Below are 144,179 nucleotides of genomic sequence, written 5' to 3'. Positions count from 1 at the left end.
ACACAGCAGTGAAAGCCAGGAAGTGAATATGGGTGAGAGGGAATTCCTGTCCCAGATCCGGATCAGCGCTGGTGTGAGAGATCTATAATCTCCGGAGTGGATGTCCGGGGCAGAGCATGACAATACCCCCCCCCCTTCAACGAGCGCCTCCAGGCACTTTAGGAAGAGCGTTGGGGTGTTGCCAGTGGATGTCAGAGATGAGGGTTGGGTCCAAGATGAACCTGGCGGGGACCCAACTTCTCTCCTCGGGACCGTAACCTTCCCAGACCACCAGTACTGGAGTCCTCTGTCTCGCCGCCGCACCTTCAGCAGCTTCTTGACTGTGTAGGCTTCACCACCATCGATGAGCCTGGGAGGAGGAGGGGGTTTGGAGGATGGGAGCAAAGAACTAGAGCCCAGAGGTGACACGTGGAACATGGGGTGGATGCGTCGCATGGTGAGTGGTAGTGCCAGTCTGATGGAACATGGGTTGATTACCTTTTTTATGAGGAAGGGTCCTAGGTACCTGGGAGCCAGCTTGCAGGAGACGGTTCTGAGTGGCAGATGGCGTGTGGAGAGCATGACTCATTGCCCCACCTGGTTAGTGGGCGCCTTAGAGCGGTGTTTGTCAGCCTGCCTCTTGGATGCTACAGTGGAGCGAATGAGTTTTCTCTGGGCCAATGCCCACGTCCTTCTGCAGCGGCATATGAAGATCTGGGCAGAGGGTACGGCGACTTTCTCCTCTTGGTTGGGGAAGAGTGTTGGTTGGTAACCTAGGGAGCACTGGAAGGGTGAGAGACCTGTGGCAGATGAAGGAAGAGTGTTATGAGTGTACTTGATCCAAGGTAGGTACTTACTCCAAGAACTGGCATCCCTGGATGCCAAGCACCTAAGTGCAACCTTCAAACCCTGGTTCGCCCGTTCTGCCTGGCCATTGGTCTGTGGGTGGAAGCCTGAGGAGAGACTACAGGTGGCCCCAATGAGTTTGCAGAAAGCCCTCCAGAATTGCGCAGTGAACTGAGGACCCCGGTCAGAAACGATGTCAGTGGGCAGTCCATGTAGACGGAAAATGTGTTGGATGAGTAGTTCAGCGGTTTCTTTGGCTGAGGGGAGCTTGGGCAGAGGGATGAAATGAATGGTCTTGGAGAAATGATCAATGACAGTGAGAATGCATGTGTTGCCACCTGAGTTGGGGAGTCCTGTGACGAAGTCCAGGGCAATGTGAGACCAAGGTTGATGTGGAGTCAGGAGGGGTCTTAGCAAGCCGACAGGGGGTTGATTGGCTGTCTTGTTCCAGGAGCATGTGTCGCAGGCTGCCACGAACTCCTGGACGTCCTCCTTGATGGATGGCCACCAAAAGTGCTGCTGGATGAGTGCCAGGGATTGGGCGGCTCCTGGATGGCAGACCAGCTTGGAGCCATGACCCCACTGCAGCACCTGGGTTCTCACAGGACCGGGAACAAACAGGTGGTTAGGAGGAATGTTGCTGGGGTTACCTTTACCGGGGTCCTGCTCCAGGGCCTTCTGCACGAGTGTCTCAACCTCTAGAATGGCGGCTTCCACCAGGCAGTGTGGAGGAAGGATGGTCTCAGGCGGCTTGGACTCCTCTTGGTGGGAGGAGAACATCCTGGACAGGGTGTCGGGTTTGCTGTTCTTGGAGCCTGGGCAGTAGGAAAGCGTGAAGTTGAACCGGGAGAAGAAGAGAGACCAACAGACTTGACGGGAATTAAGGTGTTTGGCAGACTTGAGGTACTCCAGATTCTTATGGTCGGTCCAGACTAGGAAGGGGAACTCCGACCCCTCGAGCCAGTGTCTCCACTCCTCCAAGGCTAGTTTAACAGCCAGTAGTTCTCAGTCGCCAATGTCATAATTCCGTTCGGCCGGGGATAGCCGGCGGGAGAAGAAGGAGCATGGGTGGACCTTGTCATCACTGGCCCTCTGGGAAAGTATAGTTCCGACCCCTGACTTGGAAGCATCGACCACGACAATAAACTGCTTGGTTGGATCAGGTATGGTGAGAATGGGTGCTGTGGTAAACCTGTGCTTGAGTGTGGAAAAGGTTTTCTCTGCTTCCTCCCCCCACTTGAATTGGGTCTTGGTCGACGTCAGTGCTGAGAGAGGTCCGGCCACCATGCTGAAGTTGCGAATGAAGCGCCTGTAGAAGTTGGTGAATCCTAGGAAGCACTGGAGCTCTCGTCTCGAAGATGGGGTGGGCCAATTGGCAACTGCCTCGAGCTTGAGGGGGTCCATCTGGATCCTTGCTGGGGAAATGATGAATCCCAGAAACGAGACAGAGCTCTGGTGAAATTCGTTCTTTTCTGTCTTAACAAACAACTTGTTCTCTAGCAGGCGCTGGAGGACCTGCCGGACATGACCCCAATGTTCCTCCAGGGAGCGGGAGAAGATCAGGATGTCATCCAGGTACACGAAAATGAAGATGTTTAGGAAGTCCCTTAAGATATCGTTAACAAGTGCCTGGAAGACTGCGGGCGCATTGGTCAGGCTGAAAGGGACCACAAGGTACTCGTAGTGACCAGTGATGGTGTTGAAGGCTGTCTTCCACTTGTCCCCCTCCCTGATCCTGATGAGATGGTATGCATCGCGTAGATCTAACTTGGTGAATAACTTGGCTCGCTGGAGTAGTTCAAAGGCCGTGGTCATGAGCGGTAGTGGGTAGCGGTTCTTGACCGTGATGGTGTTGAGACCCCGATAGTCAATGCAGGGGCGGAGTGACTTGTCCTTCTTTTCGACAAAGAAGAACCCCGCCCCTGCTGGGGAGGAGGAAGGGTGGATGATCCCAGCTGCCAGCGATTCGGTGATGTACTTTTCCATGGCTTGTCTTTCGGTGGGAGAAAGAGAGTAGAGGAGTCCCTTGGGTGGCGCTGTCCCGGGCAGGAGGTCAATACCACAGTCGTAGTGTCTGTGAGGAGGGAGGGACACTGCTCGGCTCTTACTGAAAACCAGCTTAAGGTCCAGATATTCCGTAGGCATGTGAGAGAGGTCGGGAAACTCTCTAGCTGAGGGCTGTGGTGGTTTGGTGGGAGGCAGAACGGAGTTCAGACAGGAGGCCAGGCAGGAAGAACTCCAGCCTAGGATGGTGTTATTATTCCAGTTAAGGTGGGGATTGTGCTGCATTAACCATGGTAATCCTAGGACGATGGGTATGTGGGGGTTGTTCATGACGTGAAGCTGGATGGTTTCTGAGTGGTTACCGGAAATCCTTAGGGTGAGCGGGGCAGTAAGGTGGGTGATGCTGGTCAAGCCAATGCCATTCAGTGTCAGGACAGTTTGAGGGACGTCAAGAGCAAGTAGCGGGATTCCCAGATGCTTGGTAGTGGCAGAGCAGATCAGGTTCCTGTCCTCCCCTGAGTCGACGAGGGCCTGGAGGTGGTGATGCTGGTTGTCACAGATAATGATGACAGGAAGTAGCGGATGATTAGCAGGGGACTGGTTACGAGTGTTGCCCACTAGGGCCCCTTGATTCACTGGTGGGCTCATCCTTTTAGCGGGCAGGCTCGGCAGATGTGTCCCAGCTGACCGCAGTAGAAGCAGGCCCCCATGCTCCGCTGGCGATGTCGTTCCTCTACTGACACCTGAACCCAGTCTACCTGCATGGGTTCGACCGATGCAGCGGGAGGTGGAGAGGAGATGAGTCTGGGGCAGTTCTTCTCTCTCCTCCTTTGCTGGATCCAAGCATCAATGCAGTTGGTGAGGTCCATGAGGCTGGAGAGATCTGACAGCAGTTCCCGTGATACCAACTCGTCCTTGATGGTGTCGGACAAGCCGTGTAGGAACGTGTCGATCTGGGCGTTCTCGTTCCAACCACATGAAGCCGCCAACGTCTGGAACTCGATGGCATAATCCGAGGTAGACCGGGACCCCTGCCACAGCTCCATGAGCTCTCTGGCAGCCTCCCAGCCAGATAGAGAATGGTCGCAAGTTCGCCTCATCTCCTCGGAGAAATCCTTGAAACTGGAAAAAAGGGAGCATTGGCATCCCAGACCGCTGTTCCCCACTCTCTGGCCTTGCCAGTGAGGAGTGTTATTGTATATGCTACCCGGGAGCATTCTGTGGGGAAGACCAGAGGTTGCACCTCTAGGGTCAATGAACATTGAGACAAAAACGATCTCCAAGTAGGCTGAGGCGCTGAAAGTCTCGGTTCGTGGAGAAAGGTGGTGGCAGGAGCTGAAGTAGGAGACGGCTGAGCAGGGGTAGGCATGGCTTGACAGTGCTGCATCTGCGTGGTGAGAAGGTTGAGTGTGTTGGGCAGGGTGGCGAGGTTCTGGGTAATTGGTTGTAGGTCTTGTTGGGTTCCGAGGAGAGTCCCCTGCTGCTGGATGGCCATTCTCAGATGGGCGAGTTCCGCTGGATCCATGTTGGTCAGAACGTACTGTTAGGGTGGGTGGAGGTATGGTGAAGTTAGGATCCACAAGCAGAGCACAGACGGTCTCATCTCTCATTATCTCTAGCAGCTTTATCCTGTTCTACAGGGTCGCAAGCAAGCTGGAGCCTATCCCAGCTGACTACGGGCGAAAGGCGGCATACACCCTGGACAAGTTGCCAGGTCATCACAGGGCTGACACATAGACACAGACAACCATTCACAACTACGGTCAATTTAGAGTCACCAGTTAACCTAACCTGCATGTCTTTGGACTGTGGGGGAAACAGGAGCACCCGGAGGAAACCCACGCAGACAACATGCAAACTCCGCACAGAAAGGCCGTCGTCGGTCATGGGGCTCAAACCTGGACCTTCTTGCTGTGAGGCAACAGCACTAACCACTACACCACCGTGCCGCCATATATATATATATATATATATATATATATATATATATATATATATATATATATATAATTTAATTTACATTTTTTTGTTTACCACATAATTCCATATCTGTTCCATGTGCTCTTTCATAGTTTTGAGTTTTGATGTCTTACAAAGTAGAAAATAGTGAAAATACAGGAAAAAACTTTTGACTGGTACCGTATATACCAGCATGTCCCATAGCATATTTGTAGAAATGAATTGAAATTTAAGTGAATGAAATTACAAAACAGCTAATGCCTTAGCTGCAATTTCACCTTATTACAGAAGGACATCCTAGTAATATGCATCTATAACAATATCGTCTGGTTAGAAAGAGAAACTTTTCCATGCTTACCAAATACAAACCTTGGCTCCAGTGATGAAGCGTGTGTGTGGCATGTTTTCTCAGTCTTAATTGTTTAACTTAGGCTGTTTATATGCAAATGCGCATGTGCTCAAGACAATAGCAGCCTTACTAGCCAAATATTTCAAAACAGGTTATTTGTTTATTATAGAACAGGAAGTGCAAAGCAATCTGTACTGAGTACATTTTAATCCTTAGAAAACCAAAACAATTATTCACTCTTGGAAAAAGTGTGTTCCTCAAGAGTGGTTTGGGTCATTAACCTCCTAGGGCTTAGCAGTCACATGCGTGGACAGCACTTTATGGAAATTCGGAACAAGAATCCACATATGTGGACATACTTTTTCTCTAAAAGTACATCTTATCAAAAGATGATGCTTAGTTTTTATTCTAATCAGGTTCTAATAAGCCCAAATAGCAAAGAGAAATAAAAAATGCATGTAAAAAAAACAGCTTGGGCCTTAGGAGGTTAAGGGGTTTCGCTTCCTAAAGAGGTTCCACTGTGAAGCTTTTCTGAAAGGGAATCTCTATGATATAGGGTCCTTCATACAACATTTATACAACCCCGATTCCAAAAAAGTTGGGACAAAGTACAAATTGTAAATAAAAACGGAATGCAATGATGTGGAAGTTTCAAAATTCCATATTTTATTCAGAATAGAACATAGATGACATATCAAACGTTTAAACTGAGAAAATGTATCATTTAAAGAGAAAAATTAGGTGATTTTAAATTTCATGACAACAACACATCTCAAAAAAGTTGGGACAAGGCCATGTTTACCACTGTGAGACATCCCCTTTTCTCTTTACAACAGTCTGTAAATGTCTGGGAACTGAGGAGACAAGTTGCTCAAGTTTAGGGATAGGAATGTTAACCCATTCTTGTCTAATGTAGGATTCTAGTTGCTCAACTGTCTTAGGTCTTTTTTGTCGTATCTTCCGTTTTATGATGCGCCAAATGTTTTCTATGGGTGAAAGATCTGGACTGCAGGCTGGCCAGTTCAGTACCCGGACCCTTCTTCTACGCAGCCATGATGCTGTAATTGATGCAGTATGTGGTTTGGCCTTGTCATGTTGGAAAATGCAAGGTCTTCCCTGAAAGAGATGTCATCTGGATGGGAGCATATGTTGCTCTAGAACCTGGATATACCTTTCAGCATTGATGGTGTCTTTCCAGATGTGTAAGCTGCCCATGCCACACGCACTAATGCAATCCCACACCATCAGAGATGCAGGCTTCTGAACTGAGCACTGATAACTTGGGTCGTCCTTCTCCTCTTTAGTCCGAATGACACGGCGTCCCTGATTTCCATAAAGAACTTCACATTTTAATTCATCTGACCACAGAACAGTTTTCCACTTTGCCACAGTCCATTTTAAATGAGCCTTGGCCCAGAGAAGACGTCTGCGCTTCTGGATCCTGTTTAGATACGGCTTCTTCTTTGAACTATAGAGTTTTAGCTGGCAACGGCGGATGGCACGGTGAATTGTGTTCACAGATAATGTTCTCTGGAAATATTCCTGAGCCCATTTTGTGATTTCCAATACAGAAGCATGTGATGCAGTGCCGTCTAAGGGCCCGAAGATCACAGGCACCCAGTATGGTTTTCCAGCCTTGACCCTTACGCACAGAGATTCTTCCAGATTCTCTGAATCTTTTGATGATATTATGCACTGTAGATGATGATATGTTCAAACTCTTTGCGATTTTACACTGTCAAACTCCTTTCTGAGGCTACGTTTACATTACGTCGAATCAGCGGATCATCAGATTAACGTTCTTAAAACGATTCGCGTTGACACTAAAACCGTTAGCCGTGCACACAGCAACGCCAATACGCGGATACGCTCGGCTCCGCAGGCATCCTGCGCTCCAAATCACTCCGCCCTGAACAGCGAGTGCCCTCTGGAGGGTGCGCACTCCGGCCCTGCGCAGCTCACACAGCGCGCGAGTGAAGTGAACAAGCCACGATTCGGGACTGAGCCGCTGTGTGTGTGATCCCAGCGCAGATCACTTATTACTTGCAAGTGGAAGGATGGCAAGCCTAAAGACAATCATAACTACACAATGGGCAGTATTTGCATCAGTATTTGCAGTATTTTCATACTTTTATACTCTTTAATGAAAGGTGATACAAGGCGGAAGTCTGCGCCGTTTTTCAGCAGTCGTGTCACATGACCAACGCCAGCGAATCAGGAAGGTGGATGTCACAGTGACGTTGTCCAATGAGACGCCAGCTAGAGCTCAGCACAGCGTATTCGCGTATTCTCAATGTTTACACAGCACCGGAGCTGATACGATCTAGATTGAATACGTGGACGCTGGCGGATTCCCGTTTCCCCGCTTTTTCAGGGGGGTTAATGTAAACGGACAGTGCGTCCGCGAAGAAAACGAGACAGATACGGTCTAGTGTAAACGTAGCCTGATATTGCTCCACTATTTGTCGGCGCAGAATTAGGGGGATTGGTGATCCTCTTCCCATCTTTACTTCTGAGAGCTGCTGCCATTCCAAGATGCTCTTTTTATACCCAGTCATGTTAATGACCTATTGCCAATTGACCTAATGAGTTGCAATTTGGTCCTCCAGCTGTTCCTTTTATGTCCCTTTAACTTTTCCAGCCTCTTATTGCCCCTGTCCCAACTTTTTTGAGATGTGTTGCAGTCATGAAATTTCAAATGAGCCAATATTTGGCATGAAATTTCAAAATGTCTCACTTTTGACATTTGATATGTTGTCTATGTTCTATTGTGAATACAATATCAGTTTTTGAGATTTGTAAATTATTGCATTTCGTTTTTATTTACAATTTGTACTTTGTCCCAACTTTTTTGGAATCAGGGTTGTCGGTTCTCCCAGGAGGACAAACAGAGCAAGAAGTAAATGTGCTGAGAATTTGTTTCGTGATGAATCCACAGTGCTTTCCACACTGCACATCACAACATGCTGTTTAAAACTGATAGAACCTTATTGTAAGTATGCACTACTCAACTGCAAAATTATCGAATAGTTTTGCCAAGCTAAATAAGATTACACTCCACTGAGGGATTTCAAAGCTGATCTCATCACTGTGCACCACTTTCAACCAAAGCCTCATCTCATTTTATCTGTCTGTGCTTCATTTCTCAAAGTTATTTCCCACATCCACAAATAAACGAAATGCAATGCCAATAACTGAGAAAACATCTGAATCACATCTCACAAAGCCCTCAAATAATGGAAGAAAGACCTTGTTGTAATCAATTGCATTATTCGAGTTTGACTCTCTAATCCATAGCCTGACCGCGCAACGTCCTCTGGCCCCTCATTCCCCAGACTCCAGTTCATACCAACTTGTTTGTTTTTTTCACCTGCAGGATAGAAAAGCCCATTCAAGACCAGATGCAGATGCAGCTCATCTCTCCTGCCCTAAACCTCATTTTTCATGCCTTGCCTTCATTAATTTGCACTAGTGCAAATTGTTACTCTCACTCAAGATCTTTCTACTTTCTTCTACTTCTTATTATTATTATTATCCTAACATTTTTTAGGACGCTATTTCTCCCTCAGTTATCAACCAATCATCACCAAATTTCACATGAAGAAAACCTCTGTGCTAATTAACTTGCTATGAGTTTTTGGTGCTGATCCAGATCACTGAACCAGAATGATCCATGAAAAATGGGCTTTTTTTCTTCACTAAGCATCATTCTCTTTTTCTTACCATTCCGGATCTATAGGGTACGGTGACCAGACATCCCGGTTTGTAAGAGCTAGCGCAAATCACTGTGACTTTAGTCACAGTATCTATCTAGTTTTTTATTCTTTTTGTCTCATCATTTAGAGCAGTCTGAGAAACATGTGCCTATTCAGGAGCAAGCTACTTAACTGCTAGTTACTAAATAATTACTAAAATACATTTGTTCTTAAGCCTGGAAAAAGGTCTAATGGATCTTGATTTGGATCTAATTATTTTTCTTGGTCTCAACCCCATTTTGCTTAATCATGAGTCACTTTTCTAGCTCTCTGCTTTGTTCCAGATGCAGTGCAAGTGGTGTTGATTGGTGACATCATTTGAATGAGTCTGTTATCATCTGTCAAAAACTATATCTCTGCTTTGAGATTTTTTAATGTTTTTAGAAAGAGGAAGGCTTGAAATTAAGGGTATGGATAACCTTAATGGCAGGAGTGCTTCTATTCTGGCTGTTGTTATGTCCACTGAAGCCACACACTCAACACACAACCTAGCCCACACCTTTAAACACAAACATGCAGAAACATGCCCAGTGGTTCTATCATTCATTCATTCATTCATTCATTCATTCATTTTCTATAAGGCTTATCCATTGCGAGTTGCAGGGAACCTGGGGCCAATCCCAGCCAACATCGAGCAAGAGGCAGGACACATCCTGAAAGTGCTGCCAATCCATCGCAGGACCAACACAGAGAGACAGACAGCCACTCACACTCACATACACGCTTATGCGCAACTTAGAGGAGCCAATTGAACTATCCTGCATGTCTTTGGACTGTGGGAGGAAACCATTTTGATACATATACTTGTATATACCACTAAATATAAAGTCTGAGACTACTAGTGAAAATGCTTCTACAGGGTGTCCCAATAGTATCCATACACAGGGGATGATTGGATCAACATTTTCCAGGTTTTTTGGATTGAGCGCCTTGACCCCATGGAGTGACCTCTGAGATCCCCAGATCTCAGCCCTCTTGATTTTTACCAGTCAGGACACGTGAAGACCATAGTGTACCAGGAAAGGATACAGCTCAAAGATCATTGAAAGGAATGCATTCAAAGTGTTAACAGGTTATGTTATGTTATATATATGTTATTAACCAGCTGGGAGGTCCGTATCGTGAAATACCATGACCGAGGTCTTGAAAGTACTGACCGAGGCCCTCTGGCCCGAGGTCAGTATTCAAGGCTGAGGTCATGGTATTTCACCATATGGACCGACCTTAAGCTGGTAAATCATATATTTTTTTTCTTTACCAAATTCTAACAGAAAACGAGAGTGCCCGAAAGGGAAAACCGAGCCGAGCTGCCATTCACGGCATGAATGAGGTACCCGTGACCCCCTCCTTTGTCGAACCATACATTTTTTTCAATAGCCACATAAAAATATTAGAAAAGCACCCACTGTAATTTTTCTAACTTTTTTTTAAAAACTAGATTGTCACCTCAGCCTCATTAGGGTTTCTATAACCTTGTATGGACTTCTTGTGGTTTGGGGGTGAAAACCCAGTTTGTCAGAGTGTGTGTGGGAGAGGCAGATGTAAGTGCAGATATGTTAAATAATACACAGTGCAATATGAGCATAAAGTGCATGAAACACACACAACAGGCAAACAGTCTGAAACAGCAGGCAAAGTTGTAATTGAAGAAACAGGCAGGAGGTCAATCGAGGCACGGACAGAATATCAGAGGCAAAGCTATATAAGATCAAGGGATGAGAAACAGGAGTCGAAAAACCAGGAGGTCACCAAGGACAGGAAACAAGGCTCAGTAAGACACACTAGACGCGGCGTAATACTTCGCATCATCCTTGCATGGGCGCAATCCTTAAATAGCCCAAACATAGTTCATTGATTAAAGACAGGTGTTCTTTGTTAACGGTGCACATGCCGGAGCTCGTTAGGCTCACGCGCAGCCCGAGGCGCGCCTTCAGGTGCACGAGCCAAGGTGCACAGGACTGACACAGTTCTGCGCAAGCGCAACACGATTGTACTAGAAAGCATAGTCAAACTGCCAGTGTAGCTGCAGTCTTTTTAGTTGCAAATTACAAGCATTTCCTCTTGTGTTAATAATTCGCCATGTCAAAACAAGTGAAACTTTCCTCCTTCTTTCGACGTGAAGAGAGGTAAGCAATTTATTATATATTTTTTTCCATCAAAGTTGCGTTTTATGGCTTCGAAGCTAAGTTTTAGTGCCGTTTCTAGAACACAACATCAAGAAAACGTGGAAGAAACAGCAGTAATGGAAGAGCCAGTTTCTAAGCTACCTAAAACTAACAATGGTAAATATTTTTTTGTTACATAATGTACTCAGGCTGCCAGTCAGTGTGTGACCCCCCCTTGAAAAATCCTAGCTACGACCCTGGAAAATGTATTCAAGTTTCAAAATTCTCTAACTTTCTTTTTATTTCCAGTTTTGTCTCACACTTTAGCATGCACAAAGCCCTGTGTATACGGATGGTGTTGGCCTGCATGCAGATTAACGCAAAATAAATTCATCAGCAATATGTGATCTCAGCGTGATGTAATGGGCTTCATATGAATATATTTGAGAGGGTATACAAAACAAATCATCTAATGAATCAAGTTCTAAAATATCAATAAATATGTATGTACATACATAAAACAAACAAACAAACAAATAAATAAAGACTCATCTTCAGCCTTGAAAACACCAACACGCAGGTCCTGATTTCCCCATAAAGACCTTTTTATGCACTCCTTAGGCTGTCTCAGTATTGTACACAACAACATAGCTTGTCATGTTTAAGACATTAACCCATGATGACGCTTATGGAGCATTACACAAGACTGTGTTTGCTATGACAGCAGTTTGGACAAATGGACATCCTAATGTAAGCTCTTAACCCCGCACACAGTAGGCCTACATCCCAGTCTCCATCATCTCAGACTGACCACTTGTGTGAGTCATAGATCCTGGACACAAATTCTCTCTGACTTATGCGGTTATGGTTACAGCAATGAGAAATAACTCACACAACTTATGCAGTGTTTCAAGGTTTAGTATTGCTCCTTAAAATTACAGCAGGAAAAAAATGTGAGGGGTTTGTTTGTGTGACCTGGTAAGCACCAGTTTTTGTATTCGGGGGGATAATTTATTGTTGCTTTTCCTGCAATCATTACATTGAGGTGCTTTTCTATAGGGTTCAGGGAATGGAGGATCTGATAGTTAGTTTTAAGGTTCATGCTGAGTGCTATGCAATTTCCTGCAATTAGGCAGTCTGCTAGAGTAAAGATAGAAAGAGATTGTATATAGCGCAAGTGTTGTAGCATTGATGAAATCCTCAACCTCTTAACATATATACAACTCCAATTCCAAAAAAGGTGGGACGCTGTGGAAAATGTAAATGAAAACAGAATGTAATGATTTGCAAATGTCATAAACCCATATATTTTTCACAGTAGAACACAGACAGCACATTAAATGTTTAAAATGAGAAAATGTACCATTTTAATAAAAATAAGGTCATTTTGAATTTGATAGCAGCAACACATCTCAAAAAAGTTGGGGCAGGGCCATATTTACCACTGTGTAGCATCCCCTCTTTTTTTAACAACAGTCTGTAAACGTCTAGGAACTGAGGAGACCAGTTGCTGGAGCTTTAAGAGAAGAATGTTGTCGCATTCTTGCCTGATATAGGATTCTAGCCACTCAACAGTTCTGGGTGTTCTTTGTCATATTTTTGGATTCATGATGCACCAAACGTTTTCAATTGGTGAAAGCTCTGGACTGCAGGCAGGCCAGTTCAGCACCCATACTCTTCTACTACAAAGCCATGCTGTTGTAATATGTCTGTGAATATTCTCATTCATCCATGTCATAGTAAGCTCAATAAAATTGAATCAAATGGAACTGGACTTGGTTTTAAAACCAAGTCCAGTTGTGCTTGATTCAATTTTATTGAGGTCATGCTGTTGTAATAGATGCAGTATGCGGTTTAGCATTGTCTTGCTGAAATATGCAAGGCCTTCCTGGAAAAAGACGTCATCTAGATGGGAGCATATGTTGCTCTAAAACATTTTCACATTTTCATATTTTTGATTCTTCAAAGTAGTCAGCATTTACTTCGATAACACTTTACACACTATTGGCATTATCTCAACCAGCTTCATGAGGTAGTCACCTGGAATGCTTTTCAGTTAACAGCCTTGTCAAAAGTTAATTAGTGGAATTTTTTGCCTTCTTAATGAGTTTGAGATCAAACAGTAAATAATAAAAATACAGTAAATAGCCCTATTCCACAACTGTAGTAATCCATATTATGTCAAGCACCGCTCGACTAAGTAAAGAGAAACAACATCCATCATTACTTTAAGACATGAAGTGTCTTTTAGTTAATAAAAATAAAGAAAATACATTGAATTAGAAGTTGTGTCTAAACTTGTGACTGGTACTGTACATCCTGAATATACTTGGGGTGGCACAGTGGTGCAGAGGGAAGTGACGCCGCCTCACAACCCCAGAGATCCTGAGCTCAGTTTACTGGCTCTCATGTTCTCATCATGTTGATGTGGGTTTCCTCAAGGTTCTCTGGTTTCTTCCTACCTCACCAAAACATTCCACTTGGTGGCTTGGCTACACTAGGTTGTGAATGTGTGTGAGCATCATGCTCTATAAAGGGTGTATTCCTGCCTCATGCCCAGTATTCCTGGGATAGACTCCGGATCCAACACAACCCTGACCAGAATAAAGAATTACTGAAGACGAATGAATGAAGGAATAACTACAACTCTACAGTATATTACAACAATGATAGAGTCATCAAGACAATTGTTGTATTAAACGTTTGAGCTGTTACCTGATCACTTGTGTTTATAGATAATGTGGTGCCTAAAAGAGATATAACTTTAAGAGAAATTGTTCATAGTCTCTGTTCATATTCCCAGGTTCAGAGATTCAGAAAGAGAGACTATTTAAACTATAGATGTAAAAACAGAGCAGGTTTATATAACAGCTGTGACACCTCATCCATCAAACTGATGGAGAGGATTAGATCATTACAAAGGCTGAGGGTTCAGTCGGTTGTGTTTTTGCTGATCCATGCTCTTAAATTTGTTGGAACATGAAAAAAAATGAAAAGAGCGTGAACTTTAAAAACTCTTGAAAGAACTGCCTGTTTCCATGCATGCTAGTTACAGGGTTTTATTTCACATATCAGCAGATGACATCTTGTCTTCTTTAATGTCCTGGTTTAAATATCACTCCTCTTATCACCAGGCTTATAGACAAATATTGATTTTGGATATTAGTTTTCAATTACATTAGTGAGATAAACAGTTTCCTTAATCCCATTTAAGACACAAATCAATGTTTGCACCAGCAACGCACAATAATGTGCAGTAGATAAACATAATATTATATTAGTATAAATTCGGAGTTAATTATAGGAAATCATGTGCGCCGATTGGTTGAGAAATTCTGACTATTTCTCGATAGCAACCTCGAGCGACTCAGCAAAATGGCGGCCAATCGCTTTGTCACCGTAAGTGAGGAAGAATTACAAATGATGAAAGAAAATGCTGTTCCTAAAAGTACTAAAGATGCTACGAAGTTTTGTCTAAAACTATTCAAAGGTAAGGTGGAATTGTGATTTATTTTATCTATTTCAAAACAAAGTACTTTATGTCTCATCTCATTATCTCTAGCCGCTTTATCCTGTTCTACAGGGTCGCAGGCAAGCTGGAGCCTATCCCAGCTGACTACGGGCGAAAGGCAGGGTACACCCTGGACAAGTCGTCAGGTCATCACAGGGCTGACACATAGACACAGACAACCATTCACACTCACACCTACGGTCAATTTAGAGTCACCAGTTAACCTAACCTGCATGTCTTTGGACTGTGGGGGAAACCGGAGCACCCGGAGGAAACCCACGCGGACAACATGCAAACTCTGCACAGAAAGGCCCTCGCTGGCCACGGGGCTCGAACCCGGACTGACCTTCTTGCTGTGAGGCGGCAGCGCTAACCACTACACCACCGTGCCGCCCATATATATATATATATATATATATATATATATATATATATATGTGTGTGTGTGTGTGTGTGTGTGTGTGTGTATTTTTTTACTACAATTTTTTTTTTAAAATAATCACCTGTGTATTTATACTAAAACAATTATCCACCTCAAGCTCAGTGCATATCGGTGAATAATAACCTCAACTTTGCCTCAGTTATTATTAATTGATATTCACCTCTCCTTCAGTGAGTAATAGTTCATTAGTCCTTCAGTTCTGTTATTTATTATTATTATTATTATTATTATTATTATCCATCCATCTATTATCTGTAACTGCTTATCCTGTGCAGGGTCGCAGGCAAGCTGGAGCCTATCCCAGCTGACTATGGGCGAGAGGCGGGGTACACCCTGGACAAGTCGCCAGGTCATCACAGGGCTGACACATAGACACAGACAACCATTCACACTCACACCTACGGTCAATTTAGAGTCACCAGTTAACCTAACCTGCATGTCTTTGGACTGTGGGGGAAACCGGAGCACCCGGAGGAAACCCACGCGGACAACATGCAAACTCTGCACAGAAAGGCCCTCGCTGGCCACGGGGCTCGAACCCGGACTGACCTTCTTGCTGTGAGGCGGCAGCGCTAACCACTACACCACCGTGCCGCCCATATATATATATATATATATATATATATATATATATATATATATATGTGTGTGTGTGTGTGTGTGTGTGTGTGTGTATTTTTTTACTACAATTTTTTTTTTAAAATAATCACCTGTGTATTTATACTAAAACAATTATCCACCTCAAGCTCAGTGCATATCGGTGAATAATAACCTCAACTTTGCCTCAGTTATTATTAATTGATATTCACCTCTCCTTCAGTGAGTAATAGTTCATTAGTCCTTCAGTTCTGTTATTTATTATTATTATTATTATTATTATTATTATCCATCCATCTATTATCTGTAACTGCTTATCCTGTGCAGGGTCGCAGGCAAGCTGGAGCCTATCCCAGCTGACTATGGGCGAGAGGCGGGGTACACCCTGGACAAGTCGCCAGGTCATCACAGGGCTGACACATAGACACAGACAACCATTCACACTCACATTCACACCTACAGTCAATTTAGAGTCACCAGTTAACCTAACCTGCATGTCTTTGGACTGTGGGGGAAACCGGAGCACCCAGAGGAAACCCACACAGACACAAGGAGAACATGCAAACTCCACACAGAAAGGCCCTCGTTGGCCACTGGGCTCGAACCCAGGACCTTCTTGCTGCAGTGCGACAGTGCTAACCACCGTGCCGCCTATTATTATTATTATTATTATTAGTAGTAGTAGTAGTAGTATTTAGAAATACAACAGGAAAAAAACGTAGATTAAATGTTAAAATATCATTTTAGTGTTTATATTTGGTTCATGCCTTATGATTAGGGTTCCCTGGACAGACTTCAGATTCACCATGGCCTTGACCATGATAAAGCGGTCACTGATTATAAATCAAACTATCAATTAATTAATATTTCATTTTCATCATACCTATTAGCAATATAAACACTATTTATGAAAGTGACACGTAAACCGCCATCTTGCTTGGGAATTTTACTTGTTTGAGCATTGCTCACTGAGGAATCATTAAGAAAATGATGCATTTACCACTTTATCATAGACATCCTCATGTTAGTTCATGTTTAACACCTGTCATTTTCTGGAAAGCTGCTTTGCGACAATGTCTGTTGTTAAAAGCACTATACAAATAAACTCGACTTGACTTGACATCCATTGCAACACCAAATGTTTGTAGAAGCCATGGCCTAATGGTTAGAGAAGCAGCTTTGGGACCAAAAGATTGCTGATTAGATTCCGTGGACATTGCAGGAATAGCTGAAGTGCCCTTGAGCAAGGTACCTAACACCCAACTGCTCCCCAGGCTGCTCTGGATAAGAGCATCTGCTAAATGCCTGTAATGTAATGAGCAATGGCATGTCAGTAAGAGATGGAAGTAATGTGTCTGGGACAAAAAATGAGCCATTTTGACCTTTTATTTCACCTTTTCTTCATTCTTAGATCACAAAGTACCAAGAAATTTTTTAGGTAATTTTTTTTAGAAATGATTATTTATGTCCAATAAATAAATTGTCCCAATACATACATGTTCATGTTCATTTCATGAAGAATAATGGTGACATGTTACCATTAATCCAAAACTAAGTAACATATTCATACATAATGCTTTCATACTGATGAATTAATGCATAAAATAATCTTTAGTGCATCAGCAATGAAGAGTATATGTTAACAGACAACTGAGTCATATAATAATAATAATAATAATAATAATAATAATAATAATAATAATCTCCGATGATCTGGCGACTTGTCCAGGGTGTATCCCGCCTCTCGCTGGGATAGGCTCCAGCTTGCCTGCGACCCTGCACAGGATAAGCGGTTATGGATAATGGATGGATGGATAATCATAATAATAATAATCTATACTACTAAAGGAAGGCTGTCTGTCTGTCTGTTCACCTATGCAAATCAATACGGCTGGACTCACATACTCTATACTTTGCACATGGATTGGTGACACCCCAGAGGGGCCCAAGACATCATTTTCGATTTTCCAAAACATGGGATTAAAGCTAATCCAATAGACTATTCATTTCCCAGAGGCTATATGCTTGCACTAACACACTGCCTGCAGCCTTAGCAAGGAATCCCCTCCCCCACTCGCCTGAGAGTTTTGATTGTATGGGACCTCGCAATCAGCACTCCTCGCCAGAGACTTCCGCTATGTCCAAGTCTACGTCACTGAGAGGAGACACAGGGAGCGATTTAGCCTCTGTGAAGAGCGCCATTCAGAGGAACTCAGGTTCACGGGCAATAGCTACTAGTAATAATAATAATTGTTAAGTATTGCCATGTTGTTAATACTTTCTGTTAAGTAATATAATGACAGTATTATGCAGTATTAATAAGAATAATAAGAACTTTATTTATCACACATACACTTAAGCACAGTGAAATTCCTCTCTGCATTTCACTCATCTGAAGCAGTGGGCAGTACACACACATACCCAGAGCAGTGGGTAGCCATGCTACAGTGGCCAGGGAGCAGTCAGCCTTGCTCAAGGGCACTTTATACCAAGGCAGCCCCATGTTAACCTAACCTGCATGTCTTTGAATTGTGGGGGACACTGGAGCACCTGGAGGAAACCCACAGAGACATGGGGAGAACATGCAAACTCCACACAGAAAGGCCCCTGCCAGCCACTAGGCTTGAACCCAGAACCTTCTTGCTGTGAGGCGACAGTGCTAACCACTACACCACCATGCCACCCTAATAAAGATTTACATTGTTTTTTGTACACAAAACTTTAGGCTATTTCAGTAACTCGGGACAGTTCTCAATTTGCAATGCGAAGCCAACACCACTGCTTGGAGGTCACATGATCCAGATCAAACTATATTGCCAGTGTGATGTTATAGAAATAGGTATGATGGTCTCATAGGAGCATGGGCAGCTCGTAACAATGGGCTAGCAGGGCTAAACTGCCCCCCTCAAAGGTAAAGAAAAAACAGTATAAAGTTTCATATTTTGAGCATCTACATCATATTATCTGTGGATAACAAAGAAGATTATTTGTGATTTTTTTTTTCCCCAAGTGTAACAGCACCACTAGCGGTCGTACAAAAAACTCACCCAGAATGATATGAAACGAGGTTGGAGGCTTACTGTAACCAGCCCAGTACTGTAGGTTCATGCAGGCAATCAGCGACAGCCATGTCACATAACTATGTAACATGTAACATGACACGCCCCCAGTTTTGAGCTCTAATGAATAGGCTAATATCTCATCTCATCTCATTATCTCTAGCCGCTTTATCCTGTTCTCCAAGGTCGCAGGCAAGCTGGAGCCTATCCCAGCTGACTACAGCCAAAAGGTGGGGTACACCCTGGACAAGTTGCCAGGTCATCACAGGGCTGACACATAGACACAGACAACCATTCACACTCACATTCACACCTACAGTCAATTTAGAGCCACCAGTTAACCTAACCTGCATGTCTTTGGACTGTGGGGGAAACCGGAGCACCCGGAGGAAACCCACGTGGACATGGGGAGAACATGCAAACTCCACACAGAAAGGCCCTCGCCGGCCATGGGGCTCGAACCCGGACCTTCTTGCTGTGAGGCGACAGCGCTAACCACTACACCACCGTGCCGCCAATAGGCTAATATGTTCAAGCCTATTTTAGTTAAGTTTCCATAACACATCACCAGTAGGCATGTTACAGACTCAGTCACAGGTGTAACCTACATGAACGAAATGGATTATTTACTCTATCATTATTTTCCTGTTAAAATATGTTTGGAGGAGAAACTGACAGTTGAAAGACTGAGCACACATTGTCTAATCAAAGCAGTGTTTTTTTGTTTGAACCAAAGGGTTAGAACTTTTCTGTGCACAGTGTTTGTTATTTAGACAAAACGTAGTTCAGATTCATGTGTCAAAAGTTATACATAAGCTTTTAAATTATATATAATTTTTTATATATTATTCACTGGGGCGGCACGGTGGTGTAGTGGTTAGCGCTGTCGCCTCACAGCAAGAAGGTCCGGGTTCGAGCCCCGTGGCCGGCGAGGGCCTTTCTGTGCGGAGTTTGCATGTTCTCCCCGTGTCCGCGTGGGTTTCCTCCGGGTGCTCCGGTTTCCCCCACAGTCCAAAGACATGCAGGTTAGGTTAACTGGTGACTCTAAATTGACCGTAGGTGTGAGTGTGAATGGTTGTCTATGTCTATGTGTCAGCCCTGTGATGACCTGGCGACTTGTCCAGGGTGTACCCCGCCTTTCGCTCATAGTCAGCTGGGATAGGCTCCAGCTTGCCTGCGACCCTGTAGAACAGGATAAAGCGGCTACAGATAATGAGATGAGATATTATTCACTGCAACACCCCACCCCACCAATCCACCACCCCTGGTGGTAAAAAAATTAATTTACCATCGGTCACCACTGCACAGGAGGTTAATCAATTCAAACACACAGTAAGGCATGTAGAATAGAATGCCTTTTTTGTCACTGCACAAATGTACAGCCTTTAGTTTAACAATGTAGTTGTTACAGTATTGCGTTGTACCTTAGACTAGTGTTTCTCAACCACTGTGAAGCACCATCTAGTGGGCCGCAAATTTTTTTCAAGTTTGAAGCCAAATACTAAATAGTTCAAGATGTCGTAGTGTCCCAAATCTGGTAGCTGGTTTGCCGTACATTTTTCAAGTGGAATAAATACATTTGTGGGTAAATTAAGAAGAATAAGCCTTTACTTTTGTCACATTCCTTCTTTATATTTAACCCATGCATGCACACACATACACACACAGAGAAAGAGAAAGAGAGAGAGCACACACAGAGTGAGAGAGATAGAGAGCGCACACAAAATAAATAAATATGTTTGTGGGTAAATTATATGGAACTGTGATGCCTGCTGAAAGATAAGAGCAGGGAGGATTGAGAATCGAGCGGCTGTGGTTTGTTAACACCTGATACAAAAAACTGTAGTGTCCCAGCAATCATCGCAAAGATGCATACAGAAAGCCCAGCAATTCCTCCTTACCCAGGCAAAAAACAATACAGGATTTATCTTGTAGTGTCTTGATCCCCAGATCTTTAACCCATCCACATATAAAAAGTTGTACTCCTCCATGCTCTTCCAGGTTTTCATCCGTTTGTCCATGTAGAACGATGTCTGCAGCTCCAGGTAGTTTGAGATATCAGGGAACTCAACAGATGGATAATTTTCCAGCTCATAATGAATGAATAACTTTATTTAAACATGATAAGTTGATCAGCAGAGCTGGTGGGGTCGTGCATGTACAGATACAAATAATTACAAATACAAATTACTAAAAATATACACAATCTTAAAAAAATTTTATCTTTAATCCCTTTTGACTGAGAATGTCCTGCATGCAAGGTTTGGCTTCTGGCACATCCAGACAGTTTTAAATACAAAACCTACAATTTAAAAAAAAATGTATTGCATTTATTTAATTCCGGGCAGCACGGTGGTGTAGTGGTTAGCGCTGTCGCCTCACAGCAAGAAGGTCTTGGGTTCGAGCCCCGTGGCCGGCGAGGGCCTTTCTGTGTGGAGTTTGCATGTTCTCCCCGTGTCCGTGTGGGTTTCCTCCGGGTGCTCCGGTTTCCCCCACAGTCCAAAGACATGCAGGTTAGGTTAACTGGTGACTCTAAATTGACCGTAGGTGTGAATGTGAGTGTGAATGGTTGTCTGTGTGTCAGCCCTGTGATGACCTGGCGACTTGTCCAGGGTGTACCCCGCCTTTCGCCCGTAGTCAGCTGGGATAGGCTCCAGCTTGCCTGCGACCCTGTAGAAGGATAAAGCGGCTAGAGATAATGAGATGAGATTTATTTAATTCCTGGTTTCCCATCTGTAACAGAGAGTGATGTTGCATCCCAGTGATACACTTTACAAAAGATTATTAGATTCTAATAGAATAGATGAGCCAAAATAATTGGGGATGTTTTTCAATGGGCCTTGACTCGTTACAAGTATGAATAGGTGGGGCTCAAAGCAGAAAAGGTTGAGAACCCCTGCCTTAGACTGTATAGATATGATTATAGAATGCCATTATACACTGTGTGTTTCATTCCCAAAGTGAAAATTTTACTACAGGAAAACAAATATTCAAAAGGGTGTCAAACTTTACATAATGGCTTATAATTTGCGTTAATCTATACTTTAAGACCTCTGATAATATAAATGGGCTTTATTAATAGCACATAGGTCATTTTTTTCATTAAACTAATGAGTTACCATTATTAGTGGCTAAGCTGGATGTTAATGTCTACACTTTATTATTTCCTGATGTGCTAAAGATGGATTAACTCATCATCATGAAAATATTATGGCTATATAGTAGGTAATTTGTTGCCCTTTTTTTGAATTTCATTTTTTTTCTAAATCTAAACTGTAACAAGGGGTAAATGTGTGCTGTCTAAAAAATCGTTTATTACAGGAAATCATTGCTTCTTTAATTTAATCACGCTCAGACCTCCCTTGATCCTAAGCACACCTGATCTTCAAAGGGCAGTGGGGTCAGCGCTTTCATTTAAGTTAACCAGATAAATATTGTGCTGACCCCTGAGCCTATTTCATTACTCTACTCCACTGGGGGTTGGTGGTCGGTTAAAATGGTCTGATTGTACAAGGCACTCCAAGGTGACACTGGACCTTATTGTCCCAAACGAGCCACTATCAGATGCTATGGAACATTGATCAACCCTTCACCTCAGCTCTGAGTTCTCCCAGTCAAGGCTTGGTGTTATTTGGTAATTTAATATCAGCAAGCAAATAGTAGCAGGCCTCTGGGGTCAGGAAGCTCATTGGTATATCATTGAGAGTTGATCAGGTGGTGTATTTGTTTGAAAGGCTGTGGAAGGTAAGTGAAGGCAATCAAGAGCCAAGTAAGTAATGTGATAGCACAGACTTTTTTGCATACTATAAATTTAGTTTTTAATTTGTACATCAACCCAATCTAATAGCATTGTATCATTCATTCCATATGGGTGTTCTATGATATGGGTGTTCAATAAATGGTTAAAAAGTATGACATACTGTCATAAATAAAGAAATTGTAATCATAGTGCTGTTATTGGAAAACCTGCTTCATATCAGTCAACATTACATTACAGATATTTAGCAGATGCTCTCATCCAGAGCAATGTACAACATACCCAGAGTAGCCTGGGAAGCAGTCGGGGGCTAGGTGCCTTGCTCAAGGGCACTTCAGCCATTCCTGCTGGTCTAGGGAATCGAACCATTGACCTTTTGGTCCCAAAGCTGCTTCTCTAACCATTAAGCCATATCTTCCCCCACATCACACCACCTATTTTCTATTTGACCTCAAACGCATTAAGAAGGCAAGAAATTGCACTAATTGACTTTTGACAAGGCACTCCTTTTAATTGAAAAGCATTCCAGGTGACTACCTCATGAAGCTGGTTAAGATAATGCCAATAGTGTGCAAAGTGTCATCAAGGTAAACGCTGGATACTTTTAAGAATCTAAAATATGAAACATTTTGGGGGGGGTTAACACTTTTTTTTGTTTACCACATAATTCCATACATTATTTCATAGTTTTGATGACTTCAGTATTGTTCTTCAATGTGGAAAATACAAAATACAGAAAAACCTATGAATGAGTCGGTGTGTACAAACTTTTGAGTGGTACTGTATATCAGTGGTATATTCATTCATTCATTCATTCATTCATTCATCTTCAATTAGTGCTTTCTCCTGGTCAGGGTGGTGGTGGATCCGGAGCCTATCCAGGGTAATTGGGCATGATTTAGGAATCCCCTGGACCCTGAATTTGTTTTTTTAGCAAATCCACCTCCTGAAAACCCCAGAGTAACCCCACATGAACATGGGGAGAATGCTCAAGAAAACTCAACATCAAAATACGGATCCTGAAAGCTGTGAGGTGGCAACACTAGCCATTCCACTATCATAACAGTCATAACAGTCATAAAAAGTGAAATCAGTGAGGCAGCTGAAAAGAGAGCGGTTAAATGGAAGATGGTCACAAACCTATGCCTACACAGCAACATGATCCTTGAGATAAATAAAATGAGACTAAACAGTTGAACTGCTCCTCGACATGTCATTTTCACAATCCGTACTGTTTACAGTCAGCAGAGAGTTTGCCAGAGTTGCTGATTCTTAAAGACCGTTGTTGAAGTCGTTTATTTCTTGTCTGTATAGCTGTAAACATTTATACACATGCCATTAAACAAATCCAAATTCCATTAGAGGAATAAACAGAAATACATGTATTCTTTTAAGCAAACGCATGTGAAATTAAACAAAGGCGCACTGACAAAAGGGTTCAACCAAATGGCACCATATGGTCAGCGCTCTGGACTGAAGAATGAATGAAATTCTGTCTTTGCATGACAGCACTTCATTTTTCCAGTTTCACCCACAAATACTGCACACAGGCAACTCTGACTAAACAAATGAAGTGGATTTTTTTTTTTAAATAGAGGTGGAATAAAGACATCTAAATTTCTAAGGATGTGAAAGTTGCAAGTCCCACTTTCCCACATTTTTAGCTGAATCACATTATTATATTTAGGGTTTATTCAGGTCTCAGTGTGATAACAAAGAACCAAAAGCAATGAAAAAAAAAACTGTGGATCAAAAATTGTGTCTTGTGGCATTTTCATATGCAATTCTAAAATTAAAGACACGGGTCAAAGAAGATATGAGAAAGTAAATGAATCATGTTGCCAGCCTCTTTAGTTTAGACAGTAGATAGTAATACAGCAGAAATGTATGGTTGGCATGAAAGCACAGACAGACAGACAGACAGACACATGGGAATGCATGTATGAGCTAATGGTGTGCTCCTGCGACTGTCTCCAGTGTGTTTAAATGTATATTTCTGTGATTTCCTGACTACTTTACTGAGGTGCTTGGTGTTTCCTGTAGTATTTGTGCCCCTAAGCTGGCCTCAGTACAGAAAACAACGGGTTTGGGTTTTTTTTTTTTTTTTTGGCAAGCTGAAAGCGTTTTAAGTTACATAGTGGTAATTTTATTTGAATCAGATTTTCACATGTCGTGATCCAGATATAAGGATGAATGTGGAATGTGGAGTAGAAGGCAAATGAGTGCTCTCGCTGCCCCAAACAGCAGGAAAATAAAACCCATCTTACCAAATTTTCCATAATTTAGATACATGATACAGTATTCATCCAGCCTACATTCCACCATGGTTTTCTGCTCGGATCCAGAATGCACTGGTTTGTGGAGGAAGCAGGAGCATTAGGCCCATTACCGGTTCCGGGGCTTGTGGCACCACAATGTCTGTGTGGAATGGACTGAGGAGGCCATGGAGATAGCATCGCGGCAGACACAATGAAACATAACGACCCTCCTGCTAATAAGCAGCCTCTCTCCCACAATTTGTAGTGGGTAAAATGTCACCCCTGCCAGCCCCCATAATCCCACACAACACTGGAAGCCAGGATTTATGGGGGCTGGCAGGGGTGACATTTTACCCACTACAAATTGTGGGAGAGAGGCTGCTTATGAGAGTTACTGATAATTACAACTGATATTTTATATAGGTACAGTACTGTGCAAAAGTACTAGGCACTCTGGTGGGTTTTTTTTTGGGGGGGGGTTCATACAAACTTTGTTATATATTTCTATTTTATGACTTCTACATTATGGAGTCAGTACAAAAACATTTTAAAGTCCAAACGTTCGTTTTCCAGCACAAAATTAAATGTTACAGAAAAAATATATATCTTTGTATCTGAGCAGCATATGACATAAGAGCCCACTTTTCAGATTAAAAAAGAAAACATAATGAAGCTACTGGGTTTTGGTGCAAAATTAAGAAGCGAGTGTGACAATCAAAGTGTATGCTTCCGCAGGTTGGACGGCGAGTTTTTGTAGGCCGTGATGTGCACCATTTTAGGCAAACAAAGCAAACATTTAAAATGAAGCAACCCTTTATTCCTTGCAGAAAACTGAAACATGAATTCTAGGTAAAGCCATGAGTGCGTGCATTCCCCAGAAGAACCGCCTCCTTCCATTCTGCCATCGTGTTACTGTGGTGCTTGAAAGTTTGTGAACCCTTTAGAATTTTCAATATTTCTGCAGAAATATGACCTAAAACATCATCAGATTTTCACACAAGTCCTAAAAGTAGATAAAGAGAACCCAGTTAATCAAATGAGACAAAAATATTATACTTGGTCATTTATTTATTGAGGAAAATGATCCAATGTTACATATCTGTGAGTGGCAAAAGTATGTGAACCTTTGCTTTCAGTATCTGGTGTGACCCCCTTGTGCAGCAATAACTGCAACTAAACATTTCCGGTAACTGTTGATCAGTCCTGCACACCGGCTTGGAGGAATTTTAGCCCATTCCTCCGTACAGAACAGCTTCAGCTCTGGGATGTTGGTGGGTTTCCTCACATGAACTGCTCACTTCGGGTCCTTCCACAACATTTTGATTGGATTAAGGTCAGGACTTTGACTTGGCCATTCCAAAACATTAACTTTATTCTTCTTGAACCATTCTTTGGTAGAACAACTTGTGTGCTTAGGGTCATTGTCTTGCTGCATGATCCACCTTCTCTTGAGATTCAGTTCATAGACAGATGTCCTGACATTTTCCTTTAGAATTCGCTGGTATAATTCAGAATTCATTGTCCTGTCAATGATGGCAAGCCTTCCTGGCCCAGATGCAGCAAAACAGGCCCAAACCATGATACTACCACCACCATGTTTCACAGATGGGATAAGGTTCTTATGCTGGAATGCAGTGTTTTCCTTTCTCCAAACATAATGCTTCTCATTTAGACCAAAAAGTTCTATTTTGGTCTCATCCATCCACAAAACATTTTTCCAATAGCCTTCTGGCTTGTCCATGTGATCTTTAGCAAACTGCAGATGAGCAGCAGTGTCTTTTTGGAGAGCAGTGGCTTTATCCTTGCAACCTTGCCATGCACACCATTGTTGTTCAGTGTTCTCCTGATGGTGGACTCATGAACATTAATGTTAGCCAATGTAAGAGAGTTGCTTAGAAGTTACCTTGGGGTCCTTTGTGAGATGGTTTTGTAACCTTTTCCAGCCTGATGAGCATCAACAACGCTTTTTCTGAGGTCCTCAGAAATCTCCTTTGTTCATGCCATGATACACTTCCACAAACATGTGTTGTGAAGATCAGACTTTGATAGATCCCTGTTCTTTAAATAAAACAGGGTGCCCAATCACACCTGATTGTCATCCTATTGATTGAAAACACCGGACTCTAATTTCACCTTCAAATTAACTGCTAATCCTAGAGGTTCACATACTTTTGCCACTAACAGACATGTAATATTGGATCATTTTCCTCAATAAATAAAGGACCAAGTATAATATTTTTGTCTCATTTGTTTAACTGGGTTCTCTTTATCTACTTTTAAGACTTGTGTGAAAATCTGATGAAGTTTTAGGTCATATTTATGCAGAAACATAGAAAATTCTAAAGGGTTCACAAACTTTCAAGCACCACTGTAAATAATGCTGCAGTCTTGATTTTATCCAGTCTGTGGATGTGACCTGACCCTACTGATTACTGTCAGTGTCACCTGCGAAAAAAACCAATCATGTTTTAGAAAAGAAAAGCAAAAAACATCCACTTTCAAAGCCACTTCATAGTAATGAGGATCTTGATAGAAATGTAGTGGAGTAAAAAGTACGATATTTATCTTTCAAATGTAGTGAAGTTAAAGTCATAAGTTGCAAAAAAAATTAATACTCAAGTAAAGTACAGATACTCAAAAAGTGTACTTAAGTACAGTACTCAAGTAAATGCACTTCGTTACTGTCCACCCCTGTCCCCTTTAATAGGAACATCTCTATAGATAGTTTTCACTGACGTCACAGCATTCCGGGGAACACCCTCCAGCCGCCATCTTGTGGGGCAAACAAAACGGACCATCACCATTACCGGCTACATTATCTCGGATGAATTTATGAAGTTATATAGTCAGTTTTCTAAAATAAAGATCAATGTCGGCAAAATCAAGCAAACAGAAGTATATAGATACATTAGACAACATTTCACGACAACGGTATGCAGCCAAACTGGCCTTGATTGGGGGAATTGACCCCTACGAAGTGGACAAAGATGCATTTTCAAGTGACTATGCAGGGCTGCCAAAGCCTGAAACTGCCAAAGCCTGCTCCAAAGCCTGAAACTGACTTCATCAAACTTTAAAGGATGTCTGATATATACAACTTTATATATTCACAGTGCGCCTTTTGTCGGATGCCGCCTTTTTCACGGCTGAATCGCGCAGATCCGATTTTTTTTTTTTTAGGGGGGCGTTGGAGTGTCTGATTATAATTTCAAAGTAAATTCTGTATTAAAATTACTAAATAAGCAAATCCGTTACAGTCCATGAAACAGGAAGTATAAGGATGAGAAAAAAACAGTTTAAATCGCAAAGCTGTGCACATTTGCGCAGCCCGAGCGGTGTGCAGGACTGCGCAAATGTGCGCAGCTTTGCGATTTAAACTGTTTTTTTCTCATCCTTATACTTCCTGTTTCATGGACTGTAACGGATTTGCTTATTTAGTATTTTTAATATAATTTCAAAGTAAATTCTGTAATCAGACACTCCAAGGCCCCCCCTCAAAAAAAAATTGGATCTGCGCGATTCAGGCGGCATCCGCCAAAAGGCGTGCTGTTTGCATCCCAAACACAAATCAAATCATACAGAATAGACCTAAAATGTTTTTCAAAAATGACCCTTGCGTGAGTGAAGTGATAAGTTTCCAATAGAAACGTGACAAACGAGCGATATTAAGTGTACATTACAATGTAAACGTACACTCAGCGGGTCCAGTTAGGCATTCTCCAGAGATTGTTCACATGATGTTTTGGTTTCCAAAAACAAGCTTCAACACAATTGATTGTTTATTTAAACAACTTACCACTTATAAAATGATCGGAGCAGACTTTGCTGTGTTTGGAAGGCTGATAATCCTTGCGGTTGATTCTCGCAAGCCATAGATTTCTCCTTTGTACGCTGAGTTTCTTTGTTTGCTCGCCTTCGTGCTCCCGTACAGTGGGAATTCCATAAAAGCTCCGCTTGACTTCATCATCTGACCTATTACGACAGCCGTGAATACAACAGGTGTGCACCATTGCTAGCTTTAAATAGCCTGCTTGGGTTCTTTTGAAGACTTTGTACTCGTGCGTTACAATGTGTGCTCAATCACCCATACGGTAAGTTTGACCCGCAAGATGGCTGCCACTAGGGAATCCCCGACTCTGTAACGTCATGTGAAAACTATCTATACCAGCTCATTTATGCAGTCATCCATTCAGGCAATCATGTGACAGCAGCATAGTGCATAAAATCATGCAGATAATCTAGATTAGATTAGATTAGATTAGATTAGATTAGATTAGATTAGATTAGATTAGATTAGATTAGATTAGATTAGATTAGATTAGATTAGATAGAACTTTATTGATCCCTTTGGGAGAGTTCCCTCAGGGAAATTAAAATAATACACCAATAAATAATCTGAGGCTATCATGGGCTCAGGCTCACTGAAACTGAACAGTTGAAGACTTTAAAGAGACCAGGTGATTTTTTCTTCTTCTAACATTTAACTGTGCTGTTTGGGTGAACCTATGCCCATGATAGCCTCAGGTTCTTGTTCTTGGCTTCCAGGAGTGGAACCTGATGTGGTCTTCTGCTGTCGTAGCCCATCTACCTCAAGGTTTGGTGTTTTGTGCATGCTGAGATGCTTTTCTGCTCACCATGGTTCTAAAGAATGGTCATTTGAGTTACTACATCCTTCGTTACAGCTTGAAGCAATCCAGCTATTTTGCATGGCACTGGATTCTATCTAAAATGGCCATTTGATTAATTTTTAGATAAATTCCAGTGCCATCTGAACAATGGAAGAGATCAGAATCAAATGAAATTTGACATTTTATTCATAAGTGTTAACAAGGCATGACAAATTTGCTTAAAATTTCTTTGATTTGAAATGTTCTATTTATTTAGTTTTAAATGATCCACCACTGATTACATTTATTTGGTTCATGAATTATTTTCAGCACAGCAGTGTGATTGACGTGGTAGTGATATGGTCCTGTGTGTTGTTCTAATGTGTATGGCTGTGTGATGTGTTTGGTGCATCTATTGATAGGAATTTCATGTTAAATGATGATCACTCATGTATTAATTGAATTTCCAGTAATGTATGAGTGCTATAACGTATAGCACTGCTATGGTGACCTATTCAATAATGTCATTAATCTTTCTCGGATTGGTTACTGAAAGCTTGACCTAAAGCTTGACCAAAAATTCCTGACACTACTTGATGCTACTTGACCTAACATTTGCCACTGCTGTTGGTAGAATCCAGCAGACACAGCATTTTGCGTGAAATAAGGTGGTTTAATAAGTTAAGGTGACGGACTGATCATTAAACACTACGGCTGTGACATCAGACCCGCGTGTTATTCAGAAAAGTTATAAAAACAAATGAGCTCTGTTAGAGAGTCTAGACTTCAGCCACAAATGTGAAATGCGATTGGGGTAACTCCAGATCTTTGTTTTGTTTTTAGTGTGTTTGTGCTCATTAGTTTGTCACCATGTGTGTTTCAAATGTAAGTTAGGCTCTGTTTAATTTGGCCATTTGGATGGAGGGAAAAAATAATAGCTCTTTTAAAGCAAACACATATTTCACACTTCCTACCCCAAAGCTGGAGGGAAAATAAACATCCTTTGCCATGAATCTATTTTCCAAACCTAAAATCCTACACGATCTCTCTCTCTCTCCTACTTTTTACACACACACACACACACACACACACACACACACACACACACACACACACACACACACTCTCAGAGAGTTCTGCTTATTGTAGAGATTAAATTTGGACTACTTAGAAGTTGGGGAAGCATCTCTATAAACAAAGTCTACATGTTTTGGATGTTTAGTGAGAGCAAATATTCTGCATGTCCACACAAAAATGACCTGCACCACACAGCAAGACTTAGATCTCTCTCCTCAAACCTAATTATTTTCTGTTTTATAATATTAGTCTCCTATTTATTTGCTATTTTCGATAAAGGACATCCCTACAAACCCAAACCTGATAGCCAAGCTGAGGTCAAGTATCCTTCAGGTTTTTCATTCTATTGCTTATTTCCATCATAAGAAGGAAACAGCTTGTTCATACCAATCTTCATTATGCCAGTTTTTCTCTTCATATGTTCATCCATCCGTTATCCATAACTGCTTATCCTGTGGAAGGTGGCAGGCAAGCTGGAGCCTATCCCATCTGACTACGGGCGAGAGGCGGGGTATACCCTGGATAAATCGCCAGATCATCGCAGGGCTGACACATACAGACAAACAACCATTCACACTCACATTCACACCTACGGTCAATTGAGGCCAAGTTTACATTAGACCGTATCTGTCTCATTTTCTTCGCGGATGCACTGTCCGTTTACATTAAAACGCCTGGAAACGCCGGGAAACGGGAATCCGCCAGGGTCCACGTATTCAATCCAGATCGTGTCTGGTCCGGTGCTGTGTAAACATTGAGAATACGCGGATACGCTGTGCTGAGCTCTAGCTGGCATCGTCATTGGACAACGTCACTGTGACATCCACCTTCCTGATTCGCTGGCGTTGGTCATGTGACGCGACTGCTGAAAAACGGCGCGGACTTCCGCCTTGTATCACCTTTCATTAAAGAGTATAAAAGTATGAAAATACTGATGCAAATACTGCCCATTGTGTAGTGATGATTGTCTTTAGGCTTGCCATCCTTCCACTTGCAAGTGGTGAGTGACTTGCGCACAGCGGCTCAGTCCCAAATCACTGCTAGTGCGCTTCACTCGCGCGCTCTGTGAGCTGCGCAGGGCCGGAGTGCGCACCCTCCAGAGGGCACTCGCTGTTCAGGGCGGAGTGATTTGGAGCGCAGCCGCTGAGGAGGAAGCGATGAGCCGCACTGACACATTTCAACTTACGTGCCGAATTAGTCATGTGATTAGCGTATCCGTGTATTGGCGTTGCTGTGTGCACACGAATCGTGTATTGGCATTGCTGTGTGCACGCTAATCGTTTTTAAAAACGTTAATCTGATGATCCGCTGATACGGTCTAATGTAAACCCCACCTTAGAGTCACCAATTAGCCTAACCTGCATGCCTTTGGACTGTGGGGGAAACCGGAGCACCCAGAGGAAACCCACGTAGACAGGGGGAGAACATACAAACTCCACACAGAAAGGCCCTAGTCAGCCACTGGACTCGAACCCAGAACCTTCTTGCTGTGAGGCAACAGTGCTAACCACTACGCCACCGTGCCGCCCCGCTCTGTATGTGCATTATATAAAGTAAAACATGGCTTTGAAGATCCACTGCATGACTAGCTGTAGAGTTTGCTAGTTCAACGTTTATGGTTTACAGTTTTTTACAATCATTTTCACACTTGTCTTGATACCATGTTCACTTTTTCAAAACACTTAACACATTCACCATGTCTGTAGACTATATGAGCTAAACTGAGAATACTTTTGCATTGCTTTCATACAAAATGCATTCAGTAACACCTTCTTCCGAAATTCATAAATATCTCTCTGAGTCAATATTCACCACCTGTAAAATTCTGGACAATTACAATAATTTTGCAAACATTCTGATACTCTTTTCCAAACACTTGACTTCCCGTTCAAAAGCTAACAAAATTTGAATAATTTGAGATGGAACTATGCTACATTTCTACAAATGAAACTACTGTAAAAGCATGAATTACTGTCAGATTATTCTGATGTGAGCTGAAAGTTAATTCCGTTTATTTGCAGCCTTGTTACCATCTGTACAAAAGTAGTGATGATTATATTTCATCTTTGCACATATGAAATTCATAACATTTTTACTCAAAAGTCAGTGGATTGATAATCCATTTCAGCTGAAGACCTACCCAGGTACTTCTGTTTGTGCCCTATTACCACATACACAAAAGGAACCATCTTTGGATTGCCATTTGCTTTCCTTACCTAGTAGTGTATGTGAGTAAAATGGATGTAGCAAGATGCAGAGAAAGAAGACGACAATGCAGAAGAGCTAGAACTGTTGTTTCTGATGAAATCAGAGCCACAATAATGGAGCATGTAGTAAATCATGGTCTGTCCTTGAGGGATGCAGGTCTAAGGGTTCAACCAAACTTACTTTCATCCACAGTGGCATCAGTAGTGAGGATTTTCAGGCAAACCAACAGGTATTCTACAGTATTCTGGCTGAAGGCATCTGACTGATGTGTATATACATATACAGTAGTAGTACTGTGATTTGACATAGTGTCTTTGGCTCACTACCGTAGGACAAAGCAGTTACCACCTCCCCCAGGGGTAAGGGGACAAATACAGTATTTACACCTCAACAGGAAGATGCAGTAGTTGATGAACTGTATGAAAGACTTTTCGCAGAGAGGAAGAATTTACCAGTATTTGTGATTGTATGGGACAGTGTTGCCTTTCATCACTCCTGCCAGGTCGCAGAGTGGTTTACAGCCCATCCCAGGATGATATAATTATTCCTGCCACCATACTCTGTTTGTCTGAACCCCACTGAAGACTTTTTTCTGCATGGAGATGGAAGGTTCATGACCACCATCCACATGACCAGATGTCCCTTTTAGGTGCACTGGCTGCTGGTTGTATGGACAACAGTGGAGGACATCCAGGGCTGGATAAGGCACTCTAAGAGATGTTTTCCTCAGTGTATGGTAGGAGAAAGCATTCGGTGTGATTCTTCTATGCCCTGACACCCCTCCTGGGGTATAGGCCATTGACAAGGGATCTCCAGAGAACCCGGTCCTGTGCTTTTCCTTCTACCTGAGTCCAGGTGTACCCCAGCCTCCTGATGTCTGTCTGGAGATCTCTTCGCCAGGTGTTCTTTGGCTGACCTCTTCTCCTCTTCCCTTGAGGGTTCCAAGTCAAGGCTTGTCTGGTGATGTTTATTGCTGGTTTTCGTAACATGTGTCTGATCCATTGCCATCTTCTTCTTCCAGTTTCTTCTTCCACTGGTATTTGCTGCGTTTTCAACCAAAGATTGTTGTTACTGATCCTTTCTGGCCAATGTATCTTCAGGATCTTTCTTAAGCAGTTGTTGATGAAGGTCTGTACTTTACTGATTATGTTTTTTGTCATTCTCCAAGTCTCTGAACCATAAAGCAATACTGATTTTACATTTGCATTATTCATCCATCTATCCATTATTTGTAGCCACTTATCCTGTGCAGGGTCGCAGGCAAGCTGGAGCCTATCCCAGCTGACTATGGGCGAGAGGCGGGGTACACCCTGGACAAGTCGCCAGATCATCACAGGGCTGACACATAGAGACAAACAACAATTCACACTCACATTCACACCTACAGTCAATTAAGAGCCACCAATTAGCCTAACCTGTATGTCTTTGGACTGTCAGGGAAACCGGAGCACCCAGAGGAAACCCATGCGGACATGGGGAGAACATGCAAACACAGAAAGGCCCCCATCAGCCACTGGGCTCAAACCCAGAACCTTCTTGCTATGAGGTGACAGTGCTAAGCACTACACCACCATGCCGCCCACATTTGAATTAAATAGCCTTATTTTTTTGCTTGTTATTGTAATATACTAGAGCTCCAGATGTTTTTGAGCTTTAGAAAGCAAAGAAAGAAAGCACAACTTTATTAATCACACACTTGTGAAATTCCTCTCTGCATTTAACCTATCTGAAGCAGTAAATTTCGCCTTCCTCATTCTTGCTTTGACATCTGCATCTGTACCAACCTGTTTGTCAATGTTACTCCCCAAATAAGTAAAGGATTCCATTTCCTCGAGTCTATTCCCAGTTCATCATTAGGTGTATTTATCCTCATGATCTTTGGCTTTCCCTAATGGATGTTAAGTCCTACTCGTGAAGAGGTGGTTGCCAATGTCTTATCTTGCATCTGATAGTAACTGTGAGATAGTAGTGCCAGGTCATCTGCAAAATCAAGGTCATCTAGTTGTGTCCATAATGTCAATAATTTGGTGTGATGATGCTGAAAATTTATAGCCAAATGCAGAGGACAGGACGGATTAGGCCAGGCCAACGGTATACCTCTGAGACGCTGATGGACAATATATGTGTAAATTACTGTACACAGTGAAAGCTTGCTATTTGGCATTTTTGGTATTGAATGTAATGTATTTTCAGTAATTGATGGTAATATATTTTTCTTTTACAGTATATATATATATATATATATATAAAAATCTCCTTCTCACCCCCGGCGGGGGGGTGGTATCCATGCCATCCTCAAGCTCGGGTCCTCTACCAGAGGCCTGGGAGTTTGAGGGTTCTGCACAGTATCTTCGATGTTCCTAGGACTGCGCTCTTCTGGACTGAGGCTTCAGATGTTGTTCCTGGGATTTGCTGGAGCCACTCTCCCAATTTGGGGGTTACTGCCCCAAGTGCCCCCATATATATATATATATATATATATATATATATATATATATATATATATATATATATATATATGAGTGATTCCACGCTTATGGGTACTGAAATGGGGACATGAACTTATTTTTAAAAATTCACCTAAAACCATTTCTTTTTTTACCATCAGGTCACAAAACATGTAATCTTTAATGAATGATATGTTAAAAGATAACTTTAATTTTCTGAGATGTAATAAAAACATATTTATATGCCAAAGTCAGAACGTAACAGAAGTGTTGTGGACATATATATTCTCAATTTTAACAGTGTAGAATTACTTTTTGAAACATAGGAAGGTGATGTTTTAGCAAATATAATTAATAAACATGTATAGTAGAATAAACATACACATTCTTTCAATAAGATTAACATGGTATATAGCTAGATTGTAATTAATTTGTAACAGACGCGAGATGGACAATCGTAACAGAAGTAATGTAACAGACATCATTTTGGAACTCATAGGCTTGACTTTGGCATATAAATATGTTTTTATTACATCTCAGAAAATTAAAGTTATCTTTTAACATATCATTCATTAAAGATTACATGTTTTGTGACCTGATGGTAAAAAAAGAAATGGTTTTAGGTGAATTTTTAAAAATAAGTTCATGTCCCCATTTCAGTACCCATAAGCGTGGAATCACTCATATATATATATATATATATATATATATATATATATATATATATATATATGTGTGTGTGTGTGTGTATGTGTGTGTATGTATATATGTGTGTGTATGTATTATATATACAGTGGGGCAAAAAAGTATTTAGTCAGCCACCAATTGTGCAAGTTCTCCCACTTAAAAAGATGAGAGAGGCCTGTAATTTTCATCATAGGTACACTTCAACTATGAGAGACAGAATGGGGGAAAGAATCCAGGAAATCACATTGTAGGATTTTTAATGAATTAATTGGTAAATTCCTCGGTAAAATAAGTATTTGGTCACCTACAAACAAGCAAGATTTCTGGCTCTCACAGACCTGTAACAACTTCTTTAAGAGGCTCCTCTGTCCTCCACTTGTTACCTGTATTAATGGCACCTGTTTGAACTCGTTATCAGTATAAAAGACACCTGTCCACAACCTCAAACAGTCACAATCCAAACTCCACTATGGCCAAGACCAAAGAGCTGTCAAAGGACACCAGAAACAAAATTGTAGACCTGCACCAGGCTGGGAAGACTGAATCTGCAATAGGTAAGCAGCTTGGTGTGAAGAAATCAACTGTGGGAGCAATTATTAGAAAATGGAAGACATACAAGACCACTGATAATCTCCCTCGATCTGGGGCTCCATGCAAGATCTCACCCCGTGGGGTCAAAATGATCACAAGAACGGTGAGCAAAAATCCCAGAACCACACGGGGGGACCTAGTGAATGACCTGCAGAGAGCTGGGACCAAAGTAACAAAGGCTACCATCAGTAACACACTACGCCGCCAGGGACTCAAATCTTGCAGTGCCAGACGTGTCCCCTGCTTAAGCCAGTACATGTCCAGGCCCGTCTGAAGTTTGCTAGAGAGCATTTGGATGATCCAGAAGAGGATTGGGAGAAGGTCATATGGTCAGATAAAACCAAAATAGAACTTTTTGGTAAAAACTCAACTTGTCGTGTTTGGAGGAGAAAGAATGCTGAGTTGCATCCAAAGAACACCGTACCTACTGTGAAGCATGGGGGTGGAAACATCATGCTTTGGGGCTGTTTTTCTGCAAAGGGACCAGGATGACTGATCTGTGTAAAGGAAAGAATGAATGGGGCCATGTATCATGAGATTTTGAGTGAAAACCTCCTTCCATCAGCAAGGGCACTGAAGATGAAACATAGCTGGGTCTTTCAGCATGACAATGATCCCAAACACACCGCCCGGGCAACGAAGGAGTGGCTTCGTAAGAAGCATTTCAAGGTCCTGGAGTGGCCTAGCCAGTCTCCAGATCTCAACCCCATAGAAAATCTTTGGAGGGAGTTGAAAGTCCGTGTTGCCCAGCGACAGCCCCAAAACATCACTGCTCTAGAGGAGATCTGCATGGAGGAATGGGCCAGAATACCAGCAACAGTGTGTGAAAACCTTGTGAAGACTTACAGAAAATGTTTGACCTCTGTCATTGCCAACAAAGGGTATATAACAAAGTATTGAGATGAACTTTTGTTATTGACCAAATACTTATTTTCCACCATAATTTGCAAATAAATTCTTTAAAAATCAGACAATGTGATTTTCTGGATTTTTTTTCTTCTCATTTTGTCTCTCATAGTTGAGGTATAACTATGATGAAAATTACAGGCCTCTCTCATCTTTTTAAGTGGGAGAACTTGCACAATTGGTGACTGACTAAATACTTTTTTGCCCCACTGTGTGTATATATATATATATATATATATATATATATATATATATATATATATATATATAGAGAGAGAGAGAGAGAGAGAGAGAGAGAGAGAGAGAGCACTAATGACACAAGCACTTTAATCAGTGAAGCATTAAGCCTCATTTCATGCAGGGTCTGTGATCATATTAAGGTATTTAAGGCAATTATCTCCATTTATTGCAAAGAGTTAAAGTTGAGCAGGTAAAATGACCAAGGTTGCAATTTGGCATTTTATGCTTTCAAATGATGATAAAAACTATTATATATTGTATGTAAGAACTAAGGTTTTTGGTGTTTTTGGAACGTCTAACAACTTTAGTGTTTGACAGAATTTAAAAAAGTTTACAAAATTTTGTTGATGTTTTTGCCATGCAGTGATACTGAAATGCCTAAACATTGCTTTATATAAAATCTTCACTGCTTTAGTGGGCTTATCAAAGACAGGAAGAGAGACAAGCACTGCAACTGGAGAAAATGTAGGAGTACACAAACAGAATTATCGCTTATCAGTAGCTTTACTGTTTGGAAACTCTGCTTCTGGACTGTAACAGTAGAGTTTTTAAAGATTTACTGGAGATAAAGTGGCACATAGATGAATGTTACTAAATCATTATGAGTTATTCTACATCTGCTTGAAATAAATTAGATGCTGACACCACATAAATTAGATTTCAAGTAGGTGGATATACAGTATTCTGTGTCTATTCCTTTCTTAAAACTGTTTTAATTGGCACTATACCTCTTCACGAGATTGACTAGGACATCGTTTGGAGAGGCAGAGCGAGAAATTATGAAGAACTTTACCAGGATATATAAGCATCTTAAAGTGTGTCATGGCGGCACGGTAGTGTTGTGGTTAGCACTGTCACCTCACAGCAAGAAGGTTCTGGGTTTGAGCCCAGTGGCTGACAAGAGCCTTTATGTGTGGAGTTTGCATGGTCTGCATGGGTTTCCTCTGGGTGCTCCAGTTTCCCCTGCAGCCCAAAGATATGCAGGTTAGGTTAATTGGTGGCTCTAAATTGACCATAGGTGTGAATCGTTGTTTGTTTTTATATGTCAGCCCTGTGATGACCTGGCGATGTACCCCGCCTCTTGCCCATAGTCAGCTGGGATAGGCTCCAGCTTGCCTGCAACCCTGTACAGGATAACTGGCTACAGATAATGGATGGATGGAAGTGTGTCATCTTGATACTGATGTCAATTGGCAAGACTTCATGAAGAGTAATGAACTCAACAGAGGTTAACTATATTCAGAAAGTGAGATGAAACAAGATCCAGGTTTAAAACAAATCATCAGTGATGGAATGATGATGGAGAAAAGGATAAAACGTAACCATAACTTATAATAAAACAGAAGCACATGATGTTGTTGTCTGTTGAATGACTGAGAAAGAATCAATCCTGTCTTGGGTAAGACTTGCATTATGTGAAGAAAATGAGACAGAGGCTGAAAGGAGCTAAAACAAGACATCAGTGTGAGTATGTGGCCAACCATTCTGTCTAAAATGGGAGGAAGGCATAGTGAAGTTACGTCAGTATAAATAGAGAAATTGTAACCCTTGAATCACAAAATTGCTAGTCTGGATGCACTTGTGTATATCAGAACCCAAACAGACACAGAGATGCCAGATGCCAATAGGAAAGCGCCAACCAGGAAGAAAAAGGAAAGGTGACAGCTTACAAATCAAATAAAACAAAATCTTTTATCCCTGAACAGGCTGATGTGATTCAATGTGCTGCATTATCAGGTAAAATAACTTATCACTCATTGTTTGGCTTCTGCTTCCTGAGGGCAAGCATACACTTAGGATTATTAGCACAATTTCACCCCAACCTGAAACAAAATTGCAGAAATATCCAGGTTTGGAGCTTGAAAAAAATGGTGGGTGTTAGTATGCTAAGTTAACAATGTAGTTGCTACTCATACGAAAGCTTGGTCACTAATAACCACACAGTTCCTTCGGCTACTATCACAACATCTCGTATCACACGCCACATAAGGGGTGTGTGGGTCAAACGCCAAGAAATGAGGCATAATTTGTCCAAAATTAAAGTCCTGTGGCCTACACGGCATATGTGTAACATTTCTGTGGCATATCTGGGGTTTGTATAGGGTTCAAGGGACGTAAAGTCATGCTGTACTGAGGTGTGTGTGTGGCGTATGATGCACTGCTGCAGTGTAATCATTTCATTGCTTTTGTTGGCGTGGCATTTCGTTGTTACATGTGACATTGCTGCTGCGTACATGCGGCGTATCTGTGGCATTCACAGGTGGGTATAAAAGGGGGCCCCACGCTGCGTTCATTGTCATTTGTCACAGTCAAGAAAGCATCATGCCAGCGAAGAAGTCAGGACCCAAGAAGGGCAAGGGAAGAGGGAAGACATCAGCCGCATCCACCCAGCCAGCCCCGGAGCCACTTTCATCAGACACATGTCAAATAAAGCGTTCACATGGCGTAATAGGTGTTCGAGCAGCATTCCTGCTGCATCACTGCTGCGTAGCTTTCGTTTTTACGGCAAACACGTGACGTATGTGTGACATGTCAAAGCTGCTATGGACAGTGGTGCTTGAAAGATTGTAAACCCTTTAGAATTTTCTATATTTCTGCATAAATAAGACCTAAAACATCATCAGATTTTCACACCAGTCCTAAAAGTAGATAAAGAGAACCCAGTTAAACAAATGAGACAAAAATATTATACTTGGTCATTTATTTATTGAGGAAAATGATCCAATATTACATGTCTGTGAGTAGCAAAAGTATGTGAACCTCTAGGATTAGCAGTTAATTTGAAGGTGAAATTAGAGTCAGGTGTTTTCAATCAATGGGGTGACAATCAGGTGTGAGTGGGCACCCTGTTTTATTTAAAGAACAGGGATCTATCAAAGTCTGATCTTCACATCACATGCTTGTGGAAGTGTATCATGGCACGAACAAAGGAGATTTCTGAGGACCTCAGAAAAAGCGTTGTTGATACTCATCAGGCTGGAAAAGGTTACAAAACCATCTCTAAAGAGTTTGGACTTCACCAATCCACAGTCAGACAGATTGTGTACAAATGGAGGAAATTCAAGACCATTGTTACCCTCCCCAGGAGTGCTTGACCAACAAAGATCACTCCAAGAGCAAGGCGTGTAATAGTCGGCGAGGTCACAAAGGACCCCAGGGTAACTTCTAAGCAACTGAAGGCCTCTCTCACATTGGCTAATGTTCATGAGTCCACCATCAGGAGAACACTGAACAACAATGGTGTTCATGGCAGGGTTGCAAGGAGAAAACCACTGCTCTCTAAAAAGAAGATTGCTGCTCGTCTGCAGTTTGCTAAAGATCATGTGGACAAGCCAGAAGGCTATTGGAAAAATGTTTTGTGGACGGAAGAGACCAAAATAGAACTTTTTGGTTTAAATGAGAAGCGTTATGGTTGGAGAAAGGAAAACACTGCATTCCAGCATAAGAACCTTATCCCATCTGTGAAACATGGTGGTGGTGGTATCATGGTTTGGGCCTGTTTTGCTGCATCTGGGCCAGGACGGCTTGCCATCATTGATGGAACAATGAATTCTGAATTATACCAGTGAATTCTAAAGGAAAATGTCAGGACATCTGTCCATGAACTGAATCTCAGGAGACGGTGGGTCATGCAGCAAGACAACGACCCTAAGCACACAAGTTGTTCTACCAAAGAATGGTTAAAGAAGAATAAAGTTAATGTTTTGGAATGGCCAAGTCAAAGTCCTGACCTTAATACAATCAAAATGTTGTGGAAGGACCTGAAGCGAGCAGTTCATGTGAGGAAACCCACCAACATCCCAGAGTTGAAGCTGTTCTGTACAGAGGAATGGGCTAAAATTCCTCCAAGCCGGTGTGCAGGACTGATCAACAGTTACCGGAAACATTTAGTTGCAGATACTGAAAGCAAAGGTTCACATACTTTTGCCACTCACAGATATGTAATATTGGATCATTTTCCTCAATAAATAAATGACCAAGTATAATATTTTTCTCTCATTTGTTTAACTGGCTTCTCTTTGTCTACTTTTGGGACTTGTGTGAAAATCTGATGATGTTTTAGGTCATATTTATGCAGAAATATAGAAAATTCTAAAGGGTTCACAAACTTTCAAGCACCACTGTAAATCTCAAGAGAAGGTGGGTCATTCAGCAAGACAATGACCCTAAGCACACAAGTCATTTATTTATTGAGGAAAATGATGGTTAAAGGACAATCAAGTTAATGTTTTGGAATGGCCAAGTCAAAGTCCTGACCTTAATCCAATGGAAATGTTGTGGAAGGACCTGAAGCGAGCAGTTCATGTGAGGAAACCCACCAACATCCCAGAGTTGAAGCTGTTCTGTATGAAGGAATGGGCTAAAATTCCTCCAGGCCGGTGTGCAGGACTGATCAACAGTTACTGGAAACATTTAGTTGCAGTTGTTGCTGCACAAGGGGGTCACACCAGATACTGAAAGCAAAGGTTCACATACTTTTGCCACTCACAGATATGTAATATTGGATCATTTTCCTCAATAAATAAATGACCAAGTATAATATTTTTCTCTCATTTGTTTAACTGGCTTCTCTTTATCTACTTTTGGGATTTGTGTGAAAATCTGATGATGTTTTAGGTCATATTTATGCAGAAATATAGAAAATTCTAAAGGGTTCGCAAACTTTCAAGCACCACTGTATGTATATCATCTCATCATCTCTAGCCGCTTTATCCTTCATATATATAACTAACAACACTGTTCCCTCCCAATACTTACCATATACGACACTAAATAACTTCTCAAGGAACAGGTAAAATGGGATATAAATCTACTGTATATAGAAGGCAGTTAACTGTGCACTTTATTAGGAACACCTGTACACCTGCATAGTCATGCAGTTATTCAGTCAGCCAATCATGTGGCAGCAGCACAATGCAAAAAAATCATGCAGATGCAGGTCAAGAGTTTTCCAGCCATGGTGTGCAGAAAACCTTGAGTGGATGGGCTACAACAGCAGAAGACCTCACTGGGTTCCACTCCTGTCAGACAAGAAACACTCTAAGGCTATCACAGGCACAGGCTCTCCCAAAGTGGACAGTTCAAAATTATAAAGAAAAAAATCGCCTGGTCTTTTTCCAGTCTTCAACTGGTTTATAAATAGATGCTCTTTATATTATATACCAGTGGTTCTCAATCCTCAATAGCCAGGAACTGCTTTAGTATTGATTTAGTTCCTGAACATCATTTGCATTTTTTATAATAATGTTTTCTTTTTTTTTTGGTGTACAGTGCTTTCTGAACATTCTACCAATAGAATATGAGTTGACGTTGGTGCTTGGACCCCTAAATATAGTAGCTTTGATAATCAGTGTTGTAATTTCCACTACTGGAACATTTTCTTTTTTAATTTACAAACCCCTTGACTGTGCTTCACTATAGCCTAGGTCACAACCGGACATACGATTTTTTGGCCTTGCGATTTTTGGCGTTTCCCAAATCGCTGTGGTTTTTTTGTTCATGGAGAAAGACGCACGTTGGCTGTAAGTTTGTCTTGCAACCTGAAAAAAACATAAGTGCCCATAGAGTTTGTTTGACATGACAAAGAACCTCTGCAGCCAGTCTACGGCTCGAAAATCAGCATGTCACACGCGCGCCCTCCGTCCGTTTCTTGCGTTTTTTGCACGTAGACCGGCCGTAGGAGCACATACGGCCGGTTGTGACCGAGGCTTATGCTATGGATCCTTGTGTTTGAGAACTACTGGTATATACTATTTTATTCTATCCACATTCACTGGATATGAGCAATCATGTGCTCTGATTGGCGACTCTACTACTAGGCTATCAATTCATATACTGTGAGTACAGAAAAACAAAATGGCAGAGCGTGTTGCTGAACCAAGCAAGGACGAAATAAAAACTCTACTTGAAAACAAAACCACAAAAAATCTCTCTCATCTCATTATCTCTAGCCACTTTATCCTGTTCTACAGGGTTGTAGGCAAGCTGGAGCCTATCCCAGCTGACTACAGGTGAAAGGCGGAGTACACCCTGGACAAGTCACCAGGTCATCACAGGGCTGACACATAGACACAGACAACCATTCACACCTATGATCAATTTAGAGTCACCAGTTAACCTAACCTGCATGTCTTTGGACTGTGGGGGAAACCGGAGCACCCGGAGGAAACCCACGCGGACACGGGGAGAACATGCAAACTCCGCACAGAAAGGCCCTCACCAGCCATGGGGCTCGAACCCGGACCTTCTTACTGTGAGGCAACAGCGCTAACCACTACACCACCGTGCTGCCCTTACAACAAAAATTATTCTCAAGTATTTAAAAGAAACAAAAATAGCTAAAAATAGCATGGTAGTGTAGTGGTTAGCGTTGTCGCCTCAAAGCAAGAAGGTCCGGGTTTGAGCCCCGTGGCCGACGAGGGCCTTTCTGTGCGGAGTTTGCATGTTCTCCCCGTGTCCACGTGGGTTTCCTCCGGGTGCTCCGGTTTCCCCCACAGTCCAAAGACATGCAGGTTAGGTTAACTGGTGACTCTAAATTGACCGTAGGTGTGAATGTGAGTGTGAATGGTTGTCTGTGTCTATGTGTCAGCCCTGTGATGACCTGGCGACTTGTCCAGGGTGTACCCCGCCTTTTGCCCGTAGTCAGCTGGGATAGGCTCCAGCTTGCCTGCGACCCTGTAGAACAGGATAAAGTGGCTACAGATAATGAATAATGAGAATGGAAAAATAGCTAAAAGAATATAGTTCCCCCCCCAATATCTCCTGTTCCACACTCTAGCCAAGTCAGTGGTGGTAATGCATCTTTAAGTTGGTTTGCCACAGTGTTGTAGTCGAGTCAGGAAACCTCGAGTCCAAGTCCAGTCTCGAGTCCCCAGTGTTCAAGTCCGAGTCAAGCCCAAATCATTTAAAAAAATTTCGAGTTGAGTCCGAGCTGAGTACACTATTGATAAGAATCGAGTCCAAGTTGAGTCCAACACTCCAACCGCACTATTTGACGGTGGCTGTTTTAGCGCCATTAACATTAGTTTGTTCCTGAACATGACGTATGAACAGGTGAATGTGCTTCTCTTTATCAGGGAGTGTACAGTATTTTGTCAGAGATGGTTGAGAGACAGATGTAAGTGCAAAAGGTGTGTTTTTTAATACAAGTGAAGACGGTAAACAATCCAGAACGGCAGGCAAAATCGTAAAACAGTGAAACAGGCAACAGGTCGAGCGAGGCACAAACAGGTTATCGTAGACTTGGCAGAATCAAAGACAAGAAACAGGAAATCAGGGATCAGGAAACCAAACAAGGAAATAAAGCTCAGTATTGTGTCAGGAACCCAACTCAATACTTCGCAAAGTAAGTGTGGTTTCACAGTTTTTATATAGGCGCGCTGATTGTGCCTTAATCCTGTGCAGGTGTGAGTCATTTATGGCACGCAGGAGAGTCCACTTGGTGCACGCGCTGTCCAGAGCGCGCCCGAGAGTCTATCTGATGCACGCGCCAAGGCACGCAGGTATGACACTCTTGCACAAAATTAGTACAAAATTAATGCAGATATAAATATAAATATCTTATGCCAAATTATTATTGCATGTTACAAAAAATAAAGAAAATCTGAGTCCTTGTCTCCAATTTACAAGTCCAAACGCAGTTAATGCATAAGTCCAAGTCCAAATCCGAGTCATCAGTGCTCAAGTCCAAGTCAAGTCATGAGTCCTTAAAATTAGGGCACGAGTCGGACTTGAGTACTACAAGCCTGGTTTGCCAACCGCCAGAAAACCCTAAAGAAGAAGAAGAAAACCCCAAAAAAATGCACAAAAAAGCAACAAAATATGGAATAAAAGTATTTGATAGTAAAAATGTATCTTTTTTATTTTTCAAGAATTATTATTATAGCAGTTTTCACAAACTGCCACTGTCATTTCGCCGGTTTCTTTACATTCTAAGCAGAAATTATTTTGTCAGACGTTTTGTGTAAAGTTCTTATTTATCGAATTTGCAAAAAATAAAAATAAAAATGCTCTGTTTCTCAAAATCCAGTGAATGTGGATAGAATAAAACAGTTATTCTACTCCATCTCATCGTACATGGCTTATAGCCCACTCGGTGCTACACGTCCCATTGGCTATCAGCTCATGTACGACTCGATTTCCTGGAATAACTGTTAAATATATGTACAAAATATGATGATTAGAAAACTGCCATATTCTGCAGAACCCAACTTGTATATTATGTTACCAATATGCAACTGTAACATACTTTAGGATAAGCTTGCAAAGTTATAGCCTTTCATATAACATTATTTGCATGTCATCAAAAAAAATCAGTTTGCAACAATTGCTTTAATATTAATGGGATTCAGGGTGTTTTCCATTCGTACAACTGATTACTATTGTACACAGCCATTATTCCATTGTGTCTGAGGCTACATGCCTGGCTCGTGGAGACACTGAGGACTTTTCACTACGCAGCAGGTGTTAAGCTTCTGCTATCAATCGAGCGCTTATGTTTATAGTGTTGTACTATGTAGCTCTTAAGAGTGGAGATTATGTCATTTGCTGGCCTGAATCAGGGTTGAGTACTTCAGTAAACAGATACGAGGCAATGAAGTGTCCTCCAGCACCAATGACATTCAGGATAGATGGAAGATTTCCATATGTTTCCATACTAATTATGTATGATTTTAAAAAAAAAAAAGTTGCATGTCAAAGATTATCTCTCAAGGTTATGATTATCTGGAACCAACTTTGGTTTTAATTGAAAAAAAAAACTGATGATGATGTTAAAAAAAAAATAGCTACCCTGTGGGTACATGTGGCTACTGCTTATAAATAAAATTGTTTTCTGATCCCATGTCCATACAGTAAATATAGCATATATATTTACTCTATGAGGCAGTAACCACAAAAATGAAGTGTAATCCAAAAACTATTTAAAAATCATAGAGGTAAAATATACCAAGTGTCTGTGCTTTATATTATTCTACTCTTACATCTTCAAAACTGAAACCTCCGAACCGAGGCTGACATACACACGCTGTCGCCATGACCGAAACTCTTATTTCCCGGAAAAGGCCCAGCGCTAGAGCTCAGCGGTCTCAATACTCTTTTCGACAACCTCCTGTAACAACTCAGAAGTGTGTCACATCTCCATCACACATGGGACCACTGGCCGAAGAAGGCGAGGAAAGGGGGACAACCTGGAGTATATTTTAAAATAGGAACGCACTTTCCCTCGGTAATAAGCATAAACATGTCTGAAAGTGATTTCTTTAGTCTCGTCCATTTATTTCGAATGGTGAACCGAATTGTACACACTCACCGGCCATTTTAATAGGAACACCTGTATGCGTATGCGCAATGTGTTATTGTTACACTCATTCTTACATTCTTACAACATGATGACATAGTGGCTACAGTCTCTATGAGGCAGTAGCCACAAAAATTAATTGTGCAGAAGTGATGCTCAACAGGCGGCACGGTGGTGTAGTGGTTAGCGCTGTCGCCTCACAGCAAGAAGGTCCGGGTTCGAGCCCCACGGCCGGCGAGGACCTTTCTGTGCGGAGTTTGCATGTTCTCCCCGTGTCCGTGTGGGTTTCCTCCGGGTGCTCCGGTTTCCCCCACAGTCCAAAGACATGCATGTTAGGTTAACTGGTGACTCTAAATTGACCGTAGGTGTGAATGTGAGTGTGAATGGTTGTCTGTGTCTATGTGTCAGCCCTGTGATGACCTGGCGACTTGTCCAGGGTGTACCCCGCCTTTCGCCCGTAGTCAGCTGGGATAGGCTCCAGCTTGCCTGCGACCCTGTAGAACAGGATAAAGCGGCTAGAGATAATGAGATGAGATGATGCTCAACAAGCCCTGTATCCGAAATCGCTCCCTACTCACTATATAGGGCACTATATAGTGAGGACGCCATTTTGTAGTGCTGTCCCAAACCTTAGTGAGGATTATTTACACCCTATATAGTGCACTCAAAGTATCCCACAATGCATCACGAAAAGTAGTGTACAACTGATGCTTCACTAAAGCAAAGCAATATATCCCATCATGCATTGTGGTCGCACTGAAAGAAATCACATTAAAAGTCTCAAATTTGATTTAATAAAAGACAGCAGCAAAGAAGAAAGTATTCAGCCTTGATTTAAAAGAACTGAAAGATTAAATAATCAGTACTTTGTATTGATTAATGTGGGAAATACGCTCAGTATAATATGGATTTACCACAAAAATACATGCATGTATTTATTATTTTGAAAACCCACCAGCTGACTAATCTGGCACGTTTTAACTGTGCAACAGCTCGACGGACTAGTGTCCGAAAGCATTTTTTCATTTTACCAATGAGCTCACTATATAGTCCTCTATATAGTAATTCCCTATATAGGGAGTAGGGAGTAGTGAATGAGTGAGCGATTTCGGACACAGGGAAGGTTTTGCCATGTTGATTAGTTGTATTTGGAATTTTGAAATTCTAAAATGTCTAAAGTCAAGGTGTGTCTATTCTTTACTTTTCAAAATGCTGCTATTAATACTGAATATGATGGTTAAGTTTCCAGTTCTTTTCCCTCTATATTTTTATAGCAGAATTGGCCTTTGGATGCTTGAAGCATTTCTCTGTCTCTAAAAAGAATTTCTTCCATAATTTGCTTAGATTGAGCTACAGCCCTCAGCTAGGGAGATATTTGGTGGTGGGTCAGTGGCCAGCGGCTTCTGAGCACTTGTTCAAGAACCTCTTTCCATATGGGCTTTTTTCCCCATCACTCTAAATGTTTCTTGAATTATCCCCACTGTACAGTGACAGAGCAGAGTGAGTTGATGGATGTAAAAATATTCTCATTCGCACACACCCTCTCTCAGTCATGGAATGCTCTTGCTAACACTAAAACCGCAGCTAACAGAGACCCCTTAATTTTTCTTCTATAGACTCTGTATAGGTTTCAACCATGCAGCTGGAAACAATGAACGGATATTGTTTTACTAGTCATGACTGAAACTCTTCAAAGAAAATAAAGGCAGCAGAAGTAAGGAAAGATTCTCTCTCTCTCTCTCTCTCTCTCTCTCTCTCTCTCTCCATCCTCACTGCTGTTTTATTTAGATTTTTTTTAACTGTACTCGTTATAACTCAACCAATTAGAACAGTTTGAAACAGCACTGCTGTTGACATTGTGTAAACACCATACAGCATTACATAAACACTATAAATCACTTTTGATTACTTTAATTCATCCAATACAAACGTCTTCATCATATTACTTTTTTAACCCCTCCCTCGAAAAATCTGCTACAGCTTCTCTTGGCACATGCCACCACCTTGATGCCTCTTATGCACTCAGTTATGTGAATCGATTTGGAAAAAAAAAAAGTTTGAGAAACCACTGGAGTAAGATGTTCTTTCCAACCTGATGACAGTGGGAATCAGGACAAACCTAGGTGAATGTGATGGACCCTCAATATGTATGCCCAATCACCATTGCCAGTGAACTGCTGGCCTTCTGCCTAGAACCACAAATGCTGACAGGCCTGAACCTCCTTCAGCCTGCAGACCAACACAAAGCGCCTTTTCAGAGTGCTCTCAGTCTTTTTTCTCTCTCTTTTTTTCACTTCGCCTTGGTCCAGTCACCTCCCAGAGTCTGGAGGCAAATGTCTACAAATAGGGTTCAGGATTTCCATTACAGGTTTTTAGAAACATGTGGTCAAGGCAGCCCAGGTGAACTATGAAAGAGCAACACCTTTCATATGTGCGTCTTTGGAATGAATTCATAAAACATGTCTTTTTTTTCACTTGGAGTAGTAAATCTACATCAGAGCATTTTCTTATGGATTAGGTAATAAGACTTCTTCTAATGATGACAGTTTGTATTAGTCATTTGTCCCTTTGGGCTCATGGCTAAGTTGACATCATTGTGTTTTTGGTAAAATCCTAACATTGAGTTGGCTCCAGACTCAATAGAAACATTTTTGATTTATTTGTGTTGCCATGTATCATCCTTGAGTCTGAGTTCATTCCTTTGGCCATTTACTGATACTTTGGGATATAAATACAGTATGAAGTTGTTCTCATCCATCACCATGGGCAAAACCAAAGAGCCACTATGGGCAAAACCAAACACCCAAAAGAACCAGATGGAAGTCAGACATTAAGAATTAAAGAAACAAAACCATCCCCCCCCCCCCCCCAAAAAAAAAAACACCATTATGACAATGGGAGAAAAAGAAGAACCCCAATATCAAAGTTTCACATTTGCATTGCTTAGTAGATATTTGAGGCTGTCAAGTTTCCAAACCAGATTAATAGACAACATCTTCATCACAGCAGGTCAATGAACTGGCAACTGGACTCGCATGCTGGCTGTGCACAGAATCCGCATGTTTGGTGGTGGATCATTAATGATTTCAGGATGTTTTGCAACTAGTGGTTGATGGCATCATTAATTCCTCTAAGTACCAGGATTTTCTAGCTTAAGACAAGATAATGAAACCAAACATCTACCCAAATGAACACAAAACTGTTTACAGGAACACAGACTCAGTGCTTTGCAATCAGTGACAATTTCATTTTAAATTGAAGATGGAAGTCAACATGCATGGAAATCTAAAGAAACCTGAAAAGTTCTGCACGGAGGGATGTCCAAGGTCCCTTAATATTGTTATTCTGTACAGAAGAAGCTTATTAATTGTGTGGCCTGATACAGACAGACAGACAGACAGACAGGACAGTTGAAGACTGTGCCCAAGATAAACTTAGATTCTTGTTCTTGGCCAACAGGAGTGGAACTTGATATGGTCTCTTGCTATTGTAGCCCATCCACCTCAAGGTTTGATGCTTTGTGCATGCTGAGATGCTTTTCTGCTTACCACGGTTGTAAAGAGTGATTATATGAGTTACTATATCCTTCCTAGCAGCTTGAACCAATCTAGCCATTTTCCTCTGACCTCTCTTATCAACAAGACTTTTTTTTTCACCATTTGGTGTCACTTCTAGACACTGTTGTGTGCAAGAAAATCCCAGGAGATCAGCAGTTTCTGAAATCCTCAAACTAGCCCATCTGGGACCAACAACAATACCATGGTTAAAGTCACAGAGATCGGACTTTTTCTTCATTCTGACATTTCTGATATAGGGATCAATACATTATGAGTTGGTTTGATTTTTGTGAAAGCAAAGAAAGAGAGATTGATTGAAAAACAAACAAAAAAGCGTTCATTCAAATGATGACTGAAACAAATATAATTAGACTGTCTTGTCTGAAAACAAGGTTCTTGTTGTTACAGGGAGACAGGTGTAGACAGGTGTAGAGTTGCGGGAGAATCTTTCATTTTAATTATATTGCAACCTAAAAACAAGCACAGACATCCCTGAGCACTCCAAAGGTCAGTTTTCCTCTAGCTGCAGGCTATAAGTTAATTACCTGCACAATAGACACTTACACAACAGACACTTTAACATATTGGGAAGGAAAAATAAGAGTAAGAGGAACAGAAGGGGTCTGATGGTGGGTGGACAAAAAAGACAAAAAGCTAATGCATTGCTTAGTGTATTTTGTGTGTTTGAAAAGGAGAGGTGGGTTAATAGTGTGAAGTTAAATGTGCAAGCAGGACTTAGTATATGTTGAAGCAGCTGCAAAATACATCATAGTGTGTGAAATGATCAAAGTTTGAGATTATGTTTAGATGACCAAGTACATCGACCCACACTTCAACTTTACAAAAAAAAAAGTTTACAATTTCCTTGTTTGAATTTTATATAAGACACTAGTTAAATTTATGCTGAGCAAATAATAATGGCCCCAGAAGGTTAATGCGAAATGCACCTTGGTTTTTTATTGACTCTGAAAATACTACTGAGGTATGAGGAAAAAGTCAGCCAAGAGAAGTATGTCTCTAAGGAACAGCTCGTCTGCACAGTTTAAATTAGAGATCATTTAAAACCCACTGCGTCTTTACTACTGGTTTTATTGGCAGACGATGCCATGACAGTAAATACGAGTCTGTTAAACCTCTTGTTTTCATATTAGACGTGTCCTCATATGTATTACGCCTTTCAAATATTTGACTTAGTGCTGGAACACAGCAAATCCTATTATTCAGTGTTCGCACAATTCTGCACATTATGTCTTTCTGGATGAATAGTTTTGAATTGAAGTGGAAAAGCACACATGTGGCGTATGTGGTCAGCTTGTTTATAGTGGCCTATATTACTGATTAACTTTAAATGCCCAACACCATCCCCAGGCCCTTATCTCAGATCCTGATCCCACCAAGGTCTGACTGCTGTTGACATTCCAGAGAGAAAAAAAAGGTGCTGTGTAAACACTCCATCCCTCCCTTGCAGATGATGGTTGGAACCACAGCAAAGTTGAAAGCATTTTATTGGAGTGTTGGGTAAAAAGGTGTGATGGTGCTCATCTCATCTCATCATCTCTAGCCGCTTTATCCTTCTACAGGGTCGCAGGCAAGCTGGAGCCTATCCCAGCTGACTACGGGCGAAAGGCGGGGTACACCCTGGACAAGTCGCCAGGTCATCACAGGGCTGACACATAGACACAGACAACCATTCACACCTACGGTCAATTTAGAGTCACCAGTTAACCTAACCTGCATGTCTTTGGACTGTGGGGGAAACCGGAGCACCCGGAGGAAACCCACGCGGACACGGGGAGAACATGCAAACTCCACACAGAAAGGCCCTCGCCGGCCACGGGGCTCGAACCCAGGACCTTCTTGCTGTGAGGCGACAGCGCTAACCACTACACCACCGTGCCGCCCCGTGATGGTGCTCTCTGTAAAAATAAGTATAGTTCAAATACAACAGTTAAACTGAAAAAAAAAACATTTTAAGTTATTCCTTGAATCAATGAATGAATGAACGAGCATATGCTGATCGATAGATATATGTTCACTGGCGCCTTAAAGCTAGACGGCCTTTCGGTTTCATAAAATCGGTGAAATTTAGTTCCCTCTGAAATGTGGTCATTGTGATATACATTTATATCTGTAATATCTCCAAAAAAAACCCAGGCTATTCTGTGGCTGGGAAGTTCTTTAATTTGAGGGGATTAAAGCAAATAATGTGCATGAAATCACTCGCTTCGCGCAGTCAAGCAGACAGAGGAAGTCCGTGTGTGCATGCACAGGTTTACCTTCTTCTTTTGGGTTTTACGGCAGCTGGCATCCACAGTGTTGCATTACTGCCATCTACAGGTTTACCTTGACCGTGCACTGACAGTTACATCATTCTGTCGCTAAACAAACAGCTGATCACACCAGGGTGCTCGCTGACCGCCAATATTTATTAGTTTGGTCCTGCATTTCCTTTCCTTCGCAATGTAACATCTTTTCTTCTCGCTTTCTGTTACTGTAGTCGGTCTTTCATATTTCATTCATGTCCTCCATTTTTCTCTCCCATTTCAAATTTGTATCCCACAATGCCTTGTGCGAATGGGGAAAACCCACCACATGATGCATGACATAGTATCTTGAATTGGGTCATGGTGAAGCAGGAAAAAATAGCAGAGAATTTAAAGCCACATGGCTGTAAATTCATTAATTGTTCTATTTTAAAAAACTAATAAAATTGGAAGTCTGTGATTCGAATTCAGTAGCTTTCGGTCCATGAAACAAAAATAACTGGGTGTCAGGGAAAATTCTTTTCATGACCTACACTTGAAAAATCTGAAAGGCAGTCTACCTTTAATAGGAATAACATTCCTGCTGTTATTCAATCAGCTACTCTCGAGTTCCGAATAACCGTGCATGCACGGCTATTTATTTTTGCGAAAAATTCCCGCCTGCACGGTCTTATTCGGGCCTACACGCTTATTCTATTTGTCAATACAAGCACGTGTGACGAATGAGCAAAAATAACGCCTGAACACAGACGACTCACTACGCACATGCGCAGACACAACGAAGCACCACCGATGCACCAACAACACTGCCGGTGGTAAACAACGGTAATAAAGCATTAAGATATAGCCTTTTTCCTTAAGTCATATTGTATTAATTGGAATTAAGAGGCGTTTGTATCTATTGGCTGATCATCCCTTCTTCTAATTGTGATATTGTTGAAGAATCGGATGAAGACTTAACGGTTCATGCTCTTTCACCTGCTGGATTCAAATGGTGCAATAAAGTCTTCCTCTGCCTCTGTAATAGAATTTTGACATTTTTAAATTAGAATTTTGATGTTTTAAGACCTTAAATAAAGGTAAATTAAAGCAATTTGCATACTTGAGTTTCTCAAGCAAAAGTACTCTACTAGTATCCAGATATTCTTTTTGTTTTAGATAAAAAGAACACGAACAAGAAACTTTGACAGCCATGATATGATTTGTCTGTTTACTGAATTGATATTTGGTCTCCAAGATCTGTTCAGCATAATTTTCTAGACTACAAGTGTGCTTATTATATTTGTCCTAATGTGCCATCCTATACTCTTATTCCCAACTGCACTATTATTCGAAACTCGAGAATTTTCCGGCCTGCATGCTTATTTCCACCCTACACTCTTATTAATTTTTGCCCATTTTGCCGCCCTACACTCTTATTCCCAACTGCGGTATTATTCGGAACTCGAGAGTAATCATGTTGCAGCGGTGCAATGCATAAAATAAAAGCAAGTACAGGTCGATAGCTTCTGTTAATGTTCACATCAAACATCAATAAGAGGAATTGTGATCTCAGTGACTTTGACCATGTGTGGTTGTGGGTGCCAGAAAGACTGGTTTGAATATTTTAGAAAATCTACACACACACACACACACACACACACACACAAAAAAAAAAAAAAAAAAAAGTCTTGAGAGTTTATACAGAATGCTGTAAAAAAAACAAAAACACATCCAGTGGGTATAGCATGCAAAAAATGCCTTGTTAATGAAGAGATAAAGAAAAAGAAGAGAAATGGCTGGACTGGTTTGAGCTAACAGGAAGGCTATGGTAGCTCAAACAACCACTCTTTACAACTGTGGTAATCTACACACACACACACACACAAAAAAAAAAGTCTTGAGAGTTTATACAGAATGCTGTAAAAAACAAAAACACATCCAGTGGGTATAGCATGCAAAAAATGCCTTGTTAATGAAGAGATGAAGAAAAAGAAGAGAAATGGCTGGATTGGTTTGAGCTAACAGGAAGGCTCTGGTACAGGCCCGGCGCCAGGAACAGTTTACTAAGGGGGCAATTAGAAATCGCAAGGGGGCAAATATTTTTTCATATAGTGTGTAGTAGTGATGGCGGTCTGACAACGTGTTTCAAACAATTAACTGCACCAACCACAAAACCACGGCCCCGAAGGTTGCTTTAGTCCGGGAAAATCATGACATATTACCAGGGCAGTTGCGCTTTATCAGCTCCCGTGCCCACCTATTAACCCTCCCCTCCAATTTTCTCACAGACACGCGGTACAACCGGAAAGATGCCAGACATAAAACAACACACACAAACCTACAGGCAAGTCCTTTACATTTAAAATACATACAAATAGCTCCGCGGCATGAAAACAAAACGTCAATGCAAGTCTAAGGTACTTGGCTCGGCGGCCAAAATCATAATTAAAAAAAAAAAAATCAACAGACCCCGCGGCTGCACCAGTAATAGCCTTCCTGACTCGCACCGAGTCAACGCTAACCACTTAATCCGCGATCCCAGTTCAGGCGTGTAGGGGACTAAACACTCTGAAGTGATGAATTTTCACCCCTGCTGCATGGGGGGTGACGTCAACGACACATATTCTTACGCTATTTGCGCACAAAGCGGACCATATATGAACACATACACCAACATAAACAGAGATAAACTTAGCCTACAAAGAAAGAAAATGGATTCACAATATTGTGATTGAATTGGTTTAATTCGGAGGGGGAAAGACTACTCCCGCAAACTGACTGCATATTACAGGATATTGCAGAGACAGTGCACTTGTAAGTGTGCATGTAAAACCCCCGCCCGCACGACCCTTATCACAGGTCTGTGTGTGCACGGCTGTGTCAGCATTTCACACATACACCCACAATAACTAGTCCCGAGTAGTTAGGATTGATACACATGTCTAAAACAGGGTTAATATTAAATTCAGGTTTTTTGAAATAATCATACCTTAATACAGTTGAATTCTATGATTGCAACGTAAGAATCATAACAACCAATCAGATTTGTTCTACCGTGCCAGTTTTAGTAGTGATTTATGTGAAATGTATTTTTGTGCAATGCGCAACCACTTAATATTTCGTATTTGAAAATGCAAATTATTAATACGTCTATAATACATTATATTTTCATAAGAAAACAATTAAGTGATCTGAGTCTCCGTTGAGGGGGCGGGGCTGTAGCCACGAGGGGGCGACGCCCCCTTTCGCCCCCCCATGGCGCCGGGCCTGCTCTGGTAGCTCAAACAACCACTCTTTACAACTGTGGTAAGCAGAAAAGCATGTCAAAACACACAACCATGTTGAACCTTGAGGTGGATGGGCTATATCATCTTCAGCAGAAGACATTGGCTTCCACTCCTGGCCATGAACAGGAATGTGACGACCAAACCTGTACATCACCTTCCCTTTTTCCAGTCTTCAAACGTCCAGCTTTGGATCTGTGCTATTTTGCCATACACAGATTTTAAATCTAAATCTTAAATAATTTCACATCCAGACAAGCAGTTGAGGTATAACTGCTTTTAATCTGTTTTTCACCAACTGCGATTTGCTTCATAAAATGATGTTCCTTAACAACCAGCAGTGAAAATCCTCGAATGTCACCCGTGTGTTTTGCGCAGAATGCAGTCAAGTCTTAATGCTAGTATCAGTGTCTGAAGTCTCATGAAGGCTCAATTCAGTAATAGTAGGTTTATGCTCCTTCTCTTTCTTCTTCCCAGGAGAAGGCAAAAAGAGGGACATTGTCAGGTTCTCCACAAGGACGTGACAAGACTTGTCTGAAAGGTGGGATGAGATTGAGGGGCTTTTTCAGAGATTAAGCTGTAGAATGCAAGCTGAATGAAAAACAGTGAGGCGGATATGCAGTCACGCAAGAATGGTGCTGCCTCCTCTGACTAATTCAATTTCTTTTAGTCAAGCTATGAAAGTGAAAAAGATGTGTGACATCAAGACAATGTAATATCCTCCCTAAATATACGCTCGAAGAGAAAAAGTCTTCTTCACGGGTTCTTTACAGATTCACTGGATAAATAAAAGTTCTCAGGTTCCTAAAGGGTTAAACTTGGAACGCTTTCTGACAGGCAAACCTGCTTTAAAGGTTCTACACAAGGTTCTCCTTCAGGTTTCTAAATGTACTAAAAGTGAACCCGATACAGTATAGAAACATGGAACAATAATTATAATGATAAACAGTTAAACCTGTCACTTCTGAAAGTCAGAAAAAAAGTTCAAAAAGCAGTTTGATGTTTTGTTACTACACAAAGACGAGAATATAAGAACTTGTAAATAAATGTATTTATTCTATCCACATTCACTGGATATGAGCAATCGCACGCTCTGATTGGCGACTCTACTACTAGGATATCAGTTCATATACAGTGAGTAGAGAAAAACAAAATGCCAGCATGCATCAAGTCAGATATATCAATTTGTTGTCAAGTATTTAAAAGAAACAGAAATAGCTAAAAGAGTTTTGTGCTTCCCCCCCAATATCTCCTGTTCCACACTCCAGCCCAGTCGATGGCAGTAATGCACCTTTAAATTGGTTTGCCAACCACCAAAAAACCCTAAAGAAGAAGAAGAAGAAATGGCAGAGCGTGTTGCTCAACCAACTGAGGAAGAAATACTTGAAAACAAAACCCCCCAAAATACAAAAAAAAGCAACAAAATATGAAATAAAAGTATTTGATTGTAAGAACCTTTTTATTTTTCAAGAATTATTATTATTGCATTTTTCACAAATTGCTCCTGTCATTTCGCCAGTTTATTTACATTCTAAGCGGAAATGGTTTTGTCAGACTTTTTGTATAGTTTTATTTATCGAATTTGCAAAAAATAAAAATGAAAATGCTCCGTTTGTTAAAATCCAGTGAATGTGGATATAATAAAACAGCTACAGTGGTGCTTGAAAGTTTGTGAACCCTTTAGAATTTTCTATATTTCTGCATAAATATGACCTAAAACATCATCAGATTTTCACACAAGTCCCAAAAGTAGATAAAGAGAACCCAGTTAAACAAATGAGACAAGAATATTATACTTGGTCATTTATTTATTGAGGAAAATAATCCAATATTACATATCTGTGAGTGGTAAAAGTATGTGAACCTTTGCTTTCAGTATCTGGTGTGACCCCATTGTGTAGCAATAACTGCAACTAAACGCTTCCGGTAACTGTTGATCAGTCCTGCACACCAGCTTGGAGGAATTTTAGCCCATTCCTCTGTACAGAACAGCTTCAACTCTGGGATGTTGGTGGGTTTCCTCATATGAACTGCTCGCTTCAGGTCCTTCCACAACATTTCCATTGGATTAAGGTCAGGACTTTGACTTGGCCATTCCAGAACATTAACCTTATTCTTCTTTAACCATTCTTTGGTAGAATGACTTGTGTGCTTAGGGTCGTTGTCTTGCTGTATGACCCATCTTCTCTTGAGATTCAGTTCATGGACAGATGTCCTGACATTTTCCTTTAGAATTTGCTGATATAATTCAGAATTCATTGTTCTGTCAATGATGGCAAGCCATCCTGGCCCAGATGCAGCAAAACAGGCCCAAACCATGATACTACCACCACCATGTTTCACAGATGGGATAAGGTTCTTATGCTGGAATGCAGTGTTTTCCTTTCTCCAAACATAAAGCTTCTCATTTAAACCAAAAAGTTCTATTTTGGTCTCTTCCGTCCACAAAACATTTTTCCAATAGCCTTCTGGCTTGTCCACATGATCTTTAGCAAATTGCAGACGAGCAGCAATCTTCTTTTTAGAGAGCAGTGGCTTTCTCCTTGCAACCCTGCTATGCACACCATTGTTGTTCAGCGTTCTCCTGATGGTGGACTCGTGAACATTAGCCAATGTGAGAGAGGCCTTCAGTTGCTTAGAAGTTACCCTGGGGTCCTTTGTGACCTTGCCGACTATTACACGCCTTGCTCTTGGAGTGATCTTTGTTGGTCGACCACTCCTGGGGAGGGTAACGATGGTCTTGAATTTCCTCCATTTGTACACAATCTGTCTGACTGTGGATTGGTGGAGTCCAAACTCTTTAGAGATGGCTTTGTAACCTTTTCCAGCCTGATGAGCATCAACAACGCTTTTTCTGAGGTCCTCAGAAATCTCCTTTGTTCGTGCCATGATACACTTTCACAAACATGTGTTGTGAAGATCAGACTTTGATAGATCCCTGTTCTTTAAATAAAACAGGGTGCCCACTCACACCTGATTGTCTTCCCATTGATTGAAAACACCTGACTCTAATTTCACCTTCAAATTAACTGCTAATCCTAGAGGTTCACATACTTTTGCCAGTCACAGATATGTAATATTGGATCATTTTCCTCAATAAATGAATGACCAAGTATAATATTTTTGTCTCATTTGTTTAACTGTGTTCTCTTTATCTGCTTTTAGGACTGGTGTGAAAATCTGATGATGTTTTAGGTCATATTTATGCAGAAATATAGAAAATTCTAAAGGGATCACAAACTTTCAAGCACCACTGTATTCCGCTCAATCTTGTCATACACGGCTTATAGCCAACTCGGTGCTACGCATCTCATTGGCTATCAGCTCATGTATGACTTGATTTTGTGGAATAACTGTTACAGGGTAGTTCTTCAGTAATGGAATTACATCTCATCTCATTATCTGTAGCCGCTTTATCCTGTTCTACAGGGTCGCAGGCAAGCTGGAGCCTATCCCAGCTGACTATGGGCGAAAGGCAGGGTACACCCTGGACAAGTCGCCAGGTCATCACAGGGCTGACACATACTGTAGACACAGACAACCATTCACACTCACATTCACACCTCCGGTCAATTTAGAGCCACCAGTTAACCTAACCTGCATGTCTTTGGACTGTGGGGGAAACCAGCGCACCCGGAGGAAACCCACGCGGACAACATGCAAACTCTGCACGGAAAGGCCCTCACCGGCCAGGGGGCTCGAATCCGGACCTTCTTGCTGTGAGGCGACAGCGCGAACCACTACACCACCGTGCCGCCCCAATATGATGGTATTAAATAAAAAATTCACAATGTATGGGGTATTTTTTGACCCTAAAAAAAGCATCAAAATTGCTATGTTTCAGTCTGAATGCAAAATCTTTTATGAGGAAAGAAAAGTCCGTTACTGACTTTTCTTTCCTCAGTCCGTTACTGACTGAACAACTGAACTTTCATTTCTTAAAATTCAAACCACGTTTTTTCTGAAGTGACATTGCTATCATTGGGGTGATGATTTTTAAATATGGTTTTCAGCACATTTTTCCTTGGATTCTGTACTTTAGCAACATCACGAAGCTGACAAGTTAAGGCAATCTTTATCATTTCATAATTTTGGCCTCTCTGCTGAAGAATTGGCCTAAATAGCCTAAATAGTGTTTCTCAATCCTCCTCCTGGAGCCCCCTGTCCTGCATATCTTCTATCCGTCCTTGCTCCGAACCACACACACCTGATTTGAAGTTAGTGTGCTAACATGCTCTTGATTAAATCAGCTATGCTCTGCTCATCAAAAGTGCCACTGATGAGTTCAGTCAGATAGGTAGAGCAGGGAAAGAGGGAGCAGGATTGGCCCCATGAAGCAGGATTGAGAATCTGGGGCTTATTATGTTCAAACAGTGAAAGAAAGGAAAGTAAACAAGCAACTGGCAATTGTCATTTTTATCATCTTTAATTTTGCAAACCTATCAGGAACACTTGTTGAGAACAATATCATCTCATCTGTCAGGTAGATAATGAAAATGAACACGTGAACAAACTGTAATACTTTTGCATGCGCATGCGTGCGTGCATGCGTGTGTGTGTGTGATTCTGAAAACTACATTGTACCTGTAAATCAATTAACCCAAGACGAACAGGTGTTTCTGCAAAAAAATCCTTTATCCCTCTAACAAATATCCTGAATTTCTCACATTCAAATGCAAAACCTTGGCACAGAGTAAAATTAGCTGGTTAAAACAAGATCCTCTACAAAAAAAAAAAAAAAGAAGGGATTAGCTGGCTATAAAAATGTACATTATTTTATATTTAACTTAATATTCACATTTGTGTATATAAAAACATTGGAAGCATGAATGTGCTGAGTACCCACTACAAAAAAATATTCTTTGTACCATTGCATCAATGGTACAAAATCTCTTTAAGTTAAAAATATTCATTATGAATAATTGCTTCTGTTTCTACTGTAATTAATTCATATGTTCATTATTGTAGTGATTTTCTGTACTTTTGATTCATTTTTTAAAAACCATAAATCAATAAATTAACGTGCTAGCTCTTTCCCTGAAAGCCAATGCTGTGTCAGCAAGTGAAGTTAAGACAGGTTCCTTTGTGTTTGTGTTTGTGTGAGAACATATTTCTGGGAATGTTGTAGAATAGAAAAAAAATATATATAGACAATGTAAAAAAAAATTGGCAGTAAATTTGTCCACTTGAGGAAAATGAAGAAAAAAGAGGAATTATTCAGGAGTCCATACAAAAAAATAATTCACTGTAAATATAATATTTATATATAAATTTATATATTTTACATATTTTTAATATATTTACAAATATACCCAAAACTATATACCATGTAATTTTTTTATCCTTTAAGAATAACTGCATGGGCTTTCATTTGATAACTGTGTTATCAATATAAAAACGGAATGTGGAAAAAAAATCTTTCAAAAATAGACCATAAGCAGTGTAGTTAATTTTTTTCATGTCCTTTTATGTGCTAGCTGGAGTTTTCCTTTTTAACAAGTTTCCTGTTTTTCTCCCTTTTAGTCTCTCGCTCGTTTCATTTACTGTGGTTCGGGTTTTTTTTCCCCTCTTCTCGGTAATGAAGAGTCCTTGGAACGCCGAGCTGCACCATGGAATCACTGGCCAGAACGCTGAAGAACGTTGAAAACACAAAGCAAAATTTGTTGAAGTTTAAAAAAAAAAAAAGACAGAGAAAGGACCCTTGGGAATAACTCACTTTTCAGTCAAAAAAAAAAAAAAGTTTAAAAGTATTTTTGGGTCTGCAATCTCTGTTTAAGAGCTTGGTCATGGGATTTTTTTTTCTTTTTTTTTTTCATTAAGAGTGCGTGTGTTTCATTACACACTTACTAGTTCATCTTAAAGGACAGCAGCATTGCCGGGAATCCCTGCATCCCATGCTCCGTAAGTCCAGCGGGAGCGGTGAGGGAAGGAAACGAGGCAAAAAGTAGAGGAAGACAAGAGTTTGAAGAGTCAGACGTCTCCTGGTGGTGTGTTGTGTGCTTCCAAGTGCCTCATGTTTTTATGCCACCGTTGATGTGCTGGTATTTGGGAAGGCATGGCTCATCAGGTAAAGGCTCATGAGAGAACACCGAGTCATCTCCAGACGAGCAGGAGCTACGAGTGTCCGGGAAACACGGCGAGTACTGCTCTGTTGGAGCGCACAGGTCAATGTATTCCTTCAGAAAGAGAGAGAAGTCTCAGCTTTAAACACACATAAAGCAAAAGAACACATCCCTATTATCCTCACGTCTCTATACTCACTCTATTATACACTGAATTTTCCTTTAGACACAGATTCTCAAAACGTCAGCTACAAAAACAGCTCCTTATTTATTTCCATCAGCTTCACACCACACAAGAGGATTTTATTATTTTGGTTCCAGTTGAAAGATTTTCAACAAGACAAATATTTCATCGTTGCATCATTTGCAAAACAATATTTGTGTAAATGATGTCTGATGAAACAACACTGGGACCTCCGTGCTGTTCAAAACAAAAAGTGCTTCGAGGTTTTAAGGATTTTAAAAAAATTAAAAAAAACATGCCGTAAGTGAAAAGAACAGAATTTTGTTTCCCTTCAGACTGTAAGTTCGTGTCAAATAGACAGCAAACATGTGTTTACAACTATAGCATCCAGTGAAATGCAACAGTACACAACACAGTATTTCAAAGAAACCCCATCTTTCACTTTTTTTTTTTTTTGAAATGGGAAAAAGGGTATTTTCTCCAGTTAACTCGATCCATTTGCCCCCCTTTTGTGGCTTTTACAGAAAATTTTAAAGCAAAGGAAGAGGTTTTGGTATCTGAAGGCTAGCGTTTGGTTTGGACTCCCCCACTTCAACACAACGCGGCTCACGTTACTAAAGACCTTCACATCTGTGAGCAGTTTGAGAGGCTTGGGGTGAGAGAGAGAGAGAGAGAGAGAGAGAGAGAGGAGGAGGGAGAGAAAGAGCAAGCAAAAGCCACTTATTGCATTTCAAAAGTTCAAAAACAAAGAGAGACTGGGGTTCTTGTCACTCTTTCCAGATCCAAACTAAACCTACAAGTCCTGACAGATTTCCATCCTGTGCCATGCCACAGTCTGTTATGTAGATCTGTCAGATGACAGCTCGGGATGGAAAGAATCGGAGCTGGCGCTCAGTTTGGAGAGATGTGGCCAGAAATTAAGCGATGTTAACGCAGGGTTGAGGCCTGGAGCAAATCAGGGCTCATGTAACTCTTGACCCTGAGCGCTGCTGTAAAAGCCATCTTATGATTTCTCTCTCTCGCATTTCCCTCCCTGATTCTTGCTCAATCCTTCAGGCTGAAGCCAGGAAAGCCCTCAACTGATAAATTCCAGGACTGCAGGAAGATGTCCGAGTAGCTCCGGCAGACATGTACAAAATATTTCAGGGCGTGTGTGTGTGTGTGTGTGAGAGCACATGTCCATCCGCCTCACCTCTTGGCTTGCCAGCGTGAGAATGCGGTCCAAATCCTCCACCAGCTGCTTGAATGTAGGCCTCTGTGAAGAGATCGCGTGCCAACAGTCTTTCATCATCATATACCTGTGAATCAGAGAAAAGACAGCAAAATGAAAGTTAACAGCTGACATCATGCACCATCCCACTACAACTCGACCCAAAACCATGACGTGTAATCCAATCCAATAGAAACTACACTACATTACTCTATTACAGGGTGCAGAGTAACTAGTGACTTACAAAACAGCTTGAAGTACACTTGCCTGAATACTGCCAAGAACTGTTTCTTTTATTTCATTGGTAATAAAACAATTTTTACAGTTATGAGACGTACAAAGCACGTTTCTCAAAGATTATTTTTCAAAGAGCACTGAGATGCGAACAGCATCACTATCATGTGTCAGTCATTATGAGGTGACAATTAATACCATGTGTTGAAAGACAGGAATTAAAGCTAAAGACAGAAAAGAAATTTAATCTTCCTGAGAAATGTGTTTTATATAATGTACTCGAGAATAATAAACTGACTAAAAAGGGCCGCATCTTGACATCGAACAGAGCACAAACAACCAAAGGACAGCCAGAGGCAATATGATGATCATGTTGAGCTCGTCTGCCTTGACTTCAAGGTTTTGTTCATTGGATAAAATATCTTAACTATGTTGATTACTAGCTATGTAACACAATGACACTGTATGTACAGTGCCTTGCAAAAGTATTCATCCCCCTTGGTGTTCGTCCTGTTTTGTCGCATTACAAGATGGAATTAAAATGGATTTTTGGAGGGTTAGCACCATTTGATTTACACAACATGCCTACCACTTTAAAGGTGAAAATTGCTGTTCTATTGTGACACAAACAATAATTAAGAATAAAAAACAGAAACCTGGAGTGTGCATAGGTATTCACCCCCCAAAGTCAATACTTTGTAGAGCCACCTTTTGCTGCAATTCCAGCTGCAAGTCTCTCAGGGTATGTCTCTATTAGCTTAGCACATCTAGCCACTGGGATTTTTGCCCATTCCTCAAGGCAAAACTGCTCCAACTCCTTCAAGTTAGATGGCTTCGGTTGGTGTACAGCAATCTTCAAGTAATATCACAGATTCTCAACTGGATTGAGGTCTGGGCTTTGACTAGGCCATTCCAAGACATTTAAATGTTTCCCTTTAAATTACTCCAGTGTAGCTTTAGCAGTATGTTTAGGGTCATTGTCCTGCTGGAATGTGAACCTTCATCCCAGTCTCAAACCTCTGGCTGACTCGGAGAGGTTTTCCTCCAGAATTGCCCTGTATTTAGTGCCATCCATCTTTCCTTCAGTCCTGACCAGCTTTCCTGTCCCTGCAGATGAAAAACATCCCCACAGCATGATGCTGCCACCATCATGCTTCAAGACTCAAAAGGGAACCCATCCTCATTTGGGTGACAACAGACAACATGATTATAGCATTAACAGTTTTAACATGAAGTCAGTTTCATTTGTAACATGAAGCCTTGCCACCGTTGCCACAGGCTTGCTCATTGGGGATAGATTAGGGATAAAATTACCTTATGTTTAAAGTCATTCAAATTCTGTAAAGCTGCTTTGCGACAATGTCTGTTGTTAAAAGCGCTATAGAAATACACTTGACTTGACCATGCTTCACTGTAGGAATGGTGTTCTCAGGGTGTTGGGTTTGTGCCACACATGGCGTTTCCCATGATGGCCAAAAAGATCAATTTTAGTCTCATTTGACCAGAGAATCTTCTTCCATGTGTTTGGGGAGTCTGCTACATGCTGTTGGGCAAACTCCAAATGTGTTTTCTTAAACAATGACTTTTTTCTAACCACTCTTCCATAAAGCCCTGCTCTGTGGCGTGTACGGCTTAAAGCGTTCCTATGGACAGATACTCCCATCTCCACTGTGGATCTTTGCAGCTCCTTCAGTGTTATCTTTGGTGTCTTTGTTGCATCTCTGATTAATGCCCTCCTTGCCTGGTCTGTGAGTTTTGGTGGGCGGCCTTCTCTTGTTAGGTTTGTAGTAGTGCCATATTCTTTCCATTTTGCTATAATGGATTTAATGGTGCTCCCTGGTAGAGGTCTGCGCGGGACAGAATTTTCAGTCCCGCTCCCGCATTGTGCAGTCCCGCTCCCGCCCGCAAAGAATTATGATTTTCAGTCCCGCTCCCACCCGCGCCTGCCATGTTTTGTCCTCCTCCCGCCTGCAAATCCTGCATGATGCAGACGTTCGCGTTATTTCTCACGAAAGTTCTTGTCATTGGCTTGGGGAATTAAACATGCTGAGCTTAGCTGAGCTCTCCACTGACTGATCCTTCACCTAGCGCACGTAGCGAGGGTGCGCGTTGCCAGGCGGCATGCGCAGCTGAGGCTTTACAAAGATACCCAACACACCTACCAAAATCTACAGTGGATATTAAGAATATTGTACATTGCACATAGCTTATGTCACTCCTCACAGTTACATTCTAGGAAATAAGAAATTAATATAATTTAAAGACACAGCGTGATGGTGCCCCGCCCCCTACTTTGAGTGGATTTGAGCATAAATATCTACAGCTCACGTTCACGTTTGTTATTATTTACCTTGTTTCTGAATTCGGAATGTTGAAATGGCAACATGTAGACCTAATAATAATAATTATTTAAGTAGGCTAATCATTTAAGTATGCGCTCTCCCGTGGTGCGTCTCCTATGAATAATTAGTGTGAAAGGAGGGATGGATCGCACTCTTGGACTTCTTTTTTTAAAGATTTTTGGGGGTGCTTTTTTTCACCTTTTATTGGATAGGACAGCATAGAGACAGGAAATGAGCGGGAGAGAGAGACGGGATTGGGAAATTACCTCAGGCCGGAATCAAACCCGGGTCCCCGGATTTATGGTATGGCACCTTATCCACCTGAGCCACGACGCCCCCTGAACTACTTCTTTTAGTTACATTTCTTTTCAGTTGTTTTTAGCAGCAGAAGGAGACAAATGTTTCGGCTGTTGACTTCGTCAGTGTCTCTAATAATAATAATAATAATAATAATAATAAACAATAAAAAAAGACAGGCGAGCACGTAATTCCAAGTGGAAATTTGGTATATTTATTGTTCAGCCATACAAAACATTAGGCTAACCCAGTTTACATTTGTAAAGCATTTCTAACTAGAATATCCTATAGAATACCCTATAAGCATAGCATATATAAATGTTATAACAAAACACAGTCCTAGCCTACGAACAGTGTTGACAGTAGGCTATGCATCGTCAAAAACAACAACAAAAAATCAACAGTATAGGCTACTGTAGCCATTATAGGGCTGTGGTTGCACATTTCTAAAACTATTTGGGCTTGAGCCTCCGTGCAAGTGTTAAACTCAATATAACATAGCTGACCTTGTTTGAATATGAATAAGAAAAATGAGAAAAAACGTCAGTAGGCTATAGCATGTCTAATTGAAATAACGGTAGGTTTAATCAAACGCAGGTAAACGAAACAACTAAGCCTATTGCTTAGGCTATCAGGTTCTTTGAACAGCTATGGAGAAACAGCAAATTGTTCACTGTTGAGGGCTTCAACATACTGCGCCTTTCCTCCAGTATGCGACCACATATGCTGAACGCGTGCTCAGATGGTGCGCTGGAACCTGGAATGGCCAGTGCATGCCGTGCCAGTTTGGCAAGTGTGGGAAAGTCATAGCAGTGCTTTTTCCACCACAGCAGGATATCTTTAGATTGGTCTGATTCGGATCCAATGAGTTTCACTTTCAGATAATCATCAATCTCGGAGTTTAAAGACTTCGATTCAGCACCCGTAGCACCGACATCCTCCCATTCCTCAAAGTCACGAAAAGTGACCTTTTTAGGTGGAGGTGGCTCCGCGCTTTCATCAGTTTGGACATCAAACCCCAACTCCTCGGTCATCTCTTTCACAGCTTCTGTCACGTATTGTCTTTCATTTGCATTGATCATCCTAAGATGACGCAGCTTTGGAGTAAGGAAAGTTGCTACTTTATACAGCATGTCAATTCCGTTTGGGACAAGGTGACTTGGTGACAGCAGTGCGTCTAGGCGTTGCGCACACGCAGATGCGATGACACTGAGTAGGGGGTCAGCCTTGGCCACTTCACAATGCTCCCTTAACTTCACGGACCATGGCAGAACAAGCACAGCACTTAATGCCGTATTGTCAGACTCCAGGTCATTCGTTGCGTCTTTGAAGGGTTTGAGAAACGCCACCAGGGATGCAAGGATCTGTTTATTGATGCAGCTTATTTTGTCATATTGGTTATTTTCAAGTAGAACTGTTGTGACCTCGTCATACTGCTGTGAGATAGAATCCAGCATGTCCACAGTCGAATTCCATCTCGTCTCCACTGACTGTTTGAGAGACTTCGTCAGCTTGACTTGCAGGCCGGAATGTTTAAAATAGCTGACCAGCTTCTTCGCGTCGCTGATCAGCTGGCCTGCTTCAGGGACTTCGCTCATCACAGTAGGAGACAGGGCATGCGAGAGAACTGAATTCAGTACATGGGCACTGCAGTTTAGCCTTGTGAATCCTCATAAGGAGGCTACCATATTCGCTCCTCTATCTGTCACAAACACAATCTTTTTCCCCAAGACTGAACAATCGATTCCGAAGGCTCTTAAATTCTGAAATAATAAAGCACGGATATTTTCTCCTGTCTTTGAGGTTCCTTCATCAAATGGGGCAGAAAATAGCACTCTAGACTGTAAGTTGTAGTCTGAGTTGATGTAATGCAGGGTGGCTGAGAGGAAAGAGGTTTTGCGATATGTTTCAGTCCAGACATCCGTTGTCACAGCACACCCGTATTTCCCAATCGTCTCGTTTATGTCATCAACAACAGCTCTTCTAAATTTGAGTGCCCTATCATCTACATGACGTGACAGTTGTTGGATGGGGCAGAATATCTCGCACATCGAATTTGCCTATTGTGGCTGCTGTGTCAACTAAGTGTTGGGCTAACTGAACTAATCCCCAACCGGCGATACTGTCATACGGGCGGAGGTCCGCAGCAACAAAATCAACGCATTTCTCCATGGTCTTTGCCTTCAACGCATCTGTCACTTTTGCGTTGTTCCCTCTGAACTCCAACAATTGTTGTCCTTTTAACACAGTACATACATGGCGATTCAGGCCTGATGTACCTGATTTATGGCCGTTGTATGTCAGAACCTTTTGGCACTTATCACAACAAGCAAAGGGCAGCTGATTTCCCTCTGTGTCGTACACGAGTGAGAATGATTTCCAAATGTCCGATTTCAGGACTCTTGACTTTTTAACGGAATATGTACCTCTTTTTAAAGCAGCACTTACTTTTGAAGCACTGTGAGCTTCACTAGAGGAGCTCTGCTCTTCTGCCATGATGAAGATCTCAAACACGGAAGAGGAAAGGAATTGGAAATGTACGCAAGATTAGACCACATCCGCAAATTTAGGCATCTTAAAATGTTTTTATTAATGCCAAATAAAATATACAGCACAAATTATATATGATAGACATAAATTAATAATTTATAAATTTTATTTTAAACACGTTTTTAGTTAGCAGGACTGCAGCTTATCACCGCTCCCGCCCGCGCCCGCATCGTGCACTCCCGCTCCCGCCCGCAATGAGCTTTCAAAATTTGTCCCGCCCGCGCCGCACTGCTTTGCGTCGGGTCCCGCGGGACTCCCACGGGAGTGCAGGGCTCTACTCCCTGGGATATTCAAAGTTTGGGATTTTTTTTTATAACCCAACCCTGATCTATACTTCTCCACAACTTTGTCTCTGACCTGTTTGGAGGCTCCTTGGTTCTCATGTTGCTTGCTTAGTCGTGTTGCAGAGTCAGGGTCCTTCCAAAACAAGTTGATTTATACAGACATCATGTGACGGATCATGTGACACTTTGATTGCACACAGGTGGATCTTAATCAACTAATTATGTGACTTATGAAGTGAATTGGTTGGAGCAGCTCTGATTTAGGGGTTTCATACAAAAGGGGGTGAATACCTATGCACACTCCAGATTTCTGTTTTTTCATCTTAATTATTGTTTGTGTCACAATAAAACAACAATTTTCACCTTTAAAGTGGTAGGCATGTTGTGTAAATCAAATGGTGCCAACCCTCCAAAAATCCATTTTAATTCCATCTTGTAATGTAACAAAACAGGACAAACACCAAGAGGGATGAATACTTTTGCAAGACACTGTACATGTACCTGTATCAGTTAATGCTCTAAACGTATGTGTATTAGGATTTACATCCAAAGTGGGTGTTGCCTAAAACCAAAAGTTTTTTTTTTCTTTTAACAAACGCTAATACTCTGCCCCTGGAAACACAGAAGAACAATGGGATAAAATCCAAAGGTTGAAATGCCAGCACTGTCAGCATAATCTGTGACTTTGAGCTCTGACAGTTCCTCAACCTCAAATACATCACTTGAGTACAGAACTGTTCTCAACTAGAGATGTGAGTGGGTGACTGATTTTTAATCCTGCTTGTGTAGTTATTTATTGTTAATGAATTTAGTTATTTTGCTTAGTTAGGTGTTATTTCCCAGAATATAAACAAACTAGTCATCAAATTAAACCACCAGAACCCTGACCAGGCAGTTACTAAGAATGAATGAATAAAGATTGTATGTTAATAATAAAGATTGTTGTTGTTAATGAAAGCGTACATCTGGTTAGAACATGTTTGTTCTAAACACACATTCTGAATAATGTACTCATATTTGTTTACATCCATATTGCTTACAATTTTAAAAAAAGTCATGTTGCAGAGAAATAACAAAAAATTTACTAATGCCCAGGTCAGACAGCAGGCTGCAACTAGTTTTCAACTACTTGCAATTACTTGCGATAACAAAATCGCAGGTAGGCGCAAGACCAGTCTTGTGTTGACGCACAACGACGCAGATAACGGCAGAGTGTTGCAGAGGGTCTTTAGTCGAGGCAGGTTGATGCTATTGGATAACGATCTGTTCTCATTTCAGCTGCGATTCGCTTCCAATCGGTGCAAATAGCAGGTTGACGCATGTAGAGGCAGGCGTGCAACGCTTGAGCGACCAATCTCAGGTTGAAGCAGGTAATGGCAGCTAGACGCAGGCTGACACAGGGGAAGTCTTTAGAGATGGCTGTGATGGATCGCAGGTACTGTACTTGCAAATAGTTTACAACAACCTGCGAGCAGTCTTAAGGTTTTCTGTGCACTGTGTCAACCTGTGTCTAGCTGCTTAAAAACTCTGTATCTTGCAATACGTCCGACTACAACGAAGGATTTGACGCAAAACGCCCGTGTCCACCTGCGATCGCAGTGTGCGTCTTTCTGCCATCTGACCTGGGCATAACTCACATTGGCTTAGTATTAAATAAGGTAGCTACCGTATATTTATTTGCACTGATGTATGTTAGTTAAACATAAAAAATTAGCTTGCCATATCAAATATACATTAAATATAACTAACTTTGAGGAGATAAAAATTGCTGAATAGTTAGCTTTAATGTTTTCTACTACTACTACTATTTCTGTATAAAATTAATTAACAAGTAAACTGCAGTTATAATAAGAGGTTTACATTATATTGCTGACAGCTATCTAGCTCAAGAAAAGATGTAGTGTGTGTGAGTTCTGTTTCGAAGCTTAAGGTTTAATTGGTTTACTCAGGCAATTAAAATTTTGTCCGTTGGATGAGTTCAAGATAAGCTGAAATAACATGAACTGTTCCAACTGAGAAATGATGATTCACTAATAGCCATTTCGAACACTGTTATTATTGCTATAATAACAAAGTATAAACAGTTAATATTGGCCCATGCTGACATCACCATTTCATCATGTAGAGGACATTGACATGACTTACAGATCATTGGTGCAGTTGGCTGGTTTGTCCATCCGATGGCCCTCCTTTAGGAGTTTGAAGAGCTCTTCCACAGGAATTCCAGGGTACGGTGAGCCACCCAATGTGAAGATCTCCCACATTAGCACCCCGAACGACCATCTGATAACATACCAAATTCACAGAACAATCTCATTCATGATGTATATTCCATGACCTTTTCATAAACACATCACAATCTCGAGTTGAAGTTGCTAACTGAATGACAATACGCAGGACCAGCCAAAAGTTTGGACACACCTTCAAATTCAATGTTTTTTCTTTATTTTTATTAAATAAAAGACACTTCATGTCTTGATAGACTGTCATGTCTCTTTACTTACTTGAGCGGTCCTTGACATAACTAGAGAGACACATTTTTGAGTGGTGAACATATTTAATGAGTGAGCGACGCGAACGAGATATGAAGATAAACTTCATATCTTCGCACCACTGTGCAATATTCTTTTTATATTTAGACACATCCACAAAAAAAAATTCAAGTTCATCAAAAGAATTTTAATTCTGAACCAGTTTGCATGGTGGTATAGTGGTTAGCGCTGTCGCCTCACAGCAAGAAGGTCCGGGTTCGATCCCTGTGGCCGGCGAGGGCCTTTCTGTCCGGAGTTTGCATGTTCTCCCCGTGTCTGCGTGGGTTTGCTCCGGTTTCCCCCACAGTCCAAAGACATGCAGGTTAGGTTAACTGGTGACTCTAAATTGACCGTGAGTGTGAATGGTTGTCTGTGTCTATGTGTCAGCCCTGTGATGACCTGGCAACTTGTCCAGGGTGTACCCCGCCTTTCACCTGTAGTCAGCTGGGATAGGCTCCAGCTTGCCTGCGACCCTGTAGAACAGGATAAAGCGGCTAGAGATAATGAGATGAGATGAGACCAGTTTGCATTTTGTCAACGCCTGTCAAGTCAGTGGGAAAACACTGGGAGTGACATCGTCGAGTGAAGATATTGGAAAATATGTTACTCAGGTCCGGGACGTAATTCGTATCACAAATGCGAATTTTTCAACACGAGAAGATAAACGTCATATCTTCAAGCCAGCGTGAGAGTTTATTTTTTTTATTATATAGACACATTCACAAGCAAAAACCAGGCAAGTTAATCAAACAATTCATCAATATCCTCAGGAGTGAAGATATTGTATAAAAATATGTTACTCAATGTCCTGGATGTAGTTCGTATGAAAAATACAGGTGGTGTATTTCCCAGGAAAACACTCAAGTCTTTATAATAATATGGATTAGTATAGTTGTGGAGTAGGGTTATTTACTGTATTATTATTATTTACTGTTTGATCTCAGGAGTTTACATGTTCTCCCTGTGTCTGCGTGGGTTTCCTCCGGGTGCTCCGGTTTCCCCCACAGTCCCCCCCAAAGATATGCAGGTTATGTTAACTGGTGGCTCTAAATTGACCGTAGGTGTGAATGGTTGTTTCTATGTGTCAGCCCTGTGATGATCTGGCGACTTGTCCAGGGTGTACCCCACCTCTCGCCCATAGTCAGCTAGGATAGGCTCCAGCTCGCCCTGCACAGGATAAGCGGTAACAGATAACAGATGGATGTTTGATCTCAAATGCATTAATAAGGCAAGAAATTGCACTAATTAACTTTTGACGATCACACCTGTTAAGTGAAAAGCATTCCAGGTGACTACCTCATGAAGCTGGTTAAGATAATGCCAATAGTGTGCAAAGCGTCATCAAGGTGGCTACTTTGAAGAATCTAAAATATGAAACATTTTGTTAACACTTTTTTTACCACATAATTCCATATATATTCTATAGTTCTGATGTCTTCAGTCTTGTTCTAGAATGTAGAAAATACAAAATAAAAACCTCTGAATGAGTCGGGGTGTGGGCGGCACGGTGGTGTAGTGGTTAGCGCTGTCGCCTCACAGCAAGAAGGTCCGGGTTCGAGCCCTGTGGCCGGCGAGGGCCTTTCTGTGTGGAGTTTGCATGTTCTCCCCGTGTCCGTGTGGGTTTCCTCCGGGTGCTCCGGTTTCCCCCACAGTCCAAAGACATGCAGGTTAGGTTAACTAGTGACTCTAAATTGACCGTAGGTGTGAATGTGAGTGTGAATGGTTGTCTGTGTCTATGTGTCAGCCCTGTGATGACCTGGCGACTTGTCCAGGGGGTACCCTGCCTTTCGCTCGTAGTCAGCTGGGATAGGCTCCAGCTTGCCTGCGACCCTGTAGAACAGGATAAAGCGGCTAGAGATAATGCGATGAGATGAGTCGGGGTGTACAAACTTTTGACTGGTACTGTAGTCTGCAGCCGATCTACATTCATGACGTTAGCCATTTTGAACTATCGACAAAAACAGTTAAGATTAATGACATATTGTAGAAATCATTTGCAGCTCTCAGCTGTATAAACCGAAATGAGAAACAAACTGCACTTCACTGTCTGAGTCACCGACACATACTGAGCCATTCATGTCACCCCGGAATTGTGATTTTTATGATTGTTATATCGCATTAACAAAGCAAAGACTGTCGGAGACTAAATGCAGTCTTTCTCCTGGGAGGTCCAGCCCATGAGACCATGCCTGAGGCAAGTGGACACTGGCCTCAAGGGGACTAAAAGCTGGCCTTTGTCCTTGCTGGACAGCCACAATGATACACACTGTTCGAGCCAAAACAAACATCAGTTCAGACCCACAGGAAACAAACTGCTGTAGGACAGGAAGTGTATGGAAGTGACCTTTTTTTGAATTTTTTTTTTTTTTTACCCACACTGATCCTGTGTTATATCATCTCGGGATATAGAGGTCAATATAAATAGGAATATTGAAATCTTGATCATGTCACAATGATGAAATGTTGTTTATTCTTGTTCCAACTTATCAGCATAACGACAAAATAGTCAAAGCTAATCTGGGGCCAGCGACCCTTATCATCCACTGAAGCTAAGAAAAGCATGCCCTTTCGCAATGAGTAGAACTACTTGGGATAACGTGCTTAATAACCATTTCACAACTGGACCAACAACACATCTTACAAGCACCTTTCAGGTGACCCGCAACACAAAGAAGCTCTCTGATTTCATTTACTCCTGCAACCGGGCGTATGTTTACCTCCTCATCCAGTTTTGTTTGCCTTCTCTTTTATCAAATGGTGTATCTTTTCACACATGTGGCTATCCATCAGCATCACTTTGTAAGCATGACCTAAGCTCTGTGTGATCAATCAGCTGAGCTCGTCGCACGGGAACTCGTTCCAAAAGGTCACCTTTTGAGCTTCCGCGGGTTTAAACATGATATGACACCATTTGTAATTATTATGCAATCATTCGAGAGTGTTTGATTGTACACTTGTGCATGTTTTTAATTATAGTATTAAAGAGGAGACGTGTTATTTTTCTTTTATGGAAATAGTCAATATCAGACTTTTTTTTTTTTAATTTACAAAATCATTACACTATGTGCTTTACACATATGCACGCACACACACACAATCAGTTCTGGCAACCTCAGCAGGTTTACTAACCCCTTGAGAGAGCTACTCATCAAAACAGCCAGCTTGGTTTTCTTATTTATGCATTAATGTAATCTGATGTCATGTCCCTGGCTGAATGCTTAATAGGCTAATCGGACAGCCAATTACAACAGAGAGTGATGGCGCGTAATTAGCAATGGGAGCAACATAAAAGTTGTTAACAAGGGTGAGATTCCTCTCAAATCTGTCTTGATTGGCCAACACACACACACACGCGCGCGGACACACACAGCTTACTCCGCTGCACATAATAATCCATTAAACACAAATTCACGGCCCAGTGAACATGAATGTAAGAACAAACTCCAAACACCAGCCCACACACTTCACACATCACACTAGCATGCAGACGTGGACTTCGTTCCTCAGACACGCCGTGCTTTTTAATGCCCATATGCTATCTGTGCTTGCAATCCAAATCCCGTCAATCACCCATCTCATTCTGAGAGAAAAAGAATGTGTTCAATCAGCAGGATTATATCATCCCTTGAACAACAAAACGTTTCCAAAAAATAAAGGAGAGCTGTAAAGAGATGGAGTGAGAGGAGGGAGGAAGGGGTTACTTCCGTGAAGGCCTTGGTGAGGTGAGAGCTCGGCCTGTCTGAGGAGCTTTGAAGCCGGCCAGATTAGTAACACAGCATTGGCCTCAAGTCGAGCGTAAAATCTTTTTGGGATTTTTTTTTTTTTTTTTGCCACAGCACTAGCCCTGAACACTCTCCTTCTTTCTCCTTTTGACAAAAAAAAAGAAACACTCCCTTGGTTTTCCACCACTCTCCCTTTTCTCTATCAGAAACCAAAGCATGTATAAAGCAAAATTCTTCTTTTGCATCTCACACACAAACAGGTTTTCTCCAACTCCTTCAGAATAGGGTTTCAGCAATGCTAACACGCAGCATTCTCATACAGTACGCTCATCTACGATACTGTACTTCCTCAAGTAGTAAGTGTCATACGAGTGTCTTATATTTTCTTACTCAAAGAGTCGCCTATATATTCAGTTGAATATATTCATTTTATCGGACTGTGTACTTACACATCGCTCTGGTGTGTGTAGACGCGGTCGAAAAGTGCCTCAGGAGCCATCCACTTCACCGGCAGACGACCCTGTGAACACACCCGGAGACAAAGCTTTATGGTCAAGAGGTCAAAATGAGTGACATGAGGCATTCTCATCTGAAATGGCCCCTGGGCTTTTTTTTTTTTTAAGCTTCTACACTTCACCTACTTCTACACGTCTTCCTACTCCAGTGCTCTCATTAAGCAGGAATTTCATTACACCCCAAGCAAGAATGCCTATAAATGTTCCTAAGATTCCTAACAAGCATTCATAAAGGGATTCACAGGTTCATCGATTACGTCCACAAGTTGATACAGTAGCTCGGCAGAGTAGCGAATAGTGGACTGTCTGGCTAATTTTAAGCTCAGGCTCTCATCTCAAGCTTCTTGCTTAGTGTCTTGCCAAAGGCTTGTTTTTAATTTTGCTGGGTACCAGCCAGCTAGACAGCGTGGAACCAGACTAATACAAAATACATCTATCAGTCATTATTATTTCTTAGCCTTATGATAATAGATCGGTCTGAGCTCACAGATTAAAAATAGTCGGCTTAGCTTTATAATCAGAGCCTCCAGGAAATGGTTTGTTTATGGAGGTCTAAGATGACTGGTTATCATTTTTAACAAAAATAAAGACTACTACTGAGTCGATCTATTTAATGATAATTTGAAATGAGATCTGATGATAGATCGCGATACAAGTCCATCCACGGGCACTTAAAATCTCAATGCAACACTAAAATACCTTTTCCAACTAGTTAACTTGTAATCACTTTGAAATTTATTATAGCTTAAATATGGCAGATTTGGAGAGGTGTAAGCCAGGCTAAACACGTGTGAATAGCACTCCAAGAGCCAGATTAGTATAATGGTGGGAAACGGCAGGAAAGCTGGACTAATGTGTTTAGGTTTATGGCTAATGCGCAAATCCCCTCCCTTCGCTTTCTCATAGCCTGTTTAGACAACGGGGCTTCGGAAAAGAGAGCGAGCGCGAGAGCGAGCTATGAAGCTCAAATGAGTAAAGAACACTATAGTCACTTCACGTGCTTGCTGCCTGGGAATCTGCAAATCCTGCCAAGTCAGAGGAAAAGAAAGAGCGGGGGGGGAATACAAAATAGAGAGGAGAAAGAGGGGTCCACTACAAAGGAGAGATGTGACGATAAATTTGCATCTTGCTGATGAAGGATGAATTTGGGTTAGATTTAAAAAAAAAAAAAAGAAGTAGTTCAGAAAGTACTTCAAACGAGTGCAAAAACATATTGGAAAAACACAAATGGCTTACATTGGTGGTCTTTTTATAGTAATCGATGTTGTGGACGTCTCTGGCCAAGCCAAAGTCTGCGATCTTCATCACATTGCTCTCGGTGACCAACACGTTTCTGGCAGCTAGGTCTCTGTGTATACACTGATGGAGAGGTGGAGAGAGAGGGAGAAAAATAAAACGTGATAATGAAGAAATTTATCTTGGAAAACTTGGCTTTGTGTAGGTGAATGTGTGAGTCTGAGTCTTCATGCACTATATATATATATATATATATATATATATATATATATATATATATATATATAGGGAGCTTAGCATGAACATTAAAGGTGACCTATTGTACCCCTTTTCCACAAGTTGACACAGCTCCTTGAGGTCTTAATGAAATATCTGTGATATACTTTGGTCAAAATACCAGAAGGATAAAAGCACCAGAGCTCCCGTCTCACAGCTCTGTTCAAAACAGCTGATTTGAGGAATGGTCTGTTCCTTTAAATGATAATGAGCCACTGCTCACCCCACCACCATCTTCCACCAGCCAATCAGGTAGCACTTTCATCATGACTATTCATTCGCAAAGGCAGTTCTCAACCCATGAATGGAGATACTCAGAAGAGAGGGTGGGATAATTCTAATGAGCTCCCCTTGTGACATAGAAAGGGAACCCAAATCTGAACGGCTTGTTGAAGCCAGTGTTGTAGTCGAGTCACTAAACCTCCAGTCCGAGTCCAGTCTTGAATCCCCAGTGTTCAAGTCTGAGTCAAGTCCAAGTCATTAAAGAAAATTTTGAGTCAAGTCCACTACTGATCCGAGTCGAGTCCGAGAACAAGACTCCGACCGCACCATTTGACGGTGGCTGTTTTAGCGCTATTAACATTAGCTTGTTCCTGAACACGACGTATGAACAGTTGAATGTGCATTCTCTTTGTCAGGAAGCGCGAAGTATTGTGTCAGAGATAGTTGGGAGACAGATGTAAATGCAGAAGGTATATACAAGTGAAAACAGGTAAACAATCCAGAATGGCAGGCAGAATTGTAAAACAGTGAAACAGGCAATAGGTTGAGCGAGGCACAAACAGGCTATCATAGACTCGGCAGAACCAAAGACGAGAAACAGGAAATCGGGGATCAGGAAACCAAACAAGGAAATAAGGTTTGGTAATGTGTCAGCAACGCAACTCAATACTTCGCAAAGTAAGTGAGGTTTCACAGTCTTTATACAGGCGTGCTGATTGTGCCTTAATCCTGTGCAGGTGCGAGTCGTTTACAGCGCATGCGCTGTCCGAGAGTCTATCTGATGCATGCACCAAGATGTGCAGGTGTGACACTCTTGCACAAAATTAGTACAAAAATTAATGTAGATATAAATATCTTATGCCAAATTATTATGGCATGTTACAAAAAATAAAGAAAAAATCAGAGTCCTCATCTCCAATTTACGAGTCCGAATGTAGTTAATGCACGAGTCCAAGTCATCAGTGCTCCAGTCTAAGTTGAGTCACGAGTCCTTAAAATTAGGGCACAAGTCGGACTCGAGTGCTACAAGCCTGGTTGAGGCTCATGTATCCTGAAACAGGAAATTGACTGGGTGCCTGATTTCGGAGTTTGTGGGTTGGTAGGTTCTCCAGATACTCAAATATCTGTGCACAAGAACTAAAAAAGTAAGCTTTTTATAATATGTCCCCTTTAACATTTCAGAGGTGGAGCTGCGATGATGTTATGGGCGAAGAAAAAAAATTACATACTGTTTTCTGCATACAGTCGCCAAATGGTGGATTATTCAAATGAACATTATATGAACCATTTCTGGAGACAACTGTAATGTTATTTGTAGCAATACAATATCCCATGTCAGTGCTTTGTAACAGTCAGAAATTAAGAAAGATAGAAAAACAGATATAGCTGCTATAACGTAAGTGATAACAGGAACTAAGGTGGGGTTTACATTAGCCCGTATCAGCGGATCATCAGATTAACGTTTTTAAAACGATTAGCGTGCACACAGCAACGCCAATACACGATTCGCGTGTACACAGCAACGCCAATACACAGATACGCTCGGCTCCGCAGGCATCCTGCGCTCCAAATCACTCCACCCTGAACAGCGAGTGCCCTCTGGAGGGTGCGCACTCCGGCCCTGCGCAGCTCACAGAGCGCGCGAGTGAAGCGCACGAGCAGTGATTCGGGACTGAGCCGCTGTGTGTGTGTGATCCCAGTGCATATCGGGCATGCGCGTCACTTACCACTTGCAAGTGGAAGGATGGCAAGTCTAAAGACAATCATAACTACACAATGGGCAGTATTTGCATCAGTATTTGCAGTATTTTCATACTTTTATACTCTTTAATGAAAGGTGATACAAGGCGGAAGTCCGCGCCGTTTTTCAGCAGTCGCGTCACATGACCAACGCCAGCGAATCAGGAAGGTGGATGTCACAGTGACGTTGTCCAATGACGACGCCAGCTAGAGCTCAGCACAGCGTATCCGCGTATTTTCAATGTTTACACAGCACCGGACCAGACATGATCTGGATTGAATACGTGGACCCTGGCGGATTCCTGTTTCCCGGCGTTTCCAGGCGTTTTAATGTAAACGGACAGTGCATCCACGAAGAAAACGAGACAGATACGGTCTAATGTAAACTTGGCCTAAGTTTAATAGGAATATTAAATGTGAGTAGGAATGATTACTGCTTTTTCAATACATTAAATCTGTTAGGGTTGGCAAATTGCTGTGGTATAAAAGAAATGAAGCACTTCAGGATGTGCTACTATTGGAAAACAATCAACTTCAGGGCAGTAGAGGCATCACACCAATGTGTTATTTATCATTTTGTGATAACAGCACACCCTGTTGTGGAATATTACTAACATATCTATATATCCAGAAATGGGAGGAGTGAACTAATCATTTTAATGCCATACTTTCCAATTTTAAAGCAAGCGACCAAATCAAGGGTTTGTTTGATTAAGCATCTCATGAATGATCATATAATTGTGTGTATGTGTGCTTGCATTTATTTTATATCTACATATCTACCTTCTGAGAAGCTAAATACTCCATGCCGCGGGCCACTTGATAAGTGCAGGAGACCAGATCTTTAAAAGTGAGCGGTTCTTCAGAAACACGAGCGATGTCGTATGAGTACTCCATCCCCGGTGGTCTTCTGGCCCTCAGGTACTCCCTCAGGTTCCCTTTGGATGCGTATTCCACTATCACGTATAGTGGGCCTAAGGGGCAGTCAAAGTGTAATGATTAACAGCATGTTAACTGTGTTGCTAGGTGTTTGTGAAAGCTGTTACAAGTTTTCTGTCTCCGTCTCACCGTCTTGTGTACACGCCCCCAGCAAGTTGATGATGTTTTTGTGCCGGCCAATCATCTTCATCATCTCCATCTCTGACACCAGGTCTGAGAGGTCCTTTTCTGTCGCATCGTCTAGAAAAGACAGTGGAAATATAGGTTCTTGTTGTTTTTTTTTTTTTTACTGTGCACTTAAGTCATGGGTAAAGTTACAGTATTACAACAGCATATTAGGGCCAGTTTAGGTAAAATAAAAAGAAATATGGAGCTGGGGGAGGGAGGTAATATTGTGAGAAAAAAACTCAGATATTCTTTGAGATTATAAAGTCATAAATTTGTGAGGGGAAAAAAACCTCAGAAATTTTGAAATTAAAAAAGCCACACATTTATGAAAAATGAAAAAGCAGAAAGGTTGGGTGAGTTTGTTTATTTATTTATTTATTTATTTATTTGGTCAAGGAACCAGATGACTTCATTTTGCAAGGCGGGATCAACATCACACCACAGGAAATGCAGTCTTTCCTTCTCGATTGCAGAATATACAAGAATAAAGCACTAAGAGATTTTCAACTACATTCCCCAGAATGCACTGCAGCCAGGAAGCATGTGATTGTCTCAAAGAATATCCAAGTTTTATTCTATCCACATTCACTGGATATGAGCAATCGCATGCTACTCTACTACTAGGATATCAGCTCATATACTATGAGTAGAGAAAAACAAAATGGCGGAGCTTGTTGCTGAACCAACCAAGGACGAAATAAAAACTCTCCTCGAAAACAAAACCCAAAAAATAAAAAAAAGCAACAAAATATGGAATAAAAGTATTTGATGGTAAAAACATATCTTAGTGAATGTGGATAGTATAAAACAGTTATTCCATTAAATTTCGTCATACATGGCTTATAGCCAACTCAGTACTACATGCCCTTGTCAGCTATGAGCTCACGTACGACTCGATTTCGTGGAATAACTGTTAATCATTTCTTGTAAATTTGTGACCATTTAATCTCGGAATTTCTGAGGTTATTTTTTCTCAGAATGAGAAAGACTCTCTGCCTCAGCTCGTTTTTTATACCAACAATAATCCTAATACGATGGCAATTTGTAAATAATAATAATAATAATAATAACAACAACAGATATATTCACAAGTGGTCTTAAATGTCTACATAGACGCATATTTTTTAAAGTGTATTTATTAATTTATTGACATGGCACGTTTAGTTAAGGCAAGTTGCATGTAAGGAAAAAAATGTCAGAGCAAGGAGCTGTTAAAGGAGAACTGAAGTCATTTTTAAACTTGCTTTATTTCTTAATTAATGTGTTATTCAATTACGTTTTCAGTTTTAGTAACCTTATATTGTGACTCTTTTTGGCAACTAATTGCAATTAAATACAGTGAACCCTCGCTATAACGCGGTTCATCTTTCGCGGCTTCGCTGTTTCGCGGATTTTTTTTTTTTACAGTGCATTGTGTTCAGAACACTGAACTTCAGCGAGTGGCACAAGAATGGGACCCGTTGATGTGTCGCTCGTTACAGTTTTCAAATATAATCGAAGGTGGCATGTCTGTTTACAAGAATCTTCTTGCCCAGAAGAAAAAAGAGTGCCAACAACTACCCATAACTATGTTCTTCTCTCGGAAAAAGACACCTGCACCACAGCCTTCAGCAGAAAATGACGCTACAGCGGAGCGGAGTCAGGACGAAGAGGCACAGTCAGAGGGACTGTGAAATACGCGTGAGTCGCAATGTGTCTAACCTCGTATTCATTATTAAAAATATTATTTTACAGTATTATTACAGTATTATTATTTTAAAAGTATTAAAAACTGTCATAGTTATTTGCAAGAACATTTTTTTAAATTTCTTAAACAAATGCTTTACATTTGTATTGTATAATAGTTGTAAAAAAAAAAATAAAGTTGACTATTTCACGGATTTCGCCTATCGCGGGTCCTTTTTGGAACGTAACCCCCGCGATAAACGAGGGTTCACTGTACTACCTATTCGGCCTATTCGGTTTTTAGCCGTGTTGAATTTAGTTCGTTTGGTCCATGGTAGGCGTCGCTTATCCGCGCGATCTTCACGAGACTTGTGCGAGACTTCGAAACGTGAAGTGTCAGCCAGGTGTCAGTGCCGCCATTTTGAAAACTGTTTTCCAAACGAAATATTGCACAAAATGAGTTTAAATGACGATTACTGACTACTTTTTTCAAACTTTCCTGACTGCTATCAAAACAAACAAAACTTCCGGCTTGATTACGTCAGCATTCGAAAGAGGGCACGCGCGTCTTTTGACAACGTTGGCAGATGTTGGTCACTTTGATTTCTGCTGTACGTTTTACTTCCGTCCTACGATGTCTCGCACAGGTCTCAACGAATCTCGTTTACGGCCATTGCTTTGACATATGGACTGATATATTACAGAGCATATTTCAAACACTCATAACTTGCGATAGCAGTGACAAAATAGCTATCAGAAATGCATTCCTATATTTAATAAAATGATATAAATAGAATTTTGATAATAAAAAAATTTGCCTTCAGTTCTCCTTTAAAGGAAGTGATAGGATTTTAGCAGTACAAGATGTAGGAATACACACGGCTTTTGCATATTAGTCCTGGTTGTGCGTCGTACATAGTGTACCGAACAAACTGAATTTTGAAATGCAATTTAGTACCTATATAATTAACCAGGATGGCCTGGACTCCATGACTATTCACTACAGCACTATAGGATTACACTGAGAAACATGCTGCACAGCCATCCTTTCACTACCTCCGAATTAAAACAGCATCATTCAATTTAGCGTAATTACCTTCAGGACAGTCGCCTTTTCATGATCATGCCTCTGATCAGTGGTGCACCCCAGACACAAACGCATGGCAGGCATTCCTCTCCTCCATTTCTCTCTCATTCCTTGCTTTTTCTAACTTGTGTTAAACTTATTTAGGTATATCTCGGATCAGAACCCTTAAAAACAGGCTTCAAAAATGAATTTGTCACAAGAGATTGTTATCTAAAGTCTGCTGGTTTAAACGGGGCTTCTTTATCGTAGCCAGTTTTCTCTTCAGGAGGTCGCCGGGTCACATCCAACCCCCCACTAGGTTTAAATGTCTTTTTAAACCCAGGGCCCCTTCCCAACTCTTCTGTGTGTGTGAGTGTGAGTGTGTGTGTGTGTGTGGATGTGTGCAGGTGAGGAGACAAGCTGCTACAGCTGGCTGGGAGTGAGGCAACTATGCGCCCTGCTGACCTGAGAATCATTCAGCACCAGCAAATAAACTTTAAGCGGCCTCTTTCTCCTCTCAGCTCCATACCAGCCACTTCGACTCCTCCTCACTCACTCTCGCGCTTTTTTTCTAACTCTCCTTCTTACCTGCCTTTATGAACATACACTCTCTTCTTCAAATCAGCTCTTGACTAACTGGAATTAGTTGTGACCTTTTCATTTATTCGTACAACAGCTCCAAACTGGAGAGGGCTGGGCAAGCACTTTCTTCCGCCGAGACACATGAAGCCAGCTGAATGCATCTTTTCGACCTGCTGCTCATGTCATGTAACACGCTCTAAGGAAAGTGCTATCTACCCTCTTCTGCATACATGAGCTCTCAGACCACTACAATTAGCTAGTCACTTTTGCTGTGTTCACACTTATACTGGTACGAAAGTGGTATAACTGTATCGATACAAAGTATACCGGTACAGTTTAGTGCATCTGTCCACACTAGCGAGAAATGTTTGCGGTTTTCTTTCACGGTAGTTGAAATGCGCGTGCGCCAAATGTTTCCGTGGTTACCGAGTAACTTCCTTCCGAGAATATGGCGGATGAAACAACGTGTGTGTGCTTTTTGTTGTCAATGTACAGTCTGTATTTCTGGTGGTCATTTATTCAGTCGAATTGTATAAAACGTGCGAGGCTCTCCCTTTCTCCCCCCTTTCTTTGCTCCATGTAGCTCCACGGTCGTTTTGAGCCATTTTGACGTTTTAGTTACAGCTGGAAAGCACGTGCGTATTGTATTGTATGAATAACCCGGAAGACGTAGGAATGGTTCATTGCGCTTGCGCATTATATTTGTATCGATACAGAGCCGCTTTATCTGTCCACACTACAGCGAAGCGCTACAGTACCGATACTATACCGGTACGAAACCCATACATTTGTGGGTTTCGTACCGATACAGTTATACCGCTACAGTACCGGTATAGTTGCTAGTGTGGACAGGTGTTGCAGTACGAAAGTAGTTTCGTATCGGTACAAAATCCCTAGTGTGGACAGGGTATTTGATTGACAGGAGAGACAGGATCACCATCCCTCCCTGTCAGAGAGCATGGCCAATTTTGCTCCCTGTAGCATCATCAGGATTCAAATTCGAAAATGATAGCGCGAATGCTTTTCTGTTCTGTCTCTCAGAAGCCCCACCCCCAAATCTGGTCTTTTGAAGTAGTCAATGAATAAAGCTCCACTCACTTTGGTTTCCTATTACATTTGTGTTCAGAAGTTTACATACATTCATCATGGGCATGAATGTCATGGTAATTGTGGGCTGTTAATTAATTCCTTGAACTGTTCTTTTTCCAGGGTGGAATGATTGTACAGCATACATCTTTAATGACTTCAGAAAACAAGAATTGAGTGCACAAGTTTGAATTTATTTTGGATTTTCTCTAATCCAGACAGGGTCAAAATGATACATACAGGCTCAAATACACCCCCACTAATATTTGGTTAAATGTCCCTTAGCAAGCTGAACCTCAATCAGACACTTTGGGTAGCCATCAACAAGCTTCTGGCATAATACTGGCTGGATATTTGACCACTCTTCTTGGCAGAATTGGTAGAGTTAATTTAAATTGGTTGGTTTCCTGGCACGGACCTGGCTTTTAAGAGCAGTCCACAAATTTTCAATACGGTTAAGGTCGGGGCTTTGGGAAGGCTGTTCCAGAAGCTTAATGTTAGCCTGCTTTATCCATTCCAAAATAAGTTTTAATGTGTGTTTGGGATCATTGTCCTGCTGGAACACCTAAATGTGTCCAAGTTTCAACCGTCTAGCTGTTGATTTGAGGTGAAGTTGAAGAATTTGGAGGTGATCTTCCGTCTTCATTATTCCAGCCACTTTGTGCAATTCACAAGTACCACTGGCAGCAAAACAGCCCCAGAGTGTGATGCTACCACCACCATGCTTGACAGTTGGTACAGTGTTCTTAGGTTTGAAAGCCTCACCTTTACTCTTCCAAACATACCTCTTGTCATTGTGGCCAAATAGCTCAATCTTTGTCTTGTCTGACCATAAAACTTTTCTCCAGAAGGCATTTGGCTTATCCATGTGGGCAGCTGCAAATTTCAGTCGAGCTTGAAGGTGTCAATTTTGGAGCAGGGGCTTCTTTCTTGGTTGGCACCCTCTCAGTCCTTGGCAATGTAAAACTTGCTTCACTGTGTTCAGTGACGCTGGTGTTCCAGCAGTTTCCCGTTCATGGCAGGCTTGAGCCTTGGTGGTTCCTGGGTTGTTCCTGAACATCCTAACCAATTTCCTCTCATCTGAGGGTGACCGTTTGGGTCTTCTTCCAGACCTTGCCAAAGTGGTGACACATCCAACTTGTACTTACATACAATTGTTTGAACTGATCTTGGAATATGCAGTTGTTTAGAAATGGCTCCAAGAGACCCTCCCAACTTGTATAACTCTACAATTCTCCTTCTTAGATCTTCACTGAGTTCCTTGGACTTTCCCATGCTTCTGAGTATTGGTCAATCCAACAAGTGCTGTCAAACAAATCCTTTTTATGCTGGCAAAGAGAAACTACCAGTTGTAGTCAATCATGATCACTAATGAGAAGTTAATAGGCCTTGGCCTTGTCGAGTTAAAAGACATTGTAGAACCTTCAGCACCACTTATTAACAGATTTAAGTGAATGTATGTATATATTTGAGCCTGTATGCATAATTCTGACCTAGTGTGGATTAGAGAAAATCCAAAATAAATTCAAACTTGTGCACTCAATTCTTGTTTTTTTGAAGTCACTACAGATGTATGCTGTACAATCATTCCACCCTGGAAAAAGAAGAGTTCAAGGAAATCATTAACAGCCCAAAATTACCATAACATTCATGCCCATGATGAATGTAAACTTTTGACCACAAATGTTCATATTAGGTTTGCACTTACCTTTCAACATCTTGACTGCTACGGTAACGGCTTCTTTGGGTTTGTCCTTATCAATGCCCAGCGCTTCTGCCATCACCACCTGACCAAAACAGCCTTCACCAAGCGGCTTGCCCAGCGTCAGCCTGCAGGAACAAACAGTAAATAAGGGTTATACAGTAGATGATTTGATTGAGCAAATTTACAGCTCGCATGGAGATTCTTGCATGGAACATAAGCTTAAAGGTAGACTGCCTTTCAGTTTTTCAAGTACAGGTCATAAAAAGAATTTTCCCTGACACCCAGTTATTTTTGTTTAGTGGACTGAACACGACTGAATTCGAATCACAGACTTCCAATTTTATTCGTTTTTTTAATAGAACAATTAATGAACTTAAGGCCATGTGGCCCTAAATTCTCCGCTATTTTTTCCTGCTTCACCATGACCCAATTCAAGATACTACGTCATGCATCATGTGGTGGGCTTTCCCCGTTCATCCAAGGCATTATGGGATACAAATTTGAAACAGGAGAGAAAAATGGAGGACGTGAGTGTGCGAATGAAACGTGAAACACCGACTACAGTAACGGAAAATGAGAAGAAAAGATGTTATGCTATATACGAAGGAAAGGAAACGCAGGACCAAACTAATAAATATCGGCGGTCAGTGAGCACCTCGGTGTGATCAGCTGTTCGTTTAGCGACAGAATGATGGAACTGTCAGTGCGCGGTCAAGGTAAACCTGCACATGCGCACACAAACTTCTTCTGTCTGCTTAATTGCGCGAAGCGAGCGATTTCATGCACATTATTTGCTCGGGAATCCCCTCAAATTAAATAACTTCCCAGCCACAGAATGGCCTGATTTTTGTGAAATGTTACAGAAATAAACATGTATCACGATGACCAAATTTCAGAGGGAACTAAATTTCATCGGTTTTATGAAATCAAAAGGCTGTCTAGCTTTAAGTAAAGGCATTTAAACCATGCAATTGTATCACAAGACAGTAAAAGAGTACTCGGAGAGATGAGTCAATCAAAGGGCATTTATTTTTCCTTCTGGCCGACAGAAATCAAATGTAAAAGGCTGGAAAACTGGAAACGCCAGCGACGGCGATGACAGCAAGATAACAGTTTCTCCGTGTGTGTGTGTGTGTGTGTGTGTGTGTGTGTGTGTGTGTGTGTGTGTGTTTGCACAGTACTATCACGTTGTAGTAGTGTTTACCCGATTCAGAGGTGTTAAGTGGGTGCCCTTTGTCATCGGTGGCAAAGCATACATTTGACATTAGCCACAAGGAAAGCGGCGAGTGAGACTGAGAAGTATCATGTTACAGCTCTCCAGGGTGAGCGACAACACGCCTGTGGTGATCTGAACGTTCTCTCAGAGCGCAATGTTATATTTGATCTTGTAGCTTATCTTGGGATTTTTTTTGATAAGCAAAGATTTGCAAACGACCCCCGGTCACACACAGCTCTAAGACTAACAAGTCCACTTCATTCAGTCTCACTGCAGTCACCGTGACTTTACGACCTCACACCCGTCCACCTTGAGCCCTTTGGGTCGAGTTTTGATTGACAGGTGCTTGCCCCGCCTCCGCCTGCCTGTATAAACACCGTGTAACACAATCGCCCTTCTGTGTCTCTCAAAAGCCGCCTGTGTCTGGCCCGAGTCTGCCGCAGATAATCAATGTTATGTTTTCCAGATAATCGATGTTATGTTTTTTTTCCGCCATGCTAAACGTTAACATTCCACACTGGCACGACGAGTCAGAGAGAAACACAAAGACTTCATATAACATCGTTTACATACAGCTAGACGATCATCGATCGAAATAAACATACGCTCATTTGAAACTTTCATAAAAATTCGGGGGGCGGGGGGGGGGGGGGGACTGGCTTTGAGCAAGATGAGTGTTCAAACTTACATAAAGGGGGTTTCCCCTTCACTTGGAGAGCACAAAGGAAAGAAAGTGTTCCTCATGGCTCTACACAAAGTGCATGCTTGCTGTCCACTGCGACCCAAACACCTTATTAATCACACTGTGTAGTGACATACTGCTTTTTACTACCCTGTTTTTCCCTCCATCACCTCGCTAAATAAAGACTTGGCTGCAAGACTGATTTTAAAAAAAAAAAAGTTACACTCTTATTTTCCTTTTCATTCACTGACAACTGAGCTTCCAGCTGCTTTTTCATACAGCTACTAATCTAATTGCACAGATAAAGACTGGCATGAGCTACACATTTCTTTATGGCTAATCAGAGCTAATCAACAGGAGAGACAAAGCAGTGCCTGATATCTAGAAGTAGATCAGGAGAAAAAAAAAACAAAAAACGCAGGTCAGTCAAAGAATAATGGGGTGATAACAGACCTGAATTGGATCCTGAATGATTAATTGTTCTTTACAGCAACTGAAACCATTAAGCATAATGAGGGCTAGACTGTGTAATGAGGTAGTCCGATAATGGTGTAACTTGTATAAAGTTGCCGTTCACGCCAACACCATGCCTCAATCCGACTCAGTGCTGAAACAAAGTTATTTCGCTTAGCAACCTGCCTGATGTTTTTCAAGTACTGTAACTCTGCTGTGTGGTGTGAAATTTAGATTAAGCATGGCGTTATATTTCATTACAAAAAGTCAAACAGGCGCAGACAGAGGCTGCTCACTTGTCTCTGGAGAATTCCCAGCGAGGATCTTCAGGGAGCTCATACTCAGGGATGATGTGCTCGTGCTCGGAGCTTCTGCGTGTTGTGATTCTCACCAAGGGTGTGTTGGAGTTCATCGAGGAGCTCGAGTCAGCTGAAACCTGCAGGGAGAAAAAGAAATGGCTGATAACCTGATCTCTGAGCAACAAGTAAACACGCAGAACCCCCGTCTAAGTGTCTGTGTGTGCGTTTGAGAGACTTCCATCCATCCATCCATTACCTGTAGCCGCTTATCCTGTTCTACAGGGTCGCAGGCAAGCTGGAGCCTATCCCAGCTGACTATGGGCGAGAGGTGGGGTACACCCTGGACAAGTCGCCAGGTCATCACAGGGCTGACACATAGACACAGACAACCATTCACACTCACATTCACACCTACGGTCAATTTAGAGTCGCCAGTTAACCTAACCTGCATGTCTTTGGACTGTGGGGGAAACCGGAGCACCCGGAGGAAACCCATGCAGACACGGGGAGAACATGCAAACTCCACACAGAAAGGCCCTCGCCGGCCGCTGGACTCGAACCCGGACCTTCTTGCTGTGAGGCGACAGTGCTAACACTACACCACCATGCCGCCCCGTTTGAGAGACTTATCACTATTATTTGTTTTTTTGTGCTACTGGTTCTTCACAAATACTCCAGGCCAGTGTTTCTTAACCACTGGGCCACAGCCCACTAAGCACCATCTAGTGGGGTGCAAATTTTTTTTCCCCAAGTTGAAGCTCATTTTTACTCATAGTAGGGTACAACTGCTGGGTTGCATCCAACATCACATCCGCCTCATTAAGCTCCGGTCACACTACAGCTTGCGATGCTTTGCAATGGGTTATCGATGAAAAGGAGGCATTTTGATGACAATATACACGTGAGCTAAAACTTGTGGTCACACAGTAGGTGAACTGTCACACCTTCGTGCGCTTGAGTATGGTGCAGCTTGAGCGGCTGCGCCCACTCATGGAGCATGTTGTGCGCGCTCTTGGGACCCGGTCGTTATGGGAAATACCTGATACTGATTTGAGTGCAATCAGCACACACAGATACAGACGCTGTTTTCACAGAGGCTTTGCAAAGTATTTTCATTATTACTGTCACGTTTATTTCTAGCCATGTTTATTACGCTGTTTAAATACTCTGCTTTATGATTCTGCTTTCCTTTCGTTTTTGTAAATATCACACCTGCTAATAAACACTTTTCCTGCACTTAGATCCATCTACCGCCGTCTACCTTGTAGTGTCCTGATCCCTAGATCTTTAACCCAATCACATATAAAAAGTTGTACGCCTCCATGCTCTTCCAGGTTTTCATCTGTGTGTCCGTGTAGAACAATGTCTGCAGCACCATGTAGTTTAAGATGTCGGGGAACTCAGTGGATGGATAAATTTTCCAAATCGTAGGAAAAATCCTTCTTTGTTAGTGTGTAAGGATCTATCCCATTGAGTGGTTTCTATACCCACTTCTTTTGAGTGTACTTCTTGGTTTTAATAACTTGCTTGTTTGCTGTACACAAACATGGCAATAAGTTCTTGTGTTAATGGACCAGACTCCACTTTTGGATCATTAATCCCTTTTGACTAAGAATGCCCTGCATGCATGGTTTGGCTTCTGGCACATCCATACAGTTTTAAATACAATACCTATAATTAAAAAGTTTGTTTTTATTGCATTTATTTAATTCCTGGGCTCCCATCTGTAACAGGGAGTGATGTTGCATCCCGTTAATACACTTTAAAATAGATTATTAGATTCTAATAGAATAGATGAGCCAAAATAACCGGGGATCTTTTTTTAATGGACTCCGACTTGTTATAAGTATGAATAGGTGGGCCTCAGAGCAGAAAAGGGTGAGAACCCCTGCTCTAGAAAATATTATTATGATTATTATTATTAGTAGTAGTAGGAGGAGGAGGAGGAGGAGGAGTTTCTTAATTAACAACTACACTTTCAGTATTCTTCATTTATTATTTTCAAAACCAGAAATCCACCATGTTGGATGATAACAACAACCAAGATAATGGCACTTCATGTGTGAACTGCTGCAACGCTTCATGATTTCCTTTTGATTTCATTGCATGTGAAGAAAGACAACGCCTCCTTTGTGTGCAGGATATAATTGCGGTAATAATGCTACTCGTGACAAAGCGAAATGGTTCTTCAGCATTCCTAAAATAATTAAAACCTGCGACAAAACAGATGAAGAACTTTCCAGAGAACGCCGTGCATAGACTGTGGTTCAAAAACATACATAGTAAGGACTTAACTGAGGAAAAAGCGCGTCTTTTGACAACGTTGGCAGATGTTGGTCACTTGGATTTCCGCTGTACGTTTTACTTCCAACCTATGATGTCTTGCACAGGTCTCAACGAATCTCGTTTACGGCCATTGCTTTGCCATATGGACTGATATATTACAGAGCATATTTCAAACACTCAGAACTTGCTATAGCAGTGACAAAATAGCTATCAAAAACGCATTCCTCATCTCATTTCATTATCTCTAGCCGCTTTATCCTATTCTACAGGGTCGTAGGCAAGCTGGAGCCTATCCCAGCTGATTACGGGCGAAAGGCGGGGTACACCCTGGACAAGTCGCCAGGTCATCGCAGGGCTGACACATAGACACAGACAACCATTCACACTCACATTCACACCTACGGTCAATTTAGAGTCACCAGTTAACCTAACCTGCATGTCTTTGGACTGTGGGGGAAACCGGAGCACCCGGAGGAAACCCACGCGGACACGGGGAGAACATGCAAACTCCGCACAGAAAGGCCCTCGCTTAGCCTAGTAAACTAGACCCACCCGCCTAGCAGCCAAAAATATTTTTGCCTACGAGTGGGTCTAGCCTCGCACCATATCAACAAAACACCCCGGGCATCAAATCGTGCCCGCCAATCACAACGCAAGGTTTTTGTTTGGATTCTTTGGGCGGGCTTTTGCAGGAGTGACGACAAGGCTGCGCGACGTTGGAGAAAGCACAACAGGAAAGATGGCTACGGCTAGTGAACAGTGCTAGTTTGACTCCGCTTTGGAATCAGTTTTAGAAGAATTAGACTTGGAGTTTTCGTTGAAACATGAGCAGGAAGAGGCTCTCCGCTCATTCCTTTTCAAGAAGGACGTTTTCGCTGTTTTTCCGACCAGCTATGGCAAAAGTCTGATCTACCAGCTGGCTCCGCTGGTAGCCAAAAGGATGGGGCTAGTTTGTGCAGTACGAAGAATTAATAAACAGCTTTGAAACATTACTTTTTGATTGTTTCTTATTTTCCCGTTATTTTAAACTTAAGGGAAATTATTTCACCAAACACCACTAAATAAAAATAAAAACTCTCAAACAGTTTAAGCAAACCCTTGAAAAACACTTGAAAAAAAAAAGTGTATGTTAAGTATGTGGTACAGACTCCAAACTTGTGGTCATTATCTCCAAACTTCTTAATATCTAGAACCTGTTAATTAATACGCATTTTGAAAAATTATTTATTTCAAGGCCTCCCCCACTGCTTTCTGTCGCTCTGACTATGTCACAGTCACTGTTGCGCTGATTGGTCAGAGCGTTGGCCTATACGCACAGAGACAGTTTGAAAGACAGCGGGTTGTTCCTCCCACACCCTTCGGAAATGTCTACGAGCGAGGCCAGACTAAATATTCACATTTAGTCTGGCTTGCCAGGCTAGCCCTCGCTGGCCACAGGGCTCAAACCCAGACCTTCTTGCTGTGAGGCGACAGCGCTAACCACTACACCACCGTGCTGCCCAAATGCATTCCTATATTTAATAAAATGAAATAAATAGAATTTTGATAATAAAAAAAATTTGCCTTCAGTTCTCCTTTAGCATATGCGGGTCAAAGCCACAAATTTCAACTTGTTCTGTGAATCCTGACTTGACTCCAGGGAATCATAATATTTCGAGAAAGTCGGAGATGCATCACAGTTATTGTTCGCACAAGACGGCATTTTGGATTTGTATATCATCTAGCATGGCAGCAGATGCATACATCACACTATTTTGTCACGTGGTTGCACATGAAGAATTGGCCGATGCAGCACTATTCGAAGGCCCATGTTAGGGAGATACCTTACCTTTACCCACCATCCAGGCTGGAACTCTTCACCAGAGGAAGTTGATAGCATTTCATTTGCCCAAGTCAATTGCCAAGTTAATTCATTTTACAAACTTTCATGTACTGTACAAATGATTCAAAAGCACAGGTTCATGCCATTTCTTAATGCAATTTCATTACCAGTTTTTCAAAAGATTCTGGATCCTACGTTGGGAAATCCAATACTAATCCCACTATAAACTTTGACCGATTAAAAAATGACAGACAACAATTAGACATGTACTGTACCTGATACTTCTAACGCTAAAATACCCCAAATTACCTTCTCAAAAATGGGAGCTCTTCATTTTTTTTTGCATAAAATATATTCATGTGCATGTGTGTTGGTGTGTATTAGGGGTTCTGGAACTCTTTATCTACTTTCTGTTACCTGGCGGCGCAGTGGGATCTGTTTGGTGAGCTTGTGTACAGCAGGTTGGCCTCCGAAATCGGGCTTCTTGATGGACGTCCGCATTCTGCAGATGATTACGATCACCACCATGCAGGCGATAAGGAACACGCCGATGCAGTAAATGGCGATCTCAACGTAGTCTGGAGGATATTCGGGCTCAGCAATATTCGTCTCGGCTGAAGTAGCGTCAGAGTCAGAGCCAGAGCAGGAACCAAGAAGAGACAGTTATGGAATCAGATTGAGTAACAGGATCAGGAAGTTTAATCTCGACAACACGCATCCTGCACTCTTTCCCACCTGCTTCCTATAGCATGGCTGGTTTTGGCCAGGATATCTTGACCAAGCACTAGATACCCTGACCTACATAGTGTATAAGCCTACATCAGACTAATGCAACATAAACACATTCAGTGAACAATACACGCTTAAGATGATGAACTGGCTCTAATAATTAACTTTCTCAGGAACAGTGAGAAAGGAATTAGTGTTTTCAGATTCAGATATTGGATTTTCCAAATTAAACAGCAATTATCAGAGCCTTTGGAGTGTGACACATGCATGTTGATACACACTGGTAAAGCATGCAATCAGAAAGTTAGTAAGAGATGGAGACAGATGGACGGAGTGAGAGAGGGAGTCACTCTGGCTGTATAATAATCACCAATTAATCGTTTTTCTTCTAGTGGTAAGATCATACCAAAGATCAAACACTTAAATTTGACCTCATTTAGACCTCACGTGTCTCCCGGTCTTCTCCAACCAGTTCTTTCATGTGAAATGCAACAATGTGAGGAGGGACAAATGGAGAAGCTGTTGTAGAGTAGTGTATACCTGGAAGAACCGTCAACCAAGCAGAGTGATAGGAGATCCCAATAGAGTTACCCGCCAAGCACGTATATTCACCAGCGTCCTCGAAAGTAACGTTGGGCAGGAAGAGGACCTCAATCTCTTTATCCGTGGTGTTTACACCTGCCGTCTGAGAGAGGGAGAAGAAGAAGGCAGGAGGAGAGAGGAACCAAGAGGAAACCAAGAAGAGGGGAAACAATGAGGAGAGAGGGGTGTGATCAAGGAAAAGAGGAGGAGAAAGGAGAAAAGGAATGAAACAAATGAAACCCAAAATGCCAAAAGAAGAGCAGAACTGGGAAATGGTTCTTGCTGCAAAAAAAAATATACATCATCTACTCATGATCATTGTCGTAGATGAACCTTGAGTTAGAGAGGGATATACTCAAAAGATGCACCACAAAAAAGGTGACCCTTTTGTCCAGAAAGAGGATCATGAAGGGGTAGGGGTGGAAGAAGATGGTCAAACAATAAACAAGTGGCTCACCAGTCCCTCAGAAAACATGCAGCCAACAAGGAGAACCATGGAGAACAAGCTCACAGTTTCCAACCAAGAGAGCAGAAGAAAAAGAGGAACAGAAGCCTGAAGGATATGAAAAGTAGGATGTGATAGAACAAAGGAATAGAAAATTGAGAAATAAAATGAAGAGAATCCTGTTTCCATGGCCTCTTGTTGGACAGTTAGGATCCCCTGCCCCAAAATAGCACAAAACACACTGAAATGCTCCAGGAAAGGTCCCAGGATCACCACACACCACGAGGAGACCAAAAAACAACCCAAAACACCAGAAGGGGAGGACGACAAGGGACAAAGCTCACCAAGGCTGTTCTTTTTACCTGGTAGGACAGTGAGCCAACCTGATTGGTTGACCCGCCCAATGTAATTGGAGACATGGCACGTGTATTCACCCGCATCTTCCAGCGATACGTTGTGGAGGGTGAGCACCTCCACGTCAGTGCTGTTTATGCCTGAGCTCTAGTAGGTGCCACGACAGGCCAAAGTGACAGTAGCACGGGGCAAAAAAACACAGAGCAGCCTGTTAAAACCTTTTGACCTTTTTCTTTAACAATATGTGTGGATATGGGGAAAGAAGGAGGAGGTTCCCACCACCAGAACAAAAAAATTACTTGTTTATATAATAATGTACCATGAAATGAGGGGGGAAAAATTAAAAAACGAAAGCCTTGTTAGAATCGCAAACCTATTTTCCTCAAAAAAAAAAAGTTGTAACTATAATGACCAGGCCATACCTTTAGCAAAAAGTTATACCTTTGATGAAAAGGTGATTTTTTTAAATAAAAAAATATATCCAACGATGAATAAACAAAAACCATTTTGGAATACATTTGCCCAAGCCCCAGGCATCCATCCACTGCAATGCACTCTGCACCAAATCCAAGCTATGATTAGTTAACAGGACGTACCTTGAGGACACGAACATAAGGGTCTCCATTGGGGGCGTAGTGGCTTCCGTTCTTCATGATGTGATGTAGCCATTGGATGTGTGGTTGGGCGTCGCTATACACCTTACATACAAAGCGAGCCTCCTCTCCCACGTGTACTGTGGCGTTGGCTGGCAGACCTGCCTGAAGAATGGGCCGGTGTGGAGAACGTTCTGACAGAAACGCAGGAATGGGGGCATTATTGATGATGCTGATTATTTCCATTCGTTTTCCATTAACTTTAACAATGCATAACCTTAGCCACTTCAACAATCCTAATTTATAAACCAGTCTATAAGAAACTGCAGTTGTTTAATACACCCATTGTGAGAAGGTGTGAATAAATATCCCATGGCTCAGAGCAGTTCCTGGCACTGGTCCTGCTCCGCTATCAGCATGCTGTTAAGATTCTTTCGCACAAAACAAAAAAGCCAGGACTTTATCTCTGGCGATAAGAGCAAAACAAAAGCCAGCACCCAGAGAGGAAAAGAAAAAGAACTTTGAAGCTGCATTGTGTGTGTTTGTATGTAGGACGGTCTTGTCATGTGGCATCTGCATGGCAGTTGGAGAAAATCTCTAAGGTGGAGCTCAACTGCATTCACTCTCAATCGAGCCTCTTTGCCACACTGCTCATGAAGCACTTAACATTTTCTGCAGTCTGTAATTAAGTGCTTTTCTTTTTTTTTTACCCTGGTTTGAATAACATCCACAGTACAATCTTTAGACGGTTTTGGATAGCTGCCGTGTAGCTCCTCTTCCTGACTTCCCTCCATTTTCCTGAAACCTTCGTCAACACGGTAAATGCTCAGCCAGAGGGCATTGATACGTCACTACGGCGTTGGTGGAGGGTTACTGATGGCGTATGTGTTTGGGGGGATGATAATGGGATTGAGCATTGTGAAGAACCAGTGGAGACAGAAGAAAAGCCAACAAAAGAGTGTAAAAAGAGAGGGAAAGATGGAAAGAAAAGAGGGGGATGGGGTCAGTGAAGGAAAAGGCTAAAGGGCTCTCAGCAGATGGGGAGTGAAAAGAAAGATGAGGTTAAACAGAGAATGGGGGGGGATTGTGGGCAGCCCAACACACTTTTTTTTTTTTAATCGCTCATCTGTTGGTGTTTCAGACTCTGTCTGCCCTTTTTCACTTGACAAGAAGTGAATCTGACCTGCACAATCGGCTGGAATGCGACCAACGTGCATTTTTATACTGGTTATTTTTACAGTCGCTAGTAGACAGGAAAGAAATACAATGGTTCTCACAAATCCTTCTCTCTTTGCTTCACAAATACGGACACACAGTCTCTCTTACACACTAATTACATCGTTGTAAATAAGTTGAGAAAGTCTTTAGTTTGTGCCAGCGCACAGTGGAATTTGATGCTCCACCCTAGGCACTGAAAATGGAAATGAATGAGTGTGCATTAGCTGTGCAAAAAAGCCTGCTGTATGTGTCTGCAGCAGACAAATCTAGAAACAGAACCATTTTCTCTCGCACCTACACAGCCATGAACACTGTGTTAATCAGTGGGGCCTCGGTACAATAGACTATGAGTAAAATCAGCTAAGGAAACACATTCCGTGCAGATTCTCTTTACCACGCTGTTCATCGACACACCTGCGCACAAAAATGATTCCTCTAAAAATCTTCACCTTAAAACCAATAAAAAAGCCGCTGGGTCATTTCACCACATACTCGCTCACCCACAGATCACCATCTATCAATTATGTCATTATCCATGCATGCGCAGGCTGGCCCAGTGTGTCCAAGCGAGACCACTGAACTCTGCTTAACCCATTAAGTTGGCCCAGAGTGCCTGGGCAGGGTTGGAAAGCGGTCAGCGTCATTGGACCGGAGACTGTGAGGGACGGGGTGGGTGAAGCGAATGGCACATAAAGCATAAGTCTTGCTCACTCTGTACTGCTAGGCACTGCTCTATAGTTTATGAAGAATCTTAGGTGGACATATAAAACCTAAAGTTCAAAGCACACTGCGTAGAACTGTACTTTATTATTTAAGAGGCTAACACACAAAATTAAGTTTTTACAATAACTGAGATGCTATATATTTAAAACATTTTTAACCCCATTTGTATCCATTTTGTTAATTCGCCAATTCCTACCCACTCACTAAATCCCTATCACAACCGAGGCTAGCATATGCTTGCTAAAGCCAAAACACATGATGCCAGCTACTCAGAAGAAAGTGCTATCTACCCTCTTCCACTTACCTGAGCTCACAAATACTAAATGGTATTGCTCTGGTCACAGATAGCGGTGGTATTGTCAGTATTTGAACTCGCAACCACCTGAAGATAGGGTGAATGCGTTTTTGCTGCGCCATTCAGATGCCCCAAATGTCAAAATTTAACATATGTACATTCCTACACAAGTCAAAGTCCTTCCCATGCCAGGATCTGGTCTTCCCAGGCAGTCTCCCAACCCAGTACTAACCAAGCCATTGGGCAGTGCCAATCTCCACTTTTATAGCCCTCGGCCTCTTGCCTATACAGCTATGGTTACAGTGGGGGGCTAGTCCTCTGGTAACTGCGAGAGTTTGACTCCTTACTCGCATCTGTATTGCAGCGTGCCTTACCTTGCCAGATGGCAGGAGGTACCATTTTTATGATGGTCTTTGGTATGACCCGACCGCCAGTAGAATGCGCGATCTCCCAATCGAGAGGTGGACACGCTAACCACTAGACAAACTCACAGTACATTCCTACACACTCCTACTTTATTTACTAGCTGTTTTACTCCTGTTTGAGAATAATATAACTGATTCTCGGGAAACAGTTAGCAGTAGTGAGGTCAGACCCTTAGACCTTTATGTACAGTGGTGCTTGAAAGTTTGTGAACCCTTTAGAATTTTCTATATTTCTGCATAAACATGACCTAAAACATCATCAGATTTTCACACAAGTCCTAAAGGTAGATAAAGAGAACCCAGTTAAACAAATGAGAAAAAATATTATACTTGATCATTTATTTATTGAGGAAAATGATCCAATATTACATATCTGTGAGTGGAAAAAGTCTGTGAACCTTTGCTTTCAGTATCTGGTGTGACCCCTTTGTGCAGCAATAACTGCAAATAAACATTTCCAGTAACTGTTGATCAGTCCTGCACACTAGCATGGAGGAATTTTAGCCCATTCCTCCGTACAGAACAGCTTCAACTCTGGGATGTTGGTGGGTTTCCTCATATGAACTGCTCGCTCCAGGTCCTTCCACAACATTTCGATTGGATTAAAGTCAGGACTTTGACTTGGCCATTCCAAAACATTAACTTTATTCTTCTTTAACCATTCTTTGGTAGAATGACTTGTGTGCTTAGGGTTGTTGTCTTGCTGCATGACCCACCTTCTCTTGAGATTCAGTTCATGGACAGATGTCCTGACATTTTCCTTTAGAATTCACTGGTATAATTCAGAATTCATTGTTCCATCAATGATGGCAAGTCGTCCTGGCCCAGATGCAGCAAAACAGGCCCAAACCATGATACTACCACCACCATGTTTCACAGATGGTATAAGGTTCTTATGCTGGAATGCAGCATTTTCCTTTCTCAAAACATAACGCTTCTCATTTAAAACAAAAAAGTTCTATTTTGGGCTCATCCGTCCAAAAAAACATTTTTCCAATAGCCTTCTGGCTTGTCCACATGATCTTTAGCAAGCTGCAGACGAGCAGCAATGTTCTTTTTGGAGAGCACTAGCTTCCTCCTTGCAACCCTGCCATGCACACCATTGTTGTTCAGTGTTCTCCTGATGGTGGACTCATGAACATTAACATTAGCCAATATGAGAGAGGCCTTCAGTTGCTTAGAAGCTACCCTGGAGTCCTTTGTGACCTCGCCGACTATTACACGTCTTGCTCTTTGAGTGATCTTTGTTGGTCGACCACTCCTGGGGAGGGTAACAATGGTCTTGAATTTCCTCCATTTGTACACAATCTGTCTGATGGTGGATTGGTGGAGTCCAAACTCTTTAGAGATGGTTTTGTAACCTTTTCCAGCCTGATGAGCATCAACAACGCTTTTTCTCAGGTCCTCAGAAATCTCCTTTGTTCGTGCCATGATACACTTCCACAAACATGTGTTGTGAAGATCAGACTTTGATAGATCCCTGTTCTTTAAATAAAACAGGGTGCCCACTCACACCTGATTGTCATCCCACTGATTGAAAACACCTGACTCTAATTTCACCTTCAAATTAACTGCTAATCCTAGAGGTTCACATACTTTTTCCACTCACAGATATGTAATATTGGATCATTTTCCTCAATAAATAAATGACCAAGTATAATATTTTTGTCTCATTTGTTTAACTGGGTTCTCTTTATCTACTTTTAGGACTTGTGTGAAAATCTGATGATGTTTTAGGTCATATTTATGCAGAAATATAGAAAATTCTAAAGGGTTCACAAACTTTCAAGCACCACTGTATAGAGTGTGAATATATATACAGTAGGTGGGATTGCTTATAGCGGATGATGCAGTGAGCTTGTGCTCTGGCATAAGGCCACTATAAACAGATATAATTAGGCCGCTTTGGTTACCTTTGAGAAGCTCCAGTACTTTGGAGTCAGTCTGGCTTTGATGTTTCAGCCAGTTCAGTCTCTTACATCACTAGCTACGACTCAAATTCCACCAAACACACTCTCCTTCTCTCTCCTACTTCTCTCTGTCTTTCTTCTTCTTACTTTTGATGCACAGTAAAAATGCCAGGGAGTTCAACTTTGTTAGGGTCTAACCAACTCCTACTGTACATATAAACGGGTTTAAATCCAAGCAAGCCCTTTACATTTACGTGAACACCGAGGGAATTAAGAATGGGCCACTTTCTGACCTCTGCCTCTTTCTTCTCTTCCAGAGACTCCCCCGGTCACTTACGCACAGGATACAGGGTGTACTGCTTTCCTTGCTGTGCTCTTTCTTGCGATATGTTAGGAGGACAAGCTGGAGTTGGGTCAAAAAAACAACTTTACAGTTGGCCAGTAAAACAGCGGCAATGCAGTTTGAAAGGCTGCGTTTACGTCTCCAAGTGTAAGGCCCTGAATAGGGACGGTTTATTCGTCTCAACTTTAGACTCCCAGTGTATGGTACTCGTATGGATAGTGCTCTATAAAAACACTCTGGAGGGCTTGGAAAAATACAGGCGGTGTAGACCTCAAACATACTCGAAATTCTTCAGTGAGCTTGTTTAACCCTTCAGGTTTGTCTGGGTCAGAATGGCCCACTGAAATCTTAAAAAAAAAAAGTGGACAAATCTTTCACATCAATCCACCCTGACTATCAACTTCCATATAAACCTTTATAATCAGCACGTGATCCTCAGAAATGTCTTTTTTATTGGTTTTATTTTATCCTGAAAGTCTGAGTTGACTCATCAACATGTTGATTTATTTTCAGACTGGTTAACCGTTTCTTCCATGACCCACAATGCTGTTCGACTACCTGCTCAAACAGATACATTTCCCAAAGCATCCATTTTCATGCTAATTCCAGCATCAGGCTTTCTTCTCGCAGATCCAGTAAATATCATTCTGGAGCGTTGAGTTCAATGTTTGCTATGTGAACCACTTCTACAGTGGATTTCTCATTCATACGACCTTGAACATGACTGGAAAATGGTGAGTGAGAAAAGAAGCTTGACTGCTCTTTTGTTTTAGATGCTCTCAGTGAGACCTGAAGGTTATCCTGTATGTTTGAGACTGTTAGACTCCTGTTAAACATTGTAACTGCACTAGCAATGTCTCGCTATTAGGGAGCAAAAAAATAACGAACCTACAAACCTGCACCTGAATCACAAACACATGACAAATATTTTAATTTACACTTTAATGTCTTTCAGGGTAGACTATTCCTTTATGTACAGGAATTGTTTTATCTTGCAGCCAACAATTTACCCTTTCAAAATCACACACTCACTGACACACACACACACACACACACACACACACACACACACACACACACACACACACACACACTGCTACACCTGCCCAAATCTGAGCCTTCATTACTCAACCTCCTTATTTAGCATTTGGCATCAGTGTAACGACATTCCCTCTTCTGAGATGGAGTCCACCTGCACCTGCCTGACCCACACTCTCTCACACACACACTCAAGCCATGTGCACCTGTATAATAAACCTCGGAAAGCGGAACACGCATGCACACACGTACTCACCAACTACATCCAGGGTGTAGGTGTGGTTGATTGAGCCATATTTGTTCTCCACCACACAAGTGTAGTTGCCTTTATCCGAAGGAACCACACTCTCCATGATCAAAGTCCAATGCTGGTGTCGGACCTGCACAAGAAGCAAAAATAATCAGTAATAATAATAATATTAACAATAATCAGTTCAATTTATATAGCGCTTTTCTCACACCCAAGGTTGCTTTACAACTGAGGGGGAAAAAAAGAGTCCACCAAAAGAGGGTCAGGCTGTAATTCCAATGGCGTAACTACCACAGTCCCACCAGGCACACGAAGATAAATCCCACGCCACCGCACCGCCACCAGGCAACATCGCTTGGAACACCGTGCCATGGATCCACAAAGCGAGCACAGAAGCACCGCTAAACAGAGCGCTGGCATGTCCCAAACCACCTGCACAGCCACCGCGACGCCACAGAGCAGCATCACTTGGAACACCGCACCAAGCACAAAAGCACCACTGCACAGAGCGCTGGACAACCCTGATGTTAAAAAGAGTAATGAGTTCACAGCGAGGAGCACAGGCATCACCCATGGCGGACCAAGGCCTGAAGGGAACCGATGCCAAAACTGGGTCCGGAGCTACGCCACAACCGGCTGACAAAACACTCAAACAAAAAACAAACATCAAACTACACAAACACACACACAAAAAAAGAAAAACGAAAAGCTCTGGTAAGAAGTTGCAGCCAAAACACGCACGGCGTCCTCTCAATCGGAAACGGAAAGTACTCAGTACTCACTACTGTCTAATCACTACTTGCAACCAGTACTAATTTCATACTGCTTCAGTACTCCTATTACACCAGTAGCTCACTTGTAATTATAATTCAATACTATGCTCATTCACTTAACTTGTCCTCAGGATGCTCAGCCAGTACCTGTTTCCTGAACTCCCTCTATACTATCTCAGTACTGTAGTGGTATGCACTCAGTACTTTATTCAGTACTAATTCCATTCTCACATTACTAGAATCTTCATGTCAGTCATAAGGGCTTTTAAAACAAGTGTTTGTTTTATCGACAAAGCCTAGCAGTATTAATGAAAAGGCAAATTAATGGAAGCGGGTGGAGATGGGGATGGGGGGAGGGGGCTTCTCTACAATCCTGCCAGTGAGGTGAGCTTTCCAGCCAAGAGCATCATGGGAAAAGCAATAGCAGCATGCTGACAGACAACTCAGTGCATGAACCCCCACCTTAGGAATGCGACTCTCGTGACTGTAGACTACGCTCTAAATCCAACCTGCATCCCGTTCGTTCTTTCCTACTCTTGCTTTCAGCACCTTAATCTTTGCTAAAGTATATCCTCTCCTTTCAAGGACTGCATATTGAAGAAAAGAATATTCTTGATATTAAAAAGAGAATTCTCTCCCCACATGATTTTTTAATTGTTTCTTTCAAAGAAATGTTTGAGAAACAGATCCCACCCCTTGCTCAGCATCCAATCAAAACAGAGCTTGTCATGTGGGAAGTATTTGTGTGGTTTAGGAACAATAAAGGAACATCAGAGACTTGTTAAAAAGGAATAACACCATCTCGTGCTATTTGGATTTTCCTTGAATATAAATGTCAGGCCAAAAATCAAAGACAAATAAGTAAAGTCCAAGACATGCGGTATTTAAGTGTTCGATTGCATTGCACGGTGCTGTGAAGTTTTAATATGATGCAGTAACATGAACCAAGTTTGAATTAACCACAGCACATTGTGAAGATAACAGTTCATATGTAGAATACAAGCGATATTGATGATGGATGGATGGATGTAGAACGCTTGTACATTACAGAATCGATTCTCTGATATTCAGCTGTTTTGAGCATGTTGATGTTTTGTTTCTAACGCTGTAAAAATGCAGCAATTTCAGAGCAAAATCTCTGCATTTTAGTCTAGCAAGCACAAATGATCACTGGTTGAGGTACGCTGGCCGGCCAACAAAAAGTTCCAGTTAAATCTATTAAACATTAACCAAAGAGTTGAGACACCAGAACAGTCCTTTTGACTGTTTGTTAATACCAGTGACCTCACCTTGGGCACATTCAGGGGAATGTTTAGCCAAAACTTGAATTAAATGGAAAGAAAGTTCCTTACTAGTATTTCAACACTGATTTCTTATCAACGTTGATTTCACCTTGTTTCTTTCTCCAACTTTTCGAATTCTGTTTGTGAAGTGAAGCATGCTCGTGCTTTGGAATACGGACAGAATTGAAACTATTCTTTACCATTATGAGTATTATCATTGTTGTTGCTGTTGTTTCAGTAGTAGCATTGATATACTATATGTATTCATCTTACCCTATAGCCACCCATGCGGTCTTCTGGCCGGAACGGTCTCCCGTTTTTGAGCCAGTGTAGCGTCGGGGTTGGGTTTCCCACCGCTGCACACCGGAACTTCACTGTGTTGGCTGCTGGTACAGCATGGAGCCTTTTCTCCATCTTTTCTGGCGAAGTCCACCGTGGTGCCCCTAAAAGCAAAAAAGGAGGTGTTACAATCATTTGCCAGCATTGCTCGCTGAGAAATCATTAAGAAAATGACGCGTTTATCATTTTATCATGGACATCCATTGTAACACCAAATGTCCGGGGAAGCCATGACCTATTGGACCTAAGAAGCAGCTTTGAGACCAAAAGGTCACCAGTTCAATTCCCTGAACCAGCAGGAATGGCTGAAGTGCCCTTGAGCAAGGCACCTAAACCCCAGCTGCCCACCAGGCTGCTCTGGGTATGTTGTATGTCGCTCTGGATAAGAGGGTCTGCTAAATGCCAGTAATGTCTTTTTATTTTCAATTCTTCTAGAGTTTATTACAAATTAGGTTTTAACTATAGGTGTATTTTAGACCTTATATTAGACCAACAAAAAACTTCCAATATCCACGTTCAGATAATAACACAACTATGGCCGATCTTCATAGCTCTGTGTGTGTGTGTGTGTGTGTGTGTGTGTGTGTGTGTGTGTGTGTGTGTGTGTGTGTGTGTGTACATGCTAAAATAATTTATTTCATACAACATAGTACAGTGGCAGCCTTATGAGCTCTACATCCAGCTTATTGTGAATATTTCAGTACAAACGTACACTACCGTTCAAAAGTTTGGGGTCACCCAGACAATTTCATGTTTTCCATGAAAAGTCACACTTTTATTTACCACTTTAAGTTGTAAAATGAATAGAAAATATAGTCAAGACATTTTTTTGGCCATTTTGAGCATTTAATCGACCCCACAAATGTGATGCTCCAGAAACTCAGGTGGGGTTTACATTAGACCGTATCAGCGGATCATCAGATTAACGTTTTTAAAACGATTAGCGTGCACACAGCAACGCCAATACACGATTCGCGTGCACACAGCAACGCCAATACACGGATACGCTCGGCTCCGCAGGCATCCTGCGCTCCAAATCACTCCGCCCTGAACAGCGAGTGCCCTCTGGAGGGTGCACACTCCGGCCCTGCGCAGCTCACAGAGTGCACGAGTGAAGCGCACGAGCAGTGATTCGGGACTGAGCCGCTGTGTGTGTGATCCCAGTGCATATCGGGTATGCGCGTCACTTACCACTTGCAAGTGGAAGGATGGCAAGCCTAAAGACAATCATAACTACACAATGGGCAGTATATGCATCAGTATTTGCAGTATTTTCATACTTTTATACTCTTTAATGAAAGGTGATACAAGGCGGAAGTCCGAGCCGTTTTTCAGCAGTCGCGTCACATGACCAATGCCAGCGAATCAGGAAGGTGGATGTCACAGTGACGTTGTCCAATGACGATGCCAGCTAGAGCTCAGCACAGCGTATCCGTGTATTCTCAATGTTTACACAGCACCGGACCAGACACGATCTGGATTGAATACGTGGACCCTGGCGGATTCCCGTTTCCCGGCGTTTCCAGGAGTTTTAATGTAAACGGACAGTGCATCCGCAAAGAAAACGAGACAGATACGGTCTAATGTAAATTTGGCCTCAATCTGCTCAAAGGAAGGTCAGTTTTATAGCTTCTCTAAAGAGCTAAACTGTTTTCAGCTGTGCTAACATGATTGTACAAGGGTTTTCTAATCATCCATTAGCCTTCTGAGGCAATGAGCAAACACATTGTACCATTAGAACACTGGAGTGATAGTTGCTGGAAATGGGCCTCTATACACCTAGGTAGATATTGGACCAAAAAACAGACATTTAGTAGAATTTAGCTAGAATAGTCATTTACCACATTAGCAATGTATAGAGTGTATTTCTGATTAGTTTAAAGTGATCTTCATTGAAAAGAACAGTGATTTTCTTTCAAAAATAAGGACATTTCAAAGTGACCCCAAACTTTTGAACGGTAGTGTAATTTCTACCTTCAACCTAACTTTTGAGTACATGCCTGAACTGTTCATTTAAACATTAAACATTCAGAAATGGGATTCTGTAAATGATCTCTGAGCACGCCAGCATACTCAGCGGCCGATGAAAGGCACATAAACACATTGAGCTTCAATTTGTTTGTTCCTACAAGCTCAGCAGAAGCACTGGAGCAGAGGCCAAAGCCATGGGGACAAGAAGGCAAATCCAAACTGTTATTCACACTCCCAGATCAGCTTAACAACAAGGTCCATTGTAGCTAGCGTCACCGTGCAATTCACACCAAACGGCTTAAATAAAACCATATTTGCTTTCCTTCTAGAACACGATATTCAGAGAAAGAAGAGGAAAAAAATACCCTGAGGAGGTGGAGGGTTTAAGAAAGAGAGGCTTGCCAAGAAGAATGGGACCATCCTATTTAGTTTCCTTTGCTTGGGCTGAACGTTTTCTTTTTCAACTCATTAGGAATGTAGCTTCTGTTCTGAGCATGGCAAAAAAAATTAATACTGCCAGTGGATTGGCAGATCATGAGGTGGTTAGACGGGACGGACTGGGAACATTTTGGAAGGACATGTGGTTTTGATGAAATTCAGCATCCACATTCCTTTCAGGGACCCCGTCAGCTATTGAAACCGAACACTAGAACAAACTTCACATATTCCTTGCTTCTCCATTAAAATTCTGGATTCACATTAGTCACCTTTTTTTCTCTTCCTGTGGACTCATACTCGCTCAAGAACACAAGAGTAGTTTTCTTCTCAAAATCACATACAATAAAAAATGCAAGAGGGAAATTCAGAGTAGCGAGATGTTTCTCAAACCATTAAGCTTAAAAAATGAATAATTGCACTATTACGCAGCAGCAATCTTGCCTCATATGGAAAGGTCCTAATGATTACGTTTCTCCATATATGGATGATCTTGGGTAGATTTCTGATGTATGTGAACCGGAAAGTTCCAGCATAACTTGATGCCAAACATGTAAACAGAGGTCTTCCTTGCAGCGTGAAGGCATGCCAATTGGTTTCCCTTCACTCTCACTTTCTCTCTCTCTCTCTGATGATAGAGAGATCTTCCTCCTCTCCACATGCAATCACATTTTTACTTCCTTCCTTTACGTTTCATCAACTCGGGAACAAAGGATTGTCCTTTTCTCTCTCTCTCTCTATTTTTCCTCTAACCCTTTGACCTCCCTGACCTGCCAAACCAACAAGACACCTGGTATCTTTCTGTCAGCATGTCATAGTCTTGCTCTCACTGCTCAGTGGTCAAACATGAACAGGTTAAACAGGAAGACCCGTGGGCAACAAGGGTGGCAGGGCTGCATTCCCATGGCCCCTGCCCAGACATGCCACATTTCAAAGCAGCTGCCCTCCCAAACCCCAGAGAAAGCTTCTACACCCACCCACTGCGGCTGTGTTCTTCAGGTTTGTTTTGTTTTACATCTCACAAATAGCTCATATATAAACAAATCAATAAAAATTTTCCAATATCCTACTGATACTTGTTCCAGCATTACAGCATCCTGCTCGAGTGCATTATTATTATTATTTCCCATTAGATGGTGTTGTGACAGCACCCAAGCAGTGGTACGATTACCAACCTGCAACAGATTTAAAAAGCAAGTCAACAAAGACAAAGCGGCTCTTACAAACGTCTAGGAGACCTCACAGATCTCAGAACCACTACTCCCTCTTAATAAGAAGAGAAACCGGAAAAGTCTGCAAAAAGGTTTGTGCCCTGGGATGTCTACTCCAATATATCCAAAGTGGCCAAACACAAAACGAATGCATGTTGTTGAAAGAGGAAGAAGATATGCTAGTGCGGTGTTGCTGAGGCCCACTCTGCAAAGAAAGAGTTTTTAGTGGTTCAGCTAGGCATGGTTCCAAACCATTGAGCCCAAAACTGCCTCAAGCGCACTGTTAAACACCGCCAAACTTCCCCCAACCTAATGCATCCCCCCCCGCTACCACCTCCATCCTCGGCCAAAGGCCAGAACAACACAGTGCGCACAGACAAGTACTGGTCCTGATCCAAACCAGAGCTTGCTAGTTAAAAAGCTTATGGCTTCATTCCTTCTCTCTTTCCACTCTTTTGCCCACCTCACTTTTTAACAGACGATTTTAAATTAGTGAAAGACGCCAAATCTGCATGAAGTGCCAGAACAGATTCTGCTTTGTTTTTAAGAGTGACTGTTCTAAACAAAATATTACTCTCTGTCACAGTCAATTCTGTCAATCAATATCCTCTCCTTGTTTTTTATCCTCGGCTCAACATTTACACACTTCAGCAGGACTTTGATGAAAAATTCCAAGAGATCTAATAGTTTTTTTTTTTTATTTCTCCTTGCTTTCTATCCTCAACATGATAAATGCCAAATCAGACCACACCAGCTCGTTACTTCCTATATGCACTATTTTAACTGAGGCTGATTCAAAACACGTCTTGCTTCAGGTAAATAACGCAGACCAGACCAGGTGGTTTCCATAATGGACAAGTCTGGCTGACGGGTGCCTCTGGGCCAAGCTACCTGAGAGAACAAGAATAAGGGAAAGAAGAAAAGAACACCAGAGCAATGCCAGGAATGTGTCTGCACTGACACTGCACAGAGCTCTACTACAAGTCTAAAAAGCTTGGTGACAATTGCTTGACAAGCAACCCCACCGAAATGCTCTTCCATCAACAGACCCACCACGCTTCGAGGTGAAAAAATGATGACAAAGACAACACAAGCGACCTCATGGAAAATAACCAGAGAGATGTTCTGTGCTGACTGAATAGAACGCAGATGAAAAAGATGAAAGGCCTGAAAAAAGGAAAACGGAAAATATACGGTATAACAATTTCTATTACGCACAGACGTCTTAGTAATGTTGTTTACCCACAGGGGTGGAACAGGTTTTTTTCTGTAATATCCCAACATGGAATGACGCTGAGATAAAATTAAGGGTTAGAGTCCTTGTTTAAGGCACTTCTGGGATTTGAACTTTCTTTCTCCTCACAACCTTTCGGTAAGCACAAGTAAGCAATGAGTTAACCCTGCCCCAACACTAATACCTTTCCAAATTATATTCTAAACACCAATGCTGAGTGAATGCCTCACACGGATTTTCAGATACTCACGCATCTGTTCGGTGTCTGCCCCGACATCATCCGATCGCTCAGCGTCGTCCTGATCGTCGCCCGATGAGATGGTATCTGCAAGAGCACCGGCAAAACTGTAACCTTCCTGCTGTTACTCGGTCTTTACAGCTCTACATTCATGCAATACTACTACAGCTACTGAACAAATCAAGGAACAATTTGGGAATGTAAGCATTAGCATGATTGTTACTACTAACCAACTACTGCAAAAGCTACTTGAATTTCAAAAAGGTGTTTGAATGCGATTTGTATTACACATTTAATGTTTAAAAAGGAAAGCCCAGAAATTGTTCCAACAGCATAGCTACAGACAAGACAACAAACAGTAATGCTAGCATTCCCCATTTTAAACGCACCACTCCAGCTTTTTAGTGCTACACCACTCACACCCAGCGACATCCAACACAACGACATCGAATTCCGAAAACAGGAATGTGACTAAAGTCAGCCTTTCAAACAAAGCATGTTTTATGTATGTTTTTGAAGATTTGGAGGACAAAATCTTGACACTTCAATGACACTAAATAGAGGTTTGGACCGGCCAAAAGATAAACGTACACGCTGAATCCTACAAAAATCTTGTTGCCATTTTTTAATAATATTTCCCGAATCAGGCTCGGAGATGGGCGGTTAGAGTTCTCTTTCGGTCGTGGCGTCTCACCTGTGACATTAACAATGAAGCAAACCACATCAGTGGCCTTAGCGCCAGTGGCCTGGCATGCGTACAGGCCCGAGTCGGTCGGTGCAGCACGGCGGATGTGCAGCTGCTCACGCTCAATGAGCGTACGGTTGTCCGGAATAAGCGACGTGCCGTCTTTGGTCCACACGATGGCAACTGCCTCAGGCAGCGGGCAGTTCAGCTTCACAATGTCCCCTGGGTGCACCGAGCACACGGTGGCCTTTGAACTCTCGGAATTGATGGGAGGCTCTGCAGAGCAAGGGTAGGGAAGGGACGAGCAAGAGAAAAGAAAGCGGTGAGACAGAGTGCATTGGGAAAAGGAAAGTCCGGGTGACAGGAGAGAGAAAACAAGCGAAAGCGTGAGTTGGAAAAAAAAGAGAGAACACCATAATGACCCAGCAAAGGCTCTGAAATGACTTGTGTGAAAGACAGAAGCAAATAAGCAAACTCATCAAGGCACCAACAAACAAATGGCGCACCAACTGATGCTACGACTAACTCATTTTAATCATCAATTAACTCAATACAGCTTCGATTACAGGCGTATCTAAAAAAAAAGGGTACCTTTCGTTATGGCAAAGGATTTCCTCTATCCGACAGCAGAAATAGAAATTCGCTGGACTTATCTTTGCAAAAGTGTGAAAATTGTAAAAGGAAAATATATACAATACTAGTCAAAAGTTTGGACACCCCTTCTCATTCAGAGGTTTTTCTTTATTTCGTATTTTCTACATTGTACAAGGGGCGGCACAGTGATGTAGTGATTAGTACTGTCGCCTCGCAGCAAGAAGGTCCGGGTTCGAGCCCAGTGGCCGATGAGGGCCTTTCTGTGTGGAGTTTGCATGTTCTCCCCATGTCTGCATGGGTTTCATCTGGGTGCTTCGGTTTCCCCCACAGTCCAAAGACATGCAGGTTAGGTTAATTGGTGACTCTAAATTGACTGTAGGTGTGAATGGTTGTTTGTCACTATATCTTATAGATGGATACGTTGTAGAACAATACTGAAGACATCAAAACTATGAAATAACATCTGGAACATATATGGAACTGTGTGGTAAAGATAAAAAGTTTCGTATTTTAGATTCTTCAAAGTTGCCAGCGTTTACCTTGATGACACTTTGCACAATATTGGCATTATCTTAACCAGCTTCATGAGGTAGTCACCTGGAACGTTTTTCAAATTAACAGGCGTGCCTCGTCAAAAGTTAATTAGTGCAATTTCTTGCCTTCGTAATGCATTTGAGATCAAAGAGTAAATAAGCTTTTTTTTCTTCTTTGCCCATCCAGTATGTTCTGGGTTGGGTCTCTTTCCTACAGCTTCTTGGCTAAGTAAGTACAGCTGACTAGCCACTCCTCTGCTGCACTGCTTCTGGTCATGGACAGTTTAGAGGAGCCAGTTAGCCTAACTGCATGTCTTTGGAGGAAACCAGAGCACGTGGAGGAAACCCACACAGACACAGGGAAAACATGCAAACTCGCTCGTGAGGTTCAAACCCAGAACCTTCTTGCTGTGAGGCGACAGCGCTAACCACGACACCACCGTGTCGCCCATAGTAAATAATAAAATACAGTAAATAGCCCGATTACACAACTGTAGTAATCCATATCATGTCAAGAATCACTCAGTTAAGTAAAGAGAAACAACATCCATCATTACTTTAAGACATGATGTGTCTTAATCAATAAAAATAGAAAAAGAAAAACCATTGAATTAGAAGGTGTGTCCAAACTTTTGACTGGTCCTGTATATATATATTATCCGAAAATGATCTTGGCATTCCAAAGTAATGCTTTCGACTGGAGTATTCAAGCTTACTAGCCAGCCTGCGCTATTCAGGAGGTCCTGTTCGATCTTCTAAACTTCTAGTGTACGTCTACTTTATACATCATAATTCATGTGACTTAAATTTGCAGCCTCTTCTGTCTGTATAAAACCTTTTCATTCACTTAAAACAATGACGGTTCTTGGCATGCGATCAAAAAGAAAGCAAAATATTAATCAATTCCAGAAACGTTTATATCTATGACAGTAATTGTTCCAGCCCTATACTTAGTCAATTGAAGTCTTCGTTCACTTGTATTTAACTCTATCCACAGAGGAGTTATTTAAGCATGCAGTCATATATAAATAAAGCAAAAGCTCGTGCGATAAGAAGTGCACTTGCACGAATGATTTGTGCACAGAGAAATCGTTCCATATTTAGTCCACAAATGTCTTTGGTTTTCTTTTTTTCTCCCTGTCACTTCCATTTAGGGCCCAAATTAAGTCCACAATACAGCTCATTCATTTGTCCAATTATTTGCAATTTATGCTTGCAGAGTCTATCCCGAAACCCATGGAACTACAGGAAATCAGATTCTCGTCCACCATCTGTTATTCATTTCAAGGCTGCATAAGATAAACATAAAACGCAATAACAGCTTATAACAGTTCTGTTATCCATCACATTTGCTAATGAAGCATTAAAAATTGCAGCATTCGAGCAATACAGAATTACCATTTTCCCCATTAATAGATGCAAGCAAAGCCAAAGGGAAATTAAATCGAACACACCTTCAGCAGAAAAGACAAGTTATATACAAGGGTAAGTCAAAAAGTTCTAAGACAGATGTTATAATTTCAAAAGGTGTGAAAGACATCCCCCAGAATTCTACAAAGAAGGAAATCTCCGATGGAAACACCGCTTGCAGAAGTGTTTAGACTTAAATGGAGGATATGTAGAGAAATAGCTTTATGTTCATAAATAAAGATTTTTTTTTCAATTTGTCTTAGAACTTTTTGACTTACCTCGTATAGGATAACTGCCGGAAAGAAAAAAACATGCTCTCGTCTTCTTATTGTGGCACTATTTTGTGTTACACACCTTCACACGTGCAATTCTAGCTCGGCTCAAGTCTGAGTTGAGTATTAAACTCCAGGACTGCAGTCATCTCCCAAGTGAGATTTAACATTTACAAGTATCCTTTGGAGAGATGTTTACAAGCTATTTAACAGTTATTCCACAAAATCGAGTCGTACATGAGCCGAGAGCTGACGAGGCGTGTAGCACCGACTTGGCTATAAGCTGTGTACGACGAGACTGAGTGGAATAATTGTTTTATTCGACACACATTCACTGGATTTTGAGAAACGGAGCATTTTTATTTTTTGCAAATTCGATAAATAAAAACTTTATACAAAACGGGCGGCGCTGTCGCCTCACAGCAAGAAGGTTCTGAGTTTGAGCCCAGTGGCCGACGGGGGCCTTTCTGTATAGAGTTTGCATATTCTCTGCGTGGGTTTCCTCCGGGTGCTCCGGTTTCCCTCACAGTCCAAAGACATGCAGGTTAGGTTAATTGGTGGCTCTAAATTGACCGTAGGTGTGAATGTGAGTGTGAATGGTTATTTGTCTCTGTGTCAGCCCTGTGATGATCTGGTGACTTGTCCAGGGTGTACCCCGCCTTTCGCCTGTAGTCAGCTGGGATAGGCTCCAGCTTGCCTGCAACCCTGCACAGGATAAGCGGTTACAGATAATGGATGGATGGATTTATACAAAACGTCCGACAAAATGATTTCCACTTAGAATGTAAACAAACCAGCAAAATGACAGGGCAATTAGTGAAAAATGCTATAATAATCCTTGAAAAATAAAAAAAGATATGCTGTTACCATCAAATTCCATTCCATCATTCCATATTTTGGTGCTTTTTTGTATTTTTGGGAGTTTTCTTCTCCTTTAGGGTTTTTTGACGGTTGGCAACTTAAAGGTGCATTACCGCCACCGACTGGGCTGGAGTGTGGAACGGGAGATTTTTTTTTTTTTTTTGGGGGGGGGGGGGGGGGGTGTAGATGTATGTTATTTACCAGCTGGGAGGTCTGTATGGTGAAATACAGTGACCGAGGTCTTGAAAGTACTGACCGAGGCCCTCTGGGCCGAGGTTAGTATTCAAGACTGAGGTCACGGTATTTCACCATATGGACCGACCTTAAGCTGGTAAATAATATATTTATTTTTTTCTTTACCAAATTCTAACAGAAGACAAGAGTGCCCAAAAGGGAAAACCGAGCCGAGCCGTCATTTTGAATCCTCATTCACGGCTGTAATGCAAATTGCTTTCTCCTCGGTATACAAGTGCACTTCCATGGCAGGAAAAAACCTACATTTTGCCGCTTATGTAGTCCCCTATTTATACAAATAGGAGTCATTCAGGATTCAGCCATGTTTTTGCTCGGCGTTAGCAACAGTTAGAGGTTTTAGCTTTCTCCTGAAATGTTTTATTTTATTTTTTCTTCCTCAGGGTAGTAAAACTCGCTTTCGCTGTGAACACTGTCGTTGTCGCTATCCATGCTGTAAAATTAATGCTATTTTGAATCCTCATTCACGGCTGTAATGCAAATGGCTTTCTCCTCGGTGTACAAGTGCACTTCCATGGCAGGAAAAAAAATACATTTTACCACCTATGTAGTCCCCTATTTATACAAATAGGAGTCATTCAGGATTCAGCCATGTTTTTGCTCAGTGTTAGCAAATTACAGGTTTTAGCTTTCTCCTGAAATGTTTTCTTTTATTTCTTCTTCCTCAGGGTAGTAAAACTCACTTTCGCTATGAAGACTGTCGTTATCGCTATCCATGCTGTAAAATTAATGCTATTCTCCTGAGAAATGCTGGCAAAAATTTATAAGATTTTTGATAATCTTATAAATAAATCTTATAAAAAGAAAGATAAATGTTGACAAAAAATGCTACTATGTTTGCTGTTGTTGTGAACGAGCAAGTCGTCAGAGGTCCGTAACCGGGGTCTGTAACTGGGGTCCGTATCGTAGGATACAGACCCGCTCACCAGCCAATCAGAGCGCAGGATTTGGACCGCGAAAAAAATAAATTATATTATTTTAGCGATTTCTGTTTCTTTTAAATACTTAACAATTTTTGGGCTTTTGTTTTCGAGTAGAGTTTTTATTTCTTCCTCGGTTGGTTCAGCAACACGCTCCGCCATTTTGTTTTTCTCTACTCACGGTATATGAGCCGATATCCTAATAGTAGCCAATCAGAGCGTGCGATTGCTCATATCCAGTGAATGTGGGTAGAATAAAAGAAGACATGCACAAAAATATGTGCTTTGCGGTCGATTAGCATAAGAAGTTGCTTAAATGTAGGTTGATTGTTTCCATTATTAAAACCCGTTCTTTATTATTCTTATTTTTTTAAATGAGCTCAGAGCAAATAAATGTATTTCTCAGTGAGGTATTAAACCTGCAGCAACAATAAAGGCAGCAGTACTGGAGAAAAACCTGGTAGAACTTGACAGATACTTTTAGTTGATGAGAAGAGGTTAAAGGTGCAGCCGCAGCAGCACTCCCAGGCTTTCTCGCACACCTCTAAAGCAGCACATTCCTGCGCTATTATGTGAGCCATAACCGCCTTCGGAGAAAGGGGAAAGCCAGATCAATTCACACACGGGTCTGAACTGTGCATTACGATCTAAACCTTCCAGGCATATTGCCCCACGCAGGTACAGTTGCTTTATTGTTACCTTTTTTTTGCCCTTCCCTCACCCTTTCCCTCGCTTTCCTTCATTCCGGAAATAATTAAGTCCTTTTTTACCTCGCTGTTTAACCTGCACGGTCATGTGGCAGTTGATTGATGGGAACTGTATTCACCACCTTATGTTTCCGGAGCCTTGTGTTTGGCAAGTGGTTAGTGAACTGTTATTCGCTGTGTGCTTCCTTCTATTGTGCGATCAAAGGCTAATCGGAAAAAGAGTGCAGTGCGCATACATGTCGTCTGTTCCAACCTGAGACTCATTATCCTGGCGCACAATAGTCTAGTAGTACTGAGCCACACTTTGTGGCATGATCTTAAAGACATTGAGCCATGAAGTCTCTCAAGTGAGAGGTGAAGCCTTTTCCACAAGCCCTGTCACGTCCTCTTAGTACGAGACCAATCGGATATCTGGATGGCTGAAAAACATCACCGATGTGCATCTCAGTGGAAGGCGAGCTTAAAAGTAGTAAGCCGTCAGGTGAATGATGCTGACTGTCTAATAAGGTATGAACGGTGGGCCAGAGAAGCCTGAGCATTTATAGTCGCATGCAACTTAAAGGGAAAGGCAGAAAATAGTCAGAAAAGCAATACAGATGAGAAGAGCTCTCCGAAGTGGTCTTTCCTGGGCTCAGTTTTGATAAAGGGCCATCAATAAAAATTAAAAACAAAATCAGGCACCGGACCTTCTCAGTCCAGCTACTGATTACAATGTCAGCAAAAAAAAAAACCCTCCATTCTCTTCAAACTCCATTCTCTTCATGTCTGTTTCCTGCTTTCAAACCACCACATCTGTTCTACGCCTTCAACACCTCCTCTTATCCTTCCCTCACCTCTCACCCCTGCCCTCGTGACCCCATGACTCTGACCCGCACCCAGCCTGGACCCCCTGCCATCCTCTGATTTTCTGGTTCTTCATGGGAAAACACAAGGAAATGTCAATACCTTTAAACAAACTCGAGTTTGATGCCAAGGAAAACTGAACTGCGCAAAAATCCCACAGCCTCCAGAGAAGCAAGAGTTTGAGAGACAAAGCAGAACAGCGATCACTACAGATCAGTCCGACAGGTGTAATGGCCACTTCCTCCAAATCATGGCAAGGTTCGTCATCCAATTCTCACACCAACCTCCTTCACTAGGAAGCTTTAGGATTGAGAATTGAACACATACAGTATGATGTGTTCATCTGAGGCAGACCCCGTGATGAAATCAGCTTCTGATAACACCTCATACATACTGTATTTCGGAAATTCATTCCCACATCGCTGATAACAAAATCGTAAACCTTCGTTCGATCCACGAGTGTGGCGGTTGCCCCAGCACCACCACCCCAGCTACCTCCAGTTCCTGTTTTTCATCTCCTCCTTCCTCATTTTCTCACCCTTTCATTTCCCAATAGGGCACGGACATTCTAAGACTCTACCTTTTCTCCCCCCGACTTCTCTATTCTAATCTCTGACGCCTTTTCAAATTCTAATTTTGGCCAGCTTTATTGTCATGACAATGACAGCCAAAGGGCACAAATCTCTCGGGGGTGTCCACGGCAACCGTCTTCCAGACGATAATCTGAGGCCTCCCCGGAGCCCTCTCATTGCCCAGTTTTCCCACCAAATATAGCCATATTGTGCATATATTTCAATTATATATTCACATCATGGGCTGGAGCATTCAAATAAATGTGAAGAATTGCTCTTTCACGTTTATAAAAACTCCATGTTCCACTTTAGAAATGCCTACAACTTCTGGTCACAGCCCACACAACATCTGCCAGTTGTGCCCAGCAAATATGAGCAACACGTTTATTGGAGCCAGGTGTCACACGCAGAGGTCCACAGCATAGTTAACTTGCTAACTGCAAATTCAACCCAAGCATCGACACACCATCAGACAACACCATAAAATAACACTGGCAATTAACATCCTCATCCACAGCTAACAAACCGCACTTAAACTGCAGCTGTCCAGCATTTAATTTGTTTACTGGGAGAGTGGGTCCTCACATAATTCAACAAGGTACACATAAAAAGGGGCGTGAGCAGATACTTTTATAGCAGCACAAGCCTAGTGTAATAATCAAATGGTGCTTGGGATTAACATGACACCGGTTCCTGCAACAGAACCTCCGACTGTAATCCCTTTCATGTGATACTCATGGTTTCTCAATCAGACCCGAGAAGCATAACCCTAAACTCATAGAAACTCAGTGAGATGGTTCATACTGACTTTCCCCACAAACCATTCTGGGGGGATAAAAAAGTGCTCCAGGTCAGCTACAGATTATAGCAAAAATTATAAACTGGTCCTAAAGTATAAAGTGTTTATTGTGCTGGCGTTTTAAAAATAATGTTTGATAATGATCTTATTTCCTGCTCTAGAGTCCTCTGTTAAAACCAAAGCAGTAATCACCGTATCTCATTACCATGTGTGTCTCATCTCCGTACACTTCCCTACTATGTGCAATGGTGTTACAGGTTTTGAGCTTTTTAGCACTAACATTTGGGTTCCACAGAGGGGAGGACTTAAAGGGAAACTGAAGGCAAATTTTTTATCATCAAAATTCTATTTATCTCATTGTATTAAATATAGGAATGCATTTCTGATAGCTATTTTGTCACTGCTATAGCAAGTTATGAGTGTTTTAAATATGCTATGTAATATATCAGTCCATATGTCAAAGCGATGGCTGTAAACAAGATTCGTTGAGACCTGTGCGAGACATCATAGGCCGGAAGTAAAACGTACAGCGGAAATCAAAGTGACCGACATCTGCCAACGTTCCCTGTGTCCGAAATCGCTCGCTCACTCAGTCATTCACTACTCCCTACTCCCTATATAGGGAATTACTATATAGAGGACTATATAGTGAGCTCATTGGTAAAATGAAAAAACACTTTCGGACACTAGTCCGTCGCGCTGGTATTTACGTCATTACTGTCGCATAATTAAAACGTGCCGGATCAGGCGGCTGGTGGGTTTTCAAAAAAATAAATACATGCATGTATTCTTGTGATAAATCCATATTATACTGAGCGTATTTCCCACATTAATCAATACAAAGTACCTGCATCTTTCAGTTCTTTTAAATCAAGGCTGAACACTTTCTTCTTTGCCGCTGCCTTTTATTAAATCAAATTTGAGACTTTTAATTTGATTTCTTTCAGCGCGACCGCAATGCGTAACGGGATATATTGCTTTGGTTAGTGACCATCGTTGTACACTCCTTTTCGTGATGCATTGTGGGATACTTTGAGTGCACTATACAGGGTGTAAATAATCCTCATTAAGGTTTCGGACAGCACTACAAAATGGCGTTCCCGCTATACAGTGCCCTGTATAGTGAGTAGGGAGCAATTTCGGACATGGGGATTGTCAAAAGACGCGCACGCCCTCTTTCGAATGCTGATGTAATCAAGCTGGAAGTTTTGTTTGTTTTGATAGCAATCAGGAACGTTTGAAAAAAGTAGGCAGTAATCGTCATTTAAACTCGTTTTTGTGCAATATTTCGTTTGGAAAACAGTTTTCAAAATGGCGGCACTGACACCTGGCTGACACTTCACGTTTCGAAGTCTCGCACAAGTCTCGTGAAGATCGCGCGGATAAGCGACGCCCGCCGTGGACCAAACGAACTAAATTCAACACGGCTAAAAACCGAATAGGCCGATAAGTCTCATCTCATCATGTCTAGCCGCTTTATCCTTCTACAGGGTCGCAGGCAAGCTGGAGCCTATCCCAGCTGACTACGGGCGAAAGGCGGGGTACACCCTGGACAAGTCGCCAGGTCATCACAGGGCTGACACATAGACACAGACAACCATTCATACTCACATTCACACCTACGGTCAATTTAGAGTCACCAGTTAACCTAACCTGCATGTCTTTGGACTGTGGGGGAAACCGGAGCACCCGGAGGAAACCCACGCGGACACGGGGAGAACATGCAAACTCTGCACAGAAAGGCCCTCGCCGGCCCCGGGGCTCGAACTTGGACCTTCTTGCTGTGAGGCGACAGCGCTAACCACTACACCACCGTGCCGCCCCAGGCCGATAAGTATAATATTTAATTGCAATTAGTTGCCAATAAGAGTCACAATATAAGGTTGCTATAACCGAAAATGTAATTGAATAACACGTTAATTAAGAAATAAAGCAAGTTAAAAATGACTTCAGTTCCCCTTTAAGGACAGGCCTGCAGGAGTAAAATGGATGGAAGGAGATCAGTAAGATTTCCAATCCAGGATTTAACCCAAATGAAAGCATGGTTGATTTTGTCTTATTCTGTCTGAGCCAATAAGACATACAGGCGCTGCAGAACAACTCTGGTAACTGCATTTGTAATAAACGTATCGCCAAATCCAAACCGTGATTTAAACTAAAACTTTCCACTTCTGGTTTGGCAATAGCGTTTGCAATCAGAACAACCACGACACAAGACGAGAAGGGAGAAACTTTGATCCTGATGTACTCCAGACCTAGTTAGATGTGTGCATTTTAGCTATTCCCACACTTCCACACTGGGCTCTTCTTCCCCTGCTTCCCAACGACTAACACATGACTTGGATTCGTCATCATAAATCTTAATGGCGAAAAAAAAAAGGAATAAAAAAAACTGACTGTAAAAAAAAAGCAATATTTGGAAATAATTTGGAGTTTAGGACAAGGTGAAACAGCTTGAGTGCAGCAGGCAATCTACTTCGACGTGAATCTGGGGTGCGCTCAGACGTGCCTCTACTATTACGCTCTCAGTGGAAAATGCAAAGTAGCAACAGATCTGAATACTTAAAGAAGGCCGTGCCCATACATTATGTCCAAGTGAAGCTCCAGAGGACATGCGTGAGGACAGGGTGGGAACGGTCCTCCCGGGACCTATTACTAGTCTAATGGTTTGTCTTTCCATGCTCGATGTGTGCGTGTGTGTGCATGAGAGAGAGAGAGAGAGAGAGAGAGAGAGCAGGTGACTTGGCTGTGATTTGCTAAATACTCACATAAGACTTGGAGCCACCATGCAATGCATTTTTTTTTTTTTACATTTTCATGCAATCCAAATAACACTGCACATTTCTTTTCACTTCTATTTGAGATTTTAAACAGCATGGCAATGTATTTCATTATGCCTCACGGTCACAAAACTACTTGTGGATTACAGGAATGCATGTTGAAGGTGATCTGTGCATTCAACCAATCAACAAAACCTCCACAGCACATGACCCTTCATTCTGGCCACTTAATCTTCCATCATATGACCCACCACACTCTCCCATGAAATGAGAAGGGAAAGAGCAAGCAGCATGTTCTAAAAGTTAAAAAAGGCTTTTGTATGTACAGAACTTCAGACAGGACGCCCCATTTGCAAAAGATGACTGACATTTTACAGCCTTGAGGGCAAAGAGCATTTAGATTGGCTTTTGGGTGGAGGGGTGGGCTTCTTAAAATGACTTTGTCAGACCTCCTTATAATTAACGTTGTGATTAAAACTCCGGGAATTGACTTAACCAGCACAACAGCTATAATTACACCTATAATCACCTGCCGGGAAAGACGTGTTGGTAAGAATGAACTCTGACAGCAATTATTGTTAGCAATTCTACATACTGTATGCTGTGCAGCTATAGCCATTCAAACACAAAGCTAAAAGTCAGAGCTGTATTTTTTTCAGCATCCTAAAAGCTATCAACAGGACTTAAAAAGTTTTGAAAAAGTGGAACGCTTTAGCGGCCTTTAGACTTCAGTCCCAGACAAACCGTATCCCGTTTTAAGGAAAGCAAGAAAAATGTGTCTTGTTTTGATGTCACTCCTTTCTGAGAGCAAGCACAGTTTATTTTCCTCCCAAACAAACTATGAGCTGCAAGCATGCCAGCTAGCAGGTATGTGTGTGGTCCACGGCTCAGAATGTCATTAAATTTAGACTGACGGTGGGAGAGAAAATAAGCGAAGAAAACACAAACACATCACAAGTGGAGCCTCAAAAGAAAAAAAACCCCACAAAACTGTTCTGAAAACAAGTCACTGGTATTTGGCTAAATGAAACGCCAGACAAGTAAAATCGAGGAAATGGAATGGCATTAAAACACAAAAGTCACACTGCTCTCTCTAGCTACACATCAGGAGTTGCTCATTTAAACACATGCAGCAAAAGACGAAGAACTCTTAAACTTCAAACTATAACATTTTATCAAACCGTCTCAGATCCCTTCTGGCAGACCCAAGTGTCTGCATATTTTCCAACAAAACAACAAACAAACTGCGAGTCAAAACTCCATCCTGGTCCGACAAATGAGCCATTCTTACAAGTTACATGTCCCTCCACCTCGTTCTTTCCTTTCCTAACACTTCCTACCTTAAAATAGAATACCATGATGTGAGAAAAGAGCTGGTTTTGAAGGTGAGGTACAAACCCAGTGTGTGTTTCTCTGCTTTGTCCTATCATAAATCTATAGGCTTCATTACTGAAAGTCTTTTCTGACATCCAGCCCTACTCACCGTCAACAACTGTAGCCTCCTCCTCTTCGCTGGGCACAATGGGCGGCCGTGCCCGAACAACCGATGCCAGGCTCACCAGCAGAATCGCAATCATAAGCCATGGCCAGGTGGGCATGACGTCAGTGGCAGACACACCTCCCCATCCCCCTTTCCTCCACCTCCCCCTGGACACTGATCCCATCTGAGGGCTTCCACCCGACCATGAACTGCAGACGGCAGCTCATGAACTGAAGCTCACTGGAAGGATCCAATCACCTGCAGCAAAGCAGAAAGGCGGCAGAGTCAGGGAAGTGATTGATACACTTTTTCTACAGAAACTCATCCTGGTTATTGGGCCTCTGTTCTGGGATATCCGTGTTTCGTCTCTCACTGTATGCTTTTTGATGGACGTAAGCATTTTGTTACAGGGTTGCAGCATTTACAACGCATTTACAGTTTACAAGTTCATCACAGAAAGCGTGTCAACAACAATTGGAGGTGTGTGTGGATGCACCCTATGGAGCTAAATGCTGTCGAACAAGCCGTTCCACACACACACATTCCAAAGTACTGATTCTATAGAGCGCTAATCTCCCTACCTCTTTAAAACCACACACCTTAAACAGACTGGCAGGATGTGTTTTTCTCCCCTTTTCCAAATCTACCATATATGTTTCGGACTGGGGCGGCACGGTGGTATAATGGTTAGCACTGTCGCCTCACAGCAAGAAGGTCCTGGGTTCGAGCCCAGGGGCCTTTCTGTGCGGAGTTTGCTTGTTCTCCCCGTGTCCGCGTGGGTTTCCTCCGGGTGCTCCGGTTTCCCCCACAGTCCAAAGACATGCAGGTTAGGTTAACTGGTGACTCTAAATTGACTGTAGGTGTGAATGTGAGTGTGAATGGTTGTCTGTGTCTATGTGTCAGCCCTGTGATGACCTGGCGACTTGTCCAGGGTGTACCCCGCCTTTCGCCCGTAGTCAGCTGGGATAGGCTCCAGCTTGCCTGCGACCCTGTAGAACAGGATAAAGCGGCTAGAGATAATGGATGGATGTTTCGGACTTATTTTTTATAAGACATATAGAGTACTTCAACTTGCAGCTGAAGTAATGTACAAGAGGCACAACACAGCTGTCATGGCTAGATAGTAGACTAATATTTCACTGTGTAAACCAAATCCTCTGTAATATTTGATTTTTATGAATAAAGAACACACATAGTTTAGCAGATGTCGTAAAAGTGAAGCTTAGTACAAACTTTCCTAAGAATCATAACATTTCAGATTAAAAAACAAACAAACAAACAAACAAACAAAAAACACCTCTTTCCCCTAGCAAAGTGCTTCTGGGACTGTAGGACATGAAACCCTGATTTTTTTAGTCCAAAAAGTCCTGTTTTTCTGGAAAATATTTATTTCCAGAGAAACACTTCTACAGATATTACACTATTATGAAACTTCAGTAGAAATATAATTCAGAATTATAAGCCATATTGAACTAGATATTAGAGTTTAGCTTGTGTATGCTAGTCTGTTTGACATCCCCTTCGGTGACGTAGCTGCTCTAAAATGTGTCTGAAGCTGCACTGAGCAGGCTTATTCTGTCTGTAAAAAAAAAGCGTAAGAAAACAAAACAAAGGGGGGAAAAGTAGGACAATATCAGCAGCGGCGCACTATTTTTGACACGCTAATCGCTGGGTAGTTTCACACACAGCCTTGTGAGGCTTTTTACAGACGCGCAGCTTGTGAACAGGCAAGGCATGCAACTGCTTGGGGCCCCCTGGCCCAGGGGCCCCCCGAGAGGCTTATTTATTTTGTTTTTATTGTTCTTTACCATTGTATTTTCACATTTGGAATTTAAAAAACTTTGGTTTCATACATTTTTCGTTGGTGTCAGATTATTTACAACATATTGGTGATGAACACTGGTCAGAAGGGCCCCCTGGAGATTTTTGCTTGGGGCCACAACAGACTCTAGAATCGCCTCTGGATTTTTAAATGAGACGCGAGCGGGGACGCGCACGCGCCACTCTCCTCTCCAGACCGTCCAGCTGTGATTCGCAAGTAAGCGCGTGCACGAGTCCAGCTGCGCGCCATTGATTAGCTGTTTACTCTCAGGGTTTACTGCACAATGACTCCAAAACACTGAAGTGTGAGTTCATCAGTCCCAGCTTTCTATACTGCTAAAAGCTGAACTCATTCACATCTAAGCAAAAGTGCATAGTTTAAAAAAAACTAATAATAATAATAATAATAATAATAATAATAATAATTCAATTCTCTCTCTCTAAGTCGTGTGCTGTTTTGCAAACAAATCTACACTCTAATAATAATAATAATAATAATAATAATAATAATAAATCTCTCGCCTTTTAACGCAATTATCACCAGCATCTTGCAACCTCTTGATTTTTTTTTTTTTTTTTGCATACAGTGGAGTCAAGTTAAACCCAATCTAAAGCTTAATCATCAGCGCTCCTTTCACACTCTAATCACTTTGCATTTTCACAATGAAATCTGACTGAATGCGCTCACAGATTTACGAGTGTGCTTTCTTCTCCACAATGCAATGCGTGCATTCAGTCCCAACAACAGCCGAGCAAGTTTACGCTCCACTCCACTAAGACGACTCGAACCGGGTCACCAGGCTATTTATTTACTTCACTATTGATCACAAATACGTGTACACTGGGTGAAAAGCCTATACCTTAAACACCAAAGTCACTTCTCAGTCAAAAAAAAAAAAGTAGCAAATTAAATCCTAGTCTAGACAACAAAACCATTTTCCCCCTTCTCTTTGTAAACATGCCTGCTAATTAAACTGTTAGACTTTTATCGCATTCCGTCACGCACAATTTAGATGTCGGGGTTTATTTTTCATCAACATTATTCTAATTAAATCCAAATGCAAACTCGGAATTCTCCTGTCCACAAAACCCTCCTGAAATAATTAATTCACTGTGTTCTTTTGCATGCTGAAATATTTCCCTACATTAAACTTCAACTAAACAAGCAAACACACACACACACACACACACACACAGTGTCAACAGTTGCAACACATTGTCATTTCATCCTGAGCATTTTCAAATCACTTCTCATGCAATCTGTGTCGTGCGACTTAAAGTTTTGTTGTTTGTTTGTTTGTTTGTTTTTGCATCACACATCACCCAAACCCGACACTTACTCCTGCGGCCCGGATCCCTGAGCTTCTTAATCCGCATGAACGACTGCAGCAAGCGACTTCTTTTCTTTTTCTTCCAACAACTTCTTCACCACTCAGAATTCACTACCCCAAAATCCACAGGTCGGCAAAAAACCAAACAAACAAACAAACAAACAAACAAACAAAGCGTCAGAAAGCCAAAGAAAGAAATCAGTGATCCTGGACAGAGATCAGCATTGTCAAATGGGAAGACCGCAAAAAATTCCGCAGGAGTTTTGTTGTTGTTGTTTATTATGAGGTCATTATGATGATCCGTCCAAACAGTTTTGGAAAACAGAATGATGCGGGTTTTCTCCCTCCTTAGAGTCCTTCACGTCCTCCAAGTTCAGATCCTCCTGGATTTCTCAGACAGTCCGAAATCTGCGCTCCTTAAAATCAGGCAAGAAGGAGACGACTTTCTTGAAAACGTGTGAAAAAGCGGCTGTCCCGACGTTCCTACACGCACGCGCGCACTAAACACGCACACTACACGCGTTCCACGCGTCCACGCTCACAGCCCAGTCTGAAGATCTTCTCAGTCTCCGAGGACCTTGATCGTCTTCTCATACGCTTTTGTCAGGCTTAGGAGTTTTTTTCCCCTCCTTCTTACTCTCTCTCTCTCTCCCCCTGAAGAAATGTCACTCCCCCACCCGTTCCCTGAAACCTGACACGTTTCCTGACTGGAGCTTTTGGACTCCGTCCGCCAATGAAAAATCTCAGAAAGTCCAGCACCCCTCAGTAGTGCAGCTCCTACATCAGCGACGCTCCAGTGATGTAGTGCTGGAGTGGAGTTTAGTCGAGTGAGTGGAGCAGAGGCCAGACTGCAAACTCTGCCCGACCTCCTCCTCCTCCTCCTCCTCTCCCTCTCCTCCTCCTTCTCGTCCCACCGCCATACCTACTGAGATTAATTTCTCACAAGAACACCGCCGCCTAGTGGCGACATGTAGCCTGTGGCGCGTCCAATTAGTGCCTCCTGCTTATTTGCAGACCGGGTTTGAGTTTCCCACAAGGACAGCCACACTCAAAAGTGTTCAAGGATTGTTGTTGTTCTTCTTCTTCTTGTTTTGTTTTGTCTTGTCTTTTTGGATAACTTCTTGAAAGGTCCTCCTTGGGTCCATTCTCAACAATTGTGTTACTGTCTGGATATGATGCTCAATATCTGCCTCGATAACACTATGACAACTTCTTATTCTTTTGGCTGCTCCCAATTGGGGTCGCACACAGCGGATCTTTTGTCTCCATTACTCCTTGTCTTTCGCATCTTTCTCTATCACACCTGCCACTTTCATGTCCTCTCTCACCACATCCATGTATCCTCCTCTTTGGCCTTCCTCGTTTTCGTGTGCCTGGCAGCTCCATCCTCAACATTCTCCTTCCGACATGCTCTGCATCTCTTCTCATGTGCCCATACCATCTCAGTCTCATCTCTCTTGACAGCACTATGATAACTACTGTACCGTAATTAATAACCTCAGTGTAGGACAGAGACCAGAAAAATTTGGACAGTTTGTTGAAAGTGAAATTAAAACTGAAAACAATGATTTGTAAAGAATATTTGACCTGTATTACACTCAAACCAATACAACAGCACATTATTTGATGTTTTTCCTCATGGATTTTTTTTTCCCAAAATAAACACATTTCAATTTTGATTCTTGCAACACATTAAAAAAAAAACTTGGGACAGTAAAGCATTTACCACTTTGTAATGTTGCCATTCTTTCTCACAGCACTTCAAAGATGGTTAGGGACTGAAGACACCAAGTAATGAAGTGTTTCAGGTGCTATTTTGTCCCATTCTTCATGCAAACAGGTCTTAAGGTGTGCAACAGTACGGGGTCATTGTTGTCGCACATTTTTTCAGAATTCACCACACATTCTGTCTTGGAGACAGAGAGGACAGGTACCCTCTTCTTCCACAGCTATGCCTTTGTAATGTGTGCACAATGTGGTTTTGCATCGTCTTGTTGAAAAATGCATGGGTGTTCCTGGAAAAGATGTCGTCTTGAAGACAGCATATGTTGCTCCAAAACCTTAATGTATTTTTCTGCATTCATGCTGTCATCACAGAAGTGTAAGTTAATTTTGCCAATGGAACTGACACAACCCCATACCATGATACACCCAGAATACTGCATCAAGTATATTGGACATGTTAAGCTTTTGGACTTGTTGCTGGTAATAGTCTGGATGGTCCTTTTTGTCTTTGGTCCGGAGCACACGGTGTCCATTTCTTAAAAAAAAAAAAGCCCTGGAATACTGATTAATCTGACAACAGTACATGTTTCCACTGTGTGATGGTCCATCCCAGATGCCTCTGAGCACAGAAAAGTTTACATCACTTTTGTATACAGTTAACATCAGGCTTCCTTTTTGCACAGTAAAGTTTTAACTGGCTTTTGTGGATGTAACTCTGTATTGTAGTGTTAAACAAATGTTTGCCAAAGTAATCCCAAGCCCATATGGTTATATCAGTGATAGATGAATGACGGTTCTTGATTCAGTGCCGTCTGAGGGATCAGAGATCACGGGTGTTCAGCTTAGGCTTGTGCCCTTGCCCTTTACCCACTGAAATTTCATCCAGATTCATTGACTCATTTAATTATGTTATGCAGCGTAGAGGGTGAAATATCCAAATCCCTTCATACTGTACATTGGTACATTGTTTTTAAACATTTAAATCATTTTTTTAATGCATTTGTTGCCAACCTAAAGATCCTCGGCCCATCTTTGCTCCTCAAAGACTAGGCCTTTCCGGGATACTGATTTTGTACCAAGTCATGATTACAATCACCTGTTGACATCACCTGTTTTAAAATCACATCATTATTTAATTGTTTTACCTCATTACTAACCCTAAATTTCCCCTGTCCCAACTTTATTTGGAATGTGTTGCAGGTCTGAAACAAAGGAATGGCTGTATATTATCAAATGAAATGAAGTTGCCCAGAGAAAACATGAAATATCTTGGGTTCATACTGTCTGCTGTCAGTAACAGCTCTGAAAACCTGAGTTCGGAGCAGCCTCCAAACATGGCCACTCCCGACTACACTTCCCAAGCACCACAGCACCCCTCGTCACCAGAATTCTAACCTCAACACCTGTCTCTAATTTACCGGCAGTCACCTTCCCTATATAAGCTCAGCTCTTGCACTCTGGCTTTGCGAAGTATTGTTCTGTGTCCCCTTTACCGAGCTGTTTGACTATCTGCCTGACTTCCTGTTATTGAACTCTATTTACGTTTATTTCTGACTTCGTTCTCTTGCCTGATCTCTGATATTCTGTTCGCCTGATCTGACCCTTGCCCATCCCTGACTACGTCTCCAGTTTCCTGATTTAGCTTTATTCACAGTTTGCGATGCACCTGTTTTCCCCTGCGTTTGCATCCGTCTGTAAGTACCTGCATCCTGACATCTGCAATGAAATACAAGTCAAAGGAAATTTAGAAATCACTGCTTTCTTTTTTTATTTACATACTGTCCATACTTTTTCTGATTTCGGGTTTTACATTTCCATACTGTTTCGGCTTGTTACTATTTGTTTGGGTTTTTTTGCACATATGACTTGTTTGCACTATTTACTAAACTCTACAAATATATACTGCAAATATATATTTATAAGCTTAATAGTAGGTGGAAGTATATTAATGATGCCCAATAATGTTTGCCCAAAAAGTTTGACAACTCCTAAACAAATTAGTTAATGTCAATCAAAAAGTGATGGGCCAATACTTAAAATGTGAGAAACAGGCACAATAATTAGACTTTGAGGAAAATGTGACAATGGTGTGGCATGCCATTCCTGCATTGCTCTTGTTATGAGACATCTGATGATAAGACAATATCTGATGATAAGAATCCTGGCAATTACACAGCTATCCATGGCTGAGAGCCAATAGAGCAAGACTGGCTGTGCTCTGAGGCATACACTCTCTCTGCTGTCACTCACAGCGACACGAGCCAATTGTGGGCGTCTATGAGCTCATGCATACAGAAGAGAGCTGATAGCGCTTTCCTTCGAGTGACTCTGCATAAACAGTCGTTCAAAAAAGATGTGGAGGTTGGCTTCATGTATCTCAGAGGAAGGACATGCTTACCCCATCCTCACCAGCTGGGATTTGTCATGTGATAGCGGAGAGTTAGCTAGTGGGTGGAAATTGGCAAGACCAAATTTATTTGAACAGGGGAAATAAGCAACTTTTTCTATTTTACAACTAAAAATGAAATTCACAATGAAAGCACTTTTTTTCCCTCAATGAGAGCACATAAAGCTAATAAAAACTGCACTTTTACAGTTACAGGCTTGATTGGCTACTGGTACTGTACTATTATCGTGAACTTCAGACATTCATGCAACATTTTGGACTGAAATTGTGGACCATAGCAAGTAGCGTTAGCAAAATCTAACCAGCTAATATTAGGAATAATTATCATGTTGATGATTACCTTCTCAACAGTGATTAACGTGGTCTGTGTAAGTACTGTATCTGTATATTAATTGATTTAAAGTCAGTATTGTAGGAAAAAGGGAATTTATACTGTTCACAGTGTGAGCGGCCATGCTGATATGACGTCACTCAGTAAATACGAAAGGAACTGGTAGTTGAGAAGCCTAGCCCTAGGTGACAGGTTGAAATTGCAATTTGAGGGGGTGTTTACAGTGGCTTTTCCCTGGTGTAGGCAGGGAATTACAAGGTCACCTTGAATACAGCATAAATACAATTAGACTTACAGTCTCCAAAGAACAGTGCTAAACTGTGCAGTACTTGTTGCTGTGGTGGTATCCTTATCTATCTATCTATCTATCTATCTATCTATCTATCTATCTATCTATCTATCTATCTATCTATCTATCTATCTATCTATCTATCTATCTGTCTGTCTGTCTGTCTGTCTGTCTGTCTGTCTATCTATCTATACAGTGTGGGAAATAAGGCTGGACCGGCGGACACTTACTGGTAATTTTTGCATTTGTCCATCTGTATTTCAAAAGTATCAGACTGGATAGTTGATAAAAAATAATTCGAATGTGTCTGTCTGTATTTCAAAAGCATCAAACCAGATGGCCCATGAAAAATTGTAAAGATATGGGTCTAATCTACTTCTAATTTTCTTCCAAATGCTACATTGGGCGAATCCATTATGTCATAACACAGCCTGTGAAACGGGGGGCCCCCGCAGGCATTATTTTAAAAAAATTCATAACTCGGCCACCGATGGTCCTAGCCCTGCCAAAATTTAGATGCACCTCCCTCTCCCCGATACCTTTCGAACCAGCACAGGCACGGCTCACTGAAATCTTTAATATGAGCCCTGGCTCGAGCCAGGCTTTAAAAATTCATAACTCTGCCACCGATGGTCCCAGCCCCGTCAAAATTTACAGGCACCTTTCTCTCCTCAAGTGGCATACTAAATAAGACAATAATAATAATGCACTCAGTATTCACTGTTTTTATTACATGATGCAGTTGAACTAGTGTTTTAGGCTTGACAGTATCTGATTGATCCGGTCAGTTGATTAAGAGTTCAGTTTACATTAAAGTTTGCAGTGCAGTATTATGTTAAGTGCCAAACTGCCAATCAATGGTTATGTTATTATCCATCCATCCATTATCTGTAGCCGCTTGTCCTGTTCTACAGGGTCGCAGGCAAGTTGGAGTCGCCAGGTCATCACAGGGCTGTTATTACAATGTGCTTTTTTTTCCATAATAAGAATGACAGTCGTATGCTTTGAAGGATGTAGATTTATATTTTGATAGATTTTTTAAAATTTTCTTCTATTTTCTAAGTTCTAGTCCAGCAGATTTTAGTCTGAATGCCAAATGATATGATCATGTCTAGTTCTGAGTCATTTTAAGTCATTTTGTTACAAAGTTACTTGGAATCTCGGACTCAATTTTAACTCTATGTAAGAAAAGTTGTATTTTTAATTACTAGATGTCTTATAGACTTATTATAAACATAGTATAAAAATAGTCATTGTTGACATAATGTTTCATGAGTGTTATTATAGTATCTATATATCAGTACCAGTAAGTTGTACCCAACTGGAACATCCTTCAACCCCCATACTTTTTTCTAGACGTGGAACTGACCTGTGTATGCTACGGTTTTCTTGGGTCGAACTTTAAGCATGTTTTGCTTGAATCTTCTGGCACTTTCTTGTAAATAATATTCAATTTGTAGTGTAATTAGCAACTAATGTCTAGTGTAATTTGGCCTTTGAAGGTCACAAACATGTGCCTGGAAATAGCTGAGAAGCCATCTCCAGGCATCTAAAGCCCGTCTGGGGCCCTAAGCTGGGCCCCAGACCCCTGGCCACATTGTTCTGGGCCTTTGGCCTATCATTCAGACAGGGTGAAATTTGGACGGATGGACAACATTTCAGACTTGTTATAATATAAAACCTGTACACCATATGTACACTTTCACCAGTACACTATATTCACCAGTAGTATACTTTAGTACCCTTTTTTCTGAGTATGTATACTAATTTTCTGATTTGATACTTATCTTATTATTCTTATCTGACTGTGGACTTTTTCTTAATGAAAAGACAAAATTTTGGACATATCCCAATCACTTTAACCAATTACAGCAAGCCTTTCTACTCTAAAGAGGCTATACACACAGGGATACGCAGATAGAACAGATAGCAAAGCACTGGCCTTTATAATACAGATGATGTCTTACCAGTCATTGTCGTTGTGCACTGTGAGCATCTTCACCACTCTCACCAAACGAAACTTGGAATGAGTGTGAATTTGTGATACAAATGATGCAAGAAACTTTCTTTTAGTATAAAATAAGCCATAAAATGGAGCAGCATGATAGCAATGGAGTGTCTGTATTGCTCAGTTCGAGTTTTCATGAGCCTTTACCTTTGAGTACTTACACTTTAGAGGAAGTGGGCACCTTTATCAGTAAGCCCTAAACATCAGAAAGAGAGAGAGAACTCCAACTGTGCTCTGTTTTCACCCCTACTTTTTCCTTCTCCATGCTGTCTCTTCCATTGGTTAAAGCTTTTTCAAGGACGGCTTTCCTGCTGAAACACCCCACCCCCACCCCCCATGTGAGGCATGTGGGTTCGAAAGAGGAGGGAGTGCCAACTAATATGCTTTCACCTCTGCTTTTTCTCCAGTTCTCCCCCTCTAAGAAAGGCTGGCTGCTCGCCTCTTTTTCCTCTAAGAAAAGAAACGTCCTCTTTCACTCTGAACAGACCAGCTAATAAGGCTGTTAAAGAAAATGCGAGAATGTTGTGTCAATGGAGCTGTCTATCTGTGTTTTCTGTCTTTCTTTCTCACCCGCTTGCGCCCATTTTTTTCCTTTTCCCCTCTATTTTCTCACCCTTCCGTGCTCAGTAAGGCCATCTGAGGCTCCCTAGAAAAGGTGACAGCTTGGGTTAGAACTGGAGAACAGGGGAATTGAATAGAGGGGAGCTACAGGTTTAGGGGAGTGCAATAAGAAATAGATGGGTCTTTTTCAGGATTGTCCCCATCGCCTGTCCAAGCCTGATTTACGCTGCTCTCATGCTAGTCTTCTCAGGCTTGGACACGACGGAAGCCCTGTAGGGGGGCCATAAAGACACGCAGAGAGGAGAAAAGAGACAGGTCACATCTCTGTCAAAGGACTATTGTTGTCCTCGCTCGTTCTTCTCTCCTTTTCTTTTGGTTAAGAAGCCTGGGTTTCTCCCTGCGCCTCAATCATGAGTATCATGTAAAATATTTTATGAGATACTGTATGTCTATGGTTCAGTAAAGGGGGAGTTTTATCCTACAAAACATTTATTTTCTATGTACTTCTATGGAGTTAGTGTGTACTGTTTGTTTAGTTTGTAATAGAGTACTGTGCTATAACTAAAAGAGACTTTATACACAGTACTGTGCAAAAGTCTTAGGTACATGTAAAGAAATGCTGTCGACTAAAAATGGCTTAAAAATAATGAAATGAAATGTTTCAACATTAAAAAAATACTATCAACAGCAGTATGCCATAATAAATGAAACAAAGTCAAGATTTAGCGTGAGACGACCCTTTGCTTTAAAAAAAAAATAGCAGTCTCAGGTACAGTTTTATAAGGAAATGAGCTGTAGGTTTTACTGAGCATCTTACAGAACCAGCCACAGTTCTTCTGGATACTTTGATTGTCACATTTACTTATTAATATTGCAGCAAAAACCCAGTAGCCTTCATTATATTTTCTTTCTTAATCTGAAAAGTGCTCTCTTACGTAATATGTTACTCAGATACAAACTTTTTTTTTCTGTAACATTAAATTTTGTGCTGGAAAACAAACATTTGGAACTCTAAAATGTTTTTGTAGATAATGTAGAAGTCATAAAGTAGAAATCTATAACAAAGTTTGTATGAAAAAAATAGGGTGCCTCGGACTTATGCACAGTAATATATATATATATATATATATATATATATGAGCGCTGTCACCTCACAGCAAGAAGGTCCGGGTTTGAGCCCCGTGGCCGGCAAGGGCCTTTCTGTGCGGAGTTTGCATGTTCTCCGCATGGGTTTCCTCCAGGTGCTCCGGTTTCCCCCACAATCCAAAGACATGCAGGTTAGGTTAACTGATGACTCTAAATTGACCGTAGGTGTGAGTGTGAATGGTTGTCTGTGTCTATGTGTCAGCCCTGTGATGACCTGGCGACTTGTCCAGGGTGTACCCCGCCTTTCGCCCGTAGTCAGTTGGGATAGGCTCCAGCTTGCCTGCGACCCTGTAGACGGATAAAGTGGCTAGAGATAATGAGATGAGATTTTATATATATAATTTCCCCATATATACATATATATAATTTCCCCACTTGCCCCTTCATTCGGACGGTCTTTTTTCCCCCAAGCTCAGGTCCTCTACCAGAGGCCTGGGAGTTTGAGGGTCCTGCACAGTATCTTAGCAATTTTGAGGACTGCGCTTTTCTGGACAGAGATCTCGGATGTTGTTCCTGGGATCTGTTGGAGCCACTCTCCCAGTCTGGGGGTCACTGCACTGAGGGCTCCTATCACCATGGGGGACCACTGTTGCCTTCATCTTCTACATCTTTTCTAGCTCTTCTTTCAGTCTTTGATAGTACTTGAGCTTCTCAAGTTTATTTTTTCTAATGTTATTGAACCTTCGTATTGCCACATCTATCACCACAGCCTTGTTCTTCCATTTGTCCACCACTACCATTTCCGGTTGCTTAGTCATTACCAGTTTGTCCATCTGTATCTGGAAGTTCCACAGGATCTTAGCTTGGTCATTCTCAACCACCTTCGGAGGTGTGTCCCACTTTGACCTTGGGACTTCCAGTCCATACTCGGCACAAATGCTTCTGTACACTATGCCAGCCACTTGTTTATAGTGTTCCATGTACACTCTTCCCGCTAGCATCTTACACCCTGCTGTTATGTGCTGGATTGTCTCGGGGCATCTTTGCACAGTCTGCATCTGGGGTAGACCCTGGCCTCTGTTGATCTTGTGCTTAAAGCCTGTTCCTGTGTAGCTATGGTTTGTGCCTCTGTGTTGTCTTCCAGTCCAGCTTTATCCAGCCAGTGGTAGGATTTTTCAATATCAGCCACTTCTTCTATCTGCCAGTAGTATAGCCCGTGCAGTGGTTTGTCTTTCCATGATGGTTCCTCTTGCACTTCCTTCTCAGGTTTCTGCTGCCTGAGGTATTGATGAAGCACTTCTTCATTCAGGGCTCTGATGCTCACTAGTTCTTGGCCTCTTTCATTCCTCTTAGTGTACAGCCTCAGGATGCTGGACTTGGGGAGTCAAGAGCTTTCTTGTCCTGATGTCACTGCCTTTATCTCCTCCTTTGACCAGCTTATTATGCCAGCAGGGTATCTGATGGCCGGCAGGGCATAGGTGTTGATGGCCCGGACCTTTTTATTCCCATTCAGCTGACTTCTCAGGACTTTCCTTACCCTCCTTAGGTATTTGGCTGTTGCTGCTTTCCTAGTGGCCTCTTTGTGGTTGCCATTTGCCTGTAGGATTCCAAGGTACTTGTAGCTGTCTTCCACGTCTCCTATTATGCCATCTGGTAAGCACCACCCCCTCAATTCTGACTGCCTTCCCTCTCCTTGTTACCATCTAGGCATACTTATCTCATCTGAATGACATTCCGATGTCATTGCTGTAGATCCTGGTAGTGTGGATCAGTGAGTCAGTGTCTCGCTCAGAATTGGCATACAGCTTGATGTCATCCATGTAGAGAAAGTGGCTGATGCTCCATTTTGCAGTCTGTATCCATAGCTACTCTTGGTGATGAGGGGCTGAGGGGGTTCAGTCTTTTGCAGAACAGCAGCGGAGACAGGGCATCTCCTTGGTATATGCCGCATTTGATGGTGGCCTTGAAATGGCCTCTAGGGTTGTTTTCCATAGCCTCACTGACTTCTTGATGAAGGTTCTGAGAGTCCTGTTTGATGTTGTACAAGTTCAAGTATTCCAGGATCCATGTGTGGGGCATCGAGTCATCGGCTTTCCTGTAGTCAATCCAGGCAGTGCACAGCTTGGTATGTCTGGTTCTGCAGTCTCAAGCTACTGCACTGTCTACCAGTAGCTGATGTTTTGCTCCTCTGGTGTTCCTACCAATTCCTTTCTGGGTTTCGCTCATGTATTGAGTTATGTGCCTACTCATCTTATCCACTATGATGCCTGACAGGAGTTTCCATGTTGTGCAGAGGCAGGTTATCAGGTGGTAGTTGGATGGGACTGCTCCCTTCTGTGGGTCCTTCAGGATTAGGACTGTTCGACCTTCAGTCAGCCATTCTGGGTGAGTCCCAGCTGGTTCATTTGTGCTGCCACAGTGATACTGAGTCTTGTTCAGGGAGATTGCTGTATTTGGCTCTCAGGCCTATTAGCTTCTATTAACTCCTTCTCCCATATCCCTTTCCATTATTGTTCAGTCTCCAGCCTTGGTGGATCTGGAACCATGTTATTACCCTGCCACTGGGTGTACACCTTTGATGTTTGAGTGGAGAATATCCAGTTTTTCTCCTTAGCTTGTGTACCTCCTTAGACAGGTAGCCAGGGCTGTGATTCTTTGTTTGGCAGTCTCTAGGGCCTCAGGTATGGACAGCTTGCTCCAACCTCCAACTTTCTCTTCCATGGTGGATATTGAACTTTATGGTTATTGTCCATCCAGGTTCGCTGTTGCCGTGATGTATATCAGCTTGTTGGTCTCAGTAGGGATCATTTGCACTGCTGCATTCACATCTTCTAGCAGGTCCTTCACTCAGTCTTGGTAGCCCAGGCATGGCCTTCAGCTTTGTCACTATCTTCAATTTCAGGTCAGCTGCTTGTGCATTAAGTTCTTGCTCGCAAGGGTTTGTTGCTGGGAGGTTCCCAGTCTCAATCTGGGAATGATGATGAACCCCCCACCCTGACCTGGCATCCTGACTCCTCCTTGCCACAGTGTGTGTGTGTGTGTGTGTGTGTGTGTGTGTGTGTGTGTGTGTGTGTGTGTATATATATATGTGTGTGTGTGTGTGTGTGTGTGTGTGTGTGTGTGTGTGTGTGGTTACCAGAGGCAATTGCTCTAAGACTACATGGGAAACCTGGCCTTCCTTAAAATGTCATTAAAATTCAGAAAAGAAATGTTTCTATTTTAAAAGCACAAATGTGACTATATCATTCATCACTTTTGGTGAAATTCAATATTATAGCAAATCAAATGATCAAATATCTTGCTGCAATATTGCACTGTTTATTTAATGCAGACTGTTTTCGGTCATCAGATCAGCCTGTATGAAAAACTACTTTGAAGGCCCAAAACAGCACCTGTAGAACTCCAGTGAAGCACAGCTTACTCTCTCAGAGGGGTTGAAGCTCATTACCAAATGGTAATGAGCCTGAAAAACCTCAAGCCTGACATCTCAAACTTCAGCATATCAGCTCCAATCAGATAAACAGAGTGCTGAGATCTGCAGCCGTCCGTCAGTAACCGTTTTACACAATGAGCATAGCATGTTATTTTTGTTATTATAATTGGTAAATATTCTAAAAATGTAACCATAAAATTATATGTAATATTTGCATTTTGTTTTTTTTAATTTGTTTGTTTATTCATAGGTCTAGCTAGAAAGCGGTTACTTTTTTATCTTCAATAAAATTGACAAAGCTAGTTAGCAGCTAATCTTTTTTTTTTTTTGGCACAACATGACAGACTACTAATGTCATTAACTTGCTTTTCAAAAAGTTTTTTCATGCTCTTACTTATTAGGAAAAACTGTGAATTAAACAGAAGCCAAGACTAACAGTTAAAACATATAAAACAGAATTCACACAGATATACACTTCAGTAACACATTTCTACATTTCATTTATTGTATTGTGTGACACTTCTCATTCTACATACAGTAACCGTAGCTGTTATATGCCTTACATAAGTATTCACCCCCTCCCACATTTTATATTACAAACTGGATGACACAATCTCAAATTTTATGGTAAATAATTTTGCAAACACACCACACACACACTTCAGTATTAAAGGATATTTTATGCAGATTCATGAGATATAATCCAAATGAAGTTGATTTCAGTTCTAGATTGTTACAGTACAAAATGTATTGTGAATACTCACAGGCACTGGATACCTCACAATCCGACATGATATACGATTAGCTCTTTAAATATTCCTACGTACAGGGTCATGGTATTGTTTTATAGTTCTAGAAGCACAAGTTTTCCACTGTATATATACACATGTGGATGGGAGGACAATAAAGTGATCTGATTTGACTTGGCTTCCTAACAGATGTCCTACAAATCACCAAACGTCACTGGAATGTTTACATTTCACCTGATTTATGAGCAAAACTCTTAAGTCTGAGAAAAATGGCTGAGCAAAAAGGAAGTTCACTTCTTGAGATGTTGAATTTAATCAGAAGTGTTGCATTCTCCTCAAGTGTCTTTTGCACACTGTAAAGGATGTCTGTGAGTTCTACTATAGTACAACTGTGATACTTTCAATGTATTTCACAAGTCGATACTGCAGCTCACTTAGTCTCATCTCATCTCATCTCATTATCTCTAGCCGCTTTATCCTTCTACAGGGTCGCAGGCAAGCTGGAGCCTATCCCAGCTGACTACGGGCGAAAGGCGGGGTACACCCTGGACAAGTCGCCAGGTCATCACAGGGCTGACACATAGACACAGACAACCATTCACACTCACATTCACACCTACGGTCAATTTAGAGTCACCAGTTAACCTAACCTGCATGTCTTTGGACTGTGGGGGAAACCGGAGCACCCGGAGGAAACCCACGCGGACACGGGGAGAACATGCAAACTCCACACAGAAAGGCCCTCGCCGGCCCCGGGGCTCGAACCCAGGACCTTCTTGCTGTGAGGCGACAGCGCTAACCACTACACCACCGTGCCGCCCGCAGCTCACTTAGTATTCTGGTAAAATATTTACAATACTGACAGGTTATACTCTATTAACTTCTTGGGGGACATCCAAACAGTTCATCATACCAAAAAGTTCATAGTACTGAAATAGACTCACTTGTCACACAACACTCATGTTATATGCAAAATTTTAGGCACATTCTCCTTATCACAAATTTCTCCTTCCAAGTCACTATCGCAGTTCACTGACTGAGTTAAAGGATCACAAATGGAGGTGATGATTTCTTCGTCTGTTATGGAAATGATGGAGGTTACCGGTGTATCGTTGTCAATATCCACCCACTGACTCGCTATGTTTTTTTTAATCTTCACCATTCAGTTCATTCATGTGTTGCAAGTCACTGATGTCATTTATGTCGTGCCATGGGGTTGGGCAGGGGGGTATAAAAATACCACCGGTAGACTTTAACTAGGTGTTAAGTTTAGCATTATCAGCAGTCATTTCATCTTTTTATCGATCCTTTGCTCACCATTCTCAATAATTGTTAGTAATCAACATTTAAGCTAGGCTTGTTAAGCCTTTGTTTTATGGCGTTAACACATACTGTTAACTTGACAGCAGCTTTGATTATTTATTGTTTGTCTCTGGTGGGAAGAGGAACGCATGGCTCAGTGTGTCATGTAAGCAAGCGAATGACAGATGCAATTGCAGGAAGAGTGTTTATTTCTAAACAGGCAGGCAAACAGTTCAAAAATGTAAGACAAAGGCAAGGTTGTGAAATGGGCAATGGTCACACGAGGCAAAAACAGAATGGTGGAGGCAAAGATGAAAGGCAGAGTCCAAATACACAAAACAAAGTCAAACCTAGAAAGACATTACATATACAAGGCTTGGTAATGTGAGACACTAGGTACAGTGTGTATACTTTGCTAAGTCTGCTGTGTAGCGCACGTTGTGATTGCGCTCTAATCCAGAACAGATGCATAGCAATTAATCCTATGGACCAGTGGCGCAATGGATAGATTCTAGGTTCAACTCCTGTCTGGCTTGGCTCCCTTGCATGGTGGTGTAGTGGTTAGCACTGTTGCCTCATAGAAAGAAGGTTCTGTGTTCAAACCTCACAGCCAACGGGAGCCTTTCCGCACTGTAAAAAAAAAAGTTATGCCAACTTAAAAATTCAAGGCAACTTACTGCATACGATTTTTGAGTTTATGTGACAACTAAGATTTTTAAGTTTTGAAGAAAGTTGTGCCAACTTATACTTCTGGTCTCAGATAACTTCATCTCATCTCATCTCATTATCTCTAGCTGCTTTATCCTGTTCTACAGGGTTGCAGGCAAGCTGACTACGGGCGAAAGGCGGGGTACACCCTGGACAAGTCACCAGGTCATCACAGGGCTGACACATAGACACAGACAACCATTCACACTCACATTCACACCTACGGTCAATTTAGAGTCACCAGTTAACCTAACCTGCATGTCTTTGGACTGTGGGGGAAACCGGAGCACCCGGAGGAAACCCACGCAGACACGGGGAGAACATGCAAACTCCGCACAGAAAGGCCCTCGCTGGCCACGGGGCTCGAACCCGGACCTTCTTGCTGTGAGGCGACAGCGCTAACCACTACACCACCGTGCCGCCCCATCTCAGATAACTTAGCCTTCATATTCACACAAACTTAATTTTTTTCAGTTTTACATGATAAGAATTCAACTTTTAAGCCACTAATCTTTCATCCAAGTAAAAACTAATTTGACAAACAAAATGTGCAAACAATTCAGTATACTAATTGTTATACTTAAAATAAGTGAATGTGTGACTTAACAAAAAAGCACTGCCACTACAGTTTTATAGCAGTTTTGCTACCATCATGTTAAAATAAACATGCTATTTGAACTGGATTGTTTGTTTTATTGTGGGATAAAAAGAAAATTGAACTCAAATTTCCAAGTTTTTACTTGGATGAAAGATTAGTGGCCGTAAAGTTGAATTCTTATCATGTAAAACTGAAAAATTAAGTTTGTGTGAATATGAAGACCAAAAGTATAAGTTGGCACAACTTTCTTCAAAACTTAAAAATCTTAGTTGTCACAAACTCAAAAATCCTGTGCAGTAAGTTGCCTTGAATTTTTAAGTCGGCGTAACTTTTTTTTTTTTTACAGTGTGTGTAGAGTTTGCATGTTCTCCCCGTGTCTGCATGGGTTTCCTCTGGGTACTCTGGTTTCCTCCCACAATTCAGACATGCAGATTAGGTAAAATACCCAGTCACTGGGGTTGCACAAGCCAGTGCTTACATATTGCCAGTCCCAAGCCCGGATAGTTTGGGGAGGGTTGTGTCAGGAAGGGCATCTGGTATAAAGCCTATGCCAATCAAATATGCACTCAGAATGCACAGCGCCAATGTTCATTGATGTGACACAGTGATTGTAACAGCTCTTTAACTTGTGGGAACCAGAAGAACTGGAAACAAGCTTCAGAACAGGTGGGTCCTTTTTATTTTGACACTTCTCAGTGACTTCTAATGACACTTTGAAACACACTACACGTGACGGGGTGTCATAGCTCTCGCTCTCTCTCGTTCCTGGCTGTCTGAAAGACACAGAGACACAGGTTAATAGACAGCCAGTAATTAGACACAGGTGCACCTTGTCCCATGTCACCTACTGGTTCAACCCGCCTCCTCGCCAATCACAGCCGACACTCGACCACACCCCTGCTGCCACATCGTTTTTTTTGTTTGTTTTTTTGAAGACTCATTGTCACTAAAGGCGGAGGACACGAACTTAGTTTGTTAAATGTGAAAGTTCATAGTAAGAGTTTGTAATACTGAGGTTGCAGTGTATATAATTGTATGTGTACTATAACAGTGTTACTGTAATAAAATAGTATACATACAGTATCATTAAAGGGGAACTGAAGGCAAGTTTTTTATCAAAATTCTATTTATCTCCTTTTATTAAATATAGGAATGCATTTCTGATAGCTATTTTGTCACTGTTATCGCAAGTTATGAGTGTTTGAAATATGCTCTGTAATATATCAGTCCATATGTCAAAGCAATGGCCGTAAACAAGCTTCGTTAAGACCTGTGCGAGACATCGTAGGACGGAAGTAAAACGTACAGCGGAAATCAAAGTGACCAACATCTGCCAACACTGTCAAAAGACACGCGCGCCCTCTTTCGAACGCTGACGTAATCAAGACGGAAGTTTTGTTTGTTTTGATAGAAATCAGGAAAGTTTGAAAAAAGTAGGCAGTAATCGTCATTTAAACTCGTTTTTGTGCAATATGGCGGCACTGACACCTGGCTGACACTTCACGTTTCGAAGTCTTGCACAAGTCTCGTGAAGATCACGTGGATAAGTAACGCCAGCCGTGGACCAAACAAACTAAATTCAACACGGCTAAAAACCGAATAGGCCGATAAGTATAATATTTAATTGCAATTAGTGGCCAATACCAGTCACGATATAAGGTTACTAAAACCGAAAACGTAATTGAATAACACGTTAATTAAGAAATAAAGCAAGTTTAAAAATTACTTCAGTTCTCCTTTAACACACATTGTAAAATTTACAGTAATTTATTGACAGTAGGGTTGGCAGCAAGGTACTGTAAAATTTAGTTTTGTATAGCAACATACACTTGATGCAGGATACACTTGACCTGAAGCTTTTTTCTCCGAGTCTGTATAAACAAATGAACTTGCTGTCAGTAAATTACTGTAAAATTTACAGTTTTTTTTTTTTTAAACAATGGCAGCAAATTTAAACCAGCGGTGATGCTAAGAAACATTTGCTAGCTAGCATGATTTTTCAAAAAATAGACAATTACTGTAACCCACTGATTCTGTCATTATGTTCATGTTCATTTTCTTATTCTTTCTCATTTATTCTTTTTCATTTTGGCAGTTTCTTATTGTGTAACTTTGTTCCTTTGGCAAGTTCTTGTGTGTTATTGTGAACTGAATGAAAAGGTCATTTCAATAGACGCATTTCATGCTTAGGATTTTCAACCTTTTCAAATGTATTTAAGACATATTTGGCAACGAAACTAGAAAACTGTAGCAGTGTTTTTCTTTTAAAGTAGTATGTTGTTTACCTGTAAAAATGCAGGTTTGCACTTTATTTAAAGTGCACAGTACAACTTGGCATTACAGTAAACAAACATTACAGTAAGGAAACTTTAAATATTATTTCCAGTAACTACTACCTGGCAACTTTGCTGCCAATAAATTACTGTAAAGTTACAAGGTAAATATTGACAGTGCAGTATATTATATGGCTCAGGACCTCTATCATGTACAGTGTTAAATTAACTAGCTGGCCCTGAAAAAAGAAACTGATTTCGTTCATTTTCCAGTGGAAAAACCATTAACACCTCTGGGATTAAAAAAACAACAACTACTAAAGGTCATTAGCAAGACCATTCCACTATTAGACTAATTGTTAGTTGTTTGCAAGAGCGAATCTATTGGCAGGATGATGCATCATTCCCATTCAACTGACTGAGGAAGGCCCAAGACCAAAACACCATTTGTCTTTCCCTTGTCTGCTGACATGAATTTTGATTTATGTGCGCCATTTGTTTCGTCAGTTATATTGTAAAAGCAGCACCTCCTGAAATGCCAATCAGGACAGGCCTGTTTGCTTTAGAGGTTAGTAAAAAGAACAGGGATTTTTTTTTCCCCAATTCCCCTACCCTCCAAAATATTTCAGTAACCACATTCAGGAAATCAGAATGTAGATTGCTCATAATGATTGAGAATGGTTTTCCTTTTTGTGTATTAAAGCACATACTGTATATGAGTGGAAGACCAAACTGAGGAAACTGTGGTGAAATGTATTACCCAGTGGTGGATTGTTCCTTTTAGGAGAAGTGGTATTTTCCACTAGTGTTTTAATGGTGACATTAGCGGTTTCAGTGGCTCAAACTGGATTCAATTATGTATTATTATCATGTAGCTCTTTTTACCACTTTGGGGGGGAAAAACAGAAAAAGTTTTTAAGACATAGGTTTTGGATGATTATTTAAAAGTGAGTTTATAGAAGATAATAATAAGGCAGTAATTAATCCATTTATACTGTAAGTACAACATTTCGGTTTGGAAAAGCCACAGTCCACAAAAGCAAATATATGTATTTATGAACGTAATGGTTAAAGGTAGAATGCTTTTCAGATTTTTCAAGTTTAGGTCATAAAAATAATTTTCCCTGACACCCAGTTATTTTTGTTTAGTGGACTGAAAGCTACTCAACTCAAATCACAGACTTCCAATTTTTTTAATAGAACAGTTAATTAATTTAAGGCCATGTGGCCTTAAATTCTCTGCTATTTTTTCCTGCTTCACCATGACCCAATTCAAGATACTATGCCATGCATCATGTGGTGGGCTTTCCCCATTCA

General features: G+C 41.7%; 1 protein-coding gene across 6 annotated transcripts; it reads right to left on the bottom strand.

The window, feature by feature from the left end:
• Positions 1–60,176: 60,176 nt before the first annotated feature.
• Positions 60,177–126,221, bottom strand: fgfr2 (fibroblast growth factor receptor 2). Of its 6 annotated transcripts, none has more exons than XM_060925392.1 (18): positions 125,402–126,221; positions 122,244–122,498; positions 110,227–110,493; positions 109,545–109,619; positions 104,378–104,547; positions 102,055–102,178; positions 95,850–96,040; positions 94,413–94,557; positions 93,555–93,757; positions 89,033–89,172; positions 86,389–86,510; positions 80,243–80,353; positions 79,958–80,148; positions 76,937–77,059; positions 75,635–75,705; positions 71,078–71,215; positions 63,208–63,313; positions 60,177–61,945 (listed from the first exon to the last, which is right to left on the bottom strand). In XM_060925392.1, the coding sequence occupies exons 2-18, from the start codon at positions 122,422–122,424 to the stop codon at positions 61,781–61,783; spliced, it is 2,523 nt and encodes an 840-aa protein (XP_060781375.1). In that variant the 5' UTR covers positions 122,425–122,498; positions 125,402–126,221; the 3' UTR covers positions 60,177–61,780. The 6 variants fall into 6 exon arrangements, with proteins under 6 accessions (XP_060781375.1, XP_060781376.1, XP_060781377.1 ...); XM_060925393.1 differs by having other exon boundaries at positions 93,561–93,757; positions 125,402–126,220; XM_060925394.1 differs by lacking the exon at positions 94,413–94,557 and adding an exon at positions 95,262–95,400 and having other exon boundaries at positions 125,402–126,219.
• Positions 126,222–144,179: the final 17,958 nt, after the last annotated feature.

This window comes from Neoarius graeffei, chromosome 7, assembly GCF_027579695.1.
Source record: "Neoarius graeffei isolate fNeoGra1 chromosome 7, fNeoGra1.pri, whole genome shotgun sequence".
NCBI classification, from domain to species: Eukaryota; Metazoa; Chordata; class Actinopteri; order Siluriformes; family Ariidae; genus Neoarius; species Neoarius graeffei.
The sequence above is the reverse complement of the archived record's forward strand: the minus strand, read 5'-3'. Positions and strand labels throughout refer to the sequence as shown.

Excerpts from the sequence above, each read along its gene's own strand:
- fgfr2 (XM_060925392.1), bottom strand. The coding sequence starts at position 122,424 with ATGGGATCAGTGTCCAGGGGGAGGTGGAGGAAAGGGGGATGGGGAGGT. Across the intron at positions 93,758-94,412 it reads TTGGTTGACGGTTCTTCCAG|CCGAGACGAATATTGCTGAG; the intron begins GTATACACTACT and ends ACGCTACTTCAG. Across the intron at positions 63,314-71,077 it reads GCCAACTGCACCAATGATCT|GTATATGATGATGAAAGACT; the intron begins GTAAGTCATGTC and ends TCTGATTCACAG.